The sequence below is a fragment of the Pongo pygmaeus genome, chromosome 1, assembly GCF_028885625.2.
Source record: "Pongo pygmaeus isolate AG05252 chromosome 1, NHGRI_mPonPyg2-v2.0_pri, whole genome shotgun sequence".
NCBI classification, from domain to species: Eukaryota; Metazoa; Chordata; class Mammalia; order Primates; family Hominidae; genus Pongo; species Pongo pygmaeus.
This window is the reverse complement of record NC_072373.2, coordinates 18,284,064-18,415,652: the sequence shown is the minus strand read 5'-3', so window position 1 is coordinate 18,415,652 and position 131,589 is coordinate 18,284,064. Positions and strand designations below refer to the sequence as shown.

At 41.6% G+C, this 131,589-nt stretch overlaps 2 protein-coding genes and 1 non-coding gene across 11 annotated transcripts; 1 reads left to right on the top strand and 2 right to left on the bottom strand.

The window, feature by feature from the left end:
• Positions 1-23,965: 23,965 nt before the first annotated feature.
• Positions 23,966-24,074, bottom strand: LOC129024227 (small nucleolar RNA U13). The gene has a single exon (XR_008497045.1). It is a non-coding gene; the product is annotated as a small nucleolar RNA U13 (small nucleolar RNA).
• Positions 24,075-34,516: 10,442 nt separating this feature from the next.
• Positions 34,517-107,373, bottom strand: TTC13 (tetratricopeptide repeat domain 13). 9 transcript variants are annotated; one of them, XM_054486734.2, is made up of 23 exons: positions 107,000-107,373; positions 89,570-89,664; positions 86,579-86,654; positions 82,698-82,768; positions 73,765-73,830; positions 72,180-72,272; positions 68,781-68,897; positions 67,718-67,828; positions 62,110-62,192; positions 60,059-60,200; positions 59,621-59,795; positions 57,238-57,394; positions 53,799-53,929; positions 53,123-53,255; positions 52,124-52,216; positions 49,700-49,783; positions 48,787-48,871; positions 44,477-44,586; positions 40,916-41,051; positions 39,761-39,840; positions 37,230-37,308; positions 37,000-37,079; positions 34,517-35,293 (listed from the first exon to the last, which is right to left on the bottom strand). In XM_054486734.2, exons 1-23 carry the CDS (start codon positions 107,274-107,276, stop codon positions 35,179-35,181), a joined length of 2,589 nt encoding a protein of 862 aa, XP_054342709.1. In that variant the 5' UTR covers positions 107,277-107,373; the 3' UTR covers positions 34,517-35,178. The 9 variants fall into 9 exon arrangements, with proteins under 9 accessions (XP_054342709.1, XP_054342718.1, XP_054342728.1 ...); XM_054486743.2 differs by having other exon boundaries at positions 44,477-44,583; positions 107,000-107,368; XM_054486753.2 differs by lacking the exon at positions 72,180-72,272 and having other exon boundaries at positions 107,000-107,276.
• ARV1 (ARV1 homolog, fatty acid homeostasis modulator) lies at positions 107,281-129,119 on the top strand. The gene is made up of 6 exons (XM_054486814.2): positions 107,281-107,725; positions 116,824-116,943; positions 118,622-118,775; positions 124,274-124,498; positions 125,635-125,781; positions 128,661-129,119. Exons 1-5 carry the CDS (start codon positions 107,552-107,554, stop codon positions 125,775-125,777), a joined length of 816 nt encoding a protein of 271 aa, XP_054342789.1. The 5' UTR covers positions 107,281-107,551; the 3' UTR covers positions 125,778-125,781; positions 128,661-129,119.
• The last annotated feature ends 2,470 nt before the right edge of the window (positions 129,120-131,589 follow it).

Here is a 131,589-nt window from a genome sequence, read left to right as displayed (position 1 = left end):
CAGTGTGATCAGATTCTGGTAAGAGCCCTCTTCTGGGTTGCAGACTGCCAGCTTCTTGTTATATCCTCACATGGTGGAAAGAGGGATACAGCAAGCTCTCTCATGACTCCTGTAGGGCACAAATCCCTTTCCTAAAGACTCCATTCTCATGACCTCATCTAGTCCTAAGTACTTTCTTCAGGCCTCACCTCCTAATACCATCACATTGTTCACACAATGAAGAGGCTAACACGTGGTCCCTGACCCACGGAAATGCTTTCAAACCTTGCAGTGGTCCAAAGGGTATCCCTTTAATCATCAGCATTTTACTGAGGCATTTGCTACTTTATGTTAAGCAGTATGGGGGGAGATGAAAAGGGTGTGGGAACAGCATTATTTCCGTGGGTGATGAATGATCGGGGTCCCACACAAGATCGGCTCTCCAGGGCCTTGAGCGCACTCTACTGGGTCTGTGTAAGCAACCTCAGGTTTTCATATGTGCTATGGTTTCATATTTGTCTCCTCCAAAACTCATGTTGAAATTAAATCCTCAATGTGGCAGTATTGAGAGGTGGGGCCCTTAACAACTGGTTGGGTTATGAAGGCTCTGCTCTCATGAATGGATTAATCCATTCATGGACCAATACTGGGTTAATGGATTAATGGGTTATCATGGAAGTGGGACTGGTGGGTTTTTTGTTTTTGGCTTTTTTGTTTTGTGTGTGTGTGTGTGTTTTTTGTTTTTTTTTTTGTTGTTTTTTTTTTTGAGGCAGAGTCTCACTCTGTCGCCCAGGCTGGAGTGCAGTGGCGCGATCTCAGCTCACTGCAACCTCCGCCTCCTGTGTTCAAGCGATTCTCCTGCTTCAGCCTCTCGAGTAGCTGGGACTACAGGTGTCTGCCACCACGCCTGGCTAATTTTTTATATTTTTAGTAAAGACAGAGTTTCCCCGTGTTAGCCAGGATGGTCTCGATCTCCTGACCTCGTGATCCACCCACCTGGGGCTCCCAAAGTCTTGGGATTACAGGCGTGAGGCACTGCGCCCTGCCAACTGGTGGTTTTATAAGAAGAGCAGAGAAATATGAACAATCATGCTCAGCCCCTTCACCATGGGATGCCCTATACCACCTGGGGACTCTGCAGAGAGTCCTCACCAGCAAGAAAGACCTCGCCAGATGCAGCCACTCAAACTTGGACTTGTCAGCCTCCATAATTGTAAGAAGTGAATTCCTTTTCTTTTTCTTTTTGTATTAATTCAGGGGATACAAGTGCAGTTTTGTTACATGGATATATCACCTAGTGATGACCATCCCCTGAAAAATGTACATTGTACCCATTAAGGAATTTCTCATCACGTACCCTCCCACCTTTTTTTTTTCTTTATAAATTACCTAGTTTCAAGTGTACTGTTTTAACCAGAATGTGGACTAAGACAACATGGCATTCGTTCCTGGAATGCTTTTCTTAGCAATTAGGGAGGCCAGATATGGTGGCTCACGCTTGTAATCCCAGCACTTTGGGAGGCCAAAGCAGGTGGATCACTTGAACCCAAGAGTTTGAGACCAGTCTAGGAAGCATGACGAAACCCCATCTCTACAAAAATTACAAAAATTAGCCAGGTGTGATGGTGTGCACCTGTAGTCCCAGCTACTTGGGAGGCTGAGGTGGGAGGATCACTTGAACCCGGGGCGGTCAAGGCTGCCGTGAGCCAAAATCACGCCACTGCACTCCAGCCTGAGTGACAGAGCTGTCCCCACCGCCCCTGCCCCCGCCCCCACCCAAAAAAAGAAAAAATATTAGGGAGACATAGCAACAAGTGCTTTAACTGAGTCAAACTGTCTCTGGTGTCCTGAGCTGTGGAGTTCTTCCTTGGCAAGTGTCATTTCAGTTATTTTCCTCAGAAATGTTCTTGAGTGACCACTAGAATGCAAACTTTACAATAAGGAGAACCTTATCTGTCTTGTTTACTGTTGTAAACAACAATGCCTTATTCATAGTGAAGGAATTATGAATTATGAAGGAATGAATAAGTATTCCATAATTGGCATCATTAATTCCCTCTCTACAGAAAAGAAAACTGAGGCATCAGCAGAAGAGACTCACCTAAGCTTGTCCCTGACCACCTGCGCACCTCATAGTTTGGGACGGAATTGAGATCACGGAACAGGGTTCCCTTGTCTTTTGTTAAATCTGTAACATTGGATTGATGTATCTAAGGTTAACTGTTGGATGTAATAATAATGATATTAAAAACTGACCTTAAGGGCACAATTTATTAAAGTTTCCAAGTCACTTACTTGTAAGTCAAGTCAAACGTAGCACTAATTTGTCAGTGTAACAATCGAATACCCAAAGTGATGGCCAACATTCCCATTACACATCTGACATCTTGACTAACAGTCATAGCCCTGGAACTCTTCTCCCTAGGCCAGCCCCATTTAAAAAATCCATTAATCCCAGTGTTTTGAGAGGCCAAGACAGGAATATTGCTTGAGGCCAGGAGTTTGAGACCTGCCAGGACAACATAGTGAGACTCCATCTCTACAAAAATAAAATAAAATAATTAGCCAGGTATGGTGGCACACGCCTGTAGTCCTAACTACTCGGGAGACTGAGGCAGGAAGATTGCCTGAGCCCATGAGTTTGAGGCTACAGTGAGCTATGATCATGTCATTGCACTTTACCCTGGGTGACAAAGCAAGACCCTGTCTCTAAAAAAACATAACAATTTTATTGAGAGAGAGAGACAGCAAGGCTGGCTGGTCTCGAGGAAGAGAAATAAACCTCTACAAGAAAACTGCCACACCCTGTTTGAGCCCATCCTGTTCACCCTCAAAGACAGAATGACTGTCTTCCCCTTCTGTCTGCACTCCTGGCTGTTCACAGAGCACATCAACAGGGAAATGCTCTCTGTTCTACTCATGTCTTACTGGTGTCTTCCAGTAGAAATTCACTTTATCATTTAAAATAATTAATTCTATATTTGTTTCTTTGGCATTTGTGCTTACCATATTCTCACATTTTATCTGATCCCCCTGCTTAGAAAAGTGAAATTGACATTATTGAGCGTCTCCTCTGCAACACGCACTGTGAAATCACATTAGTCAGATGTTGTCCATTAGTTAGACATTTTTCTATTAGTTAGATGTTTTGTCTATGTTTTAATGAGAACCTGCTATCAAAGAACTAAATTCTGTTTTCTTTCCCAGCTTGGCTTGAAGGAGTACTTTAGGACTCAGAACAAAAGGATGAAGACAGCAGCTAAAATAGAACACACCGGCAGAGACGTTCAGCTCCTCGAGCTGTGCTTCCAAAGCTCAAGCACGGCAGAGTGGCCTTGTTAAATAAGAGTTCAGGGTGCCACCCTGACAGTTTCTGATTCAGTAGGTCCCCAGTAGGAACCAAGAATCCTTTTTTTTTTCTTTTTCTTTTTAATAGAGTCAGGGTCTTGCTGTGTTGCCCACGTGGGTCTCAAACTCAAGCAATCCTTCCACCTCAACCTCCCGAAGCACTGGAATTCCAGGCATAAGCCACCGTGCCTGGACAAGAATGCTTTCTTTTTTAACAAGTTTCTAAATGATGCTGGTCTACTGGTCCTGGGACCACACTTTGAAATTGGTGGGATAGGAGGCTGGGATCTTTATCCATTGACTCAACTCCCATTCCCCATGGTTGAAAGTTGCCCTGGGGCATCCCTGGGAGGCCTGGGGGCTGACAAGATTCAAATGTTTTGGTGAAAAGCCCCAAGACAGTGAAGTGGGGTGTGCTTGAAGTGGGGTACCGTCATCACCCACCTACCCACCACAGAGGTGGGCTAAAAGCTAAGGCGTGGCTCACAAAAATCTTCTGCTAAATACCTGTCTGTGCCTCCATTTCTTCCTCTTTAAGATGGGGATAACTGTACCAGTGTTCTAGGGTAACATGTCACCACCCTTGAATACAGTGTTGCTCCCTGTCGTGACTCACGGACAGGTTACCAGACCGGAGCCTCCAGCAATCCAGGAGCACAAACAAGGATGCCTTAAAACAAAACTTGTGTTCAGGGTACCCTTTGCTGCCTCAGAGGAAATCAGAATGACCTGGTGGACAACTGTTCATAAGGACAAGAGCCAGCATCACTGCCTTTGAGTCCCAACCTACTCAAATCCATCTTCTGCACTGCACCACCTCATCATATCCCAGATATTGTTAGTGTCATGTCATTTCATGACTCAGGAGCTGCGGGTGACTTTGGTAAGAGCAGAGCAGTCACTGTCTCATCTGTCACCTCCTCCCCTCACCTCTGTGCAGACAACGCCCAGGGAGCCTGCCTCTTGCTGTCCTTTTCAAAGCTTTCTGGGTCTCTCCTCTGTGCCTTTGATCCGGTCTTTCATGCTGCCCAGAACACTGTCTCTTTCTCCCATGCCAGTGACATCCATTACTTTCTTCAAGGTCTGACTCAAAACTCAGCACTCGGCCGGGCACGGTGGCTCATATCTGTAATCCCACCACTTTGGGAGGCCAAAACAGGCAGATCACGAGGCCAGGAGATTGAGACCATCCTGGCTAACACAGTGAAACCCTGTCCTACTAAAAATACAAAAAATTAGCCGGGCATGGTGGCAGGTGCCTGTAGTCCCAGCTACTCGGGAGGCTGAGGCCTGAGAATGGCATGAACCTGGGAGGCGGAGCTTGCAGTGAGCCAAGATAGCACCACTGCACTCCAGCCTGGGTGAAAGAGCGAGACTCTGTCTCAAAAAAAAAAAAAAAACTCAGCACTCTTGGGAAATTTCCCCTCCAGGGAGACAAGATCACGCAGGGCACAGAGAACCTTGGTGGGAGGCAGAAGCCCTAGGTTTGTTTATGTTCTGGCTCAGACACTTTGCAGCCTCATAGATGACATTAAACAAGCTCCTTAGCCTGTTATCTTACTTTGGGCTACGCTAAAAGCAGAGACTATGATATGGACTTGGATATGTGTAGTTAATTTGGGAAGTGATCCAGGGAAGCCGGAATGAAGGGTGGGAAGCAGGAAAAATGAAACAATTATGTGTCATTGAGCCCACTGCTCCTGTGGGCTACTGGAGATCAGTCACACAGGGCACTCTCTGTGAACCGTGTTCAAAGCCCCTCAGAATTGGCCCCCCAAAGAACGGGAGGCTGAGATCTCTATCTATTGACTCAACTCCTATTCCCCATGGTTGAAGGTTGCCCTGGGGGCACCACTGGGGGCTGATAAGACTCAAAGGCTTTCGAGAAAAGCCCTGAGACAGTGAAGTGAGGTGTGCTGGAAGTGGAGCACTGTCACCACCCACCTGCCCACCACAGAGGTGGGCTAAGGGTGAAGTATGGCTCACAAAAATCTTCTGCTAAATACCTGTCTGTGCCTCAGTTTCTTCCTCTTTAAGATGGGGTAACTATCCACATTTTAGGGTAGCGTCAAATGACAGAGATGACATATGCAAAGGCCCCTCCCTCAGCACATGCCAGCCACCCCAGCTCCCTGACTCTGTGTCCACTCGACACTTACAACTGTTGTATTCGTCATGTCTACCTGCAGGTATGGTCCCTCAGTGTTATCTATGGCTATTTCAGGTCTTTTATCTTAGCTGAAGATAAGGGCAGGTTCTTCCCTTCTTTTTCTGTCACCCATCTCAGAGTGCCTACCACACAGCTGAATGCCAAGTAGGTCCTTGGTACAAATGGGTGTCGAGTGAATTTGCTGTCCCAAAACAGTCATCTGTGAGCCTGTTCTCTTCCATGGAGATGCCCTGCAAGGCCGTGGAGAAGTCCCAGGGCAGCGTCCTAGCCTGCTTCTTACAGCTGAGAGACTAGCTCCAACATTGCGTGAGCCCATTGCCAAACTGCTGGTGAAGTGCCATGCTCTGTGGCAAACACATGGCAGCTTGGGGAGGGAAGTCTTCTGACGCCCTGAGCCCTGGCAGAGCAATGGGCAGTAGATCAAGCTGGCCTGCCCTGCGTGGGCCTTCAGCAGGGATGCAGGCGAGGCTCCCAGAAGACGATGACTCAGGCCTGCATCTGTGACTGGTTATTCTAGATGCTGCCCTGCAATGGGACTGTTCTCTGCTCCCCCCACCCCCGGCACCGGTACAGCACGGGAATGCGTGAGAGTGAGCCTTGGTTTCTTTAGGGGAGTCACTGCGTAATTGGAGAGCAGTGTGGCAAGACAAAGGAGGGCCGGGGCAAGTAAGGGAAGATGAGAAGATGATGTTCCAAACTACTCTCGGCATCAAATGTGCTTTGAATATTTTGGATTATTTTTCCAGTTGTAGAGAGAGTTTTCCCTGAGACACTGGTTTGTCACCAAGTCAGGTGACGCTGGGTCTGGGGCACTTTCTGCATCTACAGCTTGGAACAGAATCGTCTTCTCTGGGCAAAACCACATGACTCACATGAGGCTCAAAGCTGGACCCTTCTTGCTGTCTATACCATACTTAGCAAAGACACAGGCTTAACTGCTCTGTGAAAAATGCTAAACAACTTCTCAAAAACAATAAACATCTTCTACCTACCTGAATGTTTACATTTAGACAGGCCTTTAAGGTTATTAGTCTCTATAAAAATACACAGGCATACCTCAGAGATAATTCAAGTTCAGTTCCAGGCCACTGCAATAAAGCAGATATCACAATAAAGCAAGTCACACAAATTTTGTGGTTCCCCAGTGCTTATCAAAGCTGTGTTTGCACTATACTGTAGCCTATTAAGTGTGCAATGATATTATGTCTTTAAAAAAAAGTACACACGTTATTTTAAAAAGACCTTATTGACAAAAAGTGCTGACAGAGACACAAAGTGAGCACATGCTCTTGGGGAAAATGGCACCGATAGACTCATTCGATGCAGGGTTGCCACGAATCTTCAATTTGTAAAAAACACAGTATCTGCGAAGCATAATAAAGTGAAATGCAATAAAACAAGGTATACCTGTAAACAACTCTAAAATCAGTTATTTACTCTTTTTTCCCTTCACCTGGAATTCCTACCTGGTTATCTCTAACTACAGTAATCCCATCCTTAAGACCTTGCTCAAATGCCCCCTCCTCCAGGAAGTCCTCATGATCACCTCCACCCAAAAGAGCTCTTCCCTGGAGACAGAGGGAGGGCAGGCACAAAAAAGACAGTTTGTCTCCTTTATAGTTTGACCTCACATAAACTTTAGTGTCCTGGGAAGAATAATGCCAACATTTCCACACTATACATGTGGAAATGGCTTTAAACTCATATAAATCTTTGGTTTAATAACCATGTATAAATGCAGTTAGAGAGAGAGGGAGGATGAGGGAGATTTAAAAATAAGGCCAACGGAGAGGAGGCTATTAAACTATGTGGCAATGATTTATTGATTGAAAAGTAAAGGGAATTCCTCTCTGTCTTCTTCTAAATGATCGGTTTCCAACTTCTAAACACTCCCAGATGTGGAATGCATGTTTCTTCCTTCCATTCCTCTCTGCAGGCTGCCCTGACATTTGTTAAATGGGCTCCCGGGTCCTGGTTTGCAAATGTTGCCACTTTGAGATCCGTAGATGGTCATCCCTGGCTCCCTTGGGGAGTGTCCTGGAATCCACCAGCTCCATCTGCTCGACAAGAGACTTGAGTTTGTTCTGTTACCTCTTTCATCATTAGCCAAAGCTCCGGGACTTGGTTAAAACTTTAGGCAATTAAAAAGACTGACTTATGGAGATAGTAGTATTTTCACTATATCGTCCCTGCTTGAATGTATGTTCTTGAATTCCATTAACCTGAAATATATCAAAATACCAAAATGTTATGAAGAACAGGAACAAATATAGAAAAGTGAAAACAGTTGCCTGTGAAGTTTCTGCCAGATGAGAAGTAAGGGAGGACAGCCTTCCCTCTCAGATGGCTCCCCACCTTCGGGTCCATGAAAACCACTGGCCAGAGCCTCTGGGGAGCCTTCAGTTAATCTTTTTTAAATGAATGAGAGGTGGATGGAGAGGGCATCTCGCCTACAAGTTGGCCCCCAAATGTCATGTTGTGTTAATAATTCAGCTCATGGCTTCATACTGCAGGTCTACTCAAGGAAAAAATTATGTCATGCTTGCAATGGTCTTCAAAGTATGCCATCCTTTTCTTTCCTCTTCCACTGCCACTAGCATATTCCAGGTCTAATTGTCTATCTGGTGTGCCTGGCCTTCCCAACTCCAGGTTACTCCCTCTCCAATCTCCCTGCACCCCTCTGCTGGCCTCCCCCTCCTCAATCACCCTGTCCCCCCTCTGCTGGCCTCCCCCTCCACAATCACCCTGCCCTGCCTCTGCCGGCCTCCCCCTCCTCAATCAGTCTGCCTCCCTCTGCCGTCCTCCCCCTCCTCAATCAGTCTGCCTCCCTCTGCTGTCCTCCCCCTCCTCAATCTCCCTGCCCCGCCTCTGCCGGCCTCCCCCTCCTCTATCAGTCTGCCTCCCTCTGCCGGCCTCCCCCTTCACAATCACCCTGCCCCGCCTCTGCCAGCCTCCCCCTCTCCAATCACCCTGCTCTCCCTCTGCTGGCCTCCACCTCTCCAATCACCCTGCTCTCCCTCTGCCAGCCTCCCCCTCCTCAATCACCCTGCGTCCCTCTGCAGGCCTCCCCCTCTCCAATCACCCTGCACCCCTCTCCTGACCTCCTCCTCTTTCACAGACCCTCTGGTTGGGTGTCTTTATTTTTGTTATTACTTTAGATAGCAGCTCTTTCTGGCCTTCACCAGCATCACCAGTGACAGCACATCACCAAAGCCCCGGGTAGAGTCCATCTTCATTGCGACCTTTGTGCTTTGGTTTGCATCAGGCCTTTTGGTTAGAAAGCTGCTCTTCCTCAGGCCCACCTGTCCAAGTTCTACCAATTTCTGAAGGTCTGGGTTAAATGCCATCTCACCGACCTTTACCACATCCCCTCTCCTCTCTGCTATGGTCACTGTTGCTGCCATGGCCACAGCAGGAAGCAGACTGTGGGTACTGACTGCCACAAAAGGACAAGTCACACAGCTTCAGCAACCCCTGAGCAGCTGCTGCAAGGAGGTCACCTGATGACACAGGTGGCAGTGTGCCCACCCATGGACAAGCAGTCCCCAGAGAACCTCCTTGCCACATGTTGTCCCCATCCCCTTCTCCCTTTGGGTCTGGCACCTACAGCGGCTGTCACCTTCCACAATGCCCGTGTGAACTTCCTAGCGACATGGCACTCCTGTTGCCAACAAACAGAAATATGGAGGGCTCTGATTAAGCTCTTTTGAAAACATCATGAAACAGAGACCAAATCAAGGAAGCTACATTTCAGAAACATTAGTTATGTTCCTATATCAATAAACAATCGCTAGATGGGATCCACTATTGCAAAATCTCCCGATCTCCTCAGAAAAAGCAAAAACCACACTTGCCATGTATCCTGTATTTGGCGGAAAATCAAGGAACTCCCTGAGGTTAATTGTACCTACTTAATAGAAACTTTCATCTGAGAAGCACTAAGTACTTTGGACACGTTAGCACGTAGGTCCTAATAACACTCCTATTAAGAACAAAGAGGTTAAATTTACTTCACCTAATGGTTGCGGAAACTAGTCTAGAGACAGAGAAAAAGTGATTTACTCAAGCTCAGGGAATATATCAGTGTTAGCGACGAGAATAAAACTCAGAGGCTGGAATCTCAAACTAGTGTACTATCACAGTATGTTACTCAATGCACACTCATTCATTTGTTCATTCATTCATTCATTCATTCTGTGCCAGACACTGTGCTAGGCTCCCAGAAACAACAATGAGCGTAAGACCCAGCTCATATCAAGCGTATCATCTAATAGATGAGGCAGAGAATGAAAAGCACACAGACAAAATCACTAGACTGTGCTAAGTGCTATGAAGGAAATAAGCATCCCCTGAATCCTTACCGGTGCCTGTCATTTGTTCTCATAGCATCCCTATGAAGAAAGTATTTTACAAGTAAGAAAGCAGAATCTCAACAAGGTCAGGTGCTTGCCCAAGGCCTCACCACTCACAGGTGGCAGAGCAGGAATCTAAACACACTACCCTTTCCCTCCAACAGCCATTCACCATGGAGCCAAAATGCATCCACACACTCCCAGAGCCAATCTCAGAAGGATAGACAAACACCAGGACTGCGCCAGAACTCCCTTTTCCTTCTAGTGTTGTGTCTCTTCTTCCCTGTTCATCAAGGAGAGGAGGCTGGTGGGTGGCACAGCCTTAGGAAGGAATGGTGTCTGTCTTCAACGCTTAGGAAGCTGTGAGACATTCTCTAAACTCCTGCTCCAAAGAATATGTCCATTCTAAGCAGTATATACACAGCAGAGTTAAGAAGCGTTAGTAGGGGCCAGTGTGGTAGCTCACACCTGTAATCCCAGCACTTTGGGAGGCCGAGGTGGGTGGATCACTTGAGGTCAGGAGTTTGAGACTAGCCTGGCCAACATGTTGAAACCCTGTCTCCACTAAAAATACAAAAATCAGCAGGGCATGGTGGTGCGTGCCTGTAATCCCAGCCATTCGGGAAGCCAAGGCAGGGAATGGCTTGAACCCGGGAGGCGGAGGTGGCAGTGAGCCAAGATCGCACCACCACTGCACTCCAGCCTGGGTGACAGAGTGAGATTCAAAAAAAAAAAAAAAAGAAAAAAGAAAATAAAAAAGAAGAAGCATTAGCAAGTCCCTCTGAAACGGGAAAGGTTCCCTTGTCCCTCACAGGGCATGCAATGGGGTATGGCTCGCTTCTTCAGTGCCCCGCTGCTCAAACCTCTAGGGGAGCAATCAATTGGGCAGGCTGAGGGGCTCTGACCCCATGGCAGTATCGAGGGGTGAATGTTTACAGCTGAAGCCCCAGTGGGCGTGTGTTACAGGATGCTCTTTTAGTTTAGCCATCCGTAGGCGGCTTGTGTTAGTCAGCTCAATTGGACCCCTGCCTTATCGCCAGGACAGAGGGCTTTCTGTGTCCCAGGGTTCTTGCCTTGGTGTACCAGAAGAATCAGATCACACCTGCACTTGGGGAATGAGTTCAGGTGTTTTGAGTGAGAATAACTCTTGGCAGATGGGGAAAGCCAGAAGGGGATGGAGTGGGAAGGTTTTCCCCTGGAGTCGGGCTACTGAGCGGCCAACTCTTCTCTGACCAGCCCAGCTAAACTCCGAGCCGTTCCGCTGGTCAGTGGCCTGCCGGCCTGCCGGTACCTGTCAGTGTGCTCTTAACATCTAGCCGCCTGTGTGTTTACCTGCTAGGGTCTCCGGGTTTTTATAGGCACAGGATGGGGATGTGGCAGGCCAGGGTGGTCTTGGGAAATGCAACATTTGGGCAGGAGAACAAAAATCCCTGTCTTCATCTAGGTCTGTAGCCATGGGTCCGGGGGTGGAGCCAGCCCTAGCCAGGGACCACGCCCTAGAATGGAAAGACGTTCTCTCTGCCCTGGGTAACATAATAACAAGGCAGATAAAGGCTACATTGGAAATAAGCAGAAGCCACAGTGGGCTCTGCAGAGGAAATGCATAACTTTCTTGGAGGAGGAAAAGAAGAAAGGGTGAAGGATAAGGAGGTTCACCTGGCACACAGGTAGAGGAAGCATGGTGAGAAAGAGGCGGCAGAGTCTCTCAGCCCTGAGAAGAGACAAAGCATGGGGCCAGGGATCACTCCGACAGCCGGGACAGGGCACTCACAGGAGAGGAAGTGTGGGCGGGGAAGGTGGAGTGGCGGAGACCTCGAGGGTCCACATTGCATCAGAAGCTGCCTCTATTGCTTCCTTGTCTGCTTCCCCTGGCTCCACTCCTTTTGGGGTGAAGAACTGGCTTTATCTCACCACACTGTCTCTGACTCTCCTGTGTTTGCCTCATGATGGTCACGGCTAAGCTTGTGAAACTTAAAAACCAAAAGCGGGCCGGACGCGGTGGCTCACGCCTGTAATCCCAGGACTTTGGGAGGCCGAGGCGGGTGGATCACGAGGTCAGGAGATCGAGACCATCCCGGCTAACACGGTGAAACCCCGTCTCTACTAAATATACAAAAAAAAAAAAAAATTAGCCGGGCGTGTTGGCGGGCTCCTGTAGTCCCAGCTACTCGGGAGGCTGAGGCAGGAGAATGGCGTGAACCCGGGAGGCGGAGCTTGCAGTGAGCCGAGATGGCGCCACTGCACTCCAGCCTGGGCGACAGAGCGAGACTCCATCTCAAAAAAAAAAAAAAAAAAAAAAAAACGAAACCACCTCTTTTTCTCCTACAGACACAGAGCCAAGCACATGTAAGTCCAAAGTATCCTGGGTGGCCACTTCGCTGCTGTGGCCAAGTTTAGAAATGTGTTGAAAAGGGAAGCTGACCTCTGTGTTCTGCTGAGCACCTCTGTACCCTCCCTTCCCTGGGCAAATGATTCCCCAGCCATGAAGGTTTATGCCCGTGCGTGGTGGAGTTCTCAGGCTGAGGAGGAAAGTGTCTCCTCAAAGAGGCACGGAGGGGGCTCTGGAGCCCGGCCACCTGCATTCCAAGCCCAGCACCAGTGTTCTGGAGTGTGACGCCAACAGACTACCTCCTGTGCCTCAGTTTCTACATATGTCAAATGGGATAGTAATTCCAAAAAAACCACTGCAGGATTTTTTTTTATTTAGGTTAAGTTTTTTATTTGGATTTGAAGCCAGCTGTGTGGGGAGAAGGAGCGAGCAGTCCAGGGAAATAGTTGGAAGGGAGGCTGAGAGTGGGAGGGTGAAAGCCCGCCAGCCCAAGCAACAGGGAGGGAGTGGAGAGCAGAGCTGAGTGCCTGGAGGCAATGAATCCGCCTTTGCAAAATGATGACAGTAAGAGAAATCTAACATAGCTAACTCTATCTTGCTTCTAACCTTCAAGCTTTTCTTGTTTATTCCTGGGTATAGACCAAGCTAACTTTGAAAGGAATTTAATTTGTGGTTTAACCTTAAAGCAAGGATGATAATAACCCTTCCCAAAACTAAACTGCCTTTGTAAAACTAATGAAAGTCCACAAGGCTAGGATCATGAGAGGGATGTAGGCATAGTTAAATGGAAACAGCCACTGTTCTGGGAGTCAAAAGATTTGTAACGTCCCCAATTACTCCTGCAGATAACATCACTATCGTAGAACCTAAGATTTTTTAAGGTGTTTTTCCAACTTTCTAACTTGCATTTCTGACAACTGACTGACCCCACTGGGCCCTGTGGACCCCACCTAGAGGGGCATGAAGACCACGCCCTTGTGTTTTCATCCCTAATCAACTAGCAGCACCCATTCCCTCACCCCCTGCCCACCAAATCATTCTTTAAAAAACTCAGTCTCTGAATTTTTGGGGAGACTGATATGAGTAATAAACCCCAGTCTTCTGCTTAGCCGGCTCCATTTATTCAACTATTTCTCTGTTACAATACTGCCGTCCTGGTAAATTGGCTGTATCTGTGCATCAGGCAAGAAAAACCCATCAGACAACAACAGTAAAAGGGGCTGGGTTCCAAGAATGCTGGGTTGGAAGTGACCAGGCTTGCCCTGAGAGTTGCTACTGCTCCAGGATCCTTATGGTCTCAGCACCTTGGGCAAGGGAGATGGCACCAGAGAGGCCCTCAGATGGCACCTACCTCTTGCCCTGGGGTTTGTCCTATCTTCCTCCTAATGTGAGCATGTCCTTACTTAGCCCAGGAAGGCTGAGAAGGAAGGAAGGCACTCTGGGGGCTTCCTGCGGCTTAGCTGGGGGCACCTCTGAAGAATCAGAGATGTGGCCCAACAGGACAGAAGCCAGCAATGGACACTGCAGCCTGAGGCAGAGGACTGTGGGGTGGCATTGGGCTATTTTAGGAGGGTCAGGTCCTTGTGTCTTGGAAGAGATCAAAGCTACCCCTCCACCTCCAGGCTGTGTTCTCTCCCTCTGCCTGGAGCTGCTTGGCTGTGTTTTCTCCTTCCACCTCTCTGGGGCAGCTTGGCTGGAAAGAAACCAGTATTGTCCATTTGTCATCCAAATACACATAGGGCATTTCCTACCTGTTTCCTCTGTCTCTCCAAAGTGGACAGATTCCCCTCCATTCCATTTTCTCACCACCTCCAGACTCTGGTCCTCTCCTCTCACCCTCCATCCCTACAAGCCAAGACCATCCCCTCAACACACCTCCATATTTCACTCTGCCTCCTGACTGCCAAGCCTAGGTAGGGTCTTCCTCTGGTTCTCACCCTCCTCAGCGCCTCTGCTGAATGAGACAGGAGGCTGTGGTGGTTCTGGTCCCCTGGGGAAAACTCTCTTCTTTCAGGCTTTCGTTGTTGTCCTGGATTTGTTTTCGCTTTTCTCACCATTTCTTTTCCATTTTCTTATCCTTCTTCAAGGTTGAAGGCCCGGCCTTTGCTCCTCTCTTTGCCTGCCCTGTCTCACATTTTCCTGTAGCATCCATTGCTACTCTGCTAGCTTTTCCCTGCTATGTTCCTTAGGGCTCCATGGAATAGGAAATGCTGCTTCACAGGCAGTTGAGAGGCTGCATTTCCACCAGGCTTCCTGACTCTGCTGCTATTGCGGCCTGTGATCCACACTTTAAGTAGCAGGTTCTAGAAAACAGGTGCCAGGCAGACATCGGAATTCTCTACCTCAGAAAGCAAGAAGCATTTGGGATTTACTTGTAGTACAGTATGAGACTGCCTGGGAGAAGGAGACAGCAGGAGCCCAGGAGACTTGGAAAGAGACAGTAGGAATGGCCACAGGCCTTCCCAACAATTTGAAATTGTTTGCACTGTGCAGGTGTGTGGGAAAGCCCCCACTGCTGCTTCTCCCTCCAATTCAGGAAAACATGCTACATATTCAGTGTAGGACCAAAGCAAGAATACAGAGGGTCCTATACCATGTGTCAAAATATTTAGAAGTTACTAACTTGACTTGAAAAATATACCTTCACAGAGACCTGGGTGTCCTGGATTGAACTGAGAAGCTTCTGAATCCTTGGACTTTCAACTGAATTGAGGATTCAAGGGGACAGGCCCCAGGTTCCTTCTCTTCCCACCCAGCCCTGACTGGCACTGGGGAGGGCCTCAGTATGGACGTGTGGACACTCCGGCCCAAACAGCTGAACCACTGTTCAGTGCTGTCATATCTGCACTTAATTCCACCCATTGGATTACATATATTCAGCAAAAGCAAACGTAATAGTAATGATTTTTTTTTGTTTTTGTTTTTGTTTATTTTTTTGAGGTAGAGTCTTGCTCTGTCACCCAGGCTAGAGTGCAGTGGCCAATCTCAGCTCACTGCAACCTCTGCCTCCCTGGTTCAGGCAATTCTCCTGCCTCAGCCTCCTGAGTAGCTGGGATTACAGGTGCCTGACACCACACCTGGCTAGTTTTTGTATTTTTAGTAGAAATGTGGTTTCACCATGTTGGCCAGGCTGGTCTCGAACTCCTGACCTCAGGTGATCCACCCACCTCAGCCTCCCAAAGTGCTGGGATTGCAGGTGTGAGCCACCGCGCCTGGCCTGATAATTGTTTTTTAAAGGAGAGGGACAGAAGAACTTTGCATAAGCTCACACCTGAAGTGAGCATGGGTAAGGATATACAAATCTGCTGTTAGTCTCTTAGTCGGTTTCAGCTCTTGTTTGCCTTGCATGGAGGGAGTGTTAAAAATACATCTTTTTTCCAAAAATGCCTTCTAAATGCAGGTCAATTACATTATCTGGTATTTAACAGAAGAAAGCACAATCTATTCCCCTGCTGGAGACAAGAAATGTGTCTTTTTGTTTTTTCTTAGAGATGAGGTCTTGCTATGTTGTCCATGCTGGAGCACAGTGGCTATTCACAGGTCCAAACATAGCGCACTACAGCCTAGAACTCCTGGCCTCAAGCTGTCCTCCCACCTCAGCCTCCTAAGCAGCTTGGACTACAGGTGCATGCCACTGTGGTCAGCTAAGAAATGCATTTTGTTGTTGTGGGATTTCTGGAGACATAGTTTATTAGATTTTAATATAGCATTTTCTTAAGAGATTTTTCTTTTATTTATTTTTTATTTATTTATTTATTTATTTATTTTTTTGAGAAACAGTCTCATTCTCTCCCCCAGGCTGGAGTGCAATAGCGTGATCTCAGCTCACTGCAGCCTCCACCTCCTGGGTTCAAGCGACTCTCCTGCGTCAGCCTCCCAAGTAGCTGGGATTACAGGTATATGCCACCACATCCAGCTGATTTCTTTTTGTTGTCATTGTTGCATTTAGTAGAGACAGGGTTTCACCACGTTGGCCAGGCTGGTCTTGAACTCCTGACCTCAAGTGATCAGCCCACCTCAGCCTCCCAAAGTGCTGGAATTATAGGCATGAACCACCACACCTAGACTTCCTTAAGAGATTTTTAAGGGTAATTTTGATTATGCTCAGTATTACCTTATACATGGCACTATATAATCAGAACAGTTTTTAGAAACTATACCAAAATAGGATGACCCAGGAGAGCTACCAGAGACAGGAGACCAGGTAAGAGGCTGTTGCTTCTATAACAAGAAAGAACAGGTCTCGAGTAGGATGGTGGTTGTAGGTCTGGGAACATAGAGGTGTCAGATATCACAAAGAAATACTCAACAGAGCTTGGACATAGGTTAAAGATGAGAGTCAAAGAAAAGGAAGAGGTCACCACTTTCAAGTTTTAAGCTTGGATAACCTGGAGAATGGTGAAACAAAGAGCAGAAATGAGTCAGGAGGAAGAACTGATTTCGGGGAAGGATTTGAAGAGTCTGGCTGCACACAACTTGAGTTTGAGGGGCTGGTGATCCACGCAGGTACAGAGGATTCGCAGCCAGCTGGAAATGCAAGGCTAGAGTTGGCAGGGAAGCTAGCACTAGAAATGGTGCAGAGATGATGGTTAAAACCATGAGAACAGATACAGTCAGTGAAATAATTGAAACAAGAGAGACCTGATGGGGCGTGGTGGCTCATGCCTGTAATCCCAGCACTTTGGGAGGCCGAGGCAGGTGGATCACCTGAGGTCAGGAGTTTGAGACCAGCTAGGCCAACATGGTGAAACCCCGTCTCTGCTAAAAATACACAAAATCCCGCCGGGTGTGATGGCGGGAGCCTGTAATCCCAGCTACTTGGGAGGCTGAGGCAGGAGAATTACTTGAACCCGGGAGACAGAGTTTGCAGTCAGACGAGATCATGCCATTGCACTCCAGCCTGGGCGACAAGAGCGAGACTCTGTCTCAAAAAAAAAAAAAGAGAGAGAGAGAGAGAGAGACCTAGGACAACCATGGAATGTGGTCCCAGTTAAGGATGGGACTGAGGCATGAGAGGGCTAAGGCTGCAGACAGGAACCACGTCGGGGCAGAAGCAAAACCTGCCCTCTTTTAAGCCATCCTTGGTGTTGATGGCAAATGATCTTTCTAATTCTAGTCAAATCATTCCCAAGCTTTACCATCTACATACAGAGAATGAAGTCCAAATTCCTGAGGATGATGGCAAGACCCGCACCTCTGCCCCACACTCCCTTTCCAGCTGCATCTGCAAGCCATCCCAAGCACACTAGGCACGTTCACCTCTCTGAACATTTTCTCCCAACTTTGCCTCTGCTGGGAAGGTCCTGGCTACCTGGCACATTTCTGCTCCGCCTCTGCGGTCCCACACTCTCCACACCTCCTCAGCATAGCCGCCGCACACATAGCCGCCGCACAGCTATCCACCTCGGGTGGAAATAATTGGGGCCTTTTGGCTTTCCCACAGCAGCTTTGATGTTGCTCTTTTAAAATCATTATCACTTTGTCCTATTACGTATGACTTCTTTCCGAATCAAGCCTGAGATCAAGCAATCCAGGGCAGGGAAGGCAAAAAAAAAAAAAAAAAGACAGTTAACAAGAAAGCAGACAGAAGAGAGCAGAAGCCAGGGGAAGGCTAGGTCCATGGACGGAGGGTGGGGAGGGGTCAGATCAGAGGCTAAGGTAGAAGTGAGTGGAAGGCAATGCCGGAGCAGGTTCCACAACCAGTAGACGTGGGAGTGGGTAACAGTTTGAGTGAAACTGACGGTAGCTAGTGGGAAAGGCTTCTAGAAGCTTCCGGAAGCTCTGCCCTGGTGTTGACACACTAGTCATCTCTCCTGAGATTTGATAACATAATTATCTGATTCACCTTGGCTTTTTTTTCCTTTGACTTTTCCAGATTCCGTCATATCTCCGAGACTCCAAGTAAACCTGTGTCCAAATGTCTCATAGGATGCTCCCAGGAACGGCTTGATCCTCGTTTTTGAAACTTCAAGTGCTGGCTAAGTAAGGGGATGTATTTATTAGTCCATTCTCGAACGGATATAAAGAAACGCCTGAGCCTGGGTAGTTTATAAAGAAAAGAGGTTGAATTGGCTCACGTTTCTGCAGGCTGCCCAGGAAGCATGGCTGCGAAGGCCTCAGGAAAGTAATGGAAGGTGAAGCGGGAGCAGGCACTTCACATGGCCAGACCAGTAGCAAGCAGAGGGAAGGGGATGCGGGGGCCACGCATCTTCAAACAACCGGATGTCAGTAACAAGGCAGGGTGGTGCTGAATCATGAGAAACCGTCCCCATGATCCAGTCACCGCTCACCAGACCCCACTCATCTCCAACCCTGGGGGTTACAACTCAACATGAGATTTGGTCAGGGTCACAGATCCGAACCATATCGAGGGAGAAGCACCTAACTCAACCTCTCTGCTAGGAAATTACCAACTGAGAAATTCCCTTCGGATGCTTCCCTGCCCTCAAGCCTCTCACTTCACGCTAAAGAAAAACCGGCGGTTGATGTAGAACGATGGGATGGCCATTTTCCCCCAAAGAAGTTTCTCTTTTGAACCTGGCCATCTTTTTCAATCATATCTATCGTTAGGATTATTGTTATTCCGGAATTGCAGGCAATGTTTAAATTTTGCACCCAATACTAAAGACACAGCTTTTTAAGATGTTTTAAAAACTTGATTTCTAAAACATGATGACTTCAGGCCAGGACACTTTTCAAAATCTTTCCTTGAAATATCTTAACTTTCAAGATATTGTAAGAAGCATTTAAAAAGAACATTACAAAATTATAAATAAGAGGTATTGAATTATTTTCTCCAAACTATTTCTAAAAAGAGCCACTTATTTAGGTAACCTTTATTGTATTTGTTTATATGTTGGCTTCAGAAATTATAAAGTACTTGCCAGGTGCGGTGGCTCACACCTGTAATCCCAGCACTTTGGGAGGCTGAGGCAAGAGGATCACTTGAGGCCAGGAGTTGGAGGCTGAAGTGAGCAGTGATTGTGCCACTGCGCTCCAGCCTGAGTGACAGAGAAAGATCCTGTCTCTTAAGATTAAAAAACAAAAATTTTAAAATATCAAATGCAGAACATAAATTATGAGTTTTCTTCCTTTATATCTCAGATAATTTTATTTGTCAGTTAATTTAAAAATTAACTTTGTTCTGATTATCAAAATAATAAATGTCATTAAAAATGTGGAAAACAGGCCAGGCATGGTGGCTCACGCCTGTAATCTCAGAACTTTGGGAGGCCAGGGTGGGCAGATCACCAGGTCGGGAGATCGAGACCAGCCTACCCAACACGGTGAAACCCTGTCTCTACTAAAAATACAAAAATTAGCCAGGTGTGGTGGTGCACACCTGTAGTCCCAGCTACTTGGGAAGCTGAGGTAGGAGAATCACTTGAACCCAGGAGGCGGAGGTTGCAATGAGCTGAGATTGTGCCACTGTACTCCAGCCTGGCGACAGAGTGAGACTCTGTCTCAAAAAAAAAAAAAAAAAAAGTTCAAAATAGAGAAGACACAAACAAAATATAATTTTGCAAACATTCTGGTCTTTTCTCCACATACCTATATACACTTCTGGTCTTTTCTCCACATACCTATATATGTACAAGAAATAATAATAAAATTCTTTTTATATAAGAAAGTTATCCTTATATAATAAAAATAAATATTACACTGTAACTTTCCCCTTTCAATCAATAGTATTATGAACATTTTCCTAACTTTGTTAAATATTCTAATTAAATAGTCGTATAGTATTCCAAATAAAAGGATATATAATTTATTTAATCAAACCTATATTTGGGGGCTTTTACAGACACCAGAAGGGAGACCCTTAGGAAAACCCACCTTTCTTGGAACTCTGCTTCCCTCTCCTCAGTGTGTGACCAGGGCTGGTTTTGTACCATGCAACCCTGATTCTCTTGGAACAGGCCAGCGCCAGTTAAAGGACTTTACTTGAGAACCTGAAACTGCGACTCAGAGACAGGCCAGACAATCTCTGTGCAGCAGGGATTGAAAGAGAAAAAGAGAGAGAATCCTATTCTTTTGGAACGTGATTTTGAGGGAGAGACTCAAAGTTCATGGCTTCTCTACAGACATCCACTTCCTGTCCTTGCCTGAGGCCAGGCTGTGCCCTTGCAGGAAGTTCATTCCTTTTGCCTAAGTTAGCTTGAATAGGTTTCTTGCCACCCAAAGAGTTCTACCTAATAATAAAGAAGTAAACATTTTAAAGGATTTTGATACCTATTGCAAAGCTTTCTTCCAAAAAAATCACCTCTACGTTTTAAACGTCTTGAATTTTGGTACAGAGGCGCCTTCTGGATATAGTTATTGCTTGGAAGAGAGTCCACTGTTTAAAGTTGATTGCTCCCAAAGGGAAAGAAGCAAGTATGTCCATTTGCAAGGTATCAACAGAGACTTAGCTTGGATTTACAGGGCTGGGTGTGTGCTGTCCATCACAGTTGATGCGCATAGGCACAGGACCTGAGTAGAAGTGCAATTTTCCTTTTGAGATGCTGAGGCTAGGGTAATTTTTCTGACTAATTTGAAACAGAGAACAGTTCCTGTAAATTGCGGTAATCTAACCCCATTTGCAAGGAGGCGGTAGACTTAGGGGTCTGTTGCCATCATCTAAACATGTCAGCAACTAAATGTTAAATCCTTACTTCCTGGTAAGAAGTCTGTCCAGAAAAGGACTGAAGCATGAAGAAAGTGGAAGGGGGTTTCTGCAGAAAGTTTCTCCTCACTCTTCTTCTGAGGGGTTCGTAGCCACACTCCACAGTATGGACAACAGATGTTATTTCCCCATTGCTCACGATTCCTCATACTCAAACCTTCCATGATTTGCTCTTTTGTTAATTTGGTGTCTTTTGCTTCTCATGATTTTTAACCAGCTGTTTGTTGAGAAGCTGGGCACTTTGACACTACACTGAGGCAATAGTCCTAAGGTCTGGCTGGACCATACAACTCTGGCTGCTTTCCTCACGTCACTTTTTGTTTTGTTTTGTTTTGTTTGAGATGAAGTCTCTCGCTCTGTCACCCAGGTTGGAATGCAGTAGCACGATCTCAGCTCACTGCAACCTCTGCCTCCTGGGTTCCAGCGATTCTTGTGCCTCAGCCTCCCAAGTAGCTAGGATTACAGGGGCACGTGCCACCATGCCTGGCTAGTTTTTGTATCTTTAGTAGAAGACGGGGTGTTGCTGTGTTGCCCAGGCGGGTCTCCAACCCCTGACCTCAAGTGATCCACTCGCCTTGGCCTCCCAAAGTGCCTGGGATTAGAGGTGTGAGCCACCACACCCAGCCCTTCACGTCACTTTGAAAAGAGAAATTCCTCTGTTGCTCTTCAGCCCCTCAGGGATCTGCCAAGTGACACCTGGCAAAGAACCACCCTATTTGACATCAGTGATCTCTCTGTGGCCCTGAGTTACCAAGTTGGTGGATGCCTTTTCGCCCAGGTTTTATAACTAGCTTATTTATAATGCTCTAACACAAAACTAACAAAAGTATACTAAGCCAGGCATGGTGGCTTATACCTATAATCCAAGCACTCTGGGAGGCCGAGGTGGGAGGATAGCTTGAGCCTAGGAGTTCAAAACCATCCTGGACAACATGACAAGCCCCATCTGTATTAAAAAAAAAATTTAAATTTAGCCGGGCATGGTGGTGCATGCCTGTAGTCCTGCCTACTCGGGAGGCTGAGGCAGGAGGATTGCTTGAGCCCAGGAGTTCGAGGCTACAGGGAGCTAAGATTGCACTCTCAAAGAAGGATTGCAGGATGTCAGTGTCCCGTGGTCCCTCTTGCCCCTGTGTCCTAGCTCTTACCTCACTCGATCACAGTTATTCATTTTTTCTACAATAGGTGAAGCTGGTAAAGACCCAGGCTCTGGAGTCGGACTGCCTAGGTTCAAATCCCAGCTCCACCATTTGATCTCAGGTAATTTTCTTATGTTTTCTCTTCATCCGTTTGCCCACAGGTATTGTTTTATTTCCCATTCCATGCATATCACATGAAGATTAAATGAGATAACATAAATAAGTGCTTAGCACAGTGCCTGGCTAGTAGTAAGTATTCAACAACCAGGAGCTATCATTATTGTTGTCATTATTATTATTTACTTGTCTATTTCCTAATCTGGCTATGAGTGGGCAGAGACTGTGCCTTTCTTATTCTTGTTCCCCAGCATTTAGCTCAGTGCCAGGCACTTATGGTGGGTTCTCTATAAACATTTGTTAGTTGGATGGATGGGATGAATGAATGAGCTGGAAACAGACAGGCTTATGTAGTCGGTGCTCTGTGTACCATCTCGTTCCTTTTTCTTTTTCTTGTATTGGAAAGACTCTTGTAACATTGAAAAAAGAGTGTAGAGAAAGGTTTTCATAGCAGAAGCTGTTTCTCATCTCTGTTACATAGACATCATGACCCTTGTCTCCTATGTGATGGTATGAGAATCATCTTTTTGCCAGTCACCAATATACTTTTTCCTGAACAAAAAATGAACAATCTACACTTATGATTGAAAAAAATAGAAGGCTGGGTGTGCCTGTAGGCCCAGCTACTCAGGAGGCTGATGCGGGAAGATCGCTTGAGCCCAGGCGTGCTGGGCTGGAATGTGCTATGCGGATCCAGTGTCTGTACTAAGTTCAGTATCAATGTGGTGAATTCCTGGGAGCAGGGGTCACCCAGGCTAAGGAGGGGTGCACTGGCCCAGGTCAGAAGCAGAGCAGGTCAAAACTCCTGTGCTGATCAATAGTGGGATTGTGCCTGTGAACAACCACCATAAACACTGTCCCCCAGCCTGAACAACATAGTGAAAATTAAAAAAATAAAATAAATAAAACTAGAATAAGTGGGATAGAATAAAAGTGGGATGTGGCTCCTCCTTCACATGCTTTCTCTTTTTTCTTCTTCTCTTGTCCCACTGATCACAAAACCCACACCACCACCTCACTGACACTATGCCTGCCAACACCGAGGCTTCAGTCATACAAGGAAAATAGCCAATCTATAGTGTTCTTCTGTGCTATCATAATGTTTAAATAGGCCTTTTACTTAAATAATTCCAGAAACTGGCCTTAGGAGATCCAAATATTGAACCAAGGATTCAAAATGTCCCACCCTAGAAAGGAATGCTGAAAAACTGATGTACAGCCTTGTTGCTGCTGGCCAGACCACCAGGTAGCCCCTGCCATCACAACCAGGTAGGGTGCACTGACCTGCATGCCCTTCCCCTTAGGTGCCTCGCCCAGCCCAGCCTGCACACCCTACCCCTGATGCCAAGTCCCGTGCTTTGACTGATTTAAAAAAGCCCTACTGGCTCTTCCCAGTGAGCTACCTGGAGAATCCTTGTACCTCCACTGTCTCCTTTCTACTCGAGTACAAGCCCCAAAATAAAGCCACGTCTGGGAAATCTGCTTGGCCCCGTGTTAATTTCCATTACATGGGGGAGCTGAAGAGTCTGTGGTCTTTAGCATAAGTAGTGAGCTATAGCAGTTAAGCTATTTCATCATAAGCGTGGCTCTAGAGGATGCTTTCTAATGATGCAAATTGCTACAGATACATCCATAAGCACAAGGAAATGGTAGAGAAATGTACATCTACAGTGAAATTATAAAGAGATGCATGGGCCATATGATCTCAAAACTTAGGGCCACAGTTACCTTTTGGGGATGGCAGGGAATCAGTGGAGAGTGCACGGAGGGCTCCAACTGCATTGGTGAAGCTTGCTTCCTTCACGTAGTTTTTGTGTATCATTATTTATATTATTTGTGTGTTTCAAATATTTCTCTTTTTCCTTCTCATGTCGGACAGGTAATGTGCCAACATTGTAACAAGGTTTGAAGGAAGGATATCTCACACATGAGCATGAAAACTGTAAGTGTGTTTCACATTTATGAACCACAAAATAATGTGTTTCAAATTTTTCTTAATACATTGAAAGCAACAGCTGAAGATCATGAAGACGGTTCAACAAAGAAATACAAGCTGGTGGCTTGCGCCTGTAATCCCAGCAACTCCGGAAGCTGAGGTTGGAGGAGTGCTTGAGCCCAGCAGTTCTAAGACCAGCACGGGCATCATAGTGAGACTTCATCTCTAAAAAAGTTTTTTTTTTAATTAGCTGGGTGAATATTAATACATTTTGCGTTTCTATAAAGGAATACCTGAGGCTGAGTAATTTATAAAGAAAAGAGGCTTCTCTGGCTCATGGTTCTGCAGGCTGTACAAGACACACAGTGCTGGCATCTGCTTCCAATGAGGCCTCAGGAAGCTTCCAGTCATGGCAGAGAGCAAAGAGGGAGCAAGCACGTCTCATGATGAGAGAGGGAGCAAGAGAGAAGGGAGGAGGAGAGAGATGTGAGGCTCCTTTAAGCAACCAACCAGCTCTCATGTGAACAAAGAGAGCAAGAAGTCACTCATTACCACAGGAAGGGCACCAAGCCACGCATGAGGGACCCATCCCCATGACCCAAACACCTCCCACTGGACCCCATCTCCAACTTACTGTAGATCACATTTCAACATGAGATTTGGAGGAGACACACATCCAAATCATATCATTGTGTGTGGTAGTGCACGCCTGTAATTCCAGCTACTCAGGATGCTGAGGCAGGAGGATTGCTTGTGGCCAGAGTTGGACATCAACCTGGGCAAAAGAGCAAGACCCCATCTCTACAAAAAGTTTTAAAAATAACTAGATGTGGTGGCATATTCCTGTAGTCCCAGCTACTCAGGAGGCTGAGGCAGGAGGATCGTTTGAGCCCAGGAGTTCAAGGTTGCAGGGAGCTATGATCATGCCATGGCACTCCAGCCTGGGCTACAGACCCTGCTTCCAAAAAATAAAAAAAAAAAGGCCAGGCGCGGTGCTCACGCCTATAATCCCAGCACTTTGGGAGGCCGAGGCAGGCGGATCACCAGGTCAAGAGATCGAGACCATCCTGGCCAACATGGTGAAACCCTGTCTCTACTAAAAATACAAAAAATTAGCTGGACATGGTGGCGCACACCTGTAGTCCCAGCTACTCCAGAGGCGGAGGTTGCAGTGAGCCGAGATTGTGCCACTGCACTCCAGCCTGGTGACAGAGCAAGACTCCATCTCAAAATAATAATAATAATAAATAAATAAATAATAAAAAAGAAAAGAAATACAAGTGGCCAATAAACACATAAGAGCTGTTTAAGTTGGGTTGGGGCAGGAGAAAGTGGAGAGAGAGAGGAGTGAGAGATCCAGCAGAAAGAAACCCTAGACAAAGCTGATCGTAGCTCTACCAACAAGCAAGAGGAAGCAGCTCTGCAGGGACAGCTGCTCTCCCAGTTGTGCTTCTGGAGGGATCAAATAGTGCAAAGCTTTGCCTCCAACTTTTGACATTAAAGACAGAGTAAGTATTTGTCACTGGGAGCCAGAGAACAAAAAACAATTTGAAAGGCTTTCCTGAGAGTGCTTCTGAGTTTTGCTTTTTTACTCTAAAGAGGCAGGAAAAAACAGCAAAGTTTACATTATGAAATTATTTCAGCCCTCGTGACCAAGACAGTCTGGTATGGGGAAAGCAAGAGCCAGAAACTGTATTATTCTACTGGCCAGTTTTTATGTGTTTGTTTGTTTGCTTTGAGACATGATCTTGCTCTTTTGCACAGGTTGGAGTGCAGTGGCATGACCATAACTCATGGCAACCTCAAACTCTGGAGCTCAAGTGATCTTCCCACCTCAGCCTTCCAAGTAGCTGGGACTACAGGCATGCACCACCATGCCTGGCTAATGTTTTAATTTTTTGTAGAGACAGGGTCTTGCTACGCTGCCCAGGCTGCTCTTGAACTCCTGGTCCCAAACAGTCTTCCCACCTCGGCCTCCCAAAGTGCTGGGATTACAGGGATGAGCCACTGCACCTGTACTGGCCAGCATTCCTTGGCTGGTTTCTCTAATTATCCCTACCTCTCCCACATGGGATTCAAAATGCAGAGATCCTTTGATAAGTCTTTATCAGTATAAAAGCCTCTGTGATTATATCAAAAGCATGAAAAAGGAAAAACTATTTTAAATGAACTCTGGTTTTTCTGAATCTTCTCAAATTGGCTAATCAGTTAGAGAAAACTTAAGAATTTGTAATTGGCCCACTATACAACATATCAAAACTGTAAAGCTGGATAAAACACTGTAGATGACTCAGTTTCACGCTTTCCTTTTCCAGGTAAAGTAAGGCCAGAGAGATTAAATCCTTTGCTTGGTGGTAGGCGGCAGGGTTGGTTTTGGAGCCCACGTGTCCTGACTGAATACTCTACAGCTGGTCATTACTCCAGCTCCTTCTAGAGCATCGGGGAGGCCTGACCCTGGAATCCTGCAGTTCCCTCTGCCAGAGACTTGAGGATGTTCTGGTGTTCACATGTGGCACAAGCACTTCCCCCTCCTTTCTCCTGATGCCTGCATGCACACCTGAGACACCTACTCCAAGACTCACCCTGGGGATGAAGTGGCCTGATTTCATTGTCGTAAAGGCATCCCTGATGGGATTCTCCCAAGTCAGTAATCATCTGTGGCCTTTATGAATAACAAACATCTTAGCCTTGGATTATGTAGCTAATAAAAATAAGAGGTATATTCTAATATGCCAAAGTCAGCAATTGGGAAGTTCACGCCACCCGGTCCAATGTTGCATCCTCTCCGGCGTCTTTTCCAGTCTCCCCAGGCAGAGCCACTCCCTGCTCTTCTGTTCCTACCCAGATTTCTTAGGCTGTATCATGACCTAATTTGTACAATTTCCCGTTAGGACTGTGAGCTCCTTCTGGAAAGGGTTATTGTCTTACTCAACTATATCTCCAACATCTAGGACACAGCTTGGCCTCTAGCAGTTGCTGGGTCCAAATGATGGCTGGGTCTGGGAGGAAGGCGCCATGTAGACCAAACAGGGATATAAGTGAACTTTCACACTCACCAAACAAAAGATCACTTACAGTCAGGGGCACCATAAGAATGATTATCCAAACCAGGATACTTTTGAATGGAAAGTGGAACTATTAATAATTACAATGGGACAGTAGGCATAAATCAGGACTGTTCTGAGCAAATTGGGGTATAGGGCTGTCTTCCTTGTAACCTAGGTTTGGAAAGTTTTAGCTCTGGAAATTATGTACAATAAGAAAAGAAACATTAAGTGAATGCATGACTTGAAACCACTAAAAGAGAGGTCTGTTCAAATAAAGGAATTACATTCTGTCAAAGTATAATATACAATGAAGGGATGGTTAGTCTAGAAATCACCATCCCTTTTATGATTTAACCAAGGGTATCATATGACTCTACCCTATGGCACCCTGGATTGGTCCAAGTGGTCACCTGACCTAACCTGGCCTAATCACGAGTCCTTTCCCTGGGATTCTGGGACCAGAACTGTGAAGGATGGGCTGTCTTTGGGTCGCGGATGCAAAGCTGAACACTGGTAGTAGCCCTGCACCCACCACGTTGGGAGAACAGGTTTGCAGATGGAGAGAGGAGCAGAAAGGAGAGACAGAGCCCACTTCCAGCACAGCTGAAACATTTTGAGGGTCCAGGGCCAGAATATAAATGGACCCACCTATCACATATCTAAAGACTTGGAAGTTATAAATCCATTGTCAAATAAAACATATCCTGTCTTCCTACCTTAATAAATGTACCTTCATAAGAAAAAAAAATGGATATGGAACATGTGTAAAGCTACAGGTTTAACATATTCAAAAGTTTGCAAAATGCCTAAGACCAGTGAATTTAATCATTATTACACATCTGATGCTCTCGATAGGCTCTGACGTCAGCCAGAGTAATAAAGATATGCATGATTCTTTATGCATATCTTTACATTAATTTCTTAAAATGTATCATTCTTGCCTTCATTTCAGCAAAATCACTAATGTGGTTATATTCAAGATTTTTACTGAATTTGTGCTCTATCATGAGTAATGGATTAAAAAGAATTTTAAAAAAGATATAATGGTAGTAAAAATATACCAAATCTGAATACATTTTTTAAAAATTTAAATAAATGTAAACATTTTTAAACTTGATTTTTTAAAAAATGTTTACTTTTAAAGTGTTCAATATGATTATTAAAATTAAAGGCAGTGTGCGGATTATAATTTGCAAATATTAAATTAAAACTCAAACCTTTAAAGCTAAATTTTATTTTAAAAATATAATTTCAATTTTAAATATAAAAATTATTTGCAATTCTAGCATTCGACGTCCATCTGGTTGCCAGGGTGAAGAACTGGCATCATGCTTTACGTGTTGTGGCTAGACCCGCATATCTGAAGTTACCACGTGCAGCTGTCACATAGGCCATGCTAATTCATGAGAACCTCTTGAATTGGAACAAAGCAAAGAAAAAAACAATCCAGACTACTGGAAAAAGGCACATCACTATGTAAGAATCCAGTGCATTTATACTATCTGAAGGGAAGAATTTGACAAAATAGTTTTTTCCCCCTTTATCTAAGGCATTTCGATTGCTCAAATAATTTTTGGAAGGAATGTGCCAGCATGTAATTTCAGTATTCTTGGTCTCCCAAGGATGTGGAGCACAGAACCGGGCTGCTCAATGGCCAAGCTAGCATCTCACTCAGAGGGCCAGAGCTGTGCTTCTACCCACACACATTACCAAAATCAGAGTATTGGTTAGCGCTGCCCTGGAGCAAGAAGAAACGTAACAGATGCAGAAAGGGAAAGTAGAAGGGTCAAGTTGCATAGGAACAGAAGAATGAAGATTATTTTAATGAAAATGTTCTTGTAATAAAAGGATTACAAAGTCAAGATTTTACTTCTAAGGCTCTTAAAATATAAGTGTTCATAGATGATAATTTTTAAAATCACAAACAGAAATATAATATCAATTGTTATAATGATAGGAGTGTTTCTGGAAAAAAATTGGAGGTGTAAAGGCTGGAGTAAGCCTGAGATAAGGTGATTTTTCTTATTGGATTAATCTTAACAGAAATCACTTATGGGCTGACACAAAATAAATGGGGTGATAATATAATGGATGAAAATCAGATTTTATAATACAAAAGAAAAAGGCTATAAGAATGGACCAATATTAATTAGATGACACTTGGTGGAGGCAAAAAGATTAAATAGTAAAGCTTTATTAAACAGACACAGCTGCTAGGGAAGACTGAAGTTAGAGATTTTTAGTTGACTTGGGTCAATAGTGTGATGAAGCTGCCTTCGAGAACTACTGTAGTCTGCTGTATTTATATGAAATCTGTGATGTATATTTATTTATATGTATAAACATATGTTTATATACATTCTGGGGTGCTGGTAATGTTCTGTTTCTTGATCTCAAAGCTGGTTATGTTAGGTTTGTGAAGATTCACCAATGTGCACACACATGTGCATTTTTTGTATGTATGTTGTACTTCAATTAAAATATTTCATTGGACAGACCACATGTGGACTATTATGTTTAGTTATGAACATTTATTTCATTTTAAGGAGTATGAAGAGGTGGTGGGAGGAGCCACAGAAGGAGCTATTTAGGCTGAACAAGCGAAGGCCCGGCGGGGGAGCTGTCTGAAGTTTTTTTGTGCATTCTGCTCAATGATGGTGTTTACCTAGGTTGACCGCCAGCTCCGTGGCACTCCCTGAGTGACCTCTGGGCAGCTACTCACCTCTTTTTGTCCCAGCTTCCTCAACGGCAAATTACAGGAGCTTGACTAGATGATCTGAGAACTCCTTAGCTCTCAAGTGCTATGAGCATTGAAAGGCATGTGTATAAAACAAGTATACATGTATTAGAGTTAGTTGGTTCTCCCACTCATGTTTTTCTTACATGTTGTATTTTTTTTTATCCAGCTGTGAAACTGGATGGTTAACATTTATGTACTTACCTGAAACAGAAAGTGCTATATTCACTTTAGAAGTTACTTCTATACCAAACTGGTAATTCGAGGAGTTAATTTGCATGTAAAAATTGTTCTAGTTCTTTGCATTAGAAGCCTACTAATGGAAAGATTCATTGATTCAGAATCTATTTTTAGACAGAGATGTATTATTTTAAATTCTGATCCTAGTAAGTGACAATTTCCAGTTTTTGTTGGGCTTATACATAAGCCTTGACAAATCTGATCATTTTGACATGATCTCTAGAGTTGTGTTACACAACAAGCCAATCCGCCTGGCCCCTGATGGATGACTGCTGGAAGCCCCTTGAGTAATATGGTGGCACTTCTACCTGGTAGACAGCCGAAAGCAATCAAGCTCTTTGACAGAAGGGCTTATTTGTTTAAGGCCAAGAATGCAGCAGTCAAATCCCCGCTGGCCCCACCACCACTCTCCACTGAGGACTTACTACGCGTGGCAAACACACTAGGCAACATTCAAGAGCTATGACAGGCAAGTCACTTCCTCCACCTGAGCCCGTTTGTCACCTAAGTGGGGATAATACTAGCACTTATCTCACAGGCCTCTTCAAAGGATTAAATGAGTGAAACAATGTACAACACTTAAAAAAAATTGGCCACGCGCCGTGGCTCACGCCTGTAATCCCAGCACTTTGGGCGGCCGAGGTGGGTGGATCACAAGGTCAGGAGATCGAGACCATCCTGGCCAACATGGTGAAACCCCGTCTCTACTAAAAATACAAAAATTAGCTGGGCGTGGTGGCGTGCGCCTGTAGTCCCAGGTACTCGGGAGGCTGAGGCAGGAGAATCGCTTGAATCCGGGAGGCGGAGGTTGCAGTGAACCGAGATTGCACCATCGCACTCCAGTCTTGGCAACAAAGCAAGACTCCGTCTCGGGATTAAAAAAAAAAAAAGGGAAAGAAAAATGCCAGCCGTAGTACCAGCCGTAGTAAGTGCTTAAAACACATTAGCTCCCAAAGGGCCCCAAACCCTGGAGACGGAAGCATCCGGTTGCAACCCCTCATCCCTCGAGAGGTGGCAGCAAGCCTTATAGGGAAGCCCAAGCCCAGTGTGACATAGAATAGAGCAGGGGGTCCGCAGGGAGCCTCCACAATGGCAGGAGTTCTGCACGCTCAGTACCGGTAGCCCAGGGCTCTGGAGGTAGAGAAGTCTGCGGACGAGACGGAGGAGGCCGAAGAGGCAGCGCATGCGCTGTTTGTTGGCCAGCGGACCCGAGCGGGCAGAGGCCAATCAACAGTAGCCGCTGTACCGACCAAGGCTTGCTGCCCTAGCACAGGGAGCATGAGCTAAACCTCAGTGCGGAGGATCTGGGCAAAGGCCCGAGGGTGGCCGAGACGCCTGGCTCAGGAAATCAGACTGTCCCCCGAAGGGCGAAGGCAAGGAGGCTAGGAACTTAAACAAGGCAATTTAAAATGCACGTCTGAGTTACCTTGAATGGGCACAAGTTAAACTATTGGAGCTTGTGAACCGAGTTGTGTTCAACTAAGCTGCCTGTATACAAGACTTAATTACATATATATGTGTATATCCAACTTAAAATGTTACAAATATATTTATTGACATATTACGTGTTAATTGAAAAAAGTAAATTTTAAAAATTAAGCACAGTGTAGTGTGATCTCATTTTGTATATCCAACTTTCTGTAGACTAGTTTAACTGGTAAAATTTATGTTTACAACATATAAAACTAAAGGGATTCTATATTTATGGGAACATAGTTTGAAGCAAAAAGGACTACTGTAAATCTAATCACAGCTCTAATATTCAAGAACATACTTGTTTTCATGATGGCAGTTAGGGAGGAAAAAAAATATCCCTGGTGCAGTGAGGTAGATTTTCATGATATTCTAGTTTGATGTTTCTCAGGTGTGGTTCCCAGACCACTTCTGTGTGAAGCACGTGAGGTTTAGGTGAAGATGGAGATCCCGGGTCTAACCACAGACCCCTTGGATCAGAAAACAGAAGGAAACGTTTCAAGCCAGTCTAGAAGTGTTTTTTTTTCTTTCTCTAATTTGTGCCCCCGTGCTGCCACCAAACACTGTGGTTTTGACCCTAAAACCCCCTGGACCCTTGCTTAAGACCACAGGGATGCGCAGTGTGTTGGGTTGGGGGGATAGCAGTGTGTTTGCTTTCAGGATAGCAGTGCTGCTCAGTGGGATGTTCTGTGATGATGGAGCTGTCCCATGTCTGCTCTGTCCAATGTGATAGCTGCTAGCCACATGTGGCTACTGAGCACTTGAAAGGCAGCTAGGGAGACAGAAACAAGCGTTCGATTTAGTTTAATATTGATTAGTTTAGCTTTAAGTAGCTTGGGCTTGGGGGTAACAATGGAGATGGTAAGACATGAATGGATCTGGGATATTCTTAGAGGTAAACAGAATCGGACTGGATGGTGATGTTTTGAAAACTGGAGGAGGGCAGTGTAGACTCTGGAGGCTGCCTGGGTGTCTGGCTGAAGCTGCTGAGTGAAGAGGGAGCCATTTCTGACACAGAGAAGCGTGGGGAGAAACACACTTTGGGTGAAGGAATGATGGGCTCCATTACAGACATCTTAAGATGTATTCATGAACACTCAGATATTGCTGGTCTGGGACACAGTGGGTTTCTTTAGGTGATTTTGCTCGTCTCTCTTTCTGAGGCATATCAATTTTATTCCATATTTCCAAATTATCAGAGAGTAATGATCACAGAGTCAGAGGTCAGTTTCCTGTCCCTCATACAGTTTCTATACCAAAGAAATTCCACACTAAAGTTCTTAATGTACTAGCAAATTTTGCTCTAGATTTTTTAAAGTTAGTTTTTTAAAAGTCTGAACATCTTGATTCACAGGAGCAATTTTATCGACAGAACTGTGACACTGAGGTAATAAGGAGGCTGTATCTGATCTCTGCCCTCCAGTTCCTGGCACAGAGCTCGTAAAACTCTTGGTATTTTCTGAGTGATCGGGGTGAGAAGTGTTTTTTGTTATTAATAAGCACCTTCCAACCATACCTGAATTTATGCTGATGAGATGACTCTTGGAGGATGGGGGTTGGGGGCCAGAGAAACTAACCATGTGATTAGAGGAACTTTCAGTCCTAACCCCCAGCCTCCAGAGAGAAAAGAGGGGCTGAGGATTGACCTAATTGGCAATGATTTAATCAACCATGTCCATGCAGTGGAACCCCCATAAAAACCCTAAGTGAAAAGGTTTGGGGGTTTTTGGTTGGTGAACACCTCGAGGTGCGGGGAGGGTGATGGGCCTGGAGAGAGCACAGGAGCTCCATGCTGCCCCCCATACCTTGCCCTGTGCACCTCTTCCATTTGGCTGTTCATGTGTATCCGATATAACAAATCAGTAATAGTAAGTAAAGGGTGTCCCTGAATTGTGTGAGCCATTCTTGCAAATTATCAAACATGAGGAGGGAGGGTGTGATGGGAACCCCCGAGTTATAGCCAATCAGTCAGAAGTACAGGAGGCCCTGACTTGCAACTGGCACCTGAAAAGGGGGCAGTCTTGTGAGACTGAGCCCTTAACCTCTGGGGTCTGTGTTAACTTCAGGAAGTTAGTGTCAGATGTGAATTGCAGGATCCCTCCCCACTCCAGCTGATATATGGAAAGCTGGATAATTGGTTGGTATGGGGGGAAAACTCCATATATCTGGTATCGGAACTCTTGTGAATAAAAACAGATCATAGTAAGAGCTTAGCTACTCAGGCAAGTCTATAACCACGAATTCAAAATGATATTAAGTTACATTGGGAGACCACCATTCTGGATTATTTCTGTGGAAAAACCTTTAAAGTCTCACTAGGAACTCTGTAGGCTGCATGGGCCAATATAATAACCACTAGCTATATGCAGCTATTTGAATTTAAATTAATTAAAACTAAATGTGAAACTCAGCTCCTCAGGCATACTAGTCCTGTTTCAAGTGCTCAGTAGCCACATGAGGTTACTGACTACCATACTGGCAGCACACAGAACATTCTGGAATGTCTTCACAGAATGTTCTATCGGACAGTGTCAAGCTAACTGTAAGACTCTCAAAGAAGGAAAAAGCTAGGGGAGTTAATGGTGCAAACAAAGGACAGCGTGGGGAGTAAGAGATTCAGTCAGAGAAACACAGCCACGTCAGCTAGGCTACAGCAGGAGACTGCGTTTCATTTTAGGACAAAAGGAGGCTGTGGGGTTTAAACAGAGCAGCAGCAGGAAGATGAGTCAGGAGACTCCGGAAGTGGTCCAAGAGAAATTACAATGGACAGGGAGAAGTGGCCAAGCAAAGAGATGGGGGTGCATCCTATAGAAGGGAGAGAAGAGCAGGCTTGCTAATGGATGGTGCCATTTGGAAACAGCAACAGTTTTAATTAACCCATTTTACTCACTGTCATTTACCCTGTCTGGGAAAAAAAACAAGAGAGACTTTCTGAATGTTCTTATACCTGAAAGTGAAACTGGCTCACAAAATAAACACATACATAATCCAATGCCAAAAACTGGTGATTTATAGAAATCACCCTGGTTTATTTTTTTCAACAAAGGAAAAAAAACATGATTCAATAATTCAGCATTTGGGACACTGGCAAATACTGTCTGCATTGTTCAAAATAAGTGTTCCTGGCTGTGAGCTCTGCAACACATACTGATGGCCCAGGAACCTTCTTCCATGGTTCTAATAAAACAAAGGACCCACACATGGAGGTTACGTGAGTCAACAAAAGATGCTCTATCACAATGTGCGTAAAAAGCACGTCTTTGAAAGATATCCAGATCTCTAAAGGAATACAAACACTCCTATTTGGTTTTGGCTTTGTTCATCTTCATTATTATTTTTTAGTTGTGGAGGAAAAGTTTTTTTACTGTAAGGAAGGAGTTATATGACTTTATAAGTGGGAACCAACAGGCTGCTGGCTAATACATACACTTTCCCTCCAAGTCAAGTAGCTTTTTCCCCCCGAAAGCCTCCTTCATGATTTTCATGATGGTTCAGAAAAGTAAAGAAAATGATTTCAAGTATTCAATTCCTATAAAAATTGGTATCAAAAGTAATAGAGGACCTAATTTCTTTATAATTCCATGTTTTAAAAAAATAACTTAAGAAGCAAGAGGTCCGGCCCTTTACTTGTATAAATACGGCAGCAGAACTAGAGTTTCTTAAGACAACGTGGAGAAGAGTCTGTGTTTAGCACCTCAATCATCGATCTTAACGTTGGAAACGTTTCTGATACTGATGGAAGAGTCTTATAAGAAGGTGAAATACTGAAAAAGAAAAACACAAAGTAGCCGTATGAAAATTAACAAAATTTGCAAAACAAGGGCAGAGCTTATGTTATATTTATTCCTATCATTATATTTATTATATTCATGTTGTAATATCAAACAATGTTAGAAAGGCAGGGAGGAGCTGTGAACAGAATGGCTCCTCTCACAACAACAGCCTGCGGTATCAGCCGACACGTTACAAGTCGCTTGGAAGTTAAACCAGAGCTTTGAAAAAGAAAATTAAACTCTGATTTACATGTCCAGCTGTGGTGCATGCTGGGCTTGGAATCAAAAGACACAGGTTTCAGGTCCAGCTTCACTCCTTATTAGCTTTCTTTACTTTACTTCCCTGATCTGTCACAGGGACAGTGTTCTTAACTCGCAAAGTTACCATGAGCTCTGAATGAGATAAGGTATTTCAAGGTACACTGTAAAGCGTTAACTGCAGGATGTAAGGTAGCATTGTTATTCTTTCCTTAAAGAATTGTCAAAAGATTCACACTGTACAATTATGTAAGAACAGAAGCAAGACCTTTGGCCTGGTGGTTGTATTACTAAAACATGTGCAAACTAGTAAGCCTGAAACAACAATGTACCAGGACAAGGTGTAACTGTTAGAAGCTTTCATTGCAAAGCTAAATTACAAATTGAGTAATGGTGGACTACAGGCACAAATATTTCTGTTTTAAACAGAATATAAATTACCCAGCAATAGAGTGGTTGCTATGGTCAAATAGATGTGAAAGGCAAAACTGAGGGTGGTTGGGATGTAAAAAACCAGGAGAAGGGGCAAAAATAACTAAAGTTGAACAGTGAGGCTTATTTATTCTTCATTAACTATTGAGGCATCTATGAGTTTAATTTCACACACTTCAAATTCACACAGTCCTCTCCAGTGCTTCTGGAAACAAGAGCCAGGAATGATCACGGTCTGCTAGACTCCTCACACACAGTGACCGTCAGGGATAATTCCTGGCTGCTATAAAATTCCTGGCTGCAATAAAATGCAACTAAGTAGGCTAAGTGCTACCACTTAGAGTAATGTAAAATGGGCTCTGTCTACAAGTTCAAACACTCCTGAATACTGAGCCTAAGAGTAAACAGGCCAAGAGAAGTGAATACCTGATCATATAAGTAAGACTTTGGTAATTTTCTTTCACCAATTACTTTTTAAATTTTTTATTCATGGTTCTTTAAGAGTCAGGGTCTCACTCTGTCGCCCAAGCAGGAGTGCAGTGGTGCAACCATAGCTCACTGCAGCCTCAAACTCCTAGGCTCAAGAGATCCTCTCGCTTCAGCCTCTCAAGTACTTGGGACTACAGGCACACACCAACATGCCCAGCTAATTTTAAAATCTTTTGTAAATGGGAGCAGTTTCACTATTTTGCCGAGGCTGGTCTCGAACTCCTGGCCTCAAATGATCCTTCCACCTCAGCCTCCCAAAGTGCTAGGATTACAGGTATGAGCTACTGTGCCTGGCCTTCATAGTCCATTTTTATCCATACATTCACCCTTAAAAGGTTATCTTATACAACAGCAAAACATTTTAACCTTGAAAAAGTGGATTAAATTCATTGTATTACATATTAACTTATAAAAATGAGTATAATGATTCCAGTTTTCATAGCACTCCAAAGTAACAGGAAACTCCCTTTCCTCCTCCAGTTATGATACCCTTGTGTGGACCCCCCTCAAGTAGTTACCTTTTCAAGTTCATCCAGCTTTTGGCGACTTTGCTAAAGGCCTCTGAACCAGGGGCTGTCATAGCTTCAAAGTCGACTAACTGAAAAAGAAAGACATTTAGGAATGTTACTAAACATGGAGGACACAGGCTCGGCTGGAGATCTATGTAACTCGTGCACCTTAAAATAAAAATCCGTAAATTGGGACTTAATACATAACCAAGCATTTCTCCCTTCCCGCTCCAACGTACCTTCCCTTTGGGAATTTTTCCTGCTACTTCTTTTCCACTTGCCATCAGTGCTCCCACAATGACCGAGTAAGCGATTACACTATTTAAATAAAGAACAAAGGTCAATCCATCCTGGACGGTCTACAGTTACCAGGTTAAATTTCACCATGGACTTCCCATCGTGAAAGATAAAATTTATTCAAAAATTCTTTCAAATAAAACACTAAATGTTTCATTTAACATGAAAATATGTCTATTCGTTTAAGAATAGTTACTAATTTACTATTAGAATGTATTTACTGGCCAGGTGAGGTGGCTCACACCTGTAATCCCAGCACTTTGGGAGGCCAAGGTGGGCGGATCACTTGAGGCCAGGAGTTCGAGAGCAACATGGCAAAACCCTGTCTCTACTAAAAACACAAAAATTAGGCCGGGCATGGTGGCTCACACCTGTAATCCCAGCACTTTGGGAGGCCGAGGTGGGTGGATCACTTGAGGTCAGGAGTTCAAGACCAGCCTGACCAACATGGCGAAACCCCATCTGTAACAAAAATACAAAAAATTATCCAGGAGTGGCGGCGTGTGCCTGTAGTCCCAGCTACTTGGGAGACTGAGGCAGGAGAATTGCTTGAACCCGGGAGGCAGAGGTTGCAGTGAGCCAAGATCGCTCCACCGCACTCCAGCAATGCATGTATACAATAAAGTTCATAAATACAAATACATATGTTAGTCTTACTTTTTAAGCATTAGAAATGCTGGCCTTCAAAGAAGAAATGCAGAATACATTCTCACAAGGTACTAACGGACAGATGGTTTGGAGCTTTGGGCATGTGTGTGAACTGCCAGGGCTCCAGGGTGGCTGTTAGAGGCCAGGAGATTGTGGGATACCTTTGCCTGCTGGCTTGGAGGCTCGTGGGGCAAGGTCTGCTGCCCTGTCACTCCAGAACGAGTGTAGAGCTGCGAGTGTGCAGGTCTGGGGTAGGAGGCATTTGTAAGGCATTGTGCTTCTGCTCTTGGTGAGGGAAGAGAGGGAGCTGGCTGGTTCTGGGTGGAAGGGGCTGGCAAAAGGCCATGGGACCCGCTATTATAATCACAGTGTTGTGCTTTTCCCATAACAAATCGGCTCAAGATAAAGACAGCTCTCGCCCATGAGATAATGCATCCTAGCAGGAGGAAAGGATGGCACGAGCACCTTCAGAGAAAGCTAACAAGTGCCATGGGTGGACACCAAGAAAAGCGAGTCAAGGTGATTCATGGGGTTCTCCAGCAGGGAAGACTTCAGAGGCTAAAGACACGTGCCCTGCATCCTCCAGGGTCCCAGGGCTGAAGATGAAAGGGGCAGAGAAGGCAGGGAGATGTGGCAGAGAGCCCACGCAGAAAGCCAAGAGGAGGCGAAAGAGCCGCGGAAGAGAGCAGTGCCGCAGCCAAGGCAAACCAAGGCAGGGCAGGGCTGGCACTGCGCACTGTGCATGCTGCCAAGCTCGGCTTGAGCCCATGGTTTTCAGAAGGTGCTGGAGAGCCGTAGGGCACAGAGAGGAGCAGGAGCAAAGCTAGCTGCGGCGGGTACAGGGAAGAGAGAAACAGAAGTGTGGGAGGCAGAATCAACAGACTATTTAGGATTGAAGAGATGTAGGGATGAAGCAGAGTTGAGGACAATCAGAGCTGCACTTCCTTCAATGTCACACGTGAGCCAGCAGAGCTGCTGTGAGGACAAAGGACGGATGCTGGCTGTTGAGTACGGTGGGGCCCACAAGTGGTGATGTGCACAGGCCTCACATCCCTTATTCAGTGGACACAACTAGCAATATTATGCTGATAAGATAACATTTATGTTTCTATTTTGTTTCAATGAGTCTTAAATTCTACAACCAAATTTACTACCACGTTTAGGGGAGTTTTACTTTCTAAGCCATTAATCAAAGATAAAGACATTCAAGTGTATTATTTTTAGCCAAAACATCTTAAGTTCAACTATGTGCCAGTAATGGCAAAAGGCCACTTACATAATTTACTGCAGACAGTACTGGGAAAAGGAGAATGAAATGAAAACTCTACAGTCATAGCTCTTGTTTTAATGATACCTAAAAAACTCCTGATACACAAGTAGCAAGAATTTATCCAAAATAATAATAGTACAGAGTGACTGTTGGCCCAAAAGTATAAAACATGAGGATTATGGGTCACCTGACAACCCAAAATGGAAAAGGAAGAGGAGGAGGAGGAGGAGGTTCAGTAAGAGGCTGGCAGATACAAAAAATTAAAACACACTGAGCACGGCACACTGTACACAGTAAACTTTCCATGAACTTGTGTTGAATGGATGAATCCCTATCCTATTAAACATAAGAACACTATAGTAGAACTGTCTTCTATAATGCTTTTGATGATATGATAGACTAAGGAAATATTTTTTTGTGCAGATTTTGGAAAAAAATAGGGAGCTCCTTACCATTTCTTTGTATACTCTGTACCTATATCCATAACAGGAAGGATAAGCAAAAAAGAACACATTTCTCAATTTAAAATAATTTTAATGACAGGATATTACTTACCTGGATCCTCGAGAGAGTGGCATTAAATTATAAAAGTAATAAACTAAGGATAAGATTAAGTTGCAGACAGCATCAGCCTCCTAGGAAAAAAGATACAGACTCATAAACTTAAATACTAGATTACAAACTAATTTTTCATTAGGTGACAGGACATACAAGAATAATTTACATCAAGAAAACGATTGTTTTCTTCCTCCCCCATAAGAACCTACTTTTCAAATTCTTGAATATTCTATACCCTTTTGTATCTTTTTTTTCCAATTTAGTTCAATTTAGAGCAATGTTTTCCCAGCTGTTTCTTAAACTGCAACTCTTTGATAAACATAAAAATCTCAGTCTCCTTTAATGTTATTTGAAATGTCAAAATATACATTGTGACTAAAATTTTAAAAGGCATTTATTAACACCAAATATGTTCTCTCAAACAACATGTATCCTTACCCCAAAAGATCTGGGTAAGCCCCTTCCCCTACTCCGCATTGAGATTTGGATGATGCTCAATTACGTGTATAAACTTAGATGTTTAATTATATGGATGCAGTGATTAAATGTTGGAGAAATAAGGTGACTTTTCAAGGGTAAGGGGCACCCGTCCACTGCAGAACACAGGGAGGGGGCGTGCTGGGGAGAGAATGTCCACCATACCCTGCTGCCTGCAACGACGCCACCTTGAGTCCAAGCAGACAACCAAAGAAGGAGGCCACAGACCAGGAAAGGGCCGCCAAGTGCAAAGTATACACAACTTCATTATACTTTCCTTGCCATTAACTCATTAGAATGCATCATCCAGTTTACATTCAAAAGCTCTTTGTAAATATACGGTTATAAGCAACAACCGCAACGAAGGGAAGAAAATGGAAGAAAAAGGTGAAGCCCAGGTCATTTCCATTATGGACCAGCTTTTTTATATCTTGTCAAAGTCCAAACTTATGATAATGTCGTAGTACAGTACTAAATTATTAATTTATTATCCTCCCCATTACTGTAGTTACTAAATACAAGAATTTTTGCCTATAAGAAATAAGAAATATTTTTAGGTCAATTCAACCCAATTTCAAGCATAAGATGTACAATCTCAATGAAAGGGCAGAGGTTCAAAAAATTTACAAAAGAATCATAGGAAGAGCAGAAAAATGGAAACAAAGAGAAACCTACCCCAAATTCTGATGAAAGAATCAATACTTTTCCTTTTGCTGTCAAATCTTTATAAAGTGCATCTATTTCAGCATGATATAATTGTGTCCTTTCTTCCGTGGTTTGAGTTTCCACAGAAAATAATATATTGCCAACTCTGAAAATACAAAAATAAGTGCCAAAGGCATGTGTTATAAGTTCAAACAGCCAAACACAGAAAGTTTTTTTAAAAAGCAAATAGCATACTGACGTAGCACTAAACATATACAAGAATGTACCTTACCTTTCTAACTATAGACAAGCAAGGTAGGTTTCATGAGAATGCATTCTTTCTTCATAAAATGTGATAGTTGCCTCACCTTTAAGTGACCAGTAACTCATTTGCTCACAGTTAAGTCTAACTACATGTACTTATTACACAAACTTAAGCTAATATATGGGAAAACAATGACACATAGTAAAGAATGCATTTAAATAACCAGTAAATATTTTCTAAGCCACCCCATTAGGATTAAAGGTCAGAAGCAAGAACTGTGTGTAGGAAGAAAGTTCAGGGACTACACCATGGTTTTGTTTTTTGTCAAATCAAAAAAAAAGTGGAGCTTAAGCTCCACTGAGTTTCTATGGAGACTATAAGTTTGATACAACAGGCATTTTTTGTATAACGCCACTAGCAAAGTGTTGCATTTAGTCCTTGGAGCCTACAAAGAAAAGCCCAGCTGCTGCCTTGATTGAGGAAGGAAGGAAGAAACTGGGCCACAAATTATTATTATAAGAGATGGGATCTTGCTCTACCACCCAGGCTGGAGAGCACTGGCATGATCATAGCTCACTGCAGCCTCAAACTTTTGGGCTCAAGTGATCTTCCCGCCTCAGCCTCTTGAGTAGCTGGGACTACTGGTATGCACCTGTAGTTATTTTTAAAAATCCGTTGCAGAGGCAGGGTCTCACCATGTTGCCCAGCCTGGTCTCAAACTCCTGGCCTCAAGCAATCTTCCCATCTTGGCCTCCCAATATGCTGGTATGAGCCACCACTTCTGGCCAAGGGCCACAAATTATTATGAAACCATGACTCAGGTCATAATGTAGCTCATCAGAGGTTCAAAAAAGGAATCTAATTTGGACAACATAGAGAAAAGCAGGAAAGGTCTCATGGGAGAAGTGGCCTGAACGTGGGTCGGGATGGGAGTGAGAGACCCAGATATCGGAAAGCAGGGGTGAACTGGGGAACAAGCATTTCAGTCGGACTAGCAGGCCAGGTTCCAACAGGGAGATGGTCCAGGTCAAGCAGGAAATGTCTGAGGCCACTTTGTGAGAGGCTGTGAATGCCTGGCAGGGAAGCTGGTTTGGGTAGCCACAGGCAATGGCTGGGTATGGAGAGGGGAGAGGTTTGTGGAGCTAGGGGAACGTCCAGTGAGGTGGAGCTTTAGCAACATTGGTGAAGTGCTGGTGAAGCAGGAGACAGGAGATGGGATGCCAGGCAGAGTCGACTCGAGGGGTCAGGAGGCCCAGAGCAAGGGAGGCAACAAGTGGGGTGAAGCAGGCAATTGAGGAAAGACGTCACGTTTCAGGGGGAGAAATTTCATGTACAGTTGACCCTTGAACAACATGGGTTCGAACTGCATGGATCCACTTATACAAGGATTTTCTTCCGCTTCTGCTACCCCTGAGACAGCAAGACCAACCCCTCCGTATCCTCCTCCTCAGCCTACTCAACGTGAAGATCATAAGGATAAAGACCTTTATGAGGATCCACTTCCACTTAATACATAGTTAAGTATATTTTCCTTATGATTTTCTTTCTTTTTTTCTTTTTTTGAGATGGAGTTCGCTCTGCCACCAGGCTGGAGTGCAGTGGCACGATCTCGGCTCACTGCAACCTCCCCATCACAGGTTCAAGCGGTTCTTCTGCCTCAGCCTTCAGAGTAGCTGGAATTACAGGTGCGTGCCACCAGGCCTGGCTAATTTTTTGTATTTTTAGTAGAGATGGGATTTCACCATATTGGCCAGGCTGGTCTCGAACTCCTGACCTCATGATCCGCCCGCTTTGGGCTCTCAAAGTGCTAGGATTACAGGTGTGAGCCACCGCGCCCGGCCGACTTTCTTAATAACATTTTCTTTTCCCTAGCCTACTTTACTGTAAGAATACAAAATATAATACATATAACATATAAAATATGTGTTAATCCGCTGTTTATGTTTTTGGTAAGGCTTCTGGTCAACAGTAGGCTATTAAGTTTTGGGGTAGTCAAAGGTTGTATGCAAATTTTTGCCTGCTAGGGGTGGGACGGTCAATCCGCCTAACCCCTGAGTTATTCAAAGATCAACTGTACTTATATAGTAATTTTATTTCTGCTTAGGAATCTGATATGAGGATATACATCATGGATGTGTGAAAAGGTAGGAGAACACTTTTTATATTAAATAGCACAACCTGCAATCAGGGGAGAATGATCTTTATTGGGAACATACTTTGATAAGAAGCTTCAGGTAGAGATCAAGACTTCAAAGATATAGAAAAGCCCCGAAATCTGAAAGTTGCTGAACTGGTGTTTACTCATGAAGGCCTGTTTAAGTTTTGACATGGAACTTGAAGAGGTGGCTCCTTATAGTTTAGAGGAAAAGTATGTGAGAAAGCCAGAGCCCAGGAGGCAGAGGGGCTGGAGAATGTGAGTCACAGTCTCACTACTGAGCAGGTGGAAACCAGGGGGAGGGCATGGCACTTCCCAAGGCTATGCATCTGAAGATGGGGTGTGTGTGTGTGTGTGTGTGTGTGTGTGTGTGTACAGCTCAAGGCAATTCCACCCACAATTCAAGGAATGTGGAGGCTGACAGACAAAGCTTGGATTTCAGATGTAAATAAAACTAGAGTTAATAAAAATGTTTACTGCAGTACTATTTATAAAGTAAAACAATGAGAAATACCCTAAGTGGTCAATAACAAAAAGATCAGTCAGAGAAATTCTACATCTATACAATGGAATATTATGCAGTTACTAAAAATACTTTTAAGAATATGACTGGGGAAATGATTGTGATAATGTAATGGTAAGGGTAAATAGAACAGTCTAACCTCAGTTTTTAAAGAAAATAACTTGATTTTTATTTTGTTAATTTTGCTTATCTGTATGTTCTAAATTTTCTACAATAAGATTATACTACTCATTATTAAAGCTGTTTTTCTCTCTATATATATATAGATCAGCTTTTTTATATATATATTTAAATCTACAATGGACTTCAATCCGCCAACTGCTCATCTTTTTTCATTTTATTAGTAAAAGCCTCCCTCGCCCCCCCAAGGAACTTCAAGAACCCAGAAGAATGTCTTCCACAAACTACATCATACATAGTATCTAGAAAGTCCTTAGATTTAGACAGTCAGAAAATGTATCTGCTGGTGTAATACTTTAGATATCACATTTTTTTAAATAACTGGTTATAACTGCTCACTGGACCTTGATACTTTTCATTTCAGGATGGAGCAAAAGTTCAACACCACAAAACTCCACAGCAACAATAAGCACAGGCACCCTTCCTGCCTCGTCTCTAGTTTACACCCACATTAAGAAGCGCACATACTTGTCTCCTGTAATCGTGATTGTGAATCCATCATATTCCTTCCCTTGGTCTTTAAGGCTGGGAACTTTTGTGTTCACGGTGAACCCATCCTTCGTTTTAGTATTAAACTGCTTTCATGGAAAAAGAAAATTCACGTTACTACTGTTCCATTCACTGTAAACCCCAACTGCAACTCTGTAGTGCTGGCTCTACCTTACATGTTTTTAAAAAGGGCCAAGGAGGTCATCCGATACAAGAGATGGTGTCCTGGTGGCCAAGGACATCTCTGCCTGTCTTCAGGCCCCAACAGAGCCCAGGTTACACTCCCCACAGCTCCTACCAGAGGCTAGCAGAGAACTTCAGCACGAAAAGCTCACAGGTTCTCTTCATCAACAAGGGGCACTGCTCATTTCTAAGAGCTCCCTTTGAATGTTTTCTCATGCCCATCTTAGTAGGCAGCAACCTTGAATCATGGCAGAATAGTTGTACCTAACATCCCGTAACTCAAAAATGCAACTTATGCTCATACTAGTGCTCAAAGCAGAGTCTGATTTTTCTGAAGAGTACCCAGGATTATATCCACTAACTGGAAAATTTCATTCACACTCACACCCATGCCCACCCAACTCTGTGGGCCACAGATAAGTCGGTTAAGTTAAAGGAATTACTCGGAGTTAAGAATGGCCTTCGGGGTGATAAATGTATGAACACAGTTTCAGATGTTAGCTTTCTGTTTAAAACATTGGGGACAAACCTGCAATGGCAATAAATAGGTTTCAGAAAATAACCCCCAAATTCAGTTAACTTAATATTGCCAATTTTTTTTTAATTGATGGACTGGAAGTTAAGATAAGCAACCGTAAAGTAAAAGAGGCTGCTGCTTCATGAGGGGAGAGCTTGTCTAGAAACAGAAAGATGCAGCAGGTGTCACCAGCAGCCCAGAAGCCAGAGGATGAGTGGCACAGGCCATCAGGCCCACAGCAGGCACTGAACAGGCAAGCATCTTTCACGCAAAAAAAAACGACTTTCAGAAGAAATGCGCTAACACACTATGTGCCAATTCTCATCTAATCCTCACAACATACTGAGAGCACTAGGTATGGTCTCAGTCTTACAGATGAGAAACGAACTAGCTGAGGCAAAGTCTGGCTGAGTCCCAGCCAGCAGGGAAGCCGCAGAGTGGGAATGTGGGCCCAAGGTCTTTCCAGTCCGCGTTACGTGCTAATAAACCGCCTCTAGGGGGCGCTGACATACACGTTAACTTGGTTTTTCATCAACAGTACCGTTGTGCCTTTCAGTGGAAGTTGACCTGGTACATTTCACTAAGCACTTTACACACTCAAATATCTTGTTGTATATTCCGCTGTGTGTGCCTTGCAAAGTACCAATATATCCGTAATCCGGGGTAAAAGCTAGATGTATAACGCTGAAGTGGAATGTCATCCCACCACAGAGAACAAACATCTTACATCTTCCAGACAACAGTTGGTGACTTCACACCGAGAGGCACACTGAGGCTGGCGATGCCACGTCTCAGGCTGCACGCTAAGTGACTACAGTCTTGTAGCCCACTCTGTTTTGCTTCTTAAACAAAGACATATAAAATATTAAAATCTCCCTAAGCTGATGTTGTATTCTGCTTAATACCACAGGGCATCTAAATGCCTAACTAGAATACCCACAGGAAGGCAGCTGAAGAGCCCTCACAAACCAGTTTCCTTTCTATATGGTACATCTCAGGGCCTGTGGTGAAGCCATTCTGCCCCCTGGGGGGCACTGGGGAAATTTATGGGAGACTGATTATTACAGGGATTGGACAGTTGGGAGCCAAGATTACTATATGTCCCACAGTACAGGGGATTGTCACACATAATGTATGATTTTCTAATGTCCCACTGGATTTTCATGTAGATGAAGAACATGTTTATCATTTAATCAATATGTGGGCCTGGAACCAGACTCTGTTTTGCACTTAAACACTAACTATTTATTATATAGTTTTCTTACACACTGAATTTGCCAGGAATGCAAATAGCATACACATTGAGTAAGCAGTATACTATATATAGCTTGGAGCTTTACTAAGCTTGGTTTACCATTTCAGAAAACCACATCGCCAATGACAATGTAGCTCACCAAATAACACACAGATATGGGGCTGCACTTGTAACTGTCACATTCACCATGATTTTACATGCAGGTGTGAAGCACTGGCTACTGCTTTCCGGCTTCTAGAGAAGGCATGCCCGAATTTCTGCATACTGAGATACACTGTGTGGACATTGTGTGGACTGAGATACTGAGATGACTTTGCGTGGACATTTTTTAGTAGGTGAGACATATTCTCTGTGAAGTTCATCCTAGTGCAATAAAGGAGTCAGTAAAGGGGGCATCTGAACATGTTTACTGAGTCAATGCAGTGGGTTTGAGAAGGTTGAGGGGCACTGTGTTAGTGCATCAGACCCTCACAATAAACTACCCAAGGTAGGTCTGGCCACAATATTTGGTCTTCAGCAGACAAAAGCCTGGAATAACTGTAAAATAGGCTCATCCACACCCATCCAGGCAGATATGGGGCCTGGGTCAGATGCTCAGCTCTGTTCATGACATGCTACTTCCTTGTTATTCCTTAGAAATAGATACACTTTGCTTATTCATACAAATTTCCTAAATTTTATATGAATCAATCTCATCTACTATAGCTGCAAGGAAAACATTTACTGAAGTTCCACATTAGTGTTTAAACCACTAATTGGAAAAGCAATTCTAACTGCTGTTGGCATGTTTTGGGGTAGTTTTACTCCTAGATGGAGGAAAGGTTCACACAGTTATAATTCTTAATGGATTATACTTTAATCAAATAATTTCTGTCCCTTGTAGTGTCCTTCCCATTGAATTCAAATGTTTCCATTATTGATATTGCCACACATACTTTTCTTCTCATTAGCATTTGCCTGGTATACTTGGATCATACTATCATACTTTTGTATCTAGCTTTTTGTTTGTTTGTTTGTTTGTTTTTAGGAGATGGGGTCTCACTCTGTCACCTAGTGTGGGCAAGCAAGCAAGACCCTGTCTCAAAAAAAAAAAAAAGCAGAAATTTATTCTGGAGGCTGGGAAGTCCAAGATCAAGGTGCCAGCGTCTGATGTGAGCCTTCTTACTGCTGCCTCACATGACGGAAGCTGGAAGGGCAAGAGAGGCCACTCCCCGAAGCCCTTTTTATAACGGCATGAATCCACTCATGAGGGCTCTGCCATTAAACACTTCCTGTTAGGCTCCACCTCCCAACATATGTGCACTGAGGATTCCATTTCCAACACATTCATTTTGAGGGGAACACATTCAAACGATGGCATTTACTTCTCTAGTAATTAAAGAGTATAGGTTATTTTGCCTTTCTTTAAAGGGTAATGAGTTTTGACAGGTAGTCAAATCACTAGCAGATCCACTTAATCCTTTAGACTTAGCTTTATTCTTTGTTAGGGCAGTCTATTTAGAAATTGTTCTTAGTCCTAGGTTGTGGGCCTTACTGTAGAGTGTGGTCTTACTTTTACACTGTGTCCCTTCTGGGGTCTTAACTAAATGCCCAAGGTGTTCACAGAATCCATCCACATTGGCAAGGCCGAAACTCCAATGTCTCTCAGCACATACACCTCTGATACCTCTGCTCAGCTTTCTTTCCCACAGCAGCCACTCTCTGCTGAGCCTCTCATGGTCTTTCATTGCATGTTCATGACCAAGGTCTTAGTCAAGGATGAAAAGGAGTGCTCACATTGACCCCTGAGCACTCCCCAGCCTACATGGCCGCCTCCTCTTCTATACTCTGCTCTGCAAATTCCAGCCACTTTGGCAGACCCAAACTCCACTCTCTACCTCCTTAGCTTAGCAAGACCACTGTACTCTGCTTGGGCTCCACATTACCGTGCAGTGGTCTAATAAATACTCCCAGTAGAAAGCTGGGGTGACAGTGGGATTCACATTATTGTACTTAGCCAGTGCCTGAAAATAACTGACTTATATTTTGTCCAGTTTTATAACTGCAATCATGTAGAAGGGCAGCTGAGTACCAGTTACTCAGCTGTGGCCAGAAGCGGAATTCAATTATATGTATTTTTAAGTTTTCTTTTTTCTATATTAACTGCTTTCTCGCAAGCTGTTTTTTCTGTTTGAGTCTGATGCCTGTAGGTTCTTTTATTTTGGTTATTATTCAGAGTGTGTTCATACTAGTGATTTCAAATAGCATTTAATAATTCTGAGCTCTTTTTAAAAAAGTGCTGTTGGTTTTCTTTTCCTCTAAAAACATGGGCTGCCATTCTGATGCTAAAGTTACCTTCATAATCGGAAGAAGGTCTTCTACTTTGTGTACCTTTTCCAGGGCTTCCCGAACTTCTAGCAATCCTTTAGGATTATTAGCTCTTAAAGAGAGACAGAGAGAGATAACAACTGAGATTAATGCAGAATTGTAACAATTAATCATGCTATTATCTTTAATTTAAATAAATTGACCTCAATTTTGAGTAGCTCAACATTCAAAATGGTAGGCCACAAATAAAGCTTCCAAATAACGGGATAGTTCAATTCTAATGAGTTTTGGACTGCAGATGAAAATTAAGGAAACAGCAGCAGATGAGAATTAAGGAAACATCTAGAAGGCAAAACAGGAAAAAGCAGAATGGATCAACACCCAGTGTTTGTGTGAACATGTATGGTTATGAGTTCGGTTCTTAAACCCTGATTTTCCTATTCCAGCTCTAAAATTAAATGTGGATGTTTTGTTTTGTTTTTTTTCCTTTCTAAAGCTGCTCAAATGAAAGTATTCTGCTAGGTTTTTCCACCGATTTTATATTTACTTGGTGATATTTAAGCATTCAGATTTTTTTTTCTCCTAGTGTTCTGCTCATTGTTTTATCTATCCCATCCTGCCTTTCAAGTGAAGGAGAATAAGTATTAAAGCTGAAATCCCTAAAAGATAAATCCAAAGAAACATCCTGCTTTATAGAAGAAAGTGACTAGAAAAGTCACAATAGTGCATGTAAAGTTAAAAACACTTCAGTTGAGGTCTATGGATTTTGTATTAAAAAGAAAGTGATTATGAAAGCCTTTATGATTCTAAACACTGTGTAAAAATTTGATAGACCTTGTTCAGCCTGTCAACAGGCTTAGTTCTCAAGTTTCAAAAATACAACAAATATAAAATACATGAAATCAACTCATTACTAAGAAGGAGAAAATTAAAGGCTTACCCATGATAAACAAGAATTCTGTCTTTAATAAAATGAAGTATTTTCTCAAAATATTCTAGGTATCTCATGTTGATCACCTGACCCCTATAAGGCAAAAATAATAAAATTAAGAATATTTTTATAGAAGAATATGCTCAAGCCAACATCTAATTTCAAAGTTAATTTAAAAAAACAAGAAACTATGAGAATAATGTAGAAAAAAAAAGTCTGGGAAATTCGCTTGTTCATAGTCAATGAGTGGTGAAGCAAAGCTCTGTCTTAGCAAGACTGCCTGCCAGCTCACAGGGCCTATTCTCGCAGGAGAGGCATCAAACTCAGTGCCAGATCAGCCACAATGGGGAGACAAATCCCCCAGCACTGAAGTGAGGTTCAGACGTTCATATCAGCATCCTCTGACGGATCCCATCACTTGTGGGCAGTGTGCCGTCTCCCCTTCCTCAGTTCTCCCAACAGCATTATCCAATACCCTGTCTTGCTCTCTAGCTCACTAGCAGTCTCCTTTCCTCTACCCACTCTGAATACTCTTTTCCTCACACTTCTATCCCTTCTGGTCTTTTCCTTTTAAACTCTCTCCCAGAACTCCATGTTCAGCCAACATGCTGAGTCACATGACACAGCTGACTGCTCCCGGGACATCGCTCCCTGGGTTCCCACCAGGCATCCCAAACCTCAAAGGTTACTGTCAAATAAGAATTCCCTCCTGCACCCCACACTTCTCCCAGCCTCTCCACTACATGTGTCCACCTACTTTTCGTTCTGGTGCTCTCTGGCCTAATGGGACAACCACGTACCTGAGGGAAGGTGGCCTTCCTCTAGCTCCATGCCCTTCCCACTGCAGCCCAGCACCAGTGCTCCTGATCCTATCTTTTAAGAGTCTAGCTCTTCCTCTCCAACTCACTACCACACAGCTTTTGAGGCCTTTGCACTTGTCCACCTGAACAGCTACACAATTTTCCAACCTCCTCCCTTACCTCCGAGGTTCCTGCCTCCTCTCCAATCTATTTTGCCATCTTCTCCCAATGTGCAAATCTGTTCCTGTTACTTCTCTGCTTATAATCCCTGAATGGCTCACCATTGTCTTCAGGGGAAAAAATTCCTTAGCTTGGACTATAAAATGATTTTGTTCTGACTTCTGCCTATCTTTCTAGCCTTAATTCCTGATACTCCCTTAATTGCAAACTCACCACCAGGTGTAACGAGTTAGTCACAGTTTCCTGACCATACCTAATTCATCCATGGGTCCATGTTAATCACCCCACCTCTCTCTGTTTTCCATTTTTCCAAATAGCCCTGTAGCACCAGAAGGCTGAATCAGGCACCCCTTCTCCAGGTTCCCATGGCATCCTGTGCATGTGATCACCTCACTCTTAACACACTGCATAGTAGTTGTCTGCTGGTCTGTCTGCTGTGAGTGTTCAGCAGGTGGGGCTGTATCTCCCTTCTGTATCCCCATCACACAGCACAGCACAGCACACTGGCTGATCCACAGTAGCCTTCGATTAAAGTTAGTTGCTTGAGTCTACCTATCTATGCCACAAATTATTCCATGAGAAATAGGAATATACAAGTCACAAGGTGAAAAGAAATTTGTTTTCTAGAAATTAAAAAAATAAATATACATACAAATTATATTTCCATTAAAACCTAAACTTAAATGTCAAAGGTGTATAGAATAATATTTTCTTAATGCAGCTTCCTGGAACTAGAAGCATTTTAGAGGTGACACAACTACCATATTTATACATTTTATCTAAAATTAAATTCATTAAAAGACGGGCTGATAATATAGGTCTCCACGAAACTGATATTCTTTAATATTTGTTCACCATTTATTTAGAAGGCAGCTAGGCACATAAAGAAAGAGCAAAGAAGTGAGCATTTCACCCATGTCCCCAACTAGCAGAGCCTCTGGACAAAACAGAAGTTTTCCAGCCAACCTGACTTGCCCTCTCCAGATGGCAGCTTAGTTACCAGACAGTGTTATTTATCTAAGCTCTTTGTGTGTTGGGGTGGAATGGGGAGCCTTTACTCCACCATGAGAGACTTGTCAAATAATTTATTTGAGCCATGTACTATTAACAGAATATTATGGTAAATGTAATGTTCTCCATCTAATAATTTTCTATGTCTTAAGACTCCTTAAAGACTGACACCCTAGGAAAACATCTGCAATCTACCCTTCGGTTGTGCTCTACACCAGACAGAAGGGCCTGGAGAAGGAGTATGGCACGTGCTACGTTTCTTTCTGCAGCTGGGCTAGAAGAAAGGAATGCAGGCAGGACTCCGCAGGTGCAGAGTCAATCAGTATGTTCCCTGGTCAAAAAGTCACCAGGAAAGAAGCAATGGGTCACTCCTGGTCTCCATGGCCTGTGTCTTGAGAATAAACTCCTAGGAAAAGAAGAAAGATGCACAAAAGGTTCGTACCTGATTAAATTAATGTGGTTGTTAAAACCTCTGCTAAGACTTCGTGCTGGCATTTGATCTAACCACAGCACGGGCTGGTCTGGGTCGGCAATCCTATAAAACAGAGACCTTTATAAAACCAGAAGTGTTCAGAAGCATTCCAAATAAAACATGTAGAAGTGTTTGCAAAGGTGGGGATAAAGCAACAGCTAGTCCATTATATCTAAAAATGTGATGTCCATACCTACAAATTCCAAACAGATGTGCCAGCTGGACCAGGCGAGAAGCCAAGTAAAGGTAAAGGTTTAGGAGCAGAGCACAGTTTTTGTCATGCAAATGAATATCAAAGGTTACTCTAAACTAGCTAGTTGCCAGGCACACCATTATCTATAAAGGGACTGGTCCAGCGAAGTTCATTCAGAGGTACCACAGGTAATGGATCTGTTCTTTCAAAGAGACTGTTTCTAAAATGTTTCATGTAAATAGGTGATTGAAAATGTGAAAACAATCAATTCTTTTTTTTTTTTTTTTGAGGTGGAGTCTCGCTGTGTCGCCCAGGCTGGAGTGCAGTGGCGCGATCTTGGCTGACTGCAAGCTCCGCCTCCTGGGTTCACGCCATTATCCTGCCTCAGCCTCCAGAGTAGCTGCGACTACAGGTGCCCACCACCACACCCAGCTACTTTTTGTATTTTTAGCAGAGACAGGGTTTCACCGTGTTAGCCAGAATGGTCTCGATCTCCTGACTTCGTGATCCGCCTGCCTCGGCCTCCCAAAGTGCTGGGATTACAGGCATGAGCCACAGCGCCCAGCCAATCAATTCCTATTTTGAAAATATTAGTTAAGTGTATGTCAAATAATAAAGATGCCAGCAATTTCTAACAAACTTTAGAGAGGAAAACCTAACTTGGAAGGCCTGGTGTTAGCAAGCAAAACAGGGTTCATAGCCTGTTAGCTGAAACAGACTGACGTTATTTGACAATGATAAGACTTATAGTTTATTTTCACTGAGATGTTAGTTACCTTCTCCATTTAACTGCAATGTCAAACATGTCTCTCCACTGCATCAACCGTGTCTTTCCATTCATTCGAACTTTTGAGTTGGTCCATGTACGCTGCACGGCTTGCATGACCTCCAATGCGGCCAAACCCATAGCTACGAGAAAGGAATATCAAGAAGAGTTAGTACACTTTAGAGGGACTGAGTTCCACCTACTTTACAGACTCTCAGTGATAACTCCAGAGTTAGCACATAAAGGGTCAGAAGTATTGGTGATATAACAAGACCCAAGGCACGTTTCAGTCATGATAGTCCTACTAAAATTAAAACCCATCAGAATTAACTAGAGACAACTCAAGTTGTCTGCTCCCAACTCTGCTTCCTACTGAAACAAGTGGAGGTTTGCATTCTTCCTCACTCCTATAATAAGGAAATAGCTCCCTGGATCAGCTGTCTGATTTTGAGTAAGGACTTAAGATCTATATTCTAGTTTATACTACAGCAATAGCAAAAAAGCCAAGGATGGAAGCAGTCTTCTTTCAGAATTCAGTTTGAATGATTCTACACATTTCTATTCTGATCACATGGAGAATCTGAATAAGCACAATAAATACTAATTTATTAAAATGCACAACATGGCTTAACCACCCTTCCTCTTATGCCAGGAATATTTTCATTTTCAGGTGGTTTCCAGAATACCTCTGTGTATTCTCTTGTTTGGCAGGAAACCAGGTGTTTCATATTGCATCAGGGATCCCAAACGATCAGCCACACAAATCAGCTCCTGTACTTCAGGCTTATAACTCTCAAAGTTCTGATGTAACACATCTCTGGAAGAAACATCATGTACATGATAAGGACTTTTACAACACACATTTGGTAATCCAATTCCACCTGAGAAGCAGTCACTTCCTCCACTGGAAAACTAATGAAGCATTCTATGACCACATAATCCTTACTTCAGTCCTTTGCACCCAACCATACCTCAGCTTAAAAGGGAATCTTTATGACGGCATGTGCATAATTGCCATCACATGCTGGTTAGTAACAGTGAAAACTATGATAACTAGCGTGCAATTCAGAAGACACCTCTTTCCATTATTTGCTTTGTAAACTTCTCCAGAATACATTCCTGAATGGACTGCCTTTTTCAACAAGCAACCAAATCTCTGCCCTTTGTCCATTCCTCACCCCTGCCCAAGTTGTATTAGAACAAGCATACTTGGAATGATACATGGAAATACTACTGTTTAGCTGCCAACCTGCTTGATGCTTTTATAACAAAGACTGAAATTCTAAATTACAGGTTGTTCTGGGGATCTCCAAGACCATCCTTACTCAGGCTCAGAAATTGGCTGAAAGGGCTCAGTGGACTTAGCACATAATGATACTCACAATAGTAAGTATCATTTTTTGTTTTGTGTCCTTTACAAAACAAAACCAGCAGAGGGAAGAGGCACATTGGGAGAAGTCTGGAGGAAACCAGTCACAAGCTTCCAAGGGTCCTCTCCCAAGGAAGTCATATATGACACATTAAATTCTCCCAGCGATTAGTTGCAAACACGTGTAAAATGCTGCCAACCAGGAAAGCTCATTAAAGACTCAGTGGCCAGGGTTATAGACACCTTATGCCTGGCAAGTTCCCAAATTCCAGATACCCAGAAGGAAAGCAAGCAAGTGTTGAATAGAAACCACACTGTTTGAACACACAGTTTAGGCACAGGAAGCCTCTCCTATTAGTTTTGGGAGTGGTAGGAATCCCCTCAAAATCCAAGTTCCCAGATACCAACCAAGGGTCACTCTTGCAAACAGTCCTTTCTAAGGACAGCAGTCACAGACCTGCTATGTTAACTCTTTTGTGCACAGAAATATTTCTCAAAAAAGGAGTGGTTAGAGAACATGCATAATCTCCATGAGCAATCAATTTTCTTTTTATTATTTTTGTTCATTTAATAGTTGAGACACATAGAAAACACAAAGTCAAATTACCCAGTTTAAGAACTAGAGCAATTCATGCAGTTGTATCTACTTGTATGCTGCTTTCCTATCCCATCCTCCTGTCTCTTGAAATGTGTGCTCCTGATTCACTTACCTTTTTAAAAACTAGGTTTGTTATATACATATATATATATATACAGTATACTCTACAGTTTTGCTTATGAGCTTTGGGAGAAAAAATATGTGAGAGCACAGCTTACTGACTTGCTGCTTTTATTCAACATTACATTTTAAAATTAATCCACATTGTTGCCTCCGTCATTTGTTTATACTGCTGTATAATATCCCATTGTGTGACTGTGTCACATTTATCCATTCTTCTGTTGATGGACATTTGGGTTGATTTCCAGTGTCAGCTGTGAACAAATTCTGCTGGCAGACCTGTACAAATCTCTCCTGGTAGATATGTGCACAAGTACAAAGTTCTCTGAATAGACATAGGAACAGAATCTTATATCAAGTATGAGAATATTCAGCTTTACTAGATAATGACAAACTGCTTTCCAAAGTGGTTGTAGCAACTTATACTCTAACCAGGAGTATAAAAGTTCTCCATAATCTCCCTTCTGACCAATATTACTATTATCAGACTTTGTAACATTTGCTCATCTAGTGGCTGAAAAAAATCTCAGGAGGCCTTAATTTATGAACTAAAGTATCTCTTCATGTTTGTCATTCATGTTTTCCCTGTGGTAAAATTACTTGTTCATGTCTTTTGCACACTTTTCTATTGGTTGTCTCTTATTTTTTAATTTGTAGTGATACTTCATAAACTTGGACACTAATTCTTGGTCAGTTATTAAATTTGCAAGTACCTTTATCCAATTTGGGCTTATTTTTCTTTCTTTATGGTGTCATTTGTTGAACAGAAGTTCTTAGGTTCAAGGTAGTCCAATTTATCAATCTTTTTGTTTCAGATCTATGCTTTGTGCTTCTTATGAAATCCTTGTCTACCCCAAAGTCATAAACATCTTCATTTATATTTCCTCCTAAAGTTTAAAATGTTTTGCCATTCATACTTCAGATTTTCATCCATTTGGAATTAGATTACTATGCCATCACAAATATCAATTTTATTTTATCCATAAAATAACCTAATTGGCCCACTCCCACATCTTGACCAGTCCCACTCTGATCTCTAACATACCTTTACCATTTATCCAAGCTATCTATTCTCTTCCTTTAGTCCACTTGTCTATCCCTGCACCAATACCATTCTGTTCATTATTATATTAAGTTTTGCTACCTGGTAAGATGAGAAGCTTCCTCTTCAAGCCTGAGCATCCTCTTCTTTGGAAGTATCTTGATTATTCTTGGTCCTTTGTTCTTCCATAGAATTTACAGAATTTGCTTAAGAAGTGCCTCAAAAAAACTTGGGATTTTGAATGGCATTTTATTAAATATATAATTAATTTGCAGAGAAATGGCCTACTAATGTTACTGAACTTCCAATCCATGAACATAGTATTTCTCACCATTTATTTGTTTTATCTTAGTAACTTTCAATTAAGTTTTGTGATCTCCATACAGATTTTATACAGATTTTGTAAGATTTATTTCTAAGTATTTGTTACTATTATAAATGATATTTTTGTTGCATATATATAGAAATGTAACTGATTATTGTATATCGATTATAAACAATGAGCTTGCTAAACTCTCATCATTTCCTATAATTTGTAGATCTTCTAGGTTTCCTTTGTAGAAAATTATGTGATCTGCAAACAATGACAGCTTTCTATTTTCCTTTCTAATCCATATCACTGATTTCTTTTTCTTCTTTCTGTGCACTGTCTAGGACTTGTAGTTCAGTATTACAGAGAAGCACTGATTCTGGGCTTTTTGCTTCAACTCCCAATGGTAATGTTAATGTATCTACCATTTCATTAGTTAAAATGATGTTTGCTATAGGTGTTTTTTGTTTTGTTTTGTTTTTAGAGATGGGGTCTTTGCTGTGTTGCTGTAGTGCAATGGATGGCTATTCACAGGCACAAGGATAGCATGCTTGATTGAACTCCTGGGCTCAGGCAATTCTCCTACCTCACCCTCCCAAGTAGCAGGGAGTAGCGTGCCACCATGCCCAGCTTATAGCTCAGTTTTGAGAAAGGAAAAAAAAATCATCTTCATTTAAAGCACTTACTTTATGTGGGGTTGCAACCCTGGCTGCTCTTCGTAGTCTTCTATGAGGAAAGGCAGATTTTTAGCCCAGTGGTCCTTAAAGCTTCCAGGCAGATCCACATCAATGTTATATTCCGTAAGGGGGGTATCAAGGTGTGCATGAAGATATCGAGAATACTCTGCAGAAAGGAAATGAGATCTGACACATCCAAATACTGCTAAAGAAACTTTCTTATGGCTAGCTGCCATACAAATACTTTATAACAAGCTGTTCTTCAATTATAAGAATTCTAAAGAGTTTCTAAATTTCAGTAAGTCACTATTAGTATATGATAGAGGTAACCTGCCATTGACTTGAGATAACAAGGTCAAATATAAGTCAGTCAGTCTGGGTCTACTTTGGCTAAATTTTTTTTTCTTTTTTTTTTTTTTTTTTGAGACGGAGTCTTGCTCTGTCGCCCAGGCTGGAGTGCAGTGGTGCAATCTTGGCTCACTGCAAGCTCCGCCTCCCGGGTGCAAGCCATTCTCCTGCCTCAGCCTCCCGAGTAGCTGGGACTACAGGTGCCCACCACCATGCCCGGCTTATTTTTTGTATTTTTAGTAGAGACAGGGTTTCACCGTCTTAGCCAGGATGGTCTCGATCTCCTGACCTCGTGATCCGCCTGCCTCAGCCTCCCAAAGTGCTGGGATTACAGGCATGAGCCACCGCGCCCGGCCTACTTTGGCTAAATTTTAATCACCTTTCCAGGAAAACCACCAAAAATCTCATTGTTTTCAATTCCAGAGCTTGAGAATCCAAGTTCAGTGTCAGATAGAGCCTGGTACTCTGTCAACTGGTATACAGATTAATTGGGTATATGATTTCACCAAATAATGGACTGCTGCTTATCTCTATGAAAGCAGTGTAGGAAAAAACCCAAAGTACAGAGTACCTGCCCCTTCTGCCTATAATTCACAAGTGCAAGCTCCACTGAACCAGAAAAAAGGGAATTGTAATTCAGGTAGAAGAAAGATGTTCTCTAACAGGTAGCCCCTAGCCACCTGGCTATTGGATACTTAATGAGGCTAGGGTGATTGAAACTGAATTTTAAATTTTATTTAATTTGAATTAATTTAAACTTACAAACTGACACTTGATTCAATCATTAGAAAACTTCAGTATGTTTGGAACAACTTGCACATACGAACCTACCTTTTTAACTATAAATATTATAAATTCTAAATTCAGATCAAGTATTTCCAATGAAAATTTAACATCCAAATTCAGATGTACTATAGCATAAACTATACATCAGATTTCAAAGACTTAGTGCAACAAATAATGTAAAGTATCTAATGAATAGCAGTTTCATATTAATTATGTTATATATTGAATGGCTATTTTGGGTATACTGAATTTAAAATTAGACATTATTAAAATTAATTCCACTTCTTTGATTTTCACTTTTCTAATGTGGCTACTACAAATTTAAAATTACATACACAGCTTTCCATTTTTTTTTATTTTGGACAGTCATGGTATAAAGGGCTTATACCATGTATAACAATACAAATAAGAATGTAGGCTTTAATAAAAAACTGTCTTCAGAGACAGGAGATAAAAGGCGAGTAAAAGTACAACTAATAAAAGGGTAACTGCAAGATTTGCTTTCTTCCTCACCCATATTTATCCAAAATATATGATAATTTTGATATGAAGGAATGACAAGTCAAAGATACCAAGTTCACATTTAACAGTAAGAACCAGCTGGGCGTGGTGGCTCATGCCTGTAATCCCAGCACTTTGGGAGGCCGAGGCAGGCGGATCACGACGTCAAGAGATCGAGACCATCCTGGCCAACATGGTGAAACCCTGTCTCTACTAAGAATACAAAAATTAGCTGGGCATGATGGTGCGCCCTTGTAGTCCCAGCTACTCAGGAGGCTGAGGCAGGAGAATGGGATGAACCTGGGAGGCGGAGGTTGCAGTGAGCTGAGATTGCACCACTGTACACCAGCCTGGTGACAGAGCAAGACTCCGTCTCAAAACAAAACAAAAAAACAGTAAGAACCTCACAGAATGTCAGTTTCCTGCCCTTCTTGTATTCTTGGATGAGATGTGATGAGACACAAATACTCCAGATGCTTGTCACATTTAGTTCAAAATATGGCTTTTAGACTTAAGTAAAAAATGTTTTAACTTTAGAAAGTAAAAATTTTAAAAGTGGTAGAAAATGCATTTGACTGATCTTTCGAAGATATAAACATGTAGTCTCGACACTAGCACTGACAAGGTGTGGCTGTGGACAAGTCACCTAGCCTCTTTCAGACTCCACTGTTTCATATGAAACATAAAAGAGTCAAGCAATATGATTTCTACAGCTTTGAGCATGAAAATCCAACAATTCTGTGATTTTCTGACTTACCTCGGAGATACTTCACTTTAAGATACTCAGGGCTAGCCTTCTGGCCTGGGAGAGGATCATTCAGCATAACTTTTGTTTGTGCTTTTATCCCTTCATAAAACTGTCCCATGGCAACATGGCTGAGCCCTTTCATATACTGGCACACTTCATTATATGGCTCTAGCTGCAGACACCGCTGAGGACAAAATGCTGCATTAGTAGCAATACAGTTTAGGAAAACTTTGAAATGCTTTATTCTTTACTCTGGAATTACTTTTCCTTCCAGGTTCAACCAGACCTGTAAGCTAGTCTACAGGACAAGGGCAATGATTTCTTCTCTTTCTTTTTGTTGGAGCAGAAACACTATTCTCAGTCCCCCTTCTCTATTCATTTCACTAAACTTCACTGAAGAATAATCCAATGATTCCAATTACAGTGTTCTTATTTATGGATGCTCACCTTAAAGTTCTTAAGGGCTTCCTGTAAGCTGCCGTGGTGGTAGAGCATCATTCCCCGGAGCTGGAGGGTTTGCACATGATTTTGGTTGAGCAACAGTGCCTTTTGAAAGCTCTCAGTGGCTGCTTCAAAATTGCCCAGTTCTCTAGGTATTTAATAATAGTTATGAATACAATATAGATATTACGGGAAACATACAGAATAAGCTATCCTCAGAATTATGGACCAATATGTAAACAAGATACCTTGATGGGGGTGTTCCCTTTGTTACTTTTTTATAGCCTCTGACATATTACATTTCACTTACTTCTAAATCTCACCAGCTCATAGGATAACCACAGAGCTCTTGAAATTCTGTGGGGAAAATTCATCTGCTGATTTCCAAAGGCAGTCGCTTATTCAAACCCCTCTCCTTGATTATTCACAATGAGTCCCAAACCCTAAAAAACTGTGTAAATTTTAACATATGGATAAAAACACACTTTTCCCATTTGGAAGAAAATATACCAATTATAATCATAAACAGTTCATCATTCTCAATCAAATTCATAGCCTTAAAAATGCATTTTTTTTTTTTGGTCACCAAAGTTGCTTTGCTTAAAATCTAGTAAATCATTATATAATTTAGAATTCTGAAAAAAGAAGTGTATTTTAGAATTGTAACCATTCCAGGATGGAAATGGTTGTTATGGATCAATCTGCTTTTTATTTGCTTTTTAAATAGGTTTAGAAACCGGGTCTCACTGCATTGCTCAGGCTGAAATCAGCCTCCTGGGCTCAGGCGATGCTCCCACTTCACCTCCTGAAAAGCGGGACCCAATTCTCTATAAATAATTAACATTTTTAAAAACTATAATTCCTGCTTACATTCATACAGCACTTTACAAGGTGCTTTCAAATCTGTTTTCAATTTATATTCAATAATTCTGTGAGACAGGAAGCATAAATATCATTCCTTAAACCCCAAACAAATCCAAACACACTTTTTCCAAGTTAATATAAGAGCTCCTCAAACTATCAGATAAATAAGCTCTTGAATGTAATCCTTCCTGAATAAGGTACCTAATAAAGGGACTTTCTGTCGCTATCTTTCTTTTCTAGCTTTTGTAGCACCTTTACAAGTGAGAAGCCAGAAGCTCAGGGAAGTTAAGCACTCATACCTGCAGAACGACCAAGGCAGAACTAAGTCATGAGCTCCTTCACTCATGCCATCCTACCTCCTTTTCATAACACAATATACTTTTTTTTCCTGTTTTGAGATAGAGTCTCGCTCTGTCGCCCAAGCTGGAGTGCAGTGGCTCAATCTCGGCTCACCGCAACCTCGACTCCCGGGTTCAAGCGATTCTCCAGCCTCAGCCTCCCAAGTAGCTGGGATTACAGGAACCCACCACCATGCCCAGCTAATTTTTGTATTTTTAGTAGACACAGGGTTTCACCATGTTGGCCAGGCTGGTCTTGAACTCCTGACCTCAAGTGATCTGCCTGTCTCAGCCTCCCAAAGTGCTAGAATTACAGGGGTGAGCCACCACTCCCGGCTTACTTTTTTTTTTTTTTTTTTTTTTTTTAAGCCAAAAGTCACAATAGCTCTATTCATCAGGGCAATGCATGGGGTCAGGAAGCCAAGTTCTAGTTACAACTTCTCATTCTCAGTAGATGTACATTATAATCACAACTTTTCCATCCCTTCATTCTAGGACTCTTCAAAGAGATCATAGGAAATTTACCTTAGTTACTAAGAAAGTAGCAGCAGCATCTATACCCCAATAGCTTACAATGCCACTATTCAAAACAACAACCCTTGAAGGATGAACGTTTTCTAGACCAATACACACGCTGAAGTTAAGAGAGAATACTGTGCATCATGACATCCTCTGATACAATTTTTTTTTCTGCATTTCAGAGAAAATATCAACAAGTCTATATATACTTGCACAATTCAAAATATCCATCTCCTTTGGTTAAGAAATACTATTTCTTTTAAATATTACGTGAAGCTATCTTGTCTCCCCACCCTTCAGCCTCCCTCCTACCCCAACTGTTATTATTTTACTCACCTATACGCCTGCCCTAGACTTTTATATGCATCAATAAAGTCAACTTTCTGCTTCAAAGCTTCTTTGAAGGATTCAATAGCTTCCTGTAAAAAGTGTAGAGAAAATTATTTCATTTGCATAATTGTTAAAATTGAGATTCACTTAAATCATAAAAGGATTTAAATATATATCCTGGTCTCTGACAGATTTTCTTTTAAATAGGAGGACTTTTAAAAAAGAGAGGCAGAAAATGCAATAAACTATAAGTCAGAAGGATTTAATTTCAGTAAACAAATGCATTACTATGAAAAATATGAGCCTTAAATTTCTCCCCTTTACAATGGGAAATCAGCTTTCCATTTTCTCTACTTTATTACTAGCTACTTCATTAAAACTTTGAATACTAATCATTTCACCTTCATATTATTAATATCATATCCTTAATTAAGAAAGGCCCTAGGACCAAAAGCAAGCCTAACAGCTGTGTGAAATAATTTAAAATGATCATAACTGGCAACATTTAAAATTGAACCGAGAGACAAAAAAGAAAGCCCAATGTGAAACTGTTTCTAAAACAAGCAAAAAGGCTCCTAGATTCACCAACTGAAGGATTCCCATGATCTACAAGGAAAAAGAAAAAGTAAAACAAAACAAAACAAAAACCTTAAGTTGGAGGTGTTTGGGGTTAGCTTCCGTCGGCCTAACACCAAGTCTGTGGCTAAGAAAGTGAGAACTCCTAAGCAGGCACTATCCTTTGGGAAGCTATCCTTGGAAATGCATGGTGTACTTGGCTACTGCCTAACTCCCTCTCCATCTATGAAAACTATTAATCAAGTGTACCATTCTATTTAAGTAGAAACAACCTAGGCTTAAACCAACATTAAATGTACTTTTCACTGTGACTTATACACTGCAATAAAAAAATTATGACTATATTAGCTTACTAACACTTTTCCTAAGGAAAAGACATATCTTACTAAAGTTACCTGCTATAAAGCATCATGATCTCTAATAGCTTTAATGCAAAAGACATGACTTTAGATAATTTTACACCTGATTAGATAATTCATAGAAGAAAACTACTGAAGATGTCACATACCTTGTACATGGTAGGCACTCAATAAATATTTAATGATTTGGTAAGGCACACAAAATTGTTTTGCAAAAGCAGTACAATTCTAATTCTTTTCAAAAAGGCATCATTCCCTGCACCTTGATTTTCTCTGGAAGGGAGACAGTAGGACAAGACAGGCTGGTGTGCAAACTCTTCAAAGGCAACGATGGGATGACAATCTACTAATTAAGGACTCCTGCTGAATATCTATGGTTGGGTAGAGAGATAAGAATGGAGAAACTTTAACATTTAAGAAATGTTAAAGATCACTTTTAGTTAGGCTTCTTGCCATGGTGTAACCTTGATCTTTTAAGAGTTTACCACTATATTCTTAATTCAGTAAACATATATTGAGCGCCTACTATGTGCCAGAGACAGTGTGAGGTGCAGGGAAGGCAAGGATAAGCCAGTCATTATCTCTGTCCTCTAAGAATGGAGTCTAGTTAGAAAGCCAATTGTGTCACCAGGTTATCGGAATACAAATTAAGAGCTACAATAGAGATATAAGTAAGTCTCTGAGAATTAAGAGAAAGAAACCACTAACTGAGCCTGGGGTAACAGAACAGGCTTCAGGGAGGAAGTGACAATTGAGTTGGGTCTTGGAGAATGAAAAGGAATTTGGTAAAGAAAGAGGGCATTTTGGAGAGGGGAAATAGTGCTGTACAGTGGCACAGATCACTCAGAAATGGTGCAGGAGTGCAGGGTGCATGGGTGGGTGCAGCGGTGAGGGAAAAGATGGGAGACCAGGCTAACATGGGAAGCTGGGCCAGGAAAGGAAGGGCCTCCTGGGCCAAGCTGTGTAGGCAGTGAGGACTAGGGGGCTTCACACAGGTGCATGACCTCAGGAAATGTACTTTTTAGAGATGATTACTACTAGCAGCAACAAAGACAGACTAGGGACGGAAGGGAATGGAGACAGGGAGCCAAATTAGGGAGTTGCTGCAGTAGTCGGAGCAAGAGATAATGAAAGCTCAAACTGAGAAAGTGTCTCTGAGGAGAGAAAAGAAGGGTCAACCTCAGGAGACATTTTGAAAGGCAAACTACAACAGAGTTCGGTGGCTGCCTGGGTATGGGAGATGAGGGAGAAGAAAGGGTAGGAAGCTTTTAAGCTGAAGAGCTTGGGTGGGTGGCGAGAACATTAACCAAGTAAGGAAGTACAGGAGAAAGGGCAGCTGCAGGGGGGGATGGGGTGGGGCAGGAGGGAATAACGAGCCCATCGGGGCGTGTTAAGTCTGGAGTGCTTGTGGACAGCTAGGTGGAGACGCCCAGGGGGCTGCCCACTCCACTTACAGCATGCTTGGACGCCACAGTTCTTCAAAGTCTGATTTCTCTTCAGCTTTTAAGAGTCTTTGGTTTCGGGGTTCCTGTCTAATCACTGCACAGCTCTCTACCTCATTCTGCCAAAGAGGGGACATAGTAGAATCAAGATTTTAAGGCGTTGGGAACAAAGAAACTACGTTTGAATGAATCAATCTCTAAGCACATGAACTGGCTCTGAATTAATTTGCTTGGCAAATGCCATCCCACCATTTTCAGTCCCCATCTTTCTTACTAGTTGACAGGCAACCACCACCCTAGGGCTGTTCCTTGTAACTAAGAGAACACTCTCAGAAAACTCTCAAAGTGAAGACTGATGGTGTTTGGGACACACGGTTTGTGAAATATCCTTACAACATAGATAAAACAATGGGATTCAATAGAAAAGTTTTTGTTGTTTCCCTAGGAAGATCCAAAATGCCTGATATAACCGCTGGATTAGATAGTTGTAAAATTTGTAACGTAATATTGCCTAATATACTTCTAATGTATTACATCATATAGTAAATAAGCAATCACCCACTCAATTAATTTCTAAATTGCTGTTGGCCAAGAGAGACCACCTTTAGGATATAAAGATAGCTCAAACTCATTGGTCCATTTAATACTTGTCTCTACGGTTAACAAGAGAAATAGAAAAATCTAGACAAAGTTCATTTATTAATTCAGCCATTTCACTACCGACTCAGTTTTCCAATCTGTGTAACAGGGACACCTTCCACTCCTTCTATACCTCATGCGGATGCCGTTGGGATGAAGGAGACAGTAAGTAACCACTCTAACCTCCTCAGACAGCGGATCTATAAAAACGCAAAGCAAGAGTTCCCATCTATTGTACTTGCTGATGCTGTGCTTATGAGCATGGTGAAAAGGACAGAGCACCAAATAACTTGGTAGGACTAGTTTGCTGAGGGGCTTTTAATGCTCAAAATGAAAGCACCGTTTCTAGGTTCTTACCATGCAGATCTAAAGCAAATCAAACTGAATTTCAGTTCTTGTGCAATTTGTAGTTAGTTTCTCTTTTCTGAAAAATTCTCATTTTCAAATACCCCAAAGAGCCCTGTTCATCTTCCTAAACCTGGCTTTACAGTAACAATGTTAAAAGCGAAACCATTTGCATTTGCTTACTTTTAAAAATATTTTCAACCTCTTAATACGAATAGGTTGGTATTTTTTGTATTTGTAATCTTTTTCTCCTCCATGAGATATCCAAGGGATATAATTTGAGTAGAGTACCGAGGTTCTGAGTTTTTTAAATTTAAGGTGACTGTCAGAGAAGATGAGAGGAACAGGGGGCAGATACAAAATAAACTGGACAAGTCTATCTGGCAGCTGCTCAAAGCATGTTTTAAGAAATTGCTCTCAAAGCCTACGGCTGCCAGTCTGAATCCTGAGGGGAGAGAGAGGTCTTTATTAGGAGTATCCTCCACATACTTCCAAAAGGAATGTGAGGTTTATGAAATAGAATCTGCAAAATTCCTTTTGGTTTGGTTTTTAGTGGGATGGGGTTTTTCTTTTAGAATCTGTAAAACTTTAAATTTTCACAGATAAAATAATCTATAATAATTAATATTTGATTCCTGTTTAAAGCTTACAAAGTACTTTTCACATAGAGTATTTTATTGAATCCTCATGATCACTCCAAGAGGCAGAAAGTAGAACTGTTTCCACTTTATAGACATGGAAGGAGAAACTGATTGCCCATGGAGCTTGGAGCGAGAACTCAAACCAAGACCATTCAACACCAACTTCAATGCTCTGTCCTTGAAATTCATTATTGCACTAATACGTATTGAGCACCTACTTTGTGACAGGCACTGCCCTTAACACTGAGGATTTGCAATGTGCAGCCTTTTCACAGGTAAACACTCTCCCCACAACCCAAATATATATATGTCAGATCCTCAAACCACTTTCAATAATAAAATGTCCGTTCTTTCTGCAGAATACATATCCCTGCCACACACTACTGAATTTCTTCACAGCCTTCAAAGTTCTTGTTAAGTACCACCTTCTGGGACTCCTATCAGAATGAATTGCTTTTTGGCTATGCAGGCTGACTCTATTTCGTTCTCAGGCCCGTCTGTCTTCCATCAGGTAGCTTGGATGTGTCCTGTGTGAGAGCACCTGCTGTGTGCCAGGCCTTGAGCGGCACTAAGGAGGCCCAGGTGAGAGAGGCAGCTCCCTGTCAAGTTCCAGGCCCCCGGCTCCTGGCACAAGCCTTCTCACAGTGGGTTCCCTGCACAGACTCAGAACACGGAATCAAGTGCCCGGGCAGGAGGAAGGGCCAGGCTGGAGGCCACATTTCTGCCCATACTTTCAGTCAGTTCAGATAGCTTTCCTGTTTCCCTCTACCTCCTCTGCCTAGCAGTCAGGCAGTCCTCAAGTAATACTAATACAGTCAATCTCAGAAGGGTCTCCCAACCTGTTCCTGTGGTCTCTCAAGGAGCTGGGTCAAGTTTCATGCCCACTGACCTAGACCCAACCAATGTCACCTGGTCAGTCCTTCTGTCCCTCATCTCCTCAGCCACCATGCTGTCTGAATCTACTTCCTAAATTACGCATTTGGTCTCAGTGCTGGAATCTATGCATTTTGGCAACCTAGAATTTATAGATCCTCTGGCCTGCAAATTTAAGTCAAAATGCTTAGCACAGTACTCCAGGATAAGGACCTGCCCTCCACCGACCTTCCAGCTTCATCTCCCTTAAACCATACCCAACTACTTCCCACTCTGTGAACTGCCCATATTTCCATCTCCCCAAGTCATCACCCACGCTTTCCTCTCTGCCTGAAGGGCTTTTCTTCTCCCACCTCCACCCCCTAATCCTACTCAGTCTTCCAGCTCCAGGACAAAGTCCACCTGTTCTTTGGAGCTTTCTCTAACTCTGCAGTTCCAACGAATCTTTCTTATCTAAGTTTTCAAAGCACTTTGTTTATATTACATTCTTGAGTATGTTTACCATATGATAAATTATACGTGGAAAAAGCTTTGCAAACTGTATCCTCTATAAAGGTAAAGTATCATTTCTCCCACTTATTAAGCTTTGATCCTTTCCCTTTCTGTATCTCCCTCCAAGAACCCATCAAAGAGTAGGAGCTCAATAAATAATAAATACCAGCCATCAATCAAACGAAATTCCTCCCACCCACAAGAGAAGCAGAGTCATCATATGGTACAATATGCACAACACTTTCACCTTCAGAAGTCCTCTGTGAAAGAAAGTTAAACCTTTGTATAGCATAGCTATAGGCTGGTTTTTGTTCAGTTCTAAGGACTGCTGAAAGTCTTCATGGGCTGTTGCATAGTCCTACAAAAAGGAGAGTGGGGGGGAAAATAAAATAGTATTCATTAGATATGTGAACATTTCCTAATTTTTGACTGGTAGAGAAAAAAAAATCTCAATTCGTCCTCTGCCCTTTTCGGCTTTAAAGGAAACATTTCATGCCACTATATATTGGTTAAATGCTTATACTACTCATTCAAACAGTTGGGAGTTTTTTAAGAAAAGTGATGGTGAGAAAAACTCACAAAGGTTTAAATTAAGCACTCTGTCTCAACTACAAAAAAATTTATCTCAAATAGTATTATGGTAATAATCTGTTAGAGAAATTTCTGGTACTAGCATTTTATCATACTGGATATTTCCAAAATAATTATGCCACAGATTAACATTAAAATGTGTTATGCTGAGACTCTTTTAATATATTTTCTTTGGCACAGAAAATTGTTATTTAAAGTACTATAAGCCACAGAAATAATTGCAGCAATCATAAATGCCACTCTGATGATAAAAGACAACCTTGTCAGGCTTGGGTCACTTACATAGAGAAGCTACAGTCTGGAAAGCCATGCTAGTTCAGGGTGTGTTTCTTGGGCTGTGAAACCCAAAGAAATTCAAATTTTACCTCTAAGTTTAATAATCACATTGACAACATGCACACCTGCTTCCCTATGAGGACATTTGCGAGAAAGATTGACATACAATCCACAAACTAAATTTATCTTTCTCTCTCTTTTTTTTAATGCCAGTCCAGAATTAGTTATTGCTGACAGCTCAAACAAGAAAATGTTTTTAGTACTTAATGTTCTCCACTGAGTTTAATTTCAGCTACAGAAAATGCTTTTATAACTCTTATGACACAGACATATTACTAAACAGTCAAGGCCCAAATCTATCAAAGAGTCACTTTCTGAGGTCAAGGGAAAAATGAAATCTTCATCATCATAAAAAGAAATACTTCAAGACAAAAACCAGTCACCTCTGATATGAAGTACAGGGTTCCCCGATGTCTGTACAGCCGTGCTGAGGGCTGCAGTTGGATAGCTTTAGTGAGGTCATTCACTGCTTCATTAATTCGTCCCAGAGGGGACAGAATCTAGAAATCCCAAACATGTAATCAGGAAGAATACCAATGACCAACCCTAAAATCCCAATGTTTTTAACTCTTCAATTCCACTTCACCATACTCCACTCACAAAATTACTCTCAGCAGGCTGCAATCCTTGACCCCATATACTATGCGGTGGGGTTCAAAGTCAACCAGCTGAGGTGCCACTGATCTTTGTCCAGTCAAGCAGGAGGCTGATGAACTATGACTGCAGCAACTGCCTTGTCACTATTTCACATTCTGGGTTGTACCAGATGTTGCTTTTCTTGCAATGTGATTTTTTTTCTTGACTTTATCTTTTAAATCAAAATTTGGCATATATACACAAAGATGTCAAAATTAACCTGAAAGATAATGTTGAACCATTAAAATAGACAAATTATTGGACACAGATTAGAGTCTTCCATGGTCTTTAGCTCTGTCCTCTATGGTAAGAAGAGCTGAATGACAGCTTCTAAGATTCCAGATGCTCTTTAAGCCCTTTTGTGTAACAACTTTTAACTCATGAGTCATGATCTGCAGAGTAGGAGGAAAAATATCTGCAAGCCTGTTTGGAAAAGCTCTTTTGAGCCAGCAATCAGTTGTATTCAGGCAACATGAAAATACAGAAGACAGTTCAGAATGCAAAAGTAAACCAAAAAGACATAAGAAAATCCAAAATGGGTATCAGTGTTCACGCAATCAAGCCCAAGCACTTTATCCTGAATGAACGTCCTTAAATTAGGGTTTATTTTGTTGTTGTTTTAGAGACAGGGTCTCACTCTGTCACCCAAGCTGGAATGTAGTGGCACAATCATAGCTCACTGTAACCTCGGACTCCTGGGCTCATGCAATCTTCCTACCTCAGCCTCTTGAGTAGTTTAGGCTACAGGGTTGTGCCATCATGTCCTGCTAATTTATTTTTTAAAATTTTTTGCAGAGGTAGGGGTCTCACTACATTGACCAGGCTGGTCTTGAACTCTTGGCCTTGAGCAATCCTCCTGTGTTGGTCTCCCCAAATTTTGGGATTATAGGCATAAGCCACCATGCCCAGCCTATTCTATCCTTATTAGACAGGTTATTTCTACCCAATTTTATAATTTCCTACTCTACAGACGTTTAAAACCAGCAAGAAAGAGGATTCAGGCAGGCCTATCACCAGTAGTAAGCATGATAGCTCAGAAAGAGGAAAGAAATTGAATATATGTCTGAGAATTCAAAAAGCACAGTGGGCTGGGGTTGTATTTGGGAAGGAAAATCATCCCTCCCTAGTTTATCAACCCCTAGGTACATAACTGAATTATCATACCCTAGCACAACAATCAATATGATAATAATGAGTAACTTTAAAAAGTTAACTTATGTTCATCGAATATAGAATATTTCAGAAAGCATGAAAGTGAAAGATTTCTCATAAAATGACTTCTGACATATATAAATGGTATGTTATAATTTAGCTGGAAAATTCAGTATGTAGCAACATTATTGCCCAATAATGCCAGAAAAAGAGAATATTATTATACATTTTTAAGACAATTAAAAATTATTTTTCTAATTACCAATGCCATTTTTGATAAACAGTAGCTTTTTATTAGATATGCAAATTGTAAAGACCTGTTAAATAATTCTTACCTAAATATACTTAATTTAATTCATGATTTGCCAGATTTTAACATAAACCAGAGTGATATAGGGGAAAAAACATCAGTCCCCTCTCCCAGAAGCAGATGATTACCAAATTTGTCACCAAATTAGCCACTAGACACCAACTAAATACCAGCAAGTCTCATGCAGTGATAAACTATAGTCACTTAACCCTTAGGGTTATAATTCAAAATAGATAAGAGGTAAGAAATTAAATCATTCATTGAGAAAGATTTTATTCAAAAAGCCAAATCCCCAACAAAACAAAAATTCACTTTAAGAGACTGAACTGTAAGACACAATAATCTTGAGAACAAAAATACCATAAATACAGTTTTTAAATTCCTACACCTTTAGCACTTCCTTTACTAGTTTTCTCTCCCAAAAGAGAAAATAAAAAGTAATTTTTTCTTTAGTTCAACTATGAGATCATATCAGATGATTAAAAGTTGTTTTATTCAGACTAAATACATTAACACATATGAAGCCTAGATAGCTTATTATTTTAAGGAAGTAAAATAAACACATTTCACTTAAAAACGTAAAACAGAATGCCTTTGTACAGACTCTCTTCCCTGCGCTGAACACTCTCCTTCATCTTGTCCCCACCACACCATGGGACTGGATCAGCTCTAGCCTCGCTTCCTCTGATGGCCTCAGCATCATTCCCAACATTCCCCTTCTTCTCTTCCCAAAGAAGCGCCTCCTCTGTCTACTTGAGCCAGTATTACATGGCATCTTCACCACATATTATCTGTCTCTATGTCAAGCTCCTTTAAGATGTGGCTGTCATCATCCTCACTTGATCTATGTATCCATGCAGCTAGGTCTGTATCATAAGAATTACATTTAAGTGCTCACACACATACACACCAGCAGAATGAACGCTTCCAAGGGCTGTGAATTCCAGTTTGACCTAACAGTCATATCAAGTCTTGCTAAAGTATGTCACATGTACAGTAAATATTATGTGTTATATTTTTCAATGAATATCTATAATATTGTTATATTTTTCAATGAATATTATGTGTTATATTTTTCAATGAATATTATGTGTTTTTCTTTTGTGTTATATTTTTTGTGTTTTTTTAATTTTATTATTATTATACTTTAAGTTTTAGGGTACATATGCACAACGTGCAGGTTTGTTACATAAAGACTTGGAACCAACCCAAATGTCCAACAACGATAAACTAGATTAAGAAAATGTGGCACATATATATACCATGGAATACTATGCAGCCATAAAAAATGATGAGTTCATGTCCTTTGTAGGGACATGGATGAAACTGTGTTTTTTTTGTGTTATATTTTTATGTGTTATATTTTTCAAAATATAACACAAATATTATGTGTTATATTTTTCGATGAATATCTATAGAAGTAGTATACATCCTATTTTCATACTAAATATTTTCAACCACATATTTTCATACTAAATATTACTCTTCTATGTTAGTTCAGGAATATCACTCAGTCCATAGTTTTCTATTAATTTCAACCATGCTTAAAGGCATTAAGTACCGACATAGAAAAACATAAGAGTTTTAAGGGAGCATTAAAATTTACAAGTAATAAAGTAATAGGAAAAAAATTGAGATTCAACTAATCCAATAACGACAGAGGGAAAAAGAAAGCCACACTCACTTCTGCTCGCTGCTCAAATACCTCTGGACGATCTGGTTCCAAGGTAATTACTCGGCTTAGTTCGAACAGAGCAAGCTCAGCATTCTTAATGTCCTTGAAAAGGCATTAGCTTAGTATGAGACATACTGTTACTCAAAACCAGGCTGAAAAAATTTTCTGAGAAAACTAATAATTTAGTAATGATATAACCAATTGTTTAAAAATAAATATGAACTTCACTTCTATGTAAGAGATGTGCCATGTCAAATCAGTCATGATATTATAATTATTTAACTCACTCAAGTCTACCTACTTACTCAACAATAACATGTTAGACCCGGCTACCTATCACAAATTCCACAGATGGCAGGATATTATCTAAACTTAATCTACTTAAACATGGAATCAACGAATCTCAATGGATGAGTACGTGGATACCAGCACATGAAATGAGGCTGACCTGTGGCAACAGGGGAACAGAAATGGGTCAAGACAGTGTCTATCAAAAACATAAGCCTATAAATCTATACCTTAAGAAGTTTAGGTAAGTTCTCTTTAACATTTGCATGTTACTTTTACATTAAAAATGCATGTGCAACTTTTTATTAAATATACATGCAAATTTAATCTCAAGATATATAATTTTAAAAGATGAGAATTAGGAAGAGGCAGCTCTGAACTTTACTACTGCAACTTCAACCTGGTCATTTATTGATGCTCTGAGTAAAATATCATTTCCTTCCTAAGCACTTCCATCATTCCCAATTCTAAATTCATTCTCAGTCCTCTATGTCTCAAGTATACAAATACACAAAGTTTCTCCAATAGGCCAGCACAAGGTTAGTATAATATTAATTGTAATATTTTATAAATTGTAATAAAATAAAAATGTTAAACATTTTTAATATTTTAATGTAAAAGTTGCAAAAGTGGTATTTCTCTCAAAGCACAATTTCACACAAATATTTTTAGTATACAATAAGACAATAGAAAAAGTTTGCATATAATGTCCTAGACTAAAAATTTGGAAAGCTGAACTTACATCATTTCGTGATTTACTATATAATTTCAGGAGTCTTCATTTTTATACCATAGTACCTTTGTTTGTGTAAAATATGATTATCATAGTCCTCCTCCAGCCTTCCTCAGAGAAATAAGGGGAATAATTTGATTACAGCTACAAAGATATTACACCTATGTGCAAAAAGTATAAAATATAACAAATAAAAATAAATTTTACACGCCTAAAAAAACCTTTTGTTCTTTCATCAAACTTTAATAATTGTGAAAGGAACTCAAACTCTGTAAGTCCTACTGCACTATTGATGCCCAGTCTCCACTTGGACCATTGAATATCTCTTAGGAATGCAAGCAGGGTCTCATGCTTTTCTTAGTCTATCCAGTTCATCAAAGTTGACTTCAGAAGATCTGGGTGGAAATCCCCAGTCCACCACTTACTAGCTGCCATTTTCTCATCTGTGAACTGGAATGATAGATACCACTCCACATCCCATCAAGGGTCAATGAACAGTGGCAGTTCTAGCAAAACCCTGGTCTGTGTCAGGTCATGTAGGCACTATGGCAATCGTAACTATTACATACTCACATGTAGTCCCTTCTTTCCATAGGCTATCCCTCGGCCATAAATTGCACTAACCAGATCAGGCTCCTCCTAGTCAGACCAAAACAAAAACACGTCAAAAACCATAAACAAAACAAAACAAAAAATCAGTTTCTGCTTAAAGCACGTTAATGCCGCAAGTGACAGCTCTACTTCTTTATGCTACTACCACTCATAAGTCAATACGCAGTCTCCAACCTGAAAAGTCTATGTTCTTAAAGCTCATTTGTACGAAATGTGATAAAAGTTTCATGTTGAAAAAAATAATAAAGAGAGAAGGGAACCAACATTACAGAGCAACATGCTGGTTTCTTTCATAGAGTCATCTTATTTAAAATGCAATCCTCTCAACAACTCTGGCAGCATCAGCAATCATGTCTTACAGAGAAGAAGGAGGCTCAGAGGGGTAAAGAGATGTGAGCAAAGGATAAGGTAATGCCTGTAACTAGTGTGTTTCCTTTCATATATCCATGAAATAACCTGAAAAGGAAAGAACCACTCAGTGCCAACACAATGACGAACTAAAAATGAGGCTGCATTGAAATCTGTTGGAGATTAATTCAACCCTTCATACTAATGGGTTGAAATAAAAACCAGACTCTTTTTGCAGCCTGCTCCCATGCTTTCTCCCGTTATTCTGCAATCCAGATGGGGTGGAGGAAACACCTATCACGACCAAAGACAAAACATCTGTTGACCCCAGCCATTGAGTCCTTACACACAGGTTAGTTGGTGAGTGAATGAAATGCCTCTCATCTACATTTAGCCTCTACAATTTTTACTTCTCTGAATGGTTCGCTATACAGTTAAGAAAGAAGAATAAACAGCTGCCTCTGGCTATAAGGTCCTGGGTGGAAGTCTTGCACTGCTAAGGGATTTAATAGAATGGCACTGGATTCTCCAGAAAGAAACTCTGCAAAAACTTGATAGATTAATCTATTGTTCAGTTTCAAATCTGAGCTAGGGTATCTGCCAGTATTATAGAAAATGAACACATTCACTTCAATGATGAGTAAATGGGAAAAAATAAAGGAGAAGATAACACGCATTTAAATTTTCCTAAAGGCTACTCAAAATAGAATGAGATGCATCTATATCCAGTGGTAAACTGGCGTATCACTGGCCACAACCCAGACAGCAGATTGGACTACATGGTGTATGAAAAATTGCAAAAATTCAACTAAACAATTTTAGGTTTCTAGCTTCTCTTAGAACATCAAAAGATCCAACAAACATGGGCCCACATTTTCGCATTCTCACACAGCAATAAATAAGAGACTAGAGCTAAGCACTGGCTGTCTCTTTAGATGAGAGGTACAAGTCCATCAGTTCACCACAGGGCCTACTCATCACAGCCACACTGCACCAACTCTCTTTACTCACGTTACTTCCCTGGCCCATACAAAGTGCTAGATTTATGAGTTATATGTAACTGGCATAGAGGTTGCTCATGCTATTTTCTAAGAGGGGCGGGGAACAGTACACGTTATAGACCCACAGAAAGATGGTAGTCATATTGCATAAATCATACTTAAACGTGATTGTGTGAGCCATTATGCGTACAGAAAGAAACACTCCAAAATGCTACCAAGAATTTCCTCTGGGGAGTGAGATTACTAGATATATTCCCATTGTACTTAATATATTGTTATATTCCTGTTAATTGTTTAAAACAGACATGCTCATTTATAGTCAGAAAAAAGTATGTTTTAAGTAATACATGTTTCACTGTAAAAATTTTAGAAAATGAAGAAAAGCACCAAGCAGAAAGTAAAGGAGCCCTATAAGCCTGCCCCCCAGAGATAAGCACTTTAAACATTTAAGTATTCTTCCTGGCTTAAAGGAAGGCAGAGTAAGTGGTTTGGATGGAGAAAGGATACAGGTGTCAGGGGGAAAAAGGGAGCAGGAAAAAAGGGAACCTAATGAGGAATTAAAAGTAAGACTGGCTTTATGCTTTTCCATAGCAAAAAAGGCAGAAGACAGGACAGTCAACAGTCGAACAGAACCCTGGCCAGGCTGGGGTGGGAGGTGGTAAGCCCAGTGAGCTCATCCTCTAGAGCAGGGGTGTCCAATCTTTTGGCTTCCCTGGGCCACATTGGAAGAAGAATTGTCTTAGGCCACACATAAAATACCTTAACACTAATGATAGCTAATGAGCTAAAAAAAAAAAAAAATCTCATAATGTTTTAAGAGACTTTACAAAGCTGTGTTGAGCCACATTCAAAGCCATCCTGGGCTGCATCTGGCCCATGGGTTGGACAAGCTTGCTTTAGGATAACATACATCTCCAGGAAGAACCAAACCTATGCTCAGATTTGTTATGGTTCAAAATATATTATCCAAGCTGCTTTTCTCCTAACTGAGAAAAAAGTTTACTCCAGATGACCAAGAGGTGAATCAGAAAAAGATGTAAATAAGCAGTTATTCTACAAATACAACTGGCATCCCCGCACGCCCGTGGCTGGGGCTGGTGCTCTGGCATCCTCCTGCTCTCCAGCTCACACACCCCTCACCAAATCCTGGCCATCTCACCTCCTGAACAGATCAGCATCCTCCCACCCACTCCATCAGCCCCTGCCCTATCCTAAGCCTTCCTCTCTCACCTAGGATACTGTGATCACCTTACCTGTTCCCATTTCTTCCTATCTATTCTCCAGATATACACCAAGAGTTATCTTTCTAACACTAAAGTCTCATCGTATCACTTCCCTAACTGAAATTATTCAGTGACTCCCCAACACCTAATACAGTGACATTCAAACTTTTTAAACTCCAAATCACTGAAATACATTTTACATTACAATCCAGTATACAGATACACATGTGCACAATATATACACACATGTATCAGAAAACAGTTTCACTAGGTTACACCTAGGACTTCCTATACACAATGGAATCTGATATTTTCTAGTCCAGCATATTTCACTTAAAAAAAAAAAGTGCTAATCTTGACTTGCCAATTAATTTCAGGACCCACTAAAGGGTAGCAACTCACAATACAAAAAAGAAAAAAGGTAACATCTAAATGGCTCTGCAGAAAATATTAATCATTTTCCTGCTTACTGTTCAGCCTCATCTCCTTCCTCTTTTTTTTTTCTTTTCATAAAGACAGGGTCTCACTCTGTCACCCATGCTAGAGTACAGTGGTGCAAGCCTAGCTCACTACAGCCTCAAACTCCTGGGCTCAAGTGATGCTCCCACCTCAGCCTTTCGAGTACCTGAGGCTATAGGAGTGCACGATCACACCAGGCTAATTTTAAAATTTTTTTGTAGAGATGGGGGTCTCACTTTGTTGCCCAGGCTGGTCTCAAGCTCCTGGGTTCAAGCAATCCTCCTGCTTCAACCTCCCAAAGTGCTGGGGTTACAGGCGTGAGCCACCACACCCAGCTTCATTTCATACCCTAGAAATCAGAATCATTTAATAATTCCCTACATACAAGATGCTTTCCCAAATGCAGTGCATTTGCAAATGCTATCCCCTCTGTCTGAAACACTCACCCATTGCCTCGGTCCCCAAGAAATTCCTTTGATCCCTTAAGTCTCAGTTCAAACACCACCTTTGGATTCCTTCCAGACGCCCCTGGAAAATAAATATGCTCCTTCTCCTTTATTCCCACTGTTCACTGTATGGATGTCACCCATTCATTCCACAATTATTTACTCAGTGCCTACTGTTAGCTATCTCAGGTTCCATGTGCTAGGAATACCATGCAAAGCCATGCTATTCTTGCCACATACCAGGAATAGCAAGCAAAAACCAACACAGAAGACAAGGATTTGCCTATCAGATCAAAGTCAGCTCTGCTAAGCCTGTTCTTCCCAAAGGGGAAGCAAGCAGGACAACACGGCTAATAATAGTGGGGTGCAGTCAATGGAAAACAAGAGCCCGATCCAGGGTAACAGGAAGGCAAAGCTCTATGACAGATGTGCCACAGTGAATGACGTATGGTGGGCCTCCAGCTCTTGCAGCTGGAACATTTTTATAGTAATAAAAATTTTAAATTAAAAAAAAAAAAAAACCAGCCATTCAAAAATTTGCAACAGCTGAAATATCCGAACACTGACAACTTCCTAAAGGTAGCCATCATGATCCTGACTGCAGGATTGGACGTGTGCCCCACACAGAGGCCCTCGCATGGGCCTCCCCTCAAGTCATCCCATGGTCTCATCATTACTACAGCACTGAATTGATTACTGTGCTTATCTGTAAAGTATTTAGGTTTTCTCTATTCAATTTATTCTTTCTTTTTTTTTTATTTTTTATTTTTGAGACGAAGTCTCGCTGTCGCCCAGGCTGGACTGCAGTGGCGCGATCTCGGCTCACTGCAAGTTCCACCTCCAGGGTTCACGCCATTCTCCCGCCTCAGCCTCCTGAGTAGCTGGGACTACAGGCGCCAGCCACCATGCCCAGCTAATTTTGTTTTTGTATTTTTAGTAGAGACGGGGTTTCACCGTGTTAGCCAGGATAGTCTCAATCTCCTGACCTCGTGATCCGCCCACCTCGGCCTCCCAAAGTGCTGGGATTACAGGCCTGAGCCACCACGCCTGGCCCAATTTATCTTTCTTTTTAGAATTTTTTCCTAACAGTCAAGAAGGACATATAATTATTGTGGCTGTTATATCTACAGTCTAGTATTAAGCCTTCCTAAATTTAAATAACAGATTTTATTACTTTTAAAAATTGATACAACTTTATTTATTATTTTATCTATCATTAGCTAAAAAGCCAAAAACTTTTCTTTATGGAATGCCATAGTAAATTATTGGCTTTTTCCAAAGAAAAACCAATGTTTATTCCTAAAAACAAATTAGGCTCTGAAGAGCAATTTTTCAAAATATTTTTATAATATTTATACTTTATAAAGTTTTCAGAAACTTTTTGAAAAGTTTCCTTAAAAAGTTTCTATACTCTTAAAAAGACTGAAATGAAAATGAATACTTCAATCTTCCAATTTTACTTTATGCAACTGCAAAATCATGGTATAACAGTTGCCTAAATGGTGTTGTGTCTACTTAGATGTCTCAATTCTCAAAAAAAAGAGTCTAATATATTATCCTCATTTCATTACTTATATATTGACTTTAAATTTTACAGTATTTACTGTATTTACCACTACAAGGCTGGCTTTTTTATTAAAACTGGATCTAAAAACAAACAAGTCGAAACAGTCAGTAGATAAGCAATGTAATGAGGATTAGATTTCACCTAAGTGACGAACATACTTATTTGCATAAAGGATGTTATTTAAAATTCTATGCAGAGGAATGTTTTCAATTTTGCATGCTAATGTAAAATAGGAAATAATGTTCTTTTACAGGTTCAGTTCCACTGGAATCAGATCAAAATCAGATGAGCTCAAGGTCACATAATGAACAGCAAAGGCCAAATTACCTCATAAAATTGTTGAAGTATTTATGTTATACCCATCCCTGCATGAGGACCAAAGCAGCACAGAAATCAGGAAAAAGTTCTACTTTTCAACTCAAGAACACTATTATTGTGCATTGACACATGTGGAAGTGACTTCAGGGCACTGGCATAGAGGCAACACTAACTTATAAGCCTTAAAAAATCAAGAGTTTCCAATGCAGACTGACATCTATTAAACGCTGTCATTGTGCTCAGTTAGAAACCTTGATACTTCTGTAAAGGAAAATCAAACCACAGGGAATAAACATTCCAATAAACACTTTGAAACACCGAGGATTATGGAAATATTTCCCAAGTTTGTAACCTGATGGTGAAACCAAGACAACAGGAAAGGTATAAGAGCTTTATATCAAAAAGTCATTCTGGAGTTAAAGTACTCTTTACATGTAGATTTGAAAATCCTATTAAATGAGCTTATCAAAATAGTGATTCTAATAAAATCCAAGCCCCCGAGTCCCCATTTGTTGCCTGCTTCTATAAACAGAATCATATTCCATGCTCTGCTGCTTCGTACTGGAGCTCATGAGCTGTCTAAAAAAAAAAAAAATTGCCAAGAGTTAATGAACTCAGGAAAACCAAAAAGTCTGTACATGAATAGCTACCACTTTGTAGATTTGTTAAAGGACATTTACTGGCTTAAAAACACTGCACTTTTGCATATCTAGAAGGTCCTGCAAGGAACAGGTAAAAATTTATTAGCATATACAGAGGAAAATGGTTCTCAAGTGATATTTAGCTCAGGTGCAACGTAAAGAATGAAAAGTAGTAGAGCAACATCTGTGTAGGCTTGAAGAAAAGCTTCATCACTATTCTGAAATACTGGATATGAAAAAGTATTATTGAGATAAAAATGTATTTCATACTGCAAGAAATTTTATCACTACACTTGCCAACAAAATAAACAAACAAAAAAGAAAAGAGTAATTAGATTTAGAGAATAATCATATGTGTAATACATAATTTAAAGAGAATAATTTATGCAAATTATGATTCGTGATGAAAAAAGGAGTTTCAATCAATTGGAGAAGAAGCAATAACTATTCTTTGGACATTTGCTAATACCTACTTTTACAGTGTCTTGATGACACTGGCTATCGAGAATTTGATGAAATCAACAGAAAACTCAAACAGAGACTGCGTGCATCAATTTCAAACATAAACTCTAATATAGAAAAGTTTTGTCCAGAAAAGTAGGATCAAGTTTCTCATTAGAACTTTTGAAAACAATTTTAGCATTTAACATCGAATCTTCGTTATTTTCTTTCTTTTTTTCAGAGACAGGTTCTTGCTCTCTAGCTGGAGTATAGAATCTTCGAATTTTCTATTTCTTATCAGTCATATAATATAAAGAAAATGTGACAGATTTTCACAAAGCTTTATCTGGATGCCTCCAAATTATTCTTGTTTACCCATGTGCCATGCAAATATTATTTCCACATGTGCCATGATGTGGAAGGAGCTGGGAAGCACTGAGATAAAGGGTAAGGAGAGAGAAATCACTGAGGAAAGCACCAGCAGGAAAGCCAAGGGCATTCTTGCTGCCAATAAAAATATGTTATAAATGACCACCCAGTTTATTCTTCTGCATCTGAACTTTCCACTGCCTTCATCCCTGCCCCATCAATAGTCTGAACTACAAGCAAAGCAGTCCAACCTTATAATCCACACATTCTCAAAGAGAGATTTCCCAGCTGAAAGCAACCCATTGTATCAGAGATTGATGAAAATGTGATATCACATTTCAATACATTATCTCTTTGCACAAAGAGAAAAATGCTAATATACTTTCTGAACACAATTGCAAGAGAAATGTCTTACAACTATAAATGGACAAAACAAAGGCATATTATAGAGCCATTAAAAATAAGATTGTAGAAAAATACTGAAAAACATTTACAGCATAGAATTAAGTGAAAAAGTAATACAAAACAGTACATATATTCAGATTATAAAACAAATGCATACTTTGAAAAGGCATAAATAAAAAATTTAAACAATGTTAAAGTGGCAGAATTCGGAAATTTTTTATTATTTAAAATATTTTCTTTAAGAGTATTATATTGTCTTCAACCACAATGATAATAACATTTTCAAAAAGTTGAATAAAATAATACATCTGCAAATTCCTATTTTCTGCTGGATTCTACACTCCAGCCTGGTTGCCTTAAATTAACTGATATTTGCTCCTATAAATGTATCAAAACCTCCCTTTCAAACCAGGGTCAAGTGTTAACTGTGTAAAAGTGTTTGCTTACCTTTTATAACATTGCCAATACTTAACAGAAAGGTGATTTTTAAAACTATTTATAATCTACCCTTTGTACTTTAAGTTCCACTGAAGAATAGTGTTCCATATGACCACCCAAATATACCACTCCTTGGATCCAAAGACCTCAAAGTAATAACTAAAATATCTCATCAATTGTTTGAGAATGAAGATATTATCAGTATAATTAACCTTATTTTTAAAGAGAAAACAAAAGCAGAGCTAAAATTTCAAAATGAATCATTTAAATTAAGTCTGCCTCCTAGACTGGAAGGTATTTGTTGGCACTTGCTATGGTTAACACCAATGAATATACCAGAATGGTACTTTGACTAACCAAAATTTACTAAGCACTTACTATGTGCCAGGCACTGGGTACTAAGTACTTTAATAGGACATTTCATTTAAACCAAAAAAGAATTTTTTTGGAGGTAGTTATTATTATCTCCATAACTCAGGAGTTTAAATAACTTGGTAGCAAGAAGCAAAGTGGATTAGAATTAAGGCATCTCTAGCTCTAAAATCCATGTCTTCTTCACCGGAAAGACACATCAACAATCAATAAATGGTTAGGCACCAACAGTGCATACAGTTAAATAATGATACAAGATTAAAGGCCAATGATGCTGGGCAGCTACCAGCCTTCTTTGCAACTCTTACACATGTAGTGCTTGCATGCTTTATCTTAACTAGACTTCAGCGCAGCCACCAATCAGTAAAGACCCAATACTTCACTGAGGAGTCTCATAATTATACTTTAAGGTGAGAAACATACCTTTGAGTAGAAATTAAGTTAATCATGAAGATCAACTCTTGTGTGAAAATAAGTTGGAATTTCAAGAATTTCCAGTGTCCGTATCTCACGGGAGATATTGTGGTAGAGAGGAAAGTGAACTGAAGCTAATGTTTTTTTAAAGCTTGCATTTGAATCCCGTCTCTGCAACTTGATGGTCGGGAGACTATGAGTAAATTGCTTGACCTGATTAGATTCCCTTTTCTCATTTAAAATGAAGTTTTCTTTAAAATCTTTCATTTAAAAGATTAAATGAAAGCATGTCACAAGGCCTGGCAGCAAGAAAGTGCTCAATCCATACCAATTTCTTTCGCTTTCTTGTATAATTTAAAAACATGTTGCATTACAGCACTTCAGCTGTGCATTAGTCCATATTTTTGTCATGACCATAAACTCAAAATTACATAAATAAGAAGAAAATTTACCTGAAGCATTGTTGAAAAATGCCGTATTGCTTCATCATACAGACCACTGCCAATCAAGACATAAGCAATAGCTATGAAACAAAATACAAAAATATTAAAGGAAAGAATAAAGTAGCTCTAACTAGAATCAATAACTGAATGCTTTGGTAAATCTCCAAAGGCAGCTCCAAGCACTGGAAGCAGTTAAAGAAAACCTAGAAGTTAATAAGGTGTCATTGAATTCTTCTACTTTCACTACTCCACACTTGCTAATCAGCCTTCCAATTCCATCTAGATTTAAATTGTTAAAGTCATCTATAAAATAACTGCCTACAAGAGATACTGATCTTTTTCTAAGGCCATCATTCATTTTCAAATCCCAAATAACCTTTGTGATGTCTCCTAGCTATTACAAAAGCTAGTAATAAGCCTAAATAATGTCCACATAACATGGCAATGTGATTTTTACTGTGAATGTTACGAGAAATACCCAAATAGCATCACAAATCTCAATTCCTGAGAGTGCTGAATTTACCGCAAATTACCTAGTAAGAACAAAAACAGGGACTCAAATGTATTAACATAATGCTTAACTGTGGATAATACAAACCACTATAACGCAATGACAGTCTTTTTCCTACTTCTTCCATTCAAAATATAGTCAAAACGCTGCTCAAAATATACACTAAAAATGAACCACTTTGTGTCACATTGTTTAGGAAAATGGTATTTTGAAATTAGAGCCAGGACAATCTCTGAAAACACAGCAATATTCTGACTAAATTCTGCCACCCATCCAAAAACCAATGTTTGAATATGCTAGATTACATCACCATCTATAAAATTTGCCCTGACTGCTTAACCCTTAGCCCCACCAAAATCCCTGAAAAACATTTTATTCCTCACTCAACATCACTATTTTGATAACATTTATTTGCAAAAAAGCTTTTCTGTAAAGCTTTACTGCAATATCCTTTAGGACATAATAGGTGTTCAAGAAGATAGGCAACGAAAACTTTTACTGTCATTAAGAGCTTATATTTTCTGACAGTTAAAAGCAGTAAAAATAGGCCGGGCGTGGTGGCTTACGCCTGTAATCCCAGCACTTTGGGAGGCTGAGGCGGGCGGATCACAAGGTCAGGAGATCGAGACCATCCTGGCTAACACGGTGAAACCCTGTCTCTACTAAATATACAAAAAAAAAAAAAATTAGCCGGATGTGGTGGCAGGCGCCTGTAGTCCCAGCTACTCGGGAGGCTGAGGCAGGAGAATGGCATGAACCCAGGAGGCAGAGCTTGCAGTGAGCCGAGATGGCGCCACTGCACTCCAGCCTGGGCGACAGAGCGAGACTCCGTCTCAAAAAAAAAAAAAAAAAAAAAGGAGTAAAAAATTAAAGCAGAAACAGAAATGAAATGCAGGAAGAGTTTAAAATACATTCATAAATCAATAAAATAAAGTTCAAATTGAACACCATAATAATATAAGCACTTCTGGGGGCATTCTTCAAAATAAAAAGAGAGCCCTTTTGCCCTACTTTCTTTGAAAAGATAAATTAAGCCCAAATTCATGTTCAGAATGCTGACAATAGATACCATTCAGTTAGCTAACCTCCGGGTAACGAGATGATACCTTTAGTTTTGGCGGGGGTGGTGGGGGCAGTAATATTAGTAGTAAAAACAGCAGCAAGAATCACAGTGGCTACAGGCATTGCATTCTTAATATGTGCCAGGCATAGTAATATCCTTTACCAGTATTAACTCATTTGCTCCTCCACTGCAATGAGGTAGGTACAATTATTAACCCCATTTTGCAGACAAGGAAATAAAGTAGAAAGTGGTTAAACTAGCTGTCCAAGGACCATAAGCAGTGAGTGAGAGGAAGGCAGCAAGCTGCCTGGCTCCGGAGCCTAACCTCCCGGGCAGCCCGGTACGCTGAGAAAATTCAAGTCAGTTCCCAAACCACTGTGCAATGGAGGGATGGCCAAGTGGCTGAAATTCCTTAATGGTCAGATGAACACGGATAAAAACATAAACTTGTACTTTTTTGAATGCAGGAAGATGACGATTGATCAGAAAGCCAAGATCTGAGCTCGGATTCTGGCTCTGCCACTCACCAGCCGTGTGATCATGGGGACCTCAGTCACTTCTCATAACTGTCTGGGTCTTGCTTAATAAGCCTGTAGAAAACTTTCTTAAAGTTTCCTTTCAAATCTAAATTTTTATTTCCTATTTATTATCCCATAATCAGTAAATATCTGTTGAATGAACAAATCAATCAATGAGCCATAAAAACAAATATGATTTTTAGAGATAAATTTTGTATTTTAGAAACATATTTAGATGGCTGTCCACATCTAAGTGACTGAATTCCACTTAAAATGAAATGCAGTTTTCAAATCCCTCCACCTACAGCTCAACATTTTGTGAACAAAATGCAGAAGTATCCATTAATAAAAGAATAATCATAATCCAAATCTTGTGCAAATACAAATAACTATTAGGATCTAAATTTTGTTGTAGGAGTCTAAAGACATAAAGGAAAAGCTGGTATAACTGGACTTCTCTCAGAAATCTCTACTCACCAGCAACCCCACATCTCTGAGCAATGTATACGTTCACAGATGTCATTTTTTCAAGAAAAAATACTGGCTACAAAAGATCGTAGGCCAGCTCAGGGCCTACACTACCCCAGGGTCTACTAGGATTATTCTTGGAGAACAAAACAGACCTGGCACATATCAGGCTCTGAACTCATTATTCAATAAATAAATACTACTCTAAGTAGAATCCAAGGACTTCAGAAAAGACCAGATCTGATGCCTTAAAGGGCAGTCCTCAAAGCCTCCACAAAGAATATCACCATAAAGTAATCAGCATTTTCAAAATAGCACCCTGGGAGGCCAAGGCAGGAGGATCCCTAGAGCCCAAGAGTTTGATACCAGCCTGGGCAACATGGTGAGTGCTGGTCTCTACAAAAAAATTTTAAAAAATTAGCCAGGCATGGTGCTGTGTACCTGTAATCCTACCTACTCAGGAGTCCGAGGCAAGAAGATCATTCGAGCCCAGTTTAAGGCTGTAGTGAGCTATGATTGTGCCACTGCACTCCAGCCTGGGCCACAGAGCAAGACCCTGCACTAACAGGAAAGAAGCCAAAATAAGGAGCACTTAGTCTTAATATCAAACGTATATGACCATGGTAAGGATAAAATAATTATGCATAAATTAGATAGAGAAGAATTCCTGCAGGTGCTTTGGCGACTGGGCCCCATGCGAGAACATGTGCTTCAATAGTTTGCCCAGTTGCACTGCTCAGCCCTGTATTCAATTTTGTCTCCACTTCTTCAAATGTAAACTCACTAGACAGTGAGGGAAACACGCCCAGTGCATATCTGACACTGACAAAACCAGCCTGTTTTAAAACATGCAATGAACACACCAAACTATGTGACTCGTGCAGATACGAATGAATTCAATTTTTCTACACCCACATTCTTAGACCCAAAAATAACTGACTAGCTTCATGAGTAAAATAACTTAAACATAGCTATTTCACTATACAGAAAAGTAGGTAGTCTGCTTTCACTTCTTCATTGCTCACATCTGATGACAGCACACAAATAATCTTTTACTGAATCGGAACAGCTCATAAGAGCTCATTACCATAATTATTAATTTCCATAGAAATGGAGAGTTGGAATAGATTATTCCATCCAAATCTTTTTTTTTTTTTTTTTGACATATAATAAATGGAACGTCACAAGGGCTGAATGCTCCATGCAAGATCAAACAGCTCAAATTGGCAAAGCCAGTCTCTCTACTCCTTACCATCCTGTCTTCCTGCTATGCATCTAACCAAAAATTTGAGGCAAATATTACAGGAATATTACCAGATTCAAGTCTTACCTAACTCTTCATTTGTGCTGTCATTATCAGTGGCAAACGGGAATCTCTTCTGTTCTGCAATTGACTTGGCCTGGCTCTGGGAAAAGAAAAAAAAAAAGAAAAAAAAAACCATACATTTTAGCTATGACAAATGAAGGAAAACTTGTATTAAAATCTGTATTTTAAAAAATTAAAATTAAGGCTACATTTGATTTAAGTGGAAGCAAGAAAATGCCACTATTGTGGGAATGTTTTACACTTTATGGCTTTCAGTAGAACCTTGATGACGAGAGGGAAACTCTTATCAGCTCCTTCTAGTTTTGCTATGCAGCTGGGAGCTTCCACACCTGGAACCTGGTAAAGCTTCAAGATGTGGCAGATTTAACAATGCGTAAGGGTGTTACTGATGTTACACAGCTGGGTGTGACCAGAACATGAGCCCTTCCTCTTTGTCGAATGTTTACAGACAAGTTCACAGATGCAAAAGATTTTTCTCCTTAATAAATTGCTTAGATAGATGGGGCATGGTGGCTCACACCTTTAATTCCAGCACTTTGGGAGACCAAGGCAGGAAGATCACTTGAGCTCCGGAATTTCGAGATCAGCCTGGGTAACACAGTGAGACTTCGTCTCTACTAAAGTTCAAAAAAATTAGCTGGACATGGTGATGTACACCAAAAGCCCCAGCTACTTGGTCAGGGCTGAGGCAGGAGGACAGCTTGAGCCCAGGAGGTCGAGGCTGCAGGGAGCCCTGATTGTGCCACTGTACCCCCAGCCTGGGCAAAACAGTGAGACTCTGTCTCAAAAATAAATAAATAATTGCTCAGATGGCTTGATTGTGGCAACCGTTTCACAATATATATGTATATAAAATCACATTGTACATTATAAATATATAATTTTTATTTGTCAATTACACCTCAGTGAAGCTGGAAAAAAAAGCAAGTAAATTGCTTAGAGGCAAGAAAAAGAGTCTGTAAATATTGCTTTATTTCATATTTGAGGAGAGTCTACCATTTGCCAAGCCTTTCTGCAAAAAGATGTGGGGACGAGGACAGAAATGAAATTCTACAAAAAGAAGAAATCATTTACTAAGCAACCTCAAGAGCACACTGAAGAATATATTTGATTTTAAGTTGTTTGTATTCACTAGAAAGTGGGCAGGAGAAGTACAGTACAAACAAATCAAATTCTTTTTTTTTTTTTTTTGAGACAAAGTTTCGCTCTTTTTGCCCAGGCTTGAGTGCAATGGCACGATCTTGGCTCACCACAACCTCCGCCACCCGGGTTCAAGCGATTCTCCTACCTTAGCCTCCCAAGTAGCTGGGATTACAGGCATGCGCCACCACCCCTGCTAATTTTGTATTTTTTAGTAGAGACGGGGTTTCTCCATGTTGGTCAGGCTGGTCTTGAACTCCCGACCTCAGGTGATCCACCCGCCTTGGCCTCCCAAAGTGCTGGGATTACAGGCGTGAGCTACCATGCCCAGCCAAACAACAAATCAAATTCTTGATTAAAAAGACCCTTTCCTAGTTCTAATACTGCATCTATAGTATCTCCTCTGGACAGAGTTGAGAAGCTATGCTCAAGTAAGTTTGAACACACAGCTCAACATCACTAGTAGACTAATTTCAATCCAACTTTCTCATCCCTGCTTACACTTCAGTTCCTGAAAGCTGTGTTGCCTGATACCCCTAAATAAAGGGAGTTTATGTTGACCCTTTGCTATTCCTTCATATGATGTGTACAATCACACTTTTATGTTTATTTGCATAATGATTTGGTTGATGACTATAGAAGTCATGGTACAGAGACCAACGCTATCTGGCTTGCTGCTGGATTCCCAATACTCACCTAGTACAATGCCTGGTACATAATGCAGAGACCAACACTATCTGGCTTATTGCTGTATTCCTAATAATCACCTAGTGCAATGCCTGGCACATAATAGGTGCAAAATAAATATCTGGAGAATGGATCAATAAATGAATAGTCTAAGTCCCATATTTCAACTTCGGGAAAAGAAAAGGCCAAGACTAATGAACTTTATCCCATAGGTCACTAGCTAGCGCTAGCTTAAACTGGAAATGCAACTAGTAGAACATATTTTAACTACTCTCAGTAAGAAGACTTTCATAACTCTAAGAATCTAACTGCCTATACAAGATGGGATTATCCAACTTCTACTTAAACACTTTCAGAGATGACCAACTCACTGCTTTACAAGACAGCCCCTTCTGGTTTTGGGCAAGTCTAATTCAAGAGTTTTCCCTATATCAAGTTGATTACTACGCAGCGAGTTAGGTAAAAGCAGACGATCATTCTCTAGTTTGCAGTTTCAATCCATCTTCAGTAGTTCTCATATGAAAAGGCAAGGCTTTGTTTGAAAAAAAAAAAAAGAGTATCTTAAAAGGAAATTTTAAACCGAAGATGCAAAGAGTATCTATGCAGATGTTGAAGGAAAAGGCCTGGAGAAAAAATATATTAAACTTGGACACGGAAAGAACAATCAGTTTCATAGAGTTAAGTGTGAACAAAAAGAAGACCCATCCCCCTTGAGGCAGCCAGGCTGGAGGAGGAGATGCACTAACATGGATAGGCAGACGCAAACATTAGCTACCATCAAGTATTCACCCCTGAAATGGAGAGGTCCACGGTATAGTTTAGTTGGTACTGATAGAAAACACAGATACAAAAGATACCCACATATGCAAAGGTTGGAAAAATAAGAGTCTACTATACCTCCAAATACACAAGGCTGCTAGAAATAAGGTTTAACTATAATGTCCCCTTTACTTCTTGACACTTGCAAATTAAAAGTTCTATGTCCAGAATAATCAACCATCCAATTCATAAGTCATAATTCAATGTGACAAAATACCAGACGAGGATACTATGCATGTAGACTCAACGAGGCCCAACTTCTAGTTGACAGAGGCGACTTCCACTTTTTGGAACTATTATCACTGGGCTTCGGGTTACAAAAACAGAACACAGAGAGAAGATACATACCAGAATCTTTTCAGTGTTGAGGGAAAGCAAGGAGTCACAGGGTGATGATCCCTTTGGTTCGCAGTCTGAGTCATGGAAGTTCAAAAAGGATGACTCTGAAAGGCAAGCATTCTTTGTTATTCTCTACACCTTAATTTATGCTCTTAGGTGCTTAACTATGAATTAGAATTTTTAGACTCCACAGAACCAAAATAAGAACAGGTGTGAATAACACTAAAAGTGGCAACCAGCTGGGCACAGTGTCTCACACCTGTAATCCCAGCAACTTGGGAGGCTCGCTTGAGGCAAGGAGTTCAAGACCAGCCTGGGCAACAGCAAACCAACCAGCCTGGGTCTCAAACAGTGAGACCCTGTCTCTAGAAAACAAAAAATAGAAGTAGCAACCTGTATCCTACCTTTATAATTGGGTAATGTTTTACAGTTTGCAAGTATCTTGCACAACCATTAGTGATGGTCCTCACCACCATTCTCAAATGAGCAAAGCCAGTGAGCTTCCTGGATGGTTAAATGAGGTTTAAATAGGTTGTAACTTATCTAAAGGCAACAGGGCAGGAAGAGTACTAGTACAATGCTTGTCTCAGGACACATGTGGAACTAATATTGTTGTTGAGATCCTTCAGTTAAACATCTATGGGGCAGCATTTGCCACAGATTAAAAAAAAAAAAAATCACAAAAGGGAGAATAAGTCAAACCAGGGAGACTTAAATGTTAAAAGATACACCCTAGGCCAGGCGTGGTGGCTCACACCTGTAATCCCAGCACTTTGGGAGGTCAAGGTGGGTGGATCACCTAAGGTCAGGAGTTCGAGACCAGCCTGGCCAACATGGCGAAACCCTGTGTCTACTAAAATACAAAAATTAGCCAGGCATGGTGGCAGGTGCCTGTAATCCCAGCTACTTGGGAGGTTGAGGCAGGAGAATCGCTTGAACCCGGGAGGCAGAGGTTGCAGTGAGCCGAGACTGCGCCATTGCACTCCAGCCCGGGCAACAAGAGCAAAACTCTGACTCAAAAAAAAAAAAAAAAAAACGATACACACTGAGTCCAGCATGCAAAATATATAAATAACTCTTACAACCCAACTAAGACAACACAACTTTAAAAACAGGCAAAGGACCTGTATAGGCCATTGAGCACATGAAAAGTTGCTCAACATCATTACTAATTACTACTTAGGGAAATGTAAATCAAACCACAATAAGGTACCTCTTCACACATACACACTAGGATGGCTATAACCAAAAAGCAGAAAATAACAAGCGGTAGCAAGAATGTAGAAAAATTGGAACCCTTGTGTATTGCTGGTGGGAATGTAAAATGATACACCAGTTATGGAAAACAGTTCCTTAAAAAGTGAATCAGAATTTCCATATGATGCAGCAATTCTTCTCCTAGGTATATACCCCCAAAATTGAAAAGAGACTCAAACAAGTATTGTATATACATGTTCATAGTAGCCCTAATCACAGTAGCCAAAAGGGAGAAACGGTCCAAGTGTCCATCAACAGACGAATGAATAAACAAATTGTGGTGTATACAGAGTAGAATACTATTCGACCATAAAAAAATGAACTACTGATACACACTGCAACGTGGAAGAACTTCCAAAACATTATGCTAAATGGAAGAAGCCAGACACAAAGGGTCACTTATCATATGACTCCATCTATATGAAATGTCCAGAATAGGTGAATCCATAGAGACAAAACGCAGATTGGTGATTGCCGGGGATAGGGGAAGGAGGGAATAGGGAGAAACTGCTTAATGGGTAAGGGGTTTTATTTTGGAGTGTTGAAAACAACTTGGGGTGGTTGCACATGGTGAATGCCACTGAACTGTTTGCTCTAAAATGGTTAATTTTATATTAAAACATCTCACCTTGATAGATTATTGCAAAAAAAGATATGTTCTAATTCAGCAGTCATTAAAGAGCATTAAATTATGTTCAAGGAACCATATGAGGGAGAGAATAAATTATAATATCAAAATCAGTCTGTGTCCTCAAAGAACGTATAATTTAGCTAAATTCTCACGTGTTGTACGTCTTAACAACAAGAAACAAGACATGATATGGCAAAAGAAGCCCTGGGGTGAACAATTACTGAAGATGCAATGTTAAATTTCACAAGGCATAAGCAGGGTTTAAAAGAATGGATGGAGGCTGAGTGCGGTGACTCACGCTTGAAATCCCAGCACTTTGGGAGGCTGAGGCAGGCCAGTCCCTTGAGCCCAGGAGTTTGAGACCTTCCTGGGCATTGTGGCAAAACACCATCTCTACAAAAGAAAAAATTAGCTGGGTGTGGTAGTACATGCCTGTAGTCCCAGCTACCCAGAGGCTAAGGTGGGAAGATCACCTGAGTCCAGGAGGTGGAAGCTGCAGTGAACCATGATCATACCACTGCACTCCAGTCTGGATGACAGAGTAAGACTCTGTCAATAAATAAATAAATAAATAAATAAATAAATGAAAAAAGAATGGATGGATTTAGACTGGGGCAGAGAAAGGGAAGGAGTATTCCAGATAGGACGATGAGTGGTACACGCAAAGGTACAAAGGCAAGGAAACGCAAAGGGCAGCGAGGAGACTCCTACTCCCTGGCTAGAGCAGGGAGTTTGTGTTGGAAAAGAAAAAGTATGAGTTTGGAAGGTGAGGAGTCAGACTGCAGAAAGTCTGATCTGAACCCCAGAGAAAGGCTTTAGTCCCATAAGAATGAAGATAGTAATGGTTCCTGGCAGATGGCTGGAGAATAATGACTCAATGAAAGATATTTTGGAAACATACACATTTATAACCTGCTTCTCCTGCCTTTTCTAAGCTAAGATTTGAGAACTTACTATATGCCAGGCACTGGGCTAAGCAATGTGTATACCTGGCCTTATTCTAACAATCCCTCTCCTTTGTGCAACCCATTTCAGTTTCAATAAATATACACCTACATAATTTTAAAAGGCTGCATTTAACCATACTTTTATCACTGGATACTTAGGATGTCCCTACTTTTTTCTTAATACGAACAGTATTTCAGTAAGTATTCTTGACCTATATTTTTGAAAATGTACCCACTTACGATAGATTCCAACAAATAAAATTGCCAAGTCAAAGGGTGTGCACAAGTTTAATATTTTTCATATATATTTCCCCAATTTCCTTCCTAGCATATAATAACAATTTCATTCGTACTAGAAACTTGAGAAGGTCCATTTCCCTCCAGAGTACTGACATTCTTTTTAATCTTTCCCAATCTGAACATAGCACTAATAAAGTTAAACTTTTGGTTTATTGGCCATTTGTATCTCCCCTTTTGTAAATCACTTATATCCTTTGCTCATTTTTAAGTCATCTAAACCTATCCTTGCATAAGATATTGAAAAAAATTCCTAATTATCTATTTTCCAAATGGTTAGCCAGTTGTCCCAGCACCACTTGTTAAATTATCAATTTGAATGCCACCTTTAAAATACATTATAGACATTAGGATCTGTTTCTATACTTGCTTTTAAAGGAAATCTTTAAGATTATTTAAATCCAGCTATAGTAACCAAAACAGCATGGTACTGGCATAAAAACAGACACACAGACTAATGGAACAAAATAGAGAACCCAGAAACAAATCCACACGCCTACAGTGAACTCATTTTTGACAAAGGTGCCAAGAATACACACTGGGGAAGGCAGTCTTTTCAATAAATGGTGCTGGGAAAACTGAATATCCATATGCAAAAGAATGAAACTAGACTCCTATCTCTCACCATATATAAAATGAAATCTAAATGGATTAAAGACTTAAATCCAAGAACTCAAACTATGAAACTACTACAAGAAAACATTGGGGAAGCTCTCCATGATATTCATCTGGGCAAAGATCTCTTGAGTAACACCCACAAATACAGGCAACCAAAGCAAACAAGGACAAATGGGATCATGTCAAGTTAAAAAGCTTCCCCACAGCAAAAGATACAAGCAACAAAGTGAAGAGACAACCCACAGAATCAGATAAAATATTTGCAAACTACCCCTCTGACAAGCGATTAGTAACCAGAATATATAAGGAGCACAAACAACTCTATTGGAAAAAATCTAATAATCCAACCAAAAAATGGGGAAAGATTTGAACAGACATTTCTTAAAAAAAGACATACAAAAGGCAAACAGGCATATGAAAAGGTGCTCAACATCATTGATCATCAAAAAGTGCAAATCAAAACTACAATGAGATATCATCTCACCCCAGTTAAAATGGTGTATACGCAAAAGACAGGCAATAACAAATGCTGGTGAGGATATGGAGAAAGGGGAACCTTTGTACACTGCCGTGGGAATGTAAATTAGCAGAACCACGATAGAGAACAGTTTGGAGGTTCCTCAAAAAACTAAAAATTGAGCTACCACATGATCCAGCAATCCCACTGCTGGGTACATACCCAAAAGACAGGAAATCAGTATATGGAAGAGATATCTGCAATCCTATATTTGCTGCAGCACTGTTTACAATAGCTCACTCTGACACCCAGACTAGAGTGCAGTGGCACGATCTCGGCTAACTGCAGCATTGACCTCAGCATCCCTAGTAGCTGGGAACACAGGCGTGCACCACCATACCTGGCTAATTTTTCATTTTTATTTTTTGTGGAGACAGGGTCTCACTGTATTGCCCAGAATGGTCTCGAACACCTGGACTCAAGCAATCCTCTCGCCTCAACCTCCCAAAGTACTAGGATTACAGGCATGAATCACTGCACCTGACTTAAATTTTCTCCTAATTACTTAAACTTGGTAGGATTATACATCACTTTTCATTTAATATTTTTAAAATAAATTTTTAGTTTTCTATAAGAAACTTTTGTTTCCACACTTTCTAATCCCTTATAATGATGTTTGTTTTGATTTCAGTATCACATTGTTTCAATTATTGTAGCCTCACAATAAATAAATGTTTTTTGGTTTTTAGTATTTTAAATTGATACATAATAATTGTACATATGGGGTAGAGGGTGATATTTTGATTCACAATACATACATTTTAAAGCAAATGTATAAAGCAAAGCCATTATCAATTTTATTCCAAAACTTTCTTGGCTATTTGTATAAACATTCTTTCTTCAGATAAACTTCAGTCAGTTTTTTAAGTTCCAAAACAAAAAAATCTCTCTATTTGTGTTAGGATGGCATTAAAATTGTAGATTAATAGGAGAAGAAATACTTCTTTATAAAATTTGATCTCTTTATTTAAATATTTTATTAAACTATGTGAAACTTCATAAATTTTATATAGGATTTACATGTGATTTTTTAAATTGGGTTGATAACCATTGATTCAATACATATTTGTTGAGCATCTACTATGTTCCCATCACTGTGTTAGCCTCTATTGAGCAAAACCAGAAACGACTCTTCTTCTACACAAAGATTATAGTTCCCTGTGGGAAAACTGATAGCAAAGTACACAAAGAAACGTAAACCAACAATAGTGTGAGAGCTACATATGACAGCACAGTCAGAAGATGTGGCCTGGTCAGTTTCCTGAGGACATGAATAACATCAGCTAACACATAGTTACCGTGTACAGGCAACCTTCGAAACCCCATTTCAAAGATGAGGAAAATGAGCCCGAGGAACCTGCAGTAATCTTCCTGAGGCTACCCTCTAGCAAAGCAGTGGAGGGAGGATCTGAACCCAGGCAGTCTGGTTCTGGAGTCTGTGCTCTTAGCCATGAATAAGTGAACGGGGACCTGAGGGAAATTAAGGATTTCACCATGGGAGGCTATGGCACCAGCAGAGCAGTCAGACAGAAATACCAGCACATGGTAAATCCTTTGTCTAACTGCCTAGTGCTGAATATTTTATCTGCCCACATTACTTAACTCTTTACAGCCCTATTAATGTCTCCATTTAGTCAGCTGGTAACTGTATTATCTGCATGTAATTTTATCAAGGTCTTTTAAAATATTTATATTCATTTAGCATCTTATTATACTAGATGAAACTTCCAAAAAGTGCTCAATAACGCCAGTGATTAACAGGCACCCCTGCTTATTCCTGACATTAATACTTCATTTAATAACTGAGATTTCATCAACTTTTGATGATAAAACTTTTTCACCTAACATTTATCAACATCTAGTGGAAAGCTGCTCTGTGTCGGCTATGGGTTGAGACTGATGTACTTCACCATATAAAAGAAGTATTTTCCTATTCTTTTTTTTTTTTTTTTTACCAGAAACTTTAAATCAGGAGGGCTTGCTGACCTTTATCAAGCACCTTTTGAAATTTATTTAAGATGTTTCTATGATTTTTCTCCTTTGGCCTATAAACAAATTAATTTAATTTTTTCAAGTTGAACCATCTGTGTACTTCTAAAACAAACTCTGATTGAGGTAGATTATTCTTTTAATTGCTTGCTATATTTTACTTAAAATCTTTATAACTATGTATGTATCTTCTAAGGTTGCAATAAAAAAACAGTTGCTAGAGTTATAACTATAGTTGTTTGGAACAGGAGGTTAAATTTGTTCTTCGATCTTAAAATATTTAACTCACTATGGCTTTAATTACTTTACTATCATAAATGATTATATTAAAGGATAACTACTTAATATAATAAATAATTACAGCCCAACCAGCTGTACTTAAATAGTATAAATTTCCTTGGATAGGAAAAGCATTAGTTTTCTTCCTTGCTTACGTCGTACAAGTAAAGTTAGTGCCGATTACTATAGAAACTGTGTGAAAATGCGTCACAGAATTCTATCTTGTTTTCTACATCATCTCCGGACATTTCTTCACTGCTTCAGAGTTTAATGTCTTAGCAGAGATTTCTGCACAGTTGTCTCTTAAGTTCTCATGGCCTCTAGAGCTCTGCGCATGCCTCTCATTCACAACTGACACTTGCACCTGCTCCCTCTTTCTGTAGTCGCCTCATCAGGCTTATCTATTTTATTCTTCTTTTTTTATCACTTAAGAATTTGTTTTCCTGTGGTGGTGGGGGGAGCCTTTTTGTTTTATTGTGGTTAAAAAAAAAACACACATCACATAAAAGCAACCGCCTTAGCCATTTTTAGGTTGTATGGTTCAGCAGTATTAGGTATATGCACACTGATGTGAAACAGACCTCCAGAACTTCTTAATCATTCTTTTTTTAAAAAAACAACTCAGGTCTATTTCTCAATTCCACTGCTGCTCTATTTCTAATTCATTTATACCAGTTTTGCTGTATTAGGCCTTCTAATTTCCCTTATTACCTCTTCTCACAGCTCAAGTTCAGTATCTAGTTCATTTATTCCCTTTCTTCTTAGCATCAAACTAAGAAGGCAGGATGGGTTTAAGCAGGAGGCGACATCACTAACAGGTGTCTAAGGAGAGAAGGGGCAAGTAGAGCAAGGGGCAGGTGGGAGGCCATGGCCAGTTAAAATGAGCAAAGTCTGAATGGAGGCAGCAGCCATCGGGTTGAAATAGAGGATCACGGTCTAAAGGATACAGCAAGTAAAAAGGAGAGGGCCTTGAGGAAGAATTAGGCACAGAAAGAGGGAAAAGACACAGGTTTCCAGTTTGTGCAATGAGGGAAGAAGTGGTGCCATCAACGGAAACAAGGAGTTTAAGAGGAAGAGAGATTTTAGAGGGAACTCAAGAGCTAACTTTGGGTTTGAGTCAAGTGATTACGCTGGAAGCTCTCTAGCATGTAGTTAAGAAAGTCCGGAGAAAGGTAAATGCTACAGATATGGATGTGATGATTTGATAATCATTAACTTATAGTGGATGATAAGCTGAGACTATAAGTACAATCTATAAGTACTTATAGTACTATAAGTACAATAAGAAAGCTTAGGGGGCTGGGCGTGGTGGCTCACGCCTGTAATCCCAGCACTTTGGGAGGCCGAGGCAGGCAGATCACGAGGTCAGGAGATCGAGACCACGGTGAAACCCCGTCTCTACTAAAAATACAAAAACCTAGCCGGGTGCGGTGGCGGGCGCCTGTAGTCCCAGCTATTCGAGAGGCTGAGGCAGGAGAATGGCGTGAACCCGGGAGGCGAAGCTTGCAGTGAGCCGACATTGCGCCGCTGCACTCCAGCCTGGATGACAAAGCGAGACTCCATCTCAAAAAAAAAAAAAAAAAGAAAAGAAAAAGAAAGCTTAAGAAGCTTACGTTTAATAAGAGAAGAGTTGACCTGGTGAAGATGAGTATTTAAGAGATAGTGGGAGAATCAACTTAGCAATTTATCTTTTGTTAAAAGAACTATCCATTTCTTTGAAAGGTTCTACATCTGGGCCATAAAGCTGGACATAGTTATTGTAATGATTTTCATATTTATTATACTTGCTTATTCCTCAAGCCAATTACTTGTTTCTTCTCATTTTTCTTGATTAGGCTTGCTAGATAACCGTCTAATCTTAAGCAGTATTTTCAAAGAACTAGGTCTTATATTTAATTCTAGTATTTCTCTGACGTCAAACTTAATTAATTAGTTTGAAGGCAATATAACAGTGGCTCAAGGCAGGGCTATGGAGTCAGACTAACCCAGATTAGATGCTTCCCTGACTGTTCGACTTAGAGCAAGTCCTTTTGTACGTCTTAGCCTCAGCTCCTTCATCTGTAAAATAGAAATAACCACCCCCAGATACCTTCACAGGGCTACTGTAAAGAATAAAGGGTATAAAGCCCTGTGCACAGAAAAGGATTGTTAAATGTTAGTATAGGCTTATAGGCTAAAATCGCAGTGTTTTTTTGTTAAATTTTTCTACCTACTTTCTTTAAGCTTATCTTGGCCTTCACAGTACTTCCCAGCTTCCAAATGCCTTCACAAACCTTATTTCTTTTGATTCTCCATCCTCCAAGGTAGGTACAAGGCACATTGTGCCCACTGTACACATGGGGAAATAAACTCAATGTTAATGAACATGTTTAAGGTCACAAAACAAAGACATAGCACAGCCAGGTCTTGCCACAGCAATGAAGAACATGGTACATTTGTCACAACTCCTTCTGCCAATGCCAGGTCCTAGTAATGAACAGTTTAGGTATAGCAGTGTCTTGAAACTTCTTTCCTCTCCTCCTAAATCTCACACACAACTGACCTTAAGAAGAGCAGTTTCAGCACATTGACAAGGACAAAAGCTAACCATAGAAGGTCCAAGAGAGAGTGGAGTGGTGGAAGCAGTCCATATGAACATCTCCTTTGAGGAATTCTGCTGTAAAAGAAGGCAGAGGGATGGGGCAGTAGCTGGAGGGATGTGTGGTCATCTTAGTTGCTTGTATTTTCAGGATGGTAGTTTTATTAAGACCATCTGTATGCTGATGGAAGACAAGAGGAAATGAGAGCCAGTGAACAGAGAGCTGAACTAGGCAGAGGCACCGGCCACTCATCCACCACAACAGGACAGAAGGCAAAATCTACCAGTCCATCTGCGGGCAGGCCAGTAGCTGGGGTGGTGGGGAGCAAGGAAGTTGTTTTCTCACTGCTTCTTAGTCAAATAAGATGACAGTCATCACCTCCAAGGAAGGAGAGAAGGTGGCATTGGCAGTAGCATGTATTTCTCACACATCCATGTGTGTGAGAAAACTGACTGAAAGCTTATAAGCAGCAAACCCATGGCCAATTTATAAGGAAATCAACAGCTGCTCGGTAGCACTCATCACTCGACCACCTAGTTATGATAGACGGCACACTGAGCTACTTGAAAATAAGGATGACTGGGCTTTTCCCTTGGATGGGCTACAACTTAAAAGTAGAGTGCCAGATATTTATTGACAATCCTAACCCCAGGTATAGGGTAAACCTGGGAAGAGAAGACAGAATTCTTGTGGCTGAAAGAACTACCTGAAGGCCAGGTGGCTATGTGGTATCAACTTGTAGTGCCTTTTGCTTTTATCAATTTCTGCACTTATAAGACAACCACAGGTGGCCAGGCGCGGTGGCTCACGCCTATAATGCCAGCACTTTGGGAGGCCGAGGCAGGCGGATCATGAGGTCAGGAGATCAAGACCATCCTGACTAACATGGTGGAACCCCGTCTCCACTAAAAATACAAAAAAATTAGCCGGGCGTGGTGGCAGGCGCCTGTAGTCCCAGCTACTCGGGAGGCTGAGGCAGGAGAATGGCATGGACCCGGGAGGCAGAGCTTGCAGTGAGCCGAGATTGCACCATTGCACTCCAGCCTGGGCAACAGAGCAAGACTCCATCTCAAAAAAAAAAAAAAGACAACCACAGTTAACATCGTATACTGCATTGCTCAATGGCCCCAAAATATGGTCCCAAGTGGTAAATTCCTTTTAGAGTGTAATAACAGGAAAAATGCTCTGAAGAATTTATATGCTTCATTTAATGAAAAGAAATATTCATTGGTACCTGAGATGTGTTATCGTAAAGCCAATTGAAAATAGAGACTGCCTGCTGATTATTAAATTATAAAGTAAACATATAATTAATCCACAGGAACTAAGGATCCACAAAAGCCATCTTAAAGAGACAGAAATTTTTTGTTTTTTTTTTTAACAAAGCTTGAATGTAATCAGATCAAAGGTATCTTAACCCACATACAAATATAAACACATGTAAAGAATCAAAAGAAAAGGAATTCACTGCACAGGATGGAAAAACAGGCACAGTAGCAAATTACATGGAACAGAACAGAAGAAGGATGCCTTAACCAACAAAACAGGCCTTCCCCACAAAGGCCAGTTACTTAGCATAAGGTTATAAACTAGACTGAAGATGCATTAGATGCTCAAAGTGACACATACTTTTAAGAGCTAAAAACTTTCTCATAAGCCCACACATACTGGCAGACAACATCAACTCCACAGGGAATGCTGAAACAGAGCTAGGCACTGACATGAAAAGATTAGTGACAAGGGAACACAGAGTCACTGAGAACACTGCAAACACCAGCAGGGAAGAGTTGCAAGAGAAGACAACTGGTCTTCTCGTGTAGAGGTGGTCCTGAGATGCACCAACTGATTCCTGAGTGAGAGTCTATGGAAAGAATGCCAGCACATGTGCAGTGTAAGTCCACTGCATGGTGCTGGACCCTAAATCAGACAAAACATTTCCCAAATGAAACTAGGGTTAGCATGGAATGAGACTACTGGCAATCTTAAAAACAGACAGCTATTGATTTCACTTCTTTCTGATTACATAAGTTGTTCAGCTTATGAAAATGTATTGAGCTATCTACACTTAGGACATATGCACTTTCCTGTATATATGTTGTATTTTGATTAAAAAGTAAAACCAAAACATAAGAAAAGGAAAATGCTGGAAAGCATTCACCCAAAGTTAAAAGTATTAAAATTCTGCTACTTTGATAAATCGTGTATTTATTCTATCTGCAAGATAAGATGAGCCCAAACAAAATGACCTCTTTAAAACAACTCATTGTGAAAGGGAGAAGGTTTAAAAGTCAGTCAAGTATTTATGAGTGCAGTGAAGCTAAGCTGTCTGTACACTGAGTGGTGCACATTGAAGAGCCTTGACTTTCCTACAGTCATGCTCCAGGTAGGTTCTAAAACCCAAGTCACACCACTTCTGCCTCCACCCAGAGATTAAAAAATAATAATTAACCCTTATCACCTGAAGTTGAACAGGTTTAGCAGTGTGTAGATCTTTTAAAAGGTAGATGTAATTCTTAATGACAACAGATATACGTGAAAAAGCGAATCACAGGCTGCCATCGTCATAGGGCTTATGCTATAAAATGCTACTTCTAAACCAGAGGATTTGCTGAAAGATGCTGTTCAGTGAGCAAAAGGGAAACACCCTCTGGCAATACCAGAGGGGCCAGGATGTGGCAAGATCACAATCTCTTCATCACTCTGTGCCTTAGTCTCTGAGCACAGCGACTTTGCACTGGCAAATTTACTCAGGTATGCCTTGAAAAACAAAATATGAAGAGGTCTGCTATGAAACTAAGTATGATGACAAACACAGAAAATCAGGGCCAGGAGATGAAAGGATTGACCAGATACACTCACAGTAATGGTTACCACAGTTGCTATGACTGAGCACAAAATGTGGTTCTTAACTTCCTCATAGAGCAAAAAAGGAAATAGCTCTCATATTATGTTTCCTTCTATTGATTCTCTGCCACCTCTAGGCACAGCAGTGATCTATGTGCTGTGAGCAAAAAGACTGACTTCATGTATTTAAATGGCCAATTCCTTAATTAAGAAAGCTACCATATACGTGGACAATCTCAGTGTCACCAATTTTGTCAAAAACACAGAGCTAGGTTCATAGCTACTTCCTTATTTTTCTGGCAGTTCACAATTCCAAAATTGGACAGACAGATTCTAAATGCCTTTTCCCATAAAGAACTGTGGAAAAATAAAATAAATGAAATTCTGGGTTCATTGATTTCAACAAACTAAAGAAAATTAAGACATCAAGTACAGGGCTGCATCACTCAAGAGCAGTGAAAAAAGGCTGAAGGCATTGGAAAAAAAGATTCACACAAACTCCCTGTTCTTGCTACTACTACATTTTCAAGGCAAGAGGAGAAAACAAAAGTATTTTTAAAACAACTTCTAGAAATGCATACGCTTGAACGATAAAATACACCTTATACTGTCTGTAAAGAGTATAAATATATAATTTAATACATGATTTGAAAGAGATGCAGTTTAGCTTTGGTAAGAAGAGCAGAGGGGCCGGGCGGGGTGGCTCACGCCTGTAATCCCAGCACTCTGGGAGGCCGAGGTGGGCGGATCACAAGGTCAGGAGTTCGAGACCAGCCTGGCCAACATGGTGAAACCCTGTCTCTACTAAAAATACAAAAAATTAGGCTTGGTGGCAGGCGCCTGTAATTCCAGCTACTTGGGAGGCTGAGGCAGGAGAATCGCTTGAACCTGGGAGGCGGAGGTTGCAGTGAGCCGAGATCATGCCATTGCACTCCAGCCTGGGTGACAGGGCGAGACTCCATCTCAAAAAAAAAAAAAAGAAGAGCAGAGAACCTGAATTTTTAAATCAATGAACAAGTTCAATTTCACAAGACCTTAATTTAGCAGATCTATAGAGTGTTAAATTAAGACATTTCTAAGATCTCTCCAAATCTCACTCTATTCAAGTCTCAGTTCAAATGTCTCCTTACCAGAAGCCATCCCGGGCCACCTCTTAAAGTACTGCTCTTTATCCTCTCACTGCTCTTTATGCCACACTGCTCTCTATCCTCTCACACTGCTTTATTTTCAAGGCATGTATTACGGGGCTCTACAATATAGAGTCATGTGCTACATAATGATTCGGCCAATGATGGACCACATATATGTGAGAATGGTCCCATCAGACGGTAATACCATATTTTTACTGTACAGTTTCTGTATTGAGATACACAAACACTTGTCACTATGTTACAACTGCCTACAGTATTGAGTACAGTAACATGCTACAGGTCTGTAGCCTAGAAGCAATAGGCTATACCATACAACCAAGGTGTGTAATGGGCTATTCCATCTAGGTCTGTTTAAGTACATACACTCTTTGATGTTTACACCATGATGAAATCGCCTAACGACACATTTCTCAAAACATATCCTATTGTTAAATGGTATGTAACTGTACTTATTTCTTCCGTCACCAAGACACAGGATCCACACTAGGAACTCAGTCAGCTGTGCTGCATCACCAGGGTCCAGAATACTAAGTAGCATCTAGCAGGTATACAAATAGTTTTTCAATGAAAGAACAGACCTATTCTAGCCCTGCAGTTCTAAACACTAGGTTCAGTGAAGCGTCCTTGTATTTGTAGTCAAAGACAAAATTCTAACAGTGATTTAAGAATATAACTTTCAACAAAGCTTGAAGGTATAGGACTTTATCATTAATATTAGTAAGAAATTATACTAATATGCAACAATTACTGAAGATAACACATAAATGGTCAGGTCAGGTTCAAATCCTGGCTCTACTCTTTACTGTGTAACCTTAACTTCTCTGTCTCAGTTTGTAAAATGGGGATTAAAAACAGCATTGGCCAGGCACGGTGGCTCATGTCTGTAATCCCAACACTTTGGGAGGCTGAGGTGGAAGTACTGCTTGAGTCCAGGAGTTTGACCAGCCTGGGCAATGTAGCCAGACCCTGTCTCTACAGAAAAAAAAAAAAAATAGCTGGGCATGGTGGCACATGTCTGTGGTCCTAGCTACTTGGGAAGCTGAGGCAGGACGATGGCTTCAAACCAGGAATTCAAGGCTGCAGTGAGCTATGATAGCACCACTGAACTACCTCCTGGGCAACAGAGCAAGACTCTATCTCTAAAAAAATAGAAAAAACAACAGTACCTACTTCAGTATCAAAAGGATTAAAAAAGATTGCAGAGTGTTTATGATGATATAACTAAAAAAGTGAGGAAAGAATTGGAAAAATACTTCTGTTCATCATTTCCTCCGACAGTTACAAATTAAAGATAGGGCTTTGGCAACAGGAAATTTACTTTTATTTTTAAAATATGTACAATACAGTGTTCATTTTTTTAAAATAATATTATTTTCTCTACAAGTAAACAAAGAGAGAAGACAAGTTTGTGGTTATACGCTTTTCAAGTAAAAAGGTAAAAATAAATAAAATATCAAAAAGGTAAAATGTAAAAATGTGGAGTAGAAAATATTAAGGCGGGATCGGGAAACATGCAAAGCTCAGGCTGAGACATATGGCACCAGAGGGGCATCCATGCCTGTCACTTCTGCAGTAGATCTGGGTGGGGCTCAGCCCACTGAGCATTAGGCTGTTCCCTGGGACATGGATTCCATGTGATGGTGGTGTGCATAGCTGGGCCAGCCATTGCCAGTGTGTTGTCTTTGGATTGGTGGGCTCCCACCAGCCACTGTCCTTGTATGTACAATCACTGGTGGTTCTGTCTCAAGGGAATACATATACTGCTTGTAAGAAGGTATGCAGATTTAAATTTAGACCCAAGCAGGCATCGGCTCAGCCATTTGAACCTGAAAGCTGTGGGAAAGATTCTGAAAAGTGGTTGTGCTGCTGTGTTTGTCCTCAGTATATGTGCTGGATTGATATGAACAGGTTTGTGGCTGGACAGGCAAGCAAGAGACGATGGCATGATCAATGCTTAGTAAAGCCAAGTCTGTATGATTCTGAAGAACTGACTAGTTCTGGATCCTGACATTTGTCTAGACCCTAATGTTGCTCAAATGGGTCTCCGGATACAGAGCATCAGCTGCCCCTTAGGCTATGACATGGTTAGTTGTAAATCCTGAATTCATCCCCACATCCTAGGACAGAGAAGAAATGAAGCAGGTTTCATAGGGTCCAGCTTCTACATAGTTGTCCAGGGCGAAGAGGGAGAAATGAGAAGTATTTCAGTAGCCCCTACAACAACAGAGTTGGCTTTTGTCGCATACTGCAGCCAGGAAAGCTGAGGGAAACAGCTGGAGCTCCAAGTAGTTGATTCTGGAAATGACTTCTTGGGTGACCACAGCGGCAGCTGCCTGCCTTTAGCACCTGTTGGTAGCTACTCACACAGCCAGGGGAGGTGATCTGAAAGACTCAGGTCGTTCATTTGCAACAGTACATTTTAAATCCCAAGCTAGAAAAAATAAGTACTACATGGGAGAGAGAAAAAGAAGGTAGAAACATCTAAATAAATTATATTTAAAGCTTCATGATACAGTGTTCATCCTCCAGGGAAAAATCGTAATACAAGTCAGAGCTGGCTTGAACAAGGGTTCTTAAATACTGGTGGTTAGCCTGATGCCAAAGAATCAAATGAGCCACCAACATCAATGATACCAATAGATTTCATAACATTAATCAATACATACCTTCTACTGTCTAAACGCTGGGGCTCCTTTAGCCAGTGAGCACCACGTGAGCAAAGGAGAAAGGAAAATTTACCCAACACGCACCATATGCAAGTAAATACTACAGATGTGGTTTGCCTACCTACAACCACTTAATAGTTAAGACAAAGGTTTTGTCTGGAGCCCGACTACATGGGTTCCTCCTTTGGCAGCTGTGTCATCTCAAGAAGATGACAATTTCACTATGTTTCAGTTTGCTCATCTGAGAAAATGAGTCACCATCTAATGAGGTGGTTATTGTTTTTCTGATAGACTAATATACTAGGCTCATAGACCTAAAGCACTTATAACAGCACCTGGCATACAGCAAGCACTCAATATATGTCAGCTACTTCTCATTTCCCTCACAGCACCCTCGTGAGGAAAATAAAACCCCACAATTAGGTGAACAGTGTTTTCCACCTACAGAGGAGGCATTTTACAAAGACAGGTAATTCACTTGCTCAGAGATACAGAAAGTGACAGAGGTAAGTAAACGCCATTCTTTTTCCACCGTGCAAGGCTGGCCGTGTTACTTACGCTGTTACCAGCTAAGGCCTACCGCAAAATAAAAAAGTCACAAACCTCTCAGTGAGTGACACTTCCTCAAGGAAGTCAGATTGTGCTAAAAGGAAATCAGATTGTGCTAATCTTGACGTCTCATCTCAACTAAAAAAAAAAAAGTATTGTTTTCCCAGGTACACAATGCCGAAGAAAACCGCTGCCAAGTCTTAAAAGCAACCATCTCCTAGTGGGTTACCTGGTAGACCTAGGCCCTTCCCAAAGCAAGCCATAAGGGAACTCACATAGAGAAGGGGGAAAGAGAAAGGGAGGGGATCGATGGGTAAAAAGACCCACGACAGAACTTCAAAACAAAAAAAAGTACACATGTATTTTGTCCCAGAGGCATCTGCTATGATTTATTAAACTGAAGCCAATAGCGCCCATTCTTAATGAATGAGCTGGCGTAGCTCCAATACACACACGGCACTGACACACAGGCTCAAGGCCTGCAGGGGCCTTTTTTCCCTCTGAGAGACACCTGACAGATCGCAGGTTAATCTTAAACAACTGGAAGCAAGATGTCAACGAGCAGATAAGATGGGCTTGCTCTTTTTTTCCATTCCAGGGGTCGAATTTTTAGGAACTGTTTTATACGAGACATTAACCCGGGAGGTCAGGAAGCCTGATTTCCAGGCCTAAGATGGGCCAGGCGTCTCCCTCCGGGGGCGGGCTCCGCCAGCCGCCGAGCTGGTTGCTTGTCCGCCCGCCCCTCCCTCGCCCCCTCGGCATCCTCGGGAGGCCGGCGGCGGGAACAGGGCTGCCCCGGGCCACCTGCCATCTCCTCCGCCACCCTTCCAACAGTTGCTTCAGACTCAGGAGAGGCCGCCCTGGCCCCAGGAGCACGCTGTCAGCTCATTTCTCGACTCGCCGCCCTGCCCAAAGGCGGCTGCAGGAGGGCGCGCGGCGGCGTGGGTGGCAGCGGCGGGAAGCTGCCCGACAGGACCCCTGGCTGAGCCGGCTCCCGTGGATCGCGCGCCGCAGCCGGAGGCGTGAGGCCCGGGCGGCCCGTACCCCGGCCCGGGACCCCAGCCCCGCCGCCCCGCCGCCCCAGCCGACTCGGACGCCCGCCGCCGCCCACTCACCGCCGCACTCGGCAGAGTACTGGTCCCCCCAGTCCCCGGACTGCGGGCTGCAGCCGCCGCCGCCCGCCGGGGCCTCCTGCTGCTGCCGGTGCTGCAGCTCCTGCTTGAGCAGGGAGAGCGGTGAGTAGTGCTCGGTGGCCAGGGCGCCCGGCCGCGGCCCGGCGGACAGAACCCCCAGCAGCATCAGCAGCAGCAGCAGGACACGCCGGGCGGCGCCCGCGGCGGCCACAGCGCCGCCCCAGAAGCAGCAGCAGTAGCAGCAGCCTGCAGGTGCCATCTTCCCTCAAGGCGCATGTGCGACAGCCCTTGCCCGGCTCTCAGGCCTCCCCGCCTGTAACCCACGGCGGGCAGGTGGACCGTGTAGGGGGCGGGGCAAGGGGGAGAAGCATTGTGTGCTGGGAATGGTAGTCCCAGCTCGGCCAGCCCCGGGCCGCCTTGCCGGTGCTGGGACTACGAATCCCAATAAGCCCCGCGCGGCGCAAGTCTTCCGGTCTGGCGTCTGACGACTTACCCGCCACAGAATCGGAAACTCTAAACTGCAGTTGAGTGGAAATGGGCAACGGCGGCCGGAGCGGGCTGCAGCAGGGGAAGGGGAACGTGGATGGGGTGGCAGCGACTCCTACTGCTGCCTCGGCCTCCTGCCAGTACAGGTGCATCGAATGCAACCAGGAGGCCAAAGAGTTGTACCGAGACTATAACCACGGTGTGCTGAAGATAACCATCTGTGTGAGTTGTCAGGTGTGGGGTGTCCTTGAGAAGAAAATGGCGCGGCGGGATTTGGGGACCGCGAGGAGCAGGGTCCTCTGATACAGTCTTTAGTTCGGTAGTTGACATTCCCGCCCGGGGTCTTTGCATGAATATCTGTACTGATAGAGAACTCAGCTACCCGACGGCGCTTTTCTCATACTAGGGCGTATTTGGGTGATATGACCTAAGCCGGAGAACGGACCGGACCGACACACAGAGGTAGATGTGAGCATTTTGCAGAGAAATTTAAAGATCAATTAGGTTGACATTTTGGTTCATGCCAAAGCTACTTCCTTCTAGCTCTTCTCCCTTTGAGAGAGAGATGGTACCATCCTTACCCTCCACAACCCATGTTGAATTCACCTACGATGCCTTTTAAAGGTTTCATCAATTGTCGTTATTGGATGTCTACTGTGTACAAAGCACTATGCTAGACGTTGGTGGTACAAAACCCAAAAGTGAGGAAGTAAAAATTCTCATTTCAAGGTGTTCGTAGAATACCTTGAACTTTCTGATGATTTTCCATTTCAGAGTTAAGGCCCGAATCCCTGAACTGGCTTATAAGGCCCTATGGAGTCTCCTGCTACTCTTTCCCTTCTTTATTTTACGGCAGAGAGAATAATCTTATGTTTAAAGAGTCTACAAAGTTGGAGGTTCTTTGGGGGTATTAATTAGCAAAGAACCTGTCACAGAATAGACAGTACATTTTTGTCCCATTTCAGATCTTGTGATTTTCTAATCTCTTTAGTAAATTATGGTCTGTAGTAATATACAAGAGAATTGACAAACTGAGTGTATACCTATATAATCTGTCAGCCACATAACGTTCTGGTGCATACACCCTCAATTTCCTGTTCCTCTCTCAAATGCTTTCCCTCCTTTGTCAAAATGTCAACCCTTGTTAAATCCAACATATTGCCTGGTCTTGTCCCTGTACCCATGCAGCAGCACGTTGCTGGGGGAAAACAAATTTGTGACCATTAACCTCATGTAAGCCTTTCATGATTTCTGGCAATCTTATTTCGGTTTTTTTTTTCTTTCTTTCTTTCTTTTTTTTTTTTTTTTTGAGATAGAGTTTCCCTCTGTCACCCAGGCTGGAGTGCGGTGGGGCAATCTCAGCTCACTACAACCTCTGCCTCCTGAGTTCAAGCGATTCTCCTTCCTCAGCCTCCCAAGTAGCTGGGATTACAGGCCCACACCACCACGCTGGGCTAATTTTTATATTTTTAGTAGAGACCAGGTTTCACCATGTTGACCAGGCTGGTCTCGAACTCCTGACCTCAAATGATCCACCCACCTCGGCCTCCCAAAGTGCTGGAGTTACAGGCACGAGCCACTGTGAAAACAGAAGAGAACTTCCACCAGGTTTGCAACAACATAAACCCAATACTAGCATTTGTTATTTCTTTACTGTACTGTCTTCTGCCTTCTGCTGGATCATTCCCACCAGCATGCATACTGTTACTTCTTCCATCAAAAAAAAAAAAAAAACCAACACCACCAACAAAATACACTTGCTGCCACTTCCCCCTTTAGCTTCTGCTCTTTTTCTTCTTAATTAGAAAGCAGACCTTCTAAGGTGTGTTTGTACTATTTCCTTTCCTAGTTTCTCTTGAACCTGCTTTAGTCACGTTCCCACCCGCATTTCATTAGAAACTGTTCTTGTTAAGATCACCACTTCCACTTTGCTAAATCCAGTAGTCGATTCTCAGTTAATGATCAGCAGCATTTTACCTCATTACTTCTTCCTCCTTGAAATGCTGTGTGCGCTTCCCAGGATTCAGTGCTCTTCCTTTTGTCTTCTTACTTCACTGGCTATTACCCCTCAATCGCCTTTCTGCTTTTGCTTCACCTCCCTTACCTCTTAATCATGGTATATTCCAAGGCATAGTCATCGTGCCTCCTTCTGTCTGCATGCTTTCCCTTGAAGAGCTCATTCTGTCTCATGGCTTTAAATACCGTCAAAATTTTGACAATTTCCAAATTTCTATTTCTACCCTGAACCTCTTCCCTGAACTCCAGACTTAAATGTCCAACTACCTACTTGACTTCTCCACTTGGATTTCAATAGACAGCTCAAATATACCCATCACAGTTAGTGGCAACTTTACCATTTTAACTCCTAAGACCAAGAAACCTTGGTGTCATCCCTATTTCTACTTTTCTACTCTTCCTCTCACATCCCATATTCAGTTATTCAGCAAATCCTGTTCTGTCTTCAAATTATGTTCAGGATCTACTACTCACTACTCCTGCTGCTACAATCCTCATCCAAGCCACCATCATGTCTACCTGAACTATTGTTGTAACTCCTATCTGGTCTCCCTACATCATCCTTGCACCTCTTCAGTCTTCTCTCCACAGAGTAGCCAGGGACTGATCCTTTAAAAATGTAATTTAGATCATATCATCTCTTTGACCAAAACTTTCTGATGATTTTCCATCTCAGAGTTAAAGCCCATATCCCTGAACTGGCTTATAAGACCCTGTAGAGTCTCCTGCTACTCTTTCCCTTCTTTATTTTACAGCAGTCCCACTGGCCTCCTGGTGTTTCTCAAACCAGGCAGGTTCCTTCCTCAAGGCTTTTGCACAATGCGTGGAGCACTCTTCTATCAGGTATCTGCATGACTAATTCCCTTACCTCCTTCAAACATCTCAGAGAGTCTACTCTGACTACCCTATTGAAAAGTATGATGTGCTTCCCAGCTTTATCTTTCTCTATAGCACCTATCTTCTTGTAATCTTGTTTATAATTGACTTAATGTTGTGTGTCTTCTCCTACTGGAAAGTAAGCTACACAAGGACAGACATTCTGTCTGTTTTATCCATTAATGTATCTGTATCACCCAGAACAGCGACTGACATTTAGTAGCCACTCAGTAAATATCTGTTGAATAAATGTATCACTTCCAGGTTTTTAGATTAGCATATGCTTGGCCATCCAGGTAGGAGGAAGAGAACAAGATCTTATATGTGGTCTAAACTTAATAACTTTTGGACTGGTCCAATTAAATGGTCCATTTGGAAGATGATAACCACATAACTGAATATGGTCTGAAGAAAAGCTGGTATTTGTATATGCATTTTAGTTAGTAGTCTTTAATAATACAAAAAGTCTCTTTTTGTTGGCATTAAGCTAACAAAATCCCTTTGCTGAACAACAGGTGTTTATTTTGTTTATGGAAAGGCAAAATAATTATTGGATAGCTGTTTAGGTCAACATTCACTTCCCCCCTCCACTTTGTTCCCTAACGTCATACTCTTTCTCCCAAGAGATGGACTTTGGAGTTATATTTGGAATATTGAATGGTGGCACAGTACTTTATGGATTCGTTATTGTCCACAGTCATTCCATAATGAGACGGAGTGTCTAATGGCCTTGTCGCTATCATGCTAATGCATACTAAACTTTAGGCCATAATAGCACGACTCAGGGAAAATCATTTTGTTGATGCCAGACTAAAAATTAAACCATGAAGCGATGAATTATTGTAAAGGCTCTCCAAACCTCTGAGATACAAAAAGTAAGAAGTTTTTAGACATTAGACCATGTGTTGTGACATAATCTCCAGAGTTTCTAAGTGGTTACTCATATATACTTTGGTCTCTTCCCTGCCAAACTTGGAGTCAGCAAGGTCCTCAGCCTGATCGCCCACCTGTATTTTTCATCCCAATCTCCTTTCCTTTTGCTCTGCTTGTTTCTTCACTGCCATTCCTCCCAGCTTGCCTTTCTGTGTTTCTCTGACTTTCCTCTAATACATCATGTGTCCCTTGCTTTTAGCCAATCCTGCTGCTTCAGCTCTTCACAATTTATTATAAGTATGCTTAAAGATACAGTACTTTCGGCCGAGTACGGTGGTTTATGCCTGTAATCCCAGTACTTTGGGAGGCCAAGGCAGGCGGATCACGAGGTCAGGAGTCCAAGACCAGCCTGACCAACACGGTGAAACCCCATCTCTCTAAAAATACAAAAATTAGCCGGGCTTGGTGGCGAACTCTTGTAATCCCAGCTACTCGGCAGGCTGAGGCAGGAGAATCGTTTGAACCCGGGAGGCGGAGGTTGCAGTGAAGCTGAGATTGCGCCACTGCACTCCAGCCTGGACGACAGAGTGAGACTCCGTCTCAAAAAAAAAAAAAAAGATACAGTACTTTTTATTTGCTATAGGGCTTGGCTTATTTTAAGTGCACAGATATTTAATAAATTCATTATTATGTTAACAAAACAAAACTCCTGTAGGAGTCTCCTAAGTTTCCATTTCCTTCAGCACTACAGCATTCGGCTCCCACCCTTGGGATCCTAGATGCAAAGATGAATAAGACACAGCCCTACCCTTGAGGAGCTTAAAGACTTAAAGAAGGGAAGGGAATGCTCCTAGAGATGACAGGAAGGAAACAGCAGGAATATTTAAGAAAAAAATTGGTTTGGCCGATTTATATTCTAAAAGATATCTGATTCATTAGGCGTTGGAGAACACAGCAGGACACAGGAAGTCATATCCATGTTTAGACAGGTGGTGGAAGCAGCCTGAATTCCCAGAGTATGCTTGGTCCTTGTGTTGTAGGGGTTCTTTAGAGGAAGATTTTTCTCTTTTCAGGATACTTGCCTGTAAAGTAGTAAATGAAACAATTTTGCCAAAATAAGAAACATAAGAAACATAGTTGCTAAATCTGGGCAGGCATGATGATTCACACCTGTAATCCCAGCACTGTGGGAGGCTAAATCGCAGATCAGTTGAGGTCAGTTCAAGACCAGCCTGGGCAACGTGGTGAGACCACCCCCTGCCCCCCACCCATCTATACTAAACTACAAAAATCAGCTGGGCATGGTTGCATGCGCCTGTAGCCCCAACTACTCAGGAGGTTGAGGTGGGAGAATCGCTTGAGCCCGGGAGGCAGAGGCTGTAGTGAGACAAGATCCCACCACTGCACTCCAGGCCTAGGCGACAGAGTGAGACCTTGTCTCAAAAAGGAAAGAAAAGAAAAGAAACATATGTACTAAATTGAATACAACTCTCAGTGGTCTGTTTTGGGATGTCTACATTTGTTTGTTTCGTGTGTGTGTGTGTGTGTGTGTGTGTGTGTGTGTGTAGTTTTCCTCTTCACATTCAAGGTGAAGGCAGAGGGAAAGGAAGTTGCAAGCAGCACTTAAGGGAAAAGCAAATAATAGAGGGAGAACAAGGAAAGTGAGGTGTAAACTTGTTGTGCCCAGGGGTGTTAGAGAGAACGCCACACTTTGAGACGAATTAAGAGTCCTTTATTAAGCCGGCGGCCAAAGAGACGGCTAATGCTCAAAATTCTCTCGGCCCCGAGGAAGGGGCTTGATTAACTTGTATACCTAGGTTTAGGAAGGGGAGGGGGACTCAAATGCAATAGTTCTACAGAAGTAAAAACATGCAAGAATCAAAAGAAGCAAAATGGTTACAGAGAGATAACTTAAAAGACAAATGGTTACAAGAAGAGCAACGGTACCAGGTGCAAGGTTCTAAATCTTTCATTATAATTAGATATAGGGTCTATGCCGGACACGAATTCAAGGTTTTATGTTGTTATCTCTTTGAGAAAAATCCTGGGAACTTCCTACATTGTTGGTGTTAGTACCTTATAAGTTCATTGGGCTCTCTTGAAATGCTGAGGATCTGTTTACCCAGGCCAACTCCTTACGGAAGGGGGTTGGGTAAGGAGCCCTTAGTGTCTTGTAAATTAAGGGGTCAATTGGAGTTTGTCCGGCCTTCCCAGCTAGAGAGAGTCTTATTTACATGAGAAGCAAGGCTAGGTGATTGAAGAGACAAGCAGGACAAAATTCAAAGTAACGAGTTAGAGTGAAAACAAGGTTAGGCATTTCAAACTGACTGAGAGGGAACCAGCAAACTTTAATGACTTCTCAGCATTTATAAAACATGCCGAATGCTAAGAAGGGAAATGGGCAAAGCACATAGCATATCACATACTACCAGAAGCTGCCTCCTCTGTTTGATTTCATATCACCCTGTGCTTATCCGGTCGTAGCCGTTGGATGTTACATAGTCTGATGACTGGTCATCAGACCATATCATAGAGGCATGTTTGTCTTCTGCTTCTAAACTGTTAGGTCCTTGAGGATAGAAACTGTGGCTGAAGGTGAATATCTAGCACCTTGGAAGTTCCTGGTCCATAAAATGGCCAAGAAAAGAGAGCGATTGTTATACATGTAATAGCCACTCCAAAGACATTTGTCAAACAAATAAATGCAAAAGGAATAACAGCTGCTGTGTCTCCTGGTGCTGGTTTCTGCCTGCCTCCTTCCAAGTATTGTGCAGATCCCCAGCCTTAGACTTGTGATGCTGTCCAAAAACGGGTTTTAGAGAATATTTAAAGGACAGAGAGAGGACCCCTGACTTCTTAGGGTTTCCATTTTAACATGAAGCAGCCTCTCTGGTGTCCCAGTCTTGCATGTAGAAAGGAAGGAGATGTGTTCCATGTGAGTAGCCAAGGGAGACCTATCAAACAGCTCTTTGTCATGGACATGGAATTTCTGATTTTGGGGCTTCTGTTTTGATTCTGGCTTACTCCCTGCTCAGGTAAAGAACTGCAAAAATATTAACTCCTTATGCCTCAGTTTGATTAAGCAGATTTTTTTTTTTTTTTTTGAGACGGAATCTCGCTCTGTTGCCCAGGCTGGAGTGCAGTGGCGCGAACTCAGCTCACTGCAAGCTCCGCCTCCTGGGTTCACGCCCCATTCTCCTGCCTCAGCCTCCCGAGTAGCTGGGACTACAGGCACCCGCCACCACACCCTCCTAATTTTTTTTTTTTTTTTTTTTTTTAGTAGAGATGGGGTTTCTCCATGTTAGCCAGGATGGTCTCGATCTCCTGACCTCGTGATCCACCTGCCTCGGACTCCCAAAGTGCTGGGATTATGGGCGTGAGCCACCACACCTGGCCCTGATTAAGCACATTTAAGTTTGAGGTAACAGCACATCTCCCTTCATTGGATCACTCGGTAACTGGAAAACATACCTATTCTTGTAATGACACAAATGAAGTGGAGAAGCTATTTAAATTGGGAACACATCCAATGTTTTATTACATTTGAATTGCAGGGTCAGTATTCTTCAGTGCACTTCATTTTTCTTCCACCACTTTAATGTAATTAAAAGGCCAGCCTAGAATGTTTTTATACTCGCAACTCTTCTATTTTATCATCTCAAAGTTTCCAAATGTTATGCGTTTGAATTGTAGCCATTCCAGTAGTCCCCATTCTTTTTGGGGGATACGTTCCAGGACCCACAGTGAGTGCCTGAAACCACAGATAGTATGGAACCCAATTACCATCAGTTGGAACACGTTTCTGTTCATGCCTTGCACCCGCAAATGTAATACTTTTCCTATCCTTTTTTTTTTTTTTTTTTTTTGAGAGAGAGACCGAGACAGGGTCTTGCTTTGTTGCCCAGGATGGGCTCGAACTTCTGGCTTTAAGCGATCCTCTCACCTCGGACTCCCAAAGTGCTGGTATTACAGATGTGAACCATGGCACCTGGCCCTGCCTTTTCCATCTTAGCACTTCTCACATACTGTGGCCTTAATTTTTGCAGTTTGAAATGCCACAGCAAAACTAGCACAATTTCTTTTCTTTACAGTTGCACAGGTAGAAGATTCATTCTTACCGTAGATCTTTTTTTTTTTTTTGGCTTATTTTTTTTTTCTTTTATTATTATTATTATTATTATTATTATACTTTAGGTTTTAGAAGGGGAACATCACACTTACCGTAGATCTTAACCTCAGCATAAGATTGGTTTTTCCTTATCAGTCGAGAACTTTCACCTTTTCACTTAAAGCATTTTACAGCTTCTCTTTGGCTGTAAAATTGCCAGCATCACTACTCTCGTGCTTTGGGGCTATTATTAAGTCAAAGAAGGGTGACTTGAACCACAAGCACTGCAGTACTGCAATCCTCAATCCTGTTAACCTGGACAGCGACTAGATGACTAACAGGCGGGGAGCATCTGCAATGTGGACACACTAGACAAAGGGATGATTCACATCCCGGACAGTGGAGCAGGACAGCATGCAATTTAAAACTTATTTCTGGATTTTTCCATATAATATTTTCAGAATGCTGTTGACCTCGGGTTACAAACTGCAGAAAGCAAAACTGTGGCTTTCAGGGAGGACTGCTGTAGTTTTATAAAGTGAATAGTAGCATTGATGCAACTTTGTGAATAGTACTGCTTTAGAGGTCACATTTCTAATGAGCTTTTTTGTGTATACCTGCATTTTTTATGTTCTAATGATGTTGGAATTTGGTAACATTATAGTCACATGTGTCTAGAGAATCTGAACTCTAAATTGGTGACCCTTCAGGGGGGAATAAAGCCATTTAATGTGAATTGCTAAGAGCCAAGGGAGCCTTGAATTTGGAACCTAGAGCTAGGCTGCACAGCCCAGTTCCTTACACAGCCCAGCCGTCTCCATTGTCGCTACTCTAGCAGAGAAAGACCATTTTCTTTCCATATCCTTGATGTTACTGGAGAAAAACCCAGGCTTCCCCTGTTATTGGCCACCTTAGGATCTTTGGGATCATGCCCCATTCTTTACCTACTTGCAGCTCTCAGTAGTTCTGGGGACAAGGTAACTGCTGAGTACTTTTCTCCAAATCATGTGCCAAGAACCATAAAGTCAGGGGCATCTAGCCAAGAGGCAACAATTTATCAATGAAAGTGCATTATAAATATATTTATTTTATAATAATTCCTACAAATTGAATGTGGAATTGGACATAGAGTCTCTATAGATTGAAAGTAAAATCTTCTGGAATACTTTCCTGCCTAAACTCAGTCTTTAAATTAGATATATTTTTAGCTTCTTGAATATGAGGTTAAAATATTAATATTCCTAGCCTAGAAGATTATATTTAGTCCTTTCTGAAACCCTTTCTTATATAGATGAACATTTTGTATCTGAATGGAAGTTTATATAAATAATTGCTAATATGGCCATATTGCTATATGTGTCCAAAATAGACTCTGCTGTTTTGAAATCCTTGAGGATTTCAGAAAGTATACATTTGCTTGTTCTAATATTATCTTGCATTATTTCAGAAATCCTGCCAGAAACCTGTAGACAAATATATCGAGTATGATCCTGTTATCATCTTGATTAATGCTATATTGTGCAAAGCTCAGGCCTACAGACATATTCTTTTCAATACTCAAATAAATGTAAGTTGTGATAATTTTATTTTTTAAGTTTATTTGATGCTGTTGCATTTTAAAAGAATAATAAGAATTTTAAACAGAAGTAAAGAATATTATAAAAGAGGAAAAGAAATTGTAATGGGAGAGTGGGTCTTTTATTGCAACATATCTGGAAGTTTCTGGAAATAATAGATGTAGATTTTAAAATGTGCACAATGCTTAGTGAGTGTTTAAGAATGTGGTCACTGGCAGGAAACTGACAAGCCATAATCTGAATTACCTGCTAATAAATTGAAACAATCATCACTGGTTTTTAACAGAATACAATTAGACATATCCAGGTAGGGAAAGAATTATACCTAAATGAGGTAAGCAAACATTAAAAGAGAAATTTTTTAAAAAACATAATTTATTGCATTTTATACTTTGCTATTAAAGGAATGTATAAGGTAAATAACATTCAGTTTATTCAAAGTCCTGATTTATAAAATTGAATTTTTCAAAATAAACTTTTAGTTTATTGAATTGTGAACTCTTTAATAGTTTGGGTAGAGTTGACAGATAAGATACAGGACAGTCAATTAAATTTGAGTTTCATATATACCATGAATTAATTTTTTAGTATAAGAATGTCCCAAATATTGCACGGAACATACTTATACAATAAAAATTTATTCATGGTGTATGTGAAACTCAAATTTAACTGGGTGTCCTGTTATTTTATTTATTTATTTATTTATTTTTGAGATGGAATCTTGCTCTGTCACCCAGGCTGGAGTGTAGTGGTATGATCTCGGCTCACTGTAGTCTCCACCTCCTGGGTTCAGGTGATTCTCCTGCCTCAGCCTCCCAAGTAGCTGGGATTACAGGCACGCATTACCATGCCCAGCTAATTTTTGTATTTGTAGTAGAGGTGAGGTTTCACCATGTTGACCAGGCTAGTCTGGAACTCTTGACCTCAAGTGATCCTCCCACCTCAGCTTCCCAGAGTATTGGGATTACAGGCATGAGACACTGTGCCCAGCCTCTTCCTCACTTTATATTGATGGAGAAAGTTCAATCTGAAGGAGGAATACATAGAAAAAAGCCAATTTCTGTTGCCTAGTATTTTTTATTTTAGCCAAAATTTCAGACTCTTAAGAACTTCCAGGTTTTAATTGTTCTCTTTTAATATATTGAGTCATATTCATCCAGCCGGAGACATTTTTTTAAAATTGATGTTCAGACTAATAGTTTCTTATTCAATATCATGGAATCTTCAGATTAAATCTGTTCTCTTATTGCTGTTCCCACATATACATGAATCACATAAATTTTTTGCTTGATTCTGTGTAAAGGACAGAAGTCAAAAATGTATAATGAAAGGTGAACTATTATTTAAAGCAGTGATTCTTAACTAGGGGTGCACATTAGAATCCCCCCAGAACTGTTTCAAAATATGGATGTCTATGTTGTACTATGAAGATTCTGAATCAGGACCGGGGCTGAGACATTTAAATTTTGAAAAAAATCTCCCCATGTACTTCTGATGGACATTGCTGATTAAAACTCACTGATTACAAAATGACTACAATTAGCCACTTAATTGGGCAGTTCTGAATCTGAAAAGTGACTAGGTGGGATGCCACAAATACTCTGTGCCTGTTGATATTAGTGCAACTGTTTCCTTACCTAATTGAATGGCAATGTCTTTGACTATCAGATCCATGGAAAACTCTGCATATTTTGTTTGCTTTGTGAAGCATACCTGAGGTGGTGGCAGCTTCAAGATTCCAACCAGAATACTGCCCCTGACGACTTGATCAGATATGCTAAGGAATGGGATTTCTATAGAATGTTTGCGATTGCTGCTTTAGGTAAGGAGATGCCACGCTTTCCATTCTTAGTTAACTATTCTTACTTAACTAATCTGGTTAAAACTAAGACATGTAGTCTTAATCGTTGGTAAGAAGAGCTAGTTAATACGGGACTTAAGATGAAATTTTCAGCTCTACCACTACTAACCTACGAAGTGAGTGTGTTTGAATCACCTGCTTTTTAAAAATTTGTTACCACATATATGGTATAGAAATAGTTATGCTTATCGGATTAGAAAGTTTCATAAAATAGTTTGAAGCACAAAATTGTTGATAAAATTCTTTTATTTTTATTATTATATATTTTTTAAGACAGGGTCTCACTCTGTTGCCTAGGCTGGAGTGCAGTGGCACAGTCACAGTTAACTGCAGCCCTGAACTCCTGGGCTCAAGCAAGCCTCCTGCCTCGGCCCCCCAGGTAGCTGGAACCACAGGTATGCACCACCACACTATGCACCACCTCCAGCTAATTTTTGTATTTTTTGTTGAGATGGGGGGGGTCTTTCCGTGTTGCCCAGGCTGGTCTTGAACTCCTGGGCTCAAGCAGTCCTCCCACTTCAGCCTCCCAAAGTGCTGGGATTACAGGTGTGAGCCACTGTGCCTGGCCAATAAAATTCTTAATGTTTAAGTTTTGATTATCCAGTCTGAAAGTTAGCTAGGTCCTATCTTTATTAATAGAGGTAATTGCCAGACATTACCCAATGTATTGTACTAATTGCATTATACTAATGCAGTGTATTTAATAGGGTTTGGTATTTTTTGTTACTTGTTACTTATCTGAGTGCATGCAGGGAATTTGGCTACTCCTCAAAATTCCTTAAGTTCAGGAAGTGCTTTTCAGAATTTCACTTCATAAGTTATTGTTCTCCTATTGTCAGAATTGTGTTGAGCTAATTTCTGTGACTATTTTATTGCTAGTTCCATGCTTCTCTGCTTCTCAACTCTTTGATTATAATGAAATCTTACTTTAATAATACTAAGTCTCCAGTCCACTCCAATATCACATTTCTGGGCTGTGTGTCTTCTTTTGTCCTCTTTTTTTCTCTATCTGCTCTCGCTCTCTTGGTCATGTAACCTGTCTGCTGAGAACTCTCAAATGTCCATCTCTAATCTAGACCTTTCTCCAGACCTCCAGACTCTGTATCCATCTGCCTTCTCAACATCACCACTTGGATATCTAATAAATCACCATACCCATAATTAAGCTCCTCATCTCTCTGCCTCTACCACAGCCTTCCCCTTCTCGGTTGTAACTCCATTCTTTTAGTTGCATTAACCAGAAAGCCTTGCAGTCATCCCTGATGCCTCTTTGATACCCCATAGTCAGGTCATCAGGAAATCCCATTGGCTCCACCTTCAAAGTAGTTCTACTTTTTTTTTTTTTTTTTTTTTGAGACAGTCTCACTCTGTTGCCCAGGCTAGAGTGCAGTGGTGCGGTCTTGACTCACTGCAACCTCTGCCTCCTGGGTTCAAGCAATTCTCCTGCCTTAGCCTCCCAAGTAGCTGGGATTACAGGCACGCACCACCATGCCTAGCTAATTTTTGTATTTTTAGTAGAGACAGGGCTTCACCATGTTGGTCAGCCTGGTCTCGAACTTTGACCTCGTGATCCGCCCGCCTCTGCCTCCCAAAGTGCTGGGATTACAGGCATGAGCCACTGCGCCCAGCCACACTTCTACTATTATACTACTACTACACTCCATTCCCTCCAGGCCTGCCACCCTGTTGCAGGCCACCCTCATCCTTCACCGGCATGACTACAGTAGCCTCCTTGTTTGCTAGCCCAGTTCTCCAACTGTGTATTTGCACGCAACACAGAGTAGTCCTTTTCAACCAAATCAGATCATGTCACTGTTGTGCTAGAACACAGTAGCTCCCCGTTTCACTCAGAGTGCAAGCTGAAGTCTTTACAGCAGGCCTTGTACTGGAATCTGCCCCTCCCACTACATCTCTCATTTTATCCACAGCTGTCATCTCCCATGTCTACTCTGACCCTCCCCATCTAGTTAACTTGCTTCAGAAACACTGGATGAGCTTCCACCTTAAGGCCTCTGAAGTGGCTCTTCCTGTGCCTGGAATGCCTGTCCCCCTGATGCCCAGATGTCTGACTCCTGCATACCCCTCAAGAGTTGGCTAAAATGACACTTTCTCAATGAAGTGTACCCTGATCAGCACTACCACCTCCCCTGACACTCCTGATCTCCTGTTCCGGCTCTACTTTGTTTTTCTTATGGTACTTACCATTTAACGTATCACAGAAGTTATCTTTTGTTAGTGCCTTTCCCCACTAACATATCAACTGAATGAGGTCAGGGCTCTTTGTGTTAGTCACGGTTGTAGCTCAAGCACTTAGGTGCCTGGCCCAGGTGCTTAATAAATATTTGCTCAGCTGATTGAATGAATGATTGCATACATTCATCCACGCACTCTAACTTGAGCAAGTCACCATCAGTTACACTCGGTGATTATTCATTCACTATTCATTATTATTCATTCCCTTAAGAAATATTTTTAAATACTTATTAGGTGCCAGTTACTACTTTAGGTGCTAGAGATATATCCATGGAAAATACATAGAAAAATCTCCGCCTCCATTATTAAGTAATTACTAAGGCTTATGACAGCTTAACTGCCATGATGTCCAGTCTATCGATAATTTTGTATACAATTTGGACTTTGCAACAATTTAAAATATTTGAAATATACAAAAGAATATGTTAACCTTTTTATCTGATGAAACATAATACTACTAAAAACATCCTTGAGCACATCATCTAGCCCAAGAACTAGAACCTAATATGATTTTAAACTTTAAAGCAAAGCCTCTTAAAATTTTTTTTTAATTTTTATTTTTTTAAGAGTGAAGGTCTTGCTCTGTCACCGAGACTAGAGTGCAGTGGCACAGTCATAGCTCACTGCAGCCTGGAGCTCCTGGGCTCAAGGGATCCCCCTGCCTCCGTCTGCTGAATAGCTGGGACTACAGGTACATGCTACTGTGCCTGGCTAATTTAAAAAAAAAAATTTATGTAAAGGCAGTATCTTACTCTGTTGCCTAGGTTGGTCTTGAACTCCTGGGCTCAAACAGTCCTCCCATATGGGCCTCCCAAAGTGCTAAGACTGCAGGCATCAGCCACTGCTCCTGGCCCTTCTTAAAATTTCCAAAGATAAACTGTTATATGTCCATATTTTGTATATACTATTAAAAACCAGGCTTGTTTTTAAATGGGTTGGAATTCCTATAGCAGCTACTCTGTAGTAGATATTTTGATGCTTAATCAGAAGTTCCTGTCTACTATTACTTAACTTTTTTATGTGTCTTAGTCTAATCCCTAATTAGACTATATAGTCCAAAAGAATATCTTGGCCGGGCATGGTACCTCACGCCTGTAATCCCAGCACTTTGGGAGGCCAAGACAGGTGGATTACTTGAGCTCAGAAGTTGGAAACCAGCCTGGGCAACATGGCAATATTCTGTCTTTACAAAAAATACAAAAATTAGCTGGGCATGGTGTCATGTGCCTGTAGTCCCAGCTACTTGAGGGGCAGAGACAGGAGGATCGCTTGAGCCCAGGAGGTCAAAGCTGCAGTGAGTCATGTTCATGCCACAGCACTCTTGCGTGGATGACAAAGACAAACTCTGTCTGAAAAAAAAAAAGAATATCTTACATAAATAAAGCATTTTATAATTTAAAAACTGCTTTTACAGGAATTATTTAATTTTCACAGTCATCCTCTGAGGTAGGTAGGTTAGGGGTTCCCCCATCTATAGCTGCAGAAACATAGATGCATAGATTTTCCCGAAGTCTCACAGTGGGTCACTATCAGCGCTAAGACTGAGGAAAGTCTCCTGACCCCCTTCAGTGTTTTCCACACTGGAGTATTCTATAGGTAGGTAGCAGCTCCTTCTGAACTGACCTGATTGATGAGAGCCTGAGGGCTGGTGTAGTTCCATAATCTCGTAAATCCTAAATTTTAAAGATGCGGAGGTTATCTAGTCTAGCCTGTCTGGTGCAAGAAATCTTTCTGTGTAGACTCCTGAGAGATGTTGTAGCTTTGAGTGTCTCCAGTGACAGGAGTCAACCCACCATTGTTAGATGGTTCTTGTTATTTGCTGTTCATTCACTATTTATTCATTCAAGGAATTATTTATTATTATTTCTATCCAAAATCCAAGCTTTACAATCTACCTGAGTAGATTCTTGTAGCTGACAAGCCTTTTAGTTATTTTGAAGGGAGATAGCATGTCTCCCTTGAAGAGTACATCATATTTCATGGAGGTTAACCATCCTAATTTTTTTTTTTTTTTTTGAGACGGAGTCTCGCTCTGTCGCCCAGGCTGGAGTGCAGTGGGCAATCTCGGCTCACTGCAAGCTCTGACTCCCGGGTTCACACCATTCTCCTGCGTCAGCCTCCCGAGTAGCTGGGACTACAGGCGCCTGCCACCACGCCCGGCTAATTGTTTTTTGTATTTTTAGTAGAGATGGGGTTTCACCGTGTTAGCCAGGATGATCTCGATCTCCTGACCTTGTGATCCGCCCACCTCGACCTCCCAAAGTGCTGGGATTACAGGCATGAGCCACCGTGCCCGGCCCCTAAATTATTTTTATTGATCCTAATCACCTACATTTGGAACCTCTTTAGTTTGGCTTTATTAAGTTTAAAAAAGAGGATAGTTGTTTCTGCTGTAATATAATACGTGTGTCCAGAGAAACCTGATTCTGCAGAAACCTAAACTGCTAATAACATAGCTTATATGGGAAAAAATAAAATGAGGGACTGGCCACTCAGAATGGATACAGTTGGGTAATCAGATGACTAACAATCCTAATAAAAATTACAGCACAGTTAAAAGAGATGTTAAATTCCTAGTTAATAGAAGCTGAACAGATTGTGCTGTGTTCTGACTGTAGGACACAGTGGAACTATTGCTGCTGCTGATCTGGACTCTGTCATATGAATACTTTCTGGAAGTGTAAGGAATTGCATTTTAAAATGTTGTTAAAATGAGTAAAGGAAGTCTCAGTTAACAATATTAAAAAATCATGTGGATAATAGGCACTTAAGTAGCGGAAGAATGCACAAAGAAAAATGTCTTCCTGTGTTATCCCATTCTTAGGATAGGTCCCATCTTTCAGACTGAAAAGCCTCCATTCTCCTGTTTTATTCTTTGGAGATCTCTTACACTGAAGATGTTTAAGCAGAATCTTCCTTCCTTCAAGGAACTTCAGAAAGTTGATGATTACAATTCTAATGGAGTTACTTTTTCTTCAGTGGATAATGTTTCTGAAATTATACCAGCAGGATCTGATACAAAAGCCAGGGGTTTATTTAAAAAAACAAAAAACAAAAAGAAGAAGAAAAAGAGATTGTGATCTTGAGAAAGTATTTCTTATGAAGTCAGCTGATAAGCTGTATTTTAGAATGGTGGTTTATTTGTTTTTAAGGGGATATATTTTGGATTGAGACATTCATACTTTTATTTTCCATTTCTTCTTTAGAACAAACTGCCTATTTTATTGGCATTTTTACCTTCCTGTGGGTAGAACGGCCCATGATGGCGAAAAAAAAGTCCAACTTCATTTTGCTGCTGAAAGCACTATTATTATCTAGCTACGGAAAACTCTTGCTGATTCCAGCTGTCATTTGGGAACATGACTACACACCTCTGTGCCTCAAACTCATTAAAGTATTTGTTCTTACATCAAATTTCCAGGCAATTAGAGGTATGTTTATGTGTTTATTCTGCCTTCTCAGCTTTCAACCCATAAAAAGCTTAAAGCCTTGTTTCTGGGGTGCAGTTTTTATATAACCTGTTGAACACTGGAATTCTTCATCACATAGTAATAATACCTAACACTTCTATAGCACCTTATACATAGCAGGTACTCAGTGTTTGTTACATTTACCCACATAGTACTTTATAGTTTTCAAAATGCTCTCATATGCATCATCTCTGTCCTGTGAGGTTAGTAGAACAGCCATTATTTGATTTTATGAATGAGCTCCTGGGGCCCTGAGGGTTAAGTGACTTGTCCTTAGTTACATGGCTGGGCAGTTATCAAGTCAGGAGAGAATGCTGAGTATCTGCCTCTCAATCCAGGACAATTTCTACTATACCGGGAAGAGCAGCCCTGTGTGTCTTCATTTTTCCCATATATTGTACACAGTGCTATTTTATTTATTTTTATTTTATTTATTTTTTTGAGATAGGGTGTCACTCTGCCACTCAGGCTACAGTGCAGTGATATGATCAGAGCTCACTACAGCCTCTACTTCCTGAGCTCAAGTGATCCTCCCACCTCAGCCTCCTGAAAAGCTGGCCACAGGTATATGCCACCACACCCTGCTAAATTTTTGTGGAGACAGGGTTTTGACATGTTGCCAGCCTGGTCTTGAACTCCTGGGCTCGAGCAGTCTGCCCACCTTGGCCTCCCAAAGTGCTGGGAACAGGCACGAGCCACTGTGCCTGGCCGAAGTCCTATTTTAAATGAACTTATTACCTGATACTTTTTATCAGAATGCTTGTCATCTTGCAAACTGTGATACTGAAAGTATCATTTTGTTGTTGTTGTCGTTATTCTCTTATAGCCTTGGAATTTTTTGTTTTCTCCTTTGATATTCACGAGAATCTGCCGCTTGATATGAGGAGGAGGGGCTCAGTGTTTTGTTGTAAGCAGAGGCTTTGGTTCTCTAAAAACGTGTAGATGGAAAAGTGGGAGAAGGTAACAGCATAGATTAATAAGAACAAACATTGATTTTTCTAAAAACAGCTTTACAAAACAATTCATACTACCCCAAAATTTACATGTCAATATCGTTTCATTAATTCTGAACTTATTGGCTGCCTTCTCGTTTCCAGTGACCCTAAACATCAACCGTAAGCTCTCCTTCTTGGCTGTGTTGAGTGGCTTACTGCTGGAAAGCATCATGGTCTACTTCTTCCAGAGTATGGAATGGGATGTTGGAAGTGATTGTGCCATCTATAAATCTCAGGACTCCTGAAGAGGTACTGAAAGCATGTAGTGTTCATGCATTCAGACATGTAGCCTTCTCAAATTAGACAGATATCATTGTAAAAGAAGTCGGTGCCCTTACATAACCCATTCTCTAGCATCTAACTGCCTCTAGGTCACCCTCATCTTCCTCGAGGACTTTACTACATGGCCCCCAGGGGTCTTTACTTCCTTTTGTCACCCTCTGGGACATCAACATCCATGTTTTTGTTGCTTCTAGGGTCCTATCCTCACAATTTTTCTAACACCTCCACTCCCACCCATTCTACTAGGATTGCAGACTCTAAAACTGTCTCCTACCCTTCCCAACCATTCTCCACCCTCCCTTCCCCCATGCCAGCTTTTTGCTGCCTGTCTCACCTCTAGTCTCTTGACCTCTCACTTTCCTCTACTTCTGACCTGCCTTGCCTCTTTTTTAACCACACCTGGAACCTATAGGCTGTGTTGTGCTCTTCTCTGTTAGTACCTTGACATCCATCAGCCTTTTGCCTTCCATCATACACGCTTTCCTAAGGCTGTTCGGGTGAGTCTTGCCACCTGTCTCCTAGAGAGCCTCGCAGTGTTTCCTGAGCAGCCACCTCTGCCAGTGCACAGAACCTCAGAAGATGTCATGCTGCTCCTGTGCCTTCATAGTCACCTCCAGTGACCCTCCCATCAGAGGGCCATACCTCGATTGTTTTGTTCTGGTCGTCCCCTTTGTCTGCTCTGACTTTGCTGAGAATTGAGACCTTTGCAAGTTCCTTAAGCTTCCCTCTTCACGTCAGTTCCTCTTCGGTCTTCCTCCTTTCCTCTTTCTTTCCTTCCTATCTCATGTTGTGCTCAGCTTCCTCTCTGGGGCTGTTTCTGACCTGTGGGTGTTCCCCTCCCTCCAGTCACAACCAGACTGTGGATGGCAGCCTCTGTGTTAGGAAGCAGGACCTTAGGCAGGATCCTGGAAGGCTGGGCCAGAGAGTGAGGAAAACACTGGAGCAGAGGGACGCAGACCCCCGTCAGGGAGAGTTGAGGCGCGCTTTGGTCTCTCCCTCCTCGCTGTTACATCCTCCTTGCAAGTAGCGGCTGAAAGCTTCTCTGCCTGTCCTAACACGCCATCCTCCACTCCTGTTGCCTCAATCTCTCTTCATGCCCAGCTAATCCTCCTTTTTGGGTCTTCAGACATATCGCTGCTTCATTGATCCTCTCTCGTGTATAGCAGCTCTCTCCCCTCTGCCTATGTACATGCACAGCTCTTCATTCCAGAACAGTTGATGTAAGTAAGCCTGCTTCCCCTGTTTCTTCACTACCTTTCCTCTTTGTAAAACATACTTTCACCCAGAGTCTCTTGAACCTATGCTCCTAAAATTCACAAGGAGAGCAGGGCACAGTGGCTCATGTCTGTAATCCCAGCACTTTGGAAGGCCAAGTCAGGAAGATGGCTTGAGCCCAGGAGATCAAGACCAGCCTGGGCAACATAGTGAGACCCCATCTTTACAGGAAAAAAAAAAAAAAAAAAACAATAGCTGGGCATGGTGGCATATACCTGTACTCCCAGCTACTCAGGAAGCTGAGGTAGGATGATTGCTTGAGCCCATGAAGTTAAGGCTGCAGTGAGCTGTGATTGTGCCACTGCACTCTAGCCTAGGTGACAGAACAAGATCCTGTCTCAAAAACAAAAAAATACACAAGGAAGCCAATTCCTGCTTGTTTTCTGAGTCCTCCTCCTCCCTTAGTTCTGCTCCAGAAACCTCTGGCTCTTGGCTCCTCCTGAAACAGGCCACCGAGTCCCTTCCCGTTAGATCTTTCTTCACTGACTTCTTTGCCTGTGCCAGGATTCTGTCCTCAGCCCTCTTCCTTCCCTTCACTGGGCACATAACTGTGCACTTTCCTTCCAGGCCTCATACCTCCAGCTTCCCCTCTCTGCCAGGTCCCCTGCCTCCTACCAGGACGGTCCTGCCATTACCTCAAGTGTCCACGGGTCTGATATGGAATTCGGTGTCACCTGCACTCTCCTGTTGAAGCAGAGTCCTTTTCTGATAGCGTTTCTCTTGAAATGCTCCTCATCTCTTTTCACCCACACCTCACCCTCTCCTGCCTAAAGGTTCTAACACCTCCAAACCAGCCTGCAACCCATATTGCTGCCATGTAAGTCTTCATGGAGCACCATTCCTGGGGGCCTTCTGAATTTTTCCATAATTTCTGATTGCTGACATAGGAGTTTCTTGTGTCTTTCTGAAGAATGTCTTTAGTTTTCTCTGAGCATTAGTGTGGCCCTCCATAATGTCATCATCCTCATTCTTCTCCCCAGGCATGTTCCTACTTAAGTTCCACATCCACCACAGGTCCTCTCTTCTCCAAATTTGCCTTGTGCTCTCCTTAGGTCCTGCAGGGCCCTTGTCTCCACCTAACCAGATACGGTCAGCTTTGCCTCTCCATGGAATAAGTGAAGACTTTCCAAAAACTCCGGTTTGCAGTGCTTACTTTTTCCGTTGACCTCCTAGTGCTCAGCTTAACACCTACAGCAGTCACGTGCCCAAGAACTTCTGACATTGCCCCAGGGTCAGATCTTTGGTTTCTACTTTTCATAAGTGCATCTGCTTGTCTGACAGTCAATTATAATTTATAGTTAGGAAAATAAGGTCACATATCTTGAATCACTTGAAAGCCATTACCCTGTTTTTTATTATCTCATGTTTTATACTTATCTATGTCTGTCTGGTATTAAAATTTCATGTGTTTATGCCTCACTCTCCCAGCCTGTTCAGAAGTCTGGTGCTGGGAGAGGCATGCCTTTGGTTCCTTTGTATCCACCTTAACTCAGGGCCTGCCCTAGTAAGTGTCTGTCCATTTCATTTTCAGCAGAATGTGTCATTCTAAATACATCCTTTATTTTTCACAGTTTTATTCTTCTTTACTGTCTGTGGCATGACCAGCTGTATCTGAAAGAGAAAAGACATGAAATATAAACCAACCTCCTCATTTCTGTTGAGTAAAATGAAGCAAACATTGGAAACACTTTCTGAAAAAGAAAGCAATGATAATAGCAGTGGATACCCACGCCCACAAATGCACCCAAGAGACAAGCCATTTACATACAGATATTCACAGTCACACATAGAAACACCCACATGGACACAAGGAATGTTGCTGCAGAGACTGAATGACATGCAACAGGTGGAAGGTTTATACGTTATACACAAGCCCAGGTAAGCGCTCATAATTCACACATAATAAAACATCTAGGTTTCATTCCTTTGACATGTTTATATCTTTTTAATTTAAATGTTGTTACTGGCTTAAAATATTTTGTGTTCTTATAATAGAAACGCTTTTAATAAAGTCTTTCAGAATAAACCAAGTTTTTGTAAATTTTCAATTCAATAATTAAGGTAATCTTTAAAATTGGATGATCCAAAAATAAATGATAATGAAAACCACTGAGTTATAGACTTTGCAAGGGTAAATTACATCTGAATAAAGCTGTAATTAAAAACAAATAACACCTCTCCCCTTTCCACTCTCCCTGTTTCATTCATTTGTTCTTTCACTAGTATTCATGCCACACATACTTACTGAGCACCTGCTATCTCTGTGGCAGACCCTGTGGTTACAGGGGTGAATAAGACATGGTCCCCTTGAAGCTTACTGGGCAGTGCTGGATTTGGAAGTATGAGTAGAGAATCACAGTGCAGTGCAATGAAGAGGTGGGGTTAGGGTGCTCGGGCAGTACAGAGTAGCAACACCTATTGCAGCATTTGAAGTTGGGAGGGCTTTGGAGAGGAAGTGGAAAGGAAAGGAACTTTCCAATATCCCTGCTGGAGAGAACAAGAACACATGCTGAATTAGAGGGTGGAGAGTGTGTCGGGGGGTGTGCAGGGCCTGAAAGTACATAGACACCTGGGCGAGGCTCAGCAGTGGGGGCTTTACGGTGACACTAGGAAGTCATGTAAATGTGGGTTATGAAGAGCCTTTTGTAATTTGTCCCCAAGGACTGTGAAACCAGCACAGCTAGTTAAACAGAAGAATCCAAAGATTAGAAAAAATTAATTGGAGTAACATCTCAAAATAGCCACAGGACAGAGAGGACCGTTGACCACCAGATGGAGCCTGTAAGTGTTAAGGGGAGAGAGAGAAAACAGGATTCAAAGGCACAACGAAAAGGAAAAGGTCAGTTAAAAACAAGTGTCAGAGGCCATCCACGGTGGCTCATGCCTATAATCCCAGCACTTGGGGAGGCTGAAGGGGGCAGATCACTTGAGCCCAGGAGTTTGAGACCAGCCTGGAAAACATGGCAAAATCCTGTCTCTACAAAAAAAAAAAAGCCAGGCTTGGTGGCACACAGCTGTAGTCCAAGCTACTCAGGAGGCTGAGGTGGGAAGATCACTTGAGCCTGGGAGGCAGAGGTTATGGTAAGCCAAGATTGTGCCACTGCACTCCAGCCTGGGTGACAGAAAAAGACTCATCTCAAAAAAAACAAAAAAAAAAAGTGTCAGAAAAAGTAATAACCAAAAATGTAATACATCAATGATCATAGCTTTGCAAATCTTTGTCTGATCTGTTAACTCAGATAAGTGAAGATAAACACATCATCCATTTATAAATTAATAAATCTCATTTTTTTATCACCACAAAGGTGTTTATTAGTCACTAAAAAAAAAACCAAGTAGATCTGGAGGAAGATGGTGGATAGGAGACAGGGCTAACATGCAGCTCCCACTTGGACAGACAGAATAGTGTGGAGACTCACTGTGGACTTTTGCTCCAAGGACCACCACAGGAACATGCCAGGCAAGCCAAAAGAATTTACAAATCCTTTGAAAGCAGCAGCACACCACTGCAAATTCTGCAAGACAGGCAAAAAATTGTGAGTTCTCCATGTGTGAAAGGGGGAAAACCTACCTCTGAACACACATCCCCACTGGAGAATCTGAAAATCCAGATCACAGAAGAAGGATTTAACCCTACCTAGAGCTGAAAGAGATTTAGGGAGCCACACAAAATACAAAAGTAGAAGCAGCAGTGGGAAGAGCCTTGTAGGCACTCCCAGTCTCCAGCTCAAGCCCAGGAAAGCCATCCCTGACTGCATCTCACAGGAGCCCTCAGGGAAGGCAGACAGCAGAATTAGGGAGGGCTTAAACAGGGTGAAAGAAGCTTCCAACTGAAATTTGTAATAATTTTTACTAGGCATGAATTTTACTGAGCAGAATCCAGTGGGTGAATGGGAACTGCTGCAGATATGAGTGCAGGAGCTGCCACAAACGATGTGGGCAGAGATGGAGGGGTAAGGCCTGAAACGTGCTTACTTTCTTAGTGGGGAAGCTTACAGCCTGGGGCAAGGGCTGAGTGGGGCATGCAGGAGTGAGACCAGCCTCACCAACTACATGGGAGCTGGGGAGGCCTCTCACTACCAGCTATCTCCCACTTCCCTGGTGAACTAGATGACACAGTGGAGGCAGCCATAATCCCTTCTGGAATGTAACCCCATTGGCCTGAGAACCACCCCCTCATCCTGCACAATGGCAGTGGCAAGCCCTACCCAAGGAGAGGCTGAGCCTAGACCCACCTATCCCTGCCCAACGCCACCATGGTATTTCTCTACCCCCCCTGATAACTGATCACAAAAGACATAAATTCTTGGGAGCTTTATGGCCTCACCCATCATCTAAGAAACCTGAATACTTATCCTGGCCAACTTAAGACAAGCTTATAACCCCCTTCTACTACCACACCTGGCGTTCTCTTGAACCCACCGCCTCCTGGCTAGAGGCCAACCAACTCAGGCCATTATAGCAACTGATTACAGAATAACCCTGTTCCCAGGAAGGAGA

What these genes read in the sequence shown, in the direction of transcription:
- ARV1 (XM_054486814.2), top strand. Translation starts at nt 107,552, where the DNA reads ATGGGCAACGGCGGCCGGAGCGGGCTGCAGCAGGGGAAGGGGAACGTG. An exon ending in TGCTGAAGATAACCATCTGT is followed by an intron (nt 107,726 to 116,823) that starts GTGAGTTGTCAG and finishes GCATTATTTCAG; the next exon opens with AAATCCTGCCAGAAACCTGT. An exon ending in AAATTTCCAGGCAATTAGAG is followed by an intron (nt 124,499 to 125,634) that starts GTATGTTTATGT and finishes TCTCGTTTCCAG; the next exon opens with TGACCCTAAACATCAACCGT.
- TTC13 (XM_054486734.2), bottom strand. Translation starts at nt 107,276, where the DNA reads ATGGCACCTGCAGGCTGCTGCTACTGCTGCTGCTTCTGGGGCGGCGCT. An exon ending in ATTTTTCAACAATGCTTCAG is followed by an intron (nt 73,831 to 82,697) that starts GTAAATTTTCTT and finishes TGGTCTGACTAG; the next exon opens with GAGGAGCCTGATCTGGTTAG. An exon ending in ATGGAAAGAAGGGACTACAT is followed by an intron (nt 72,273 to 73,764) that starts GTGAGTATGTAA and finishes TGCCTTTTCAAG; the next exon opens with GACATTAAGAATGCTGAGCT.